This window comes from Erithacus rubecula (genome assembly GCF_903797595.1).
Source record: "Erithacus rubecula genome assembly, chromosome: 1".
In the NCBI taxonomy this organism is placed as follows: Eukaryota; Metazoa; Chordata; class Aves; order Passeriformes; family Muscicapidae; genus Erithacus; species Erithacus rubecula.
In genome coordinates, this window is record NC_136658.1 from 9563685 (window position 1) to 9707863 (window position 144179).

General features: G+C 37.2%; 1 long non-coding RNA gene across 1 annotated transcript; it reads right to left on the reverse strand.

The window, feature by feature from the left end:
- Positions 1–22301: 22301 nt before the first annotated feature.
- On the reverse strand, positions 22302–117326 carry LOC306810367. Its single transcript, XR_013776445.1, has 3 exons — positions 117197–117326; positions 111492–111608; positions 22302–23034 (listed from the first exon to the last, which is right to left on the reverse strand). It is a non-coding gene; the product is annotated as an uncharacterized lncRNA (long non-coding RNA).
- Positions 117327–144179: the final 26853 nt, after the last annotated feature.

The following is a 144179-nucleotide window of genomic DNA, read 5'->3' on the forward strand; positions in this document are numbered from 1 at the left end:
GAAATATCTGATTTTCTCCCTAAAGCATTTTTGAAAGGCTTGGTTCAAAATTGTAAATGGAACCCAACAATTTCCATTTCACTACAAAAACTCAAAAACTCGAGTCCTATATTTGTCTATAAATACACACAAGTGATTTCCCCCCCTAAATAGAGCACAGCTTTTAAAATCTGCAGAGCCAATTGTGAGTCTTTCTTTTTGACTCCTTATTCAGTGGAACACACTGGAAGGATTACAGGGCAGATCTGTCCTCATTTAGAGCCAAGTTTCTCAGTCACCTTGCAGAGAGCATTGTTACTAATATAGTTTTGGTATCTATTTGCAGTGGATCAGCTTTCAGAAATCCAGTGGTTTGATTATGTTCAGTGACCTTCCCAGAGAAAGGCATATACACGTGCCTTCAATCAAAAGTTTCTCTTTTTTTAATATATCCTGTTCAATTCCAAGGAGATAGAGAAACAAAGGGAAAAAAAGTCATAATGAAAGAGCAGCTTTTTTTAGAAAACTGAAGTTTCTGCACTTTTTTTTTTTAGAACAGACTGTATTTTTAAGTTCATGAAGTCTAAGAAAAGGGTATCTCTACTGAACCTAAACTATAAAGAAAGTTCAGCAGTAAAATGAGCTAAAAATACAATAGAATCTACATATTTATTAGCATAGCACTACTGAGCACTTGTCAGCAAAACTGCTTCTGTCAAAATCTTGTATATCATACTTTTAAATTTCACTGGTTGCATTTAATGCTCAAGATTTGTGACTTTTTTTGGATTACAGCACTTAAGTGGTGATGTATGCAATGGTAAAGTAACTTCATTTAAAGGTCAAAGTTGCATTTCTGGGCTCATAGAATTCTGCTAAACTAGAAGTCAAACAATATTTTCATCATGAGAAAACACCTGCCAATTCCTCACCATACCTTTGAAACTATTAGATTTCCTGAAAAAGTGCATTTCAGGTCAATTTTCTAAGTGATTCAGATGAACAGAAGCACAAGAAAAGATATCACAGCATTCAAAAATTTCTTGGATGAATTAATTCAATAGATGCGTATTTAATACTCATGAAAAAAAATTTATACATATATGGGGGATGAATTCTGTTTCAGTATTCTTCAAAATAACAGCTTAAAATTTTCTCATGTCTCAGTTGAGGGTAGTGGTACTCACCACTGTTATCTCTGGTGCTAAGTCACAAAACCATAGTGCAATGCTAAGTTCCTAAGTAGTCCTCCTGTTCCATTATTTTATGAAAAAGCTTCACATTCAGTCAGTTTGACTATATGTGTCTTGTTCTCATGTTTAACTCATTAATTTTCCAAAGGTTATGTAAGCTAAAATCTCTGGGAACTTAAAAATGCATCTCAGCAAGCATCTCTCATTTTTAATATTTTAAAGATGTTTCCATTGCCATGTACAGAATTTTGTTTTCTGTGTTCTGTTAAAAATTTCATGACATTATGCTTTGTTCAGAGAAGGGCAAGAGCATCAAACGGATTGAACCCTGACTATCTCTTATGATCTCTTACTCATAAATGGGGTGAGATATAGGGATTATTTTTCTATTTCCTTGCTACTATGTAATTGTAGAATATGGTATGAAACACAGGGCTTTTTCCTTTAAAAATAGATATAATTGTGAGACGTAAAATGGGTCCTTGAGAGAACAGGAGGCCTGTGCTATATTGGTGGATCTGAAGGGATCCTGCCTTTCCAGTCCTCTAAATTCAAAGGATCAGCAGAGTCATTAACATTGCTATTAGGCTGCAAGCTGATAACATATTCTGTGAAAGAGCTCATCTCTTGCAGAGTATAATGTATGTATTCTGGACTTCAAGATAAAAAATGTGTAGCAGGCTGATGGAGGGAATGTCAGAACTCATTTGCTTTGCCCAGAGCAGAGCTGTTGAACTATCAGGAGTGATTCTGAAGCTGAGCCTCTAATGGGCCCCATATACAGAGGTAGCTGGACAGGCAACACTGTGCCAGAGAAATCTGGAAATCTATAAACTGAGCTCTCAGCTCCTTTCCCTTCAGAGGGAGAAAAGTAGATTGAAAACTAAAACAAGAACAGGCAGCTGTGGAAATCAGGGGCGTCAAAGAGCAGAGCTGGGAACTCTTCCTCCTACAGAAAGCCTCTGTGATTTCTTGAAATGGCAAAATATCTTTAATTCAACAACTAAGTGATAGCATGCAAAGAAACTATGGAAATTGATCTGATAGACTGACTGATGTTTCGATCTGCTGACTGAGATCCATGGCTGATTAAATATTCATGATGTCATTTGTGGGTTGCGTTGAGCGTCTTAATAAAATCAATTCATTAACTGTATCAATAACAATTGTTAACAGGGTAAATGCCATTTGAGACAGTATTACAGTAGCAAAACACATGACTATAGCAGCAGTTAAAGGACTGGGGACTTTTTAAGGATTCACATTTATTATGTTAGTTCCTGAGATTTAGTTTTATATATAACAGCAAATTATTTTTAAAGTAAATCATGACTGGACCTTCAAATTGAAAAATAACATCCATTTGTCCATTGTACAATATTTTCAAAATGTTTTTCAATATCTTTTGTGAAGCATACCTTTTTATCATATTTCATTAGGCCTCCCATCTACATTTTCCCTCACCAAATATGCTAAAATTTTGGTCACTTCTGAGAAGCTTATCCTCTCTTTTGCCTTCCTAAGCTTTGTATCACTTGAGAGGATGAACATGGGTATTAAACACATTGTTTGAGCTCATTGTGGATCAAACTGTATGCCCTATGCATATTGGAAATTTAGGTCACCTCACAGCCACATGTCCCAAGGGGCCTTTGGGACAGCTGTAAAATACTGTAAAACACCATTTCCAGCACAAGGAATGAGTCTGGAAAAAGGGCTGCCAGAAGGGCTGAGTGGGAAACTGCTGCACAAAGTTTGTCCTAAATAAGTGTCAACACTTTTCATTGCATCTTGTAGAAGAAACACAAAGTGACCATGATGGAAAGATAAAGATATTTCACTCTCATAACCTGAGAGACTTTTACCCAATCATCCATTATTTTTAACAATTATTTCAATGCTCTTCAAAGGGAAAATCCTCAGCTTTCTTGGCTTTTTAATGACTGCCATGATAATAAAACACAGACATGTACCCCAGGAATTATTCTTAAGACTAAGTAGAAGAGTCCAAAATTATGATTCAAAGGACAGAGTTAGTAAATAAACCTGATACAGTGCTGAGACCTCAGATTCACCTGCAAGGAACTAACTTTCAAGAGTTTCTATTGTCAGGGTGGGGCAGTTTCAAAACAAAATCCCATTCAATTTCATCATGATTTTGAGAAGTTGTCCCTAACTTCCAGTCATCCCACCACAAGTACTATTTTTATAAAGTTCATTTACCTCATTCATGTGTATAAAACAATATAAATGAGTCAAATGTGTTTCTGTTGTGTGAGTGCACACATATAGTAGAGAAGTGAAATTATTTGATTACTACCATTGGCCAGCTAAGTGGTAAACTCTTCTAATGGTAACTCATTGCTATATCCATACTATTGCTACTCTGATTTTGTCCATGTCAAAAATTGGCTCTTTTTTTTGGCTAAATATTTATTCATAAATATTCATACTCTGGGCTAATTAATGTGGAAATTTGAATGCAGATTGTTAAACTGTAAAATTAAGCATAAAACAAAAAGCCAGTTACTTCTTTCTAATCTAACATGAAAGTTTCATTAAGCTAGGGCAGTGTATCAGAATTCCTTCCACATCAGTTCTTGGGTTTTGCTTTACTTGCTTTTTTTATGAGGAAAGAAAAAGGTGAAAGGAGATGCTCAGCAGTTCATTAATATAATTAAATTACTAACCATTGCAGTTTTAATAAGTAACCACAACTCCAATCTTTAATTTACTATAGGTAACACTTTCTTTTTGAATAAAGGTGAAGGAAAATTAAAATGGAAGTATTTGCTTACTGTCAAAGTACAATCACTACTTTGGAAATATAGGTACTTTAAAAAATAACTGTCCCTGTGTTACCAAAGAGTTTCAGGGTTGGTTTTTTTGGTCAGCTGGTGGGGGTGGGAGGTGTGCCTTGTTTTTCTTAAGAGTTATAAATCAGTTTGGACTTTCAATATTCATTGATTGTTGTAAATTCTTATTTGTTCAGCACCGATCTTCAGAAAAACATGCTACTTTTATTATTATACTCTCCTAGGGATACATTTCTAAGAATTAGAATCTCACTGAAAATGGTATCTCATTATCCAGTGATTAAAGTTATGTGACATTCCAGAGTTACACAGCTGGTCACAAAAAGTTAGTAGGAGTGCTCTAAAACATATTGTTTCAACATGAAAGATTTTGATGCAAAAACTTGGTTTATGTTCACCATCACATCTAAAGAATAAAAAATATACATAAATTATCATGATTTCTTGCAAGTGTTGCCAGTTGAGTAAGGAGGAATTATGATGGATAGGCATCAGCTCTTGTACTGTCATGTTTCTGTCACTTATCTTGCCAAGAATTATAAGTTTAGACAGGGAATATTTGTTTTGTCTTCAAAAAATATGTATTCAGTTACACAGAGGACAAAGTTAGATGTTTATTCTCTCAGGAAATTAGACTGACTTTGTTTTGTTTAGTCAAATGTCTCATTAGTGTTGTTGTTCTATTAACTAATTCTGATAAAACCAAGGGACTACTTGTCTAAATAACATAACAAGTTGGGGTTTATTTGGGTGATTTTAAACACATCATAACTTGAATTTATTAATTTTTTACTACTTATACTAAAAGCTCCTAGTTATTTACTAGTGTGATAGCTTTATTATCTTTCTTGCTTTGTAGTTCTCTTGCTTCTTCCCCTCAAAAATGCCATTATTTAAAAACAAAACATCTTGGAATCACTCTGCCATGGCATCCCAGCAAATGATTAGCAGGGCAAATTAGTTTAGCAGGACACAAACGATATATGGACAGATTTCCTGGGCTGCAGTGCTGGGTTGGGATGGGACAATGCTAATTCTGCTCCATCCTGTGACTAACTAATGCCCTGGGCCCCAGCCAAAACACAGGATCTACAGCTTGTGATTTTCTTCAAAAAAACCAGTTTTGCTATCAAAGGAACTTAATTCTGTATCTTCAAAGATGTTATGGAGGAAAGTTGACTATTCAATTAACTGTTTTTCTGATGGAGTGGACATCTTTTTCATCTACCACTGGGGTCAGAACTTTTTAACAGGTCATGGAATTTGGCATAACACACCTTTTCCAACTGCATTGCAGGCATTTCCTAGATCTGTACTTTCAGAAAGTCTCAAATCTTGCTTTAGCACCTATGTCATCATAACATTTGCCTTTCTTCCACGCCGTGAGATACCAAAAGCAATTTTATTTTTATTGACAGATCTAAAGACAGAGTGCTTGCAGAAGAAGAGTAGCTGTCAACTGCCTAATTTGACTCATCACTCATTTTGCAGTATTTGCCACTAAAGAATAAGAAACCATCGGGCACCCTGCATCACATCTTGATAGACTTAGACAAAATTTGACACCAACTTATGTTTAAAAAAAAATACAAATGTATAACTTCACCAGCACTCAAGCAAACTATTAAAAGAGAACATGAGCATCACTTATATTTGGAGATTATTTATCACATTATGAACCTTTCAGTGTGAGGCCTTTTTATATCTGGGTAGTTACTTCATAGTTTATTTAAGCATAGAACAGCCGCAGTGGCTTTCAGGGCACTAGTCACCATGTCTGAAATTAAATACCTGTACACATCTTTGCAAAAATTTACATCAACCCATCCTATCTTCTACCAGCTTTTGTGATAGAGGAGTCACAAAACAACAATTTGTGATTTTCTCTATGTGCATAACAATACAGATCTGCCTGGAGAGCCCAGGAATTGCTGTTTCCTCTACTTAGAAATGTTGGAGGTTCCTTCCACTTTTTACAACTGCTCATACCTTCAGCATTATAAGGGACACCTTCCAGCTGCTTTTCTAACAAAATGAATTAAGCACTGCATTTCAGAATCACTTCCAGATTCAAACAGAGCATTTCTATCATCTTTGAATTTGTTTAGCTTTCTTAAGTTTACCATGACCATTCAGAAATATGTTAACTTTAAAATTATCAATCCTTAAATGCTGTATAATAAGCTACAGCCAAAATTTTCTATTTATTTTAATTCTTTTAATTGACATATCTTTTACCCTCATAAATATTCCAAAATATGCTGAAAATGCTACAGCTCTGATAAAACCACTTTTTAAATTTTGCTATTATCCTTATTCTTTGACTCATTCTATGAACCTTGGGTATGATTTCCATTCCCTTCTATTTAGCATATTCTAGAAAGGTATTAAAGCTTAAAATAACACAAAATAATATAATAAATATTTCTAATTATTTTATTGTGTAGTTATCAAATAATGTTTTATCAAGTTAATTAAATATAGTGAAATGTAAACAATTATTTAGCTTCTTAAAGATAGAGGAGATAAAACATCTGAACTGGCTCATTATACTAACTGAAAGCAGAACATAAGAAATAAAAATGATACTCTTTTCTTTACTAATTCTACTTTAAGAATGAATCATAAGTCCAGTAGGGGAAAAAAAATCTCATATTAATTGACCTATATTACATTTTTATAGTTTGAGCCCCAACCCACTACTTCCCCTAGCATGAAGGCAATTTATTTAAGGCAATTCATTATCTTTAAATCTGAACTAAATCCCTGTTTTATTTTATTATTTTAAAAAAAGTGCAAAACATTAGTCAAGGACTCATAAGACAACTTCACAGTAGAAACAATACATTTGGTAATATACATGGGATTATTTCAACACATTTAACCTTAATACTGTGAAATTTAAGATAGACTATGAATGCTTATTTCACTGAATCACTCAAATTAACAAGAATATTTTTGAGTTTGCACTGCCCTGATTCAACATTCCTGTATACAATTTTCTGTGTCAGTCACTCACTGTTTCTGAGGAAAGTGGGGAAGTGGCCCCTTCCCCCCCATGCCAATTTTTGATTGCTAGTGCAAGGGATTTACTCAATAGAAAATACTGATGTAAAGGCACCTTTCTTTCTGTAAATTTGGCATGTAACCTAAGTAGAACAGAATGAATATTAAACATAAAACCAAATCAAAATAAAAATCATCAATATATTTTAGGACAGGCATGCTGTGAAGCTGTCAAACAAATTATGTTAATTACTGACCATCTAATTTTTAGATCAGAGGATTCTTGTAAATACTTCTTATACATACACTGCTCAGTAACATCAAAGGGTAATCACTGTGATGAACTGTAAAAAATATTTTAGATGAGAGTAAAATGAGATACAGTTAAATTTCACACCCTGTTTCTATTAACATGAGTGAAGCACAGAGGTTGTTTAGGGCACTGAACTGGCTTTAGGCTTGATCTCAATTTCTTCACTTCTAACTTGATCTTTTCCTTCCCCTTGCTTTCATGTCACTGTGTTGCAGAACTACAGCCTTGAGTGAACCAAAACACTTCAGTTTGCAGAGTGACAACATGCCAAGGACTGGATTTAGCACCATTCCTTCAAATCTATATCTAGTATTCATTTCAGGACTATCCACAATAAATCCCTAAACAGCTAAAAAGCAAATCAATACTTTTTTCTGGCTCATTTGTTCTCCAATTAGCAGCAAGTACTGAAGCAAGGCATGGATACTAATTAAGAGAAGGAAAAAAAAAATAAAAGAGAAAAATAATGCAAATAAACACAAATTTCTGAAAAGAGAGAAAGCAACAGGGGCAGCAGCCAGAGGTCACTCCTCTTCACCCCACATACACTGAGCAGAAAGAGCAGTGGGTAGCAGAAATCAGAAATGCTTTTCTGGTTTAGGTAATTCTGTATCCAGAATTACATGGAATGGCAGCCAGCATAAGCTTGATGCTTGTTGGACAATACAAGAGCTAAACAGAATCTTATCTCTTGTATATTACAGTTTTTAATTCAAGAAATAATCATCCCTAAAATATCTGTTAGCAGCTTACTAGCACCCACCTTGTTGTGCTCATTAGTGTGACAATAAAAGTACAATATTAAAAACTTAGTGATCAACATAAATACATGTTTGGCTCTGACACTAAAAAATTTACAGAAACATAAAAACCACCCCCATCCATCCTATCCTTCAGCACTCTGGCAGATTAAAAGCATGCCTGAGATTCATTTGAAGCCACAATTAATAGTGCAAACACCAGCAGAAGGGAGGAGGGCCCTGCCAGCAGGGCACACCCCATCCTTGAGCTCCAAACATCAGTAGGGGAGCCCTGATTTATACCAGCTGGAAATTTGACTCAGCATGTACTGAATTAGCCAGCTCCCTGTTTCTGGTCAACTGAGACAAAAATTCTTGTTTCATATCAACAAATGCTTTTCTTAGCATGACTCCATAAATCCTTTAAAAATGGATTTTGCTCTGATTCTGCTGTGGGAAATTCCCTCTGACCTATGAAAAAGTGCATTGGCCTCTTAGATGAAGTCTTCTTGTTCTTAATAGGAAGCATCAGCTGCATCACTCAGCAGCTGAAAGGCATTTGCTCCTGTGCACGTAATCCTATTGTTCAGTTGACTAGAGGAGTAATAGATTTTCTATGTTTCCTTCCCCTTGTATCTAACTATTGTTGTGGCTCACAAGAAAACAACTCATTTGGAAAACAAGTAGAGCATAATAATTCCCAAACCCTTTGTTTTCCTTCAGCTCTATACTTTCACTACATAACAATATCTACAATATTAAATTCACTTCTTAAAGCAAAAGAAAACAAGCAAGCATATCCCCAGAAAATATATCTAGGGTAATGAAATCCATATGCAAACTATGGAATCTTTGCAACAGAGAATTTTCTAAGGACCCCTTTGGATCTAATACATTTCAGTATGACCTCATCAACAGACTAAAGCATCTTTTTAAGTGGGGAGGAGCTTTTTGACTTTATTATAATATAAATATGACATATAATCTTCCTTTCCTGCACACTCCTCCCAGAACTGAGCCAAGTTAACAGCATGGCTGTGTCAGCACCTCCACTGCATATCTTTGTTTTGGTAAAAAGGGAAAAGGAGAAAGCTTCAGTTTCCTCCATCATACCCTGATCACAGGTTCACTTTCTGTCCATTCTGGAAATTAAGCATGCTCCAACTGCAAAATGCTTGTGTTCAGAGTGGTCATTTTACCCTGTTTCCACGTGAAAGAAGCACACTTTGAGTGCACTCAGACTGCGCTCAGCTGAGGGCTGCAAGGCTCCAAGGTCAGGCACAAAGCAGATCTGAACCTTTCAGCAAACCCAGCTGCTAATGTAGCCACACTCTTCATGAGCCAAGGAATGGATTAAAGTCTAATAATAATGTTAAAATCTAGAAAATAAGTGTTACTAGCAGATCAGCCCTGCAAACATTCAATAGTGCTTTGAATAATAACATTTCTTTACTCTTATCTACATGTGATCAAACATAAGGTAAAAAAGATTTTCTATGGGAGTAAGCACATTGTAAATAACTTCTTCTTTTCCATGTATACTTGTACCTTGGCTAATCAGTGTTTGTTCTTCATGCATAAGATGGATAAATGTGTGCATATTCAGGCTACCACCAGCCAGAGTTGCAGCTCCATTCAAAGCTGACACACATCTCAATAAGCTCAACAGTTTTTACATCCTTACAGACTGGAAACTTAGATTAGAAAGAAGCAATCCTTAGCACCTGACTGTATGGCTCTGCCTCATGTATTTATGGATAAATAACATCCTTGTCAGTACTCTGCTTCACTCTGCTCTTAAGGGAAAATACAGATGGTCACAGAAGCTAGAAAGTAATGTCACCCTGTACTCTGAAAGTGCTTCTAAAAGCAAAGTCAAGGGTTTTTTTTTCAATTACTCTGTCCTCTCAGTCATTCAGAGCACATCAACAGGAAAAGAAAGAGGGGGGCAGAGATTCTGTAACCCACTGATCCTTTTCCCTTGTGATTGTCCCAAGGTGGCAGAGCCCACATGGAAGAGTAAAACAGGGTGCTACTTAACATATATTTTGGAATTTGCATACAGATGTCTCTGTCTGCTAATTAGTAACTGAACAAATAAGCAAAGAATTTTGCCTCATAGAAATTTGTGCTGTTTGTTCAATCTGTGTGAGTTAATTTAAATTATTTACCTGTTCACTGAATGCTAGTTTATATGCTGAAATATAGATCATAAAAATAATAGGACCCTCACAATGAGATCACACTAGAGTAGGGGCTTGTTGAATCTTTCATAAGTGTAGAGAAAATTGTATGCATGTGAGAATAGCCCAACCTTGCTACATTATTTAACCATACTTTTTTTGTATTATTATCAATGCAAAACTGAATGAAAAATGCAGGGAAACACTGCAGACCTTAAGTTTCACAGGTAATGCTATGCCATTCTGACATTGAAATTTGACATAATCCACCTTATTTTATCTAACATTTTTTGCTTTTCAGAATTTGAGAAATTTTTGCAATTGTTTACTGCAACAAGAAATTTGAAATCTTGAATTAAATTTTATTTTATCCAGAAAAGATCCAGTTCTATTTTTTTTTATATTCTAACAAGGGAGTAGTGCACTGAGCCACCCAAAAACTCTGTAAGAATCACTAAACAACAGCAAATTCCTATATCCTCCTCTTTCACTTACTACAATGCACATTTGAGTCACATTTTCTTGTGTATATTCTGGACAGGAGATGCAGGACCTGGGCTCAGAGCAAGCTGTGTTCCTTTAAATCTCTCTGCTGTCATCTCTCCTTGTGTTCTCTGATGGCAAAGGTCCATAGCTAATTGTATGTAGGTGTACTTCCAGTGAATTACTTGACCCTCCTCCCTACAAATTATTCTCCACTCACACATCTTTCAAAGCATTAATTCCCCTCATACCAAAGCAAACTTCAAGTTATACCTGTTCAGCATTTAAACTTTAAAAAGTGCAATGTGAACACCTGTTTTAGTTGATAGCCATCTGTTTTCTCAAGAAATCAAAACCTTAATAACATGGAATTAACAGATGGAGAGTGAGGCCTAGACTGAGCAGGTTACTGTGTGTGTCAAGATAACAAAAAATGTGATATTTTTAATGAATCATTCACATCTTCCATTATTCTCTTTTCATATATCTGGGCTGATAACCCATCACCATTCATTTGCTCCTTGAGGGACTTGCCATTCAAAGGCAATTGAAGATCTTTTAGGATTTGGCCCACACTAAATGAATAATTAACTATTGAGATGCTGCCTGAAATAGGAAATTTCAGCAAAATCCCTGTGGCCAAATTCTAAAACTAATTGCACAAAGATTTTAGCAGGAGAACAAAATTGGGTGTGGATTTTTATATGTGTCTAAAAAAAAATTAGTTCAATAGTCCAATATATCAGTACACCACAACTATATTTCCAAGGGAACTGTCTTCAAACCTGATAACATCATAAGAAAATCTGCAAGCAGACATTTTTACTGTAATAAAATCACCTTTTTTTTTTTTTTTTTTTCTTTTCCCTCTATATCTGTCACTGCTTCTATGACAAAGTAGAAGAGTTTTGGACTGGAGCAGTGTGTACTGGGCACACAGGAAGGTGACAGGAGTAGCCCATGCACAGAATGGGCCAGTGGCAAGAGGAATGTGGCCAGAGCCACCAGAGCCATCTCTTCCTCAGTGCAGCAGCTGGGGGACTGGGACCACATCCTCACATCTCTGCAGTCTAGTCCAAACAGCCATTCAACTTCTCCTGTTCCCCCAGAATAAATTAAAGCGCCTTCAGAAAAGTTCCATCTAGAAAGAAATTTGGGTAAAGTATTGATTCACCTTTTCTGGATGCTGAGGTAAATGCTAAGTAAGTAGGAGCAGCTGGCAGAATAGGTAGAAACCAAGGCAAACTTGAGTACTGTGCTAAAATTGTGTTCTCTGCAGTCTTTAGAAAAGTGAAACAAGCCCTACAGCAAAACCCAAAGTTTTTGATAGATTTTAAATTCTATAATGAGAATGAAAATGCAACTCACTCTGTTAAGGTAGATCAACTTAAAAAAAAATAGCTTGTTAAACTTCCCACAGAGTATTTAATTTTCAAAACACCATAAATTTCAAACTGCTTCTACTCCAGGACTCAATTAGCATTTGAGTGTACTTGACTGTCTCCTATTGTCCTCTAGGTTCTTGTATCCAGTTAAGTCCAGTTAAGTTCTGCACAATACAACAAAATAACAGCTATCAGCTCAGAAAACTAGGACACGAAAAAGAACAGGAACATAATAACTTTCAAAAACACTTTAACCAAATTGATTTTTTTCCAATTTAAAAAGCCTCTAGCAACACGACCTTCCTTGCCCCATCAGTGTTTTCACTTATGAAAAAACCTTAGGTAATTAGAACATTCTAAAATAATTTGCAGTTTTTCAGTGGCATATAGATTTCTAAATTATCCATTTGGTTTTTGTTAATTTACATGTCTGCCGAATTTCACTGCATCCTGATCTGTTGGGCTTGTGGTCCACACTTAGCCATTAACACCATTTAACAGTTGTTAAATAGTATTATTGCCTGTTGTTATCCTGATGTAGATTCAATTCCAGTGTTAATTGCTCTCAATGTGCTGCTCATAAAACCATCCCATGCCATTTTCTGTGCTCTCTGCTTGGAGGATATCTAAAGTGAAATGGACTGTATGGTGGTGCCTCAGTAGGGAAATTCAGTTTAATGAAAAAGCCATACACTTAGGAGAGTTATGAACTGAATAATGACGTGGTCCCATTTTTTTTTTTTTTTTTTTTTTTGGAAACATCAAAAGAATTACAAGGCAGATTTGGGGTGACTGGTCAGAGCAGGAGCTTTGTTTCAAGCCAGCAGTGAAAATGCCCATTTGCTTTTCAGTGATGTGTTAGGAGTGTCCACACAATCGATTCCTACACCATTTCAATATTGAATGGTTTGAACCCAAAATATGCCTCATTTCACCTAACTTGTTTTTTTTATTATTATTATTTGAAATCAAAGTTCATGCGCTTAGTACTAGGGTTAGAATGGTGGTGTGGTCTCCAAGTAGGTCAGTGCCCACTGCAATCCAACATCTCCTGTATCATTGTGAGAAGCAGCTGCATCAGTGCAACAGCAAAACTTCAAGAAGGAAGAGCAAATCTACCATGTGAACTGAAAGTAATTATTTTTCTTCATTCTACAGAGCTGAACATTTGATCCTGTTCCGAGTTTTGACCACAATGTGGGAACTAATGGTCCTTCTTTAAAGTTCTGTTTCTGTTCCCTCCCCCACTTTTTTTTTTTTTTTTTAAACAAACTTTCTCCTCATTCTTGACAGTCTTTAGGGGAAATTACTGCTGCCAACACACTTCCCACTGCTGCCATCAGGCAGTTTTGATGCAGTAGGATAGAAAAGATGTGGTGTGTGCCTCTAAGATCAGAAGAAGTGCTGACTGTCTCCTGAGACACAGATCTTCCAACCCAGTTCCCCTTGCCCTGGCCCTCTCCACTGCACAGAGCTGCTCCCTCTAGAAGTCAATATTGGCTACTAAAGTTAATGTGCTTCTGTAGAACTGTACTCTCAAATGGCTATGCACCAAATGGGGATTGAAAGGGAATGATCACCAATTCTTAAGAAAAATTCCCTTTTAAAGTTTCAGAGAAAAATAGGTAACTTTAGGTTTGGGTACTTGGCTATTACAGCAATGGAATATTTAGAAGTTGCAGCATTTAGTGCTCAAACCTGTGCAATTCCTGTTTATTTTCTGGGTCTTACATAGAAATCTGATGCAATTACATCAGAATTAAAAAAAAATATTCCCTGATAAAATACAGAATTCGGGAAATTTTCCTTTTGCAAAAAAAAAAACCCAAAAACATAGGGATGTTGATACACACAGAAAATCCTGATACTAAGAAATAAGTACCAAAAAGTAAGTACCAAAGTACTTTTCAAAATTAACTTTCATTTAAAAATAGAAAAGCCAGCACTTCCTCCTAGCATACCTTTTGCCAACTTAAGAACATATGCAGAGCCAAAAATGAAAAATAGAAAAAGAAACTTATTCCCTTGGGAAGAATATTGCAATAATTCCTAAATTACTATTTTAAAAAGAGGAAAAAGAAAGATTTCTACCTTCCCCACCAATACATCTCTGGTCATCTTTTTATTTTCTACAATAAATAGCTCCTTCAAGCTTTAAAGATGAGGTTCTGAACTCACCACAAAAAAAAGTTGAAATAATTTTGATTTATGACAGATACATGCAAAACTAAATTATTCCTCAAATATATTGGATAAACTCAATGAAAATTTCTCTTATTGATTATTTATGAATTATTCCCAGGTCTGTATTTCTCCATTACTTTAAACAAACAAGTTTCTGGACAAAGGCAACAAAGATGAGAAATTCAACAGGGTAAGTTCCATTTATTTGAAGTTTAATTTCCTTGAGGAAGAATAAAAAATAGATATGAGGAGCCTCACTAGGAGTGATCATCTAAAGCAATAATGAGAAGGCATTCTGTCAGAGGCAGAGCACTCTTCTGTCAGACTTGTAGGAGATCACTCTGCTCTGCTGGAATTCAAAGAATGGATGCAAAAAACAGAAAATGTGCAACTGCTGCAACACAAAATATTTGTCACATATGTAGAGTGGAGTTAATACAACTAAACCCTAACACTGTCATCTGCATCCTTTTATTGCTAAAAACAATGTGGAAAATGATCACATTATTATCCAATGTTTCCTCTCCTTGAAAAGCAAGAGCACAACTCTTATAAGCATCAATTCAGCTCCATGTCCTGTGCTATAATTGTAGCAACATGCTAAAAAAAAGAGGCAGGGAACAGTAAAAATGAGAATGGCCTGGAATTTCTCATCTCTTCTTATTTCTTCAGGGCAAACCCAAGCTTTCAGTTAAAAGCCTGTTGAAACATCTGGATAACTGTATTTCAGATAATACACTTAAGATGGTCTAAAATAGAATATTGTAAAAAAAATTTCACTAATGTTTTGAAGGCAATAATCCAGTTTTTTAGTATCCTTCTGTATTGAGAATGATATCCCAATATTTGTCAATAAGCACCTTCACATATTTATTATGCTGGTCTTGTATTCAATTTCTTGAAAAAAATCAAAACAAAGCAAAACCACTTTGCATTCCAGGGGAGGCTATAAATGATTCTGCAGTAAAATCCATTCAAGTATTTTGCAGCATATATGCATGTATGATTTAAGAAATAGAAGGAATGCTGGGCTGCTGCCATCTATCATTTTCAGTAATATCTATGTGCTATTAAAATTATGATCATCTGGAAATATCTTCTAAATAGCTACATTTACTAGACCAATGAAAAGGAGTTATAATCATAAATAAATGTCTAGCTCCATATGAAACACATATCACTCAAAGTATCGACATATTGATTTTAAATAATTTACAGTTCCAGATAATTGCCTAGATTCCAAGTTGCCAATAATAGCAAAGTAATGCCTTTTAAAATCCTTGTATAACCAAAATATCTATTGTTTTAGCTTCAATTCCAGCTATAAAAGTGACTGAAAAAATCTACACATCTTTTACTGCTCCATATTGAATGAAGAAAAGAGACTTCATTACTTTTCAGACTAGCATATCAACATTTATTTTAAGAATTTTACAGTTGTCAAGAGAGTCCTTGAAGAGGTGTCTGGAACTCAGAAACTGGAAACTTTTGTTGCACAGTGAATCTCTTGTTAGGCATATCTTGGGTTCCTGCAGAAATTCCAGTTTCATTAGGAGAGCTCAGCAATGAGATGAGAGGTTGCAATGGGACAATGGTCTCCTACTCAGAAAAACTGAAAGGAAGCAGAAGCAGCATTTGAAAGAGAAAAATTTTTCTAATTATCCTGCAGCAGCTTTTCCCAGTCATGATTTGTGTCTGTTAGCTAAAAGCAAATTAAAAAACCCACCTAACAATATGACAATAACATCTTCTCAAGTTTTATGCATCACTAAAAATAGGGAAAGCAGAGGAAACGCAATTTTCTCCTTTTTTTTTTTTTTCATATGGATTTCATAGTAATATCTGTGTATTTAGCCTTCTCTGTTCCCTCAGCCTCTCCTTGTAGGGCAGATGCTCCTGTTCTGCAGTGATCATTGTGGCCCTTCCCTGGGTTCACTCCAGGGAAGTGTTCTCTAATACTGGGAGCCCAGCACTTGACCCAGCACTCCAGTGCACCTCACCAGTCCTGAGAGGAGAGAAACAGCTCCTCCCTTACCCTGCTCTCAGCACTGCTAACCAGGGTTGCACCCAGATCTGCTCCTCATTCCTCAACACTTCCCTCTCTACTGCAGAGACCCTCATTTTAAGATTTGCTATTTTCCATCTTGTATCACATTATTTTTTAACAGCCTAAGCTACCCGTCTTGGAATTAAGTTTACATCAAGAAGTTATTTTACTGTTGCAATGTCATTCTTTGGTGCATTTACAATACATGTATGTATTTACTATCTATTTTAACAAAATCATCTTCTATGCATTAACTTTATAAAAAGAACAAAGATATATCTATTTAATTTCTTTCTTCTCTATTTTATGTGCTTTTGCTATTATTTAAACATATATATGTTTTGAAGGCTTTTAGAGTTTTTGTGGCTCACTTGACATCAAACAGTACTATTGATTCCCAGTCAAACAGCTGTTTCTCACACAATTTGTTGTTCCTAACACAGCAGCGTTTTGTGGAGATGGTAGGTTATTAAGAAAACAACAAAAAAAAAAGGTAACTGTCACTCAAGATCTATAGCTATCTCAACAAAAAGTATTCCCAACAAAATCAATGTATTGTGAAACATGCACTCATGTTAACTTATTTCACATTCGTAATCAATTGTACATTAAAAACTAGTTTTAGTGTATTCATACCAAAATATTCCTCTATTATAGACTGTATATCTTCAAAATGTTGCAGAAACAAAAATCATAAACCTCCATATCAGCCACCTAACAAACAACAAATGGCAATTAAATAACAGCTAATAAAAATCCCATATTGAATATTCTGTTCAGACTGTACATAAGTACATTTAAATATTGCAAGGACAGATTTTTTTCACTCTTCACAGGAAAACAAAGACTAATTTCAGAATCCTTGGCCACAATAACCTGTTCATCTAGCAATGTCAGTTCTCTGACAGTGTCAGAGGACTCTGTACCAGTGTCAAATCTTTTTTTGGTTCAGGATGAGTGCTAAACTCAGACAACACCAATATAAAAGGGAAGTAATGGGAAAAGCATGAACATAAAATAAAATTTAAAAAAAGCTTAGGATTTATCTTGCCTTTCTTTCTCCTACTCACCCACCATGTTAACAACTTCTATTCTCTTTTAATCAAAACCCCAGCAGTTGCTTTTCTATTTAAAGGCTGTCATTATAGTGTGAGGAGAATGACTGACCAACACTGTTAACTAATGTTTGTATTGCACAGATGTAGGTCCCATTTTGTAACACCTTATTTATGAGACTGTTAGTTGTTCAATTATTACTTGAATACTTTTCCTAGTTGCATCATGAGAACTAATTGTTGGTTTATTTTAATCTACTCTTGATGAACTATATCTTAGATGCTCTAGCTTCATTTTTTTATTCATTTTAAACTATATTTTTTAAATTAGACTGCATAGGTGCCCTACAATGTACAAACTCTTGGATCCCAGCCCCCCAAATGCCACACGCCTCTCTTTTAAAGGTTTTCCATCAAGCTGAGAGTGAAAGACAGACACAAACAACATGAAGCAGAGCCACTGTCAGACACTGACAGTGCAAGAAGTACAGACAGATAGATAACAGATCGTAGGGTACTAAGTACCCTACAATTTATTGAAGCAAATAGGGGAGAGTTGAGTGGCAAATTGCCTACGCTGTTCACAAACCAGCAGGCGACCCTGTTTGCCAGCCGTCCAAATTGCTTCTGGGCAATTTGGCACATTTCTACTGTGCTCTGCTATTTCTTATGGCATGACTTTGAGTTTTGATCATTCCCTGTTGTGCAAGATCTTTCCAAACACTCGTAAAACTTCGAAGAGTGATGATAGGAACAGTGGAACACATGGAAGTCATTAGGCGATCAAATGAGCATTTAAAGTAATTTGACCTCAGACAGAAAAATAACTGTTTTCAGAAGGAATCAGAAATGCATTAAATATCAAAAGAAAACAAAATGAACTAAAAGCTCAAAAGCTCTCTACCACAGCTGAGAAGAGATTCCTATCTTAAAGAACAGAGCATAGGAAATTTGTGAGGAAAGTGGTATGAGAAACAAAACCCTTTGCATACTGAAAAAGATAAATGTGAAGGAAAACACCAAAGATCCAAGGAAGATAAAAACACAGCTTCATTTTAGGATGTTGTTTCTTTTCTTCTAGGCACATGAAAGGTCACTCTCTTAAATTATGGCAAGAATTCCTGCTGAATTCCATGTCAGGAATCCAGCAAAAAAGAATTTCATAGCTGGAGTAGTGCTGGACCTGCTGATATTTCTCAGCACTAACCTGATATGAAGTTTTGTTCTGAGAAATTAAAAGAAATTGCAGTAAATTAAACAAACTCCACCATAATTTTGTGATTAATTTCTGTGCCTCATACTGCATGTGTATTTATATTGATACCAAAATCATACACAGATTACAGAAGCAGGTAGACAGAAAATAAACTGTAATGGTGCTTAATTTAAAAAAAATAAAATACAAAAACCCCAGCCAGCTGTCTTCAAAAGATAAAAAGCCATCTCAAAGATGAAAATATTCAGACACAAAGCAGAGTGTATTTATAGACACTATACTGGAGGCCCAATGGAAATGCATTTCACCTGTCCAAAAAGGTTTATGAGGAGGATAAGAGACACTCTCTAAAACACCAGGTAAAAAAGCTTTAGGAAGAAGGTTATTTTGCAGAAGGTGAAGTTATGCCTAAATCAAGCAATAGAGGGGATTATAAGTGTTGACAGCTCAAATGTAAACACCAGGCTAGCCCAAAGGGATTGAGAAGTGGTTTGAAGAACACGTGAAAATTAGTAAGCAACCATTTTTCCCAGGAAAACAGCATTGATACAGAGGGCAAACAAATGATATTTAAAAGAAAAATAGAAGAATGAGTAGATAAAATAGAACACAGTAAGAAAGCTGAAGGATTTTCTCATATTTAGATTATCAAGAAGGCCTCTTTGTGTGCCAAACTTTACTTTTTTTTAGAGAATGTATTTGAGGAACTCTTTGAAATTAAAATATGAGTACAAATTCTTGAAGATTATATTGACAGGTTCTACAGTGACTAATCATTATTTGCCAAAGGTATTTAAAAACTCAGGGATAAGATATCCAAGCTACTAACTCCATCAGGAACTTACCACATAAATTTCTTTGATGGCAAACATGTAGCAATTTTTAATAGGTTTAGGGAAGACCCAAGAATGAGGAATGCCCTAAATAATGTAGATTGATATGATAATTAAAAAATAGCCTAAGTATCTTCTGTAAAGGGAAGTCATGCTTTCCAAATATATTTCTCTGAAGGAGTCACTGAGCAAACAGACAAAGAAAAGTAAATTATATATTCTATTTCCATATTTAAAAGACATGTAATAAGGTTTCTTGCTGACAGTCACCAAGGAGCTAAGCAGCTATACAATCACAAACCAGATCCTATGAGCATTCTATACATTCACCTGTCGTGTAACCCTGTGTCCATCAGGAGCTGATTTGGGGCCATAAGGCTGATATTCTTCTGTCAATAGTTTTAATGCTTGTTTGGCAATTCCTCTGCTTACAGCAACTTGACATCAATGATGTAAAACAGATAATTATAAAAATCTATGGAAATTCTCTCTATATAGAAACTTTTTCATTAGCACTTCTCTGGCTTTACTGGCACCCCCAATGAACCAATTTTCCATAATCCAAACCCAGATGTATGCAATTGTGTCACTGTAGCCACTCAAGAGTTTGGGAAAAGGAAATAATATCCATGGCAAAAAATAACACAGAACAGAAAATTACAAATCAACCAACTCAATAAAAAGCAACTGGCTGAATGGCAAAACCAAAAGATATTACAGGCAATACATGCCAAAGACATGAAAGAATATAGGAGTAATTATTTTAATCTGCCCTGACAAAAGCATGGGATTGGACCTTAGGATATAGATATTACTTGCCCAGGTAAAAGTAGTTGGATAAATCTGAGTGCATGGAATATGATTTTGCCATACTCCAAAAGAGTTCAGGAGGAGACCTGCTGGCTAAAGGATAATGTTAAGAATCAGCTGCTGTTTTATTTCCAAATAGAACTGGGATACTTTCAGCATAATCCTGTCAAAGTATCCATAGAAAGGATGCACAAACCATCCATTTTGATTAGGAGTCACACTAGGAGGTGTTCAAGCAGTGTTGTCTCTGGCAAAACGTAGCCAAAGCAGCCAACTTCCCACCAAAAATTATGATGTTGTCAGTTCAACAGACTTCTGTTGGCAACAGAAAAACTAGATCATTGCTGGATTAGCTGCTCTTTAAAATCAGTATGTTGGAACAGGAAATTCATTCTTTGTATCAAAGCCTGAGAAGCAGGCAGGGATTTCCTCTTTCCATTTAACATTCCTAAAATGCATTTTTTCAGCACTGCCAAATTGTAGATTTTAACATTCTAAAATTAAAACTCCCTCTTTCTTGAGCAGTTCATTGTTGCACTGCTCCATTTCTTTAAGAATTTCATTAGTTCAAACCAAAACCACCTTGGTTTTAAAATTTTTATCAAACTAGTGCAAGCTTTTTAGCACAACATTAGGTAAACATTACTTTCTCCTATGGTAGTGTATACAGAAGAGGGAATTATGTTTCCACTCATTTATGCTACTTTTTGTGGGCCTTCATAATGGAAATACAGAAGCAAAATATGTAAGCACACGGACTCATAAAATATATATATGTATATATTTCCAGGGGAAATCTCATTGACCATAATACAGAATGAATGATAATTTTATATGCTTTAACTACAACCAATGTATTCTTTACATCTAATTTAAATCAGATCATCAGCCCATAAATAAAGGGGTAAGAAGAAGAGTGGGTGAAAACTTGCTCAGTATTCTGGTTGGTCTCACTACTTCAAGAAATGAGCAACTCTGCCTAACCTACTCCTGAAGGAGGCAACCATAACTTTTTCCTAAAATTCTCCTATACTGGCAGCACTTCAACATCCTCAAACAGGTAGCAAAAAACCCCCAACCCTTCCTCATGTTTAATATGGATATTTTGGGGTTCAGTGTAAACCTACTAGACTCCTTACCCCTTGCTTAGTATTAAAAAATGACAAAAGTTATTTCCTTCCACCCTCGTAACCACTGAGGAGGAAGAAGGAATATTTCAAGTGCTACAAACTCTGTATTAGGCACCCCTCTTCATCACAGAGGACTTGGCTACAGCACTTTCAATGGTCAGTTTTTTCAACTGGTATTTCTTAGTAGATCTCATCCCAGTCTGTCAGTGTCAGGGAGAGGTCAGAGCAGGGACCAGGTTCCATTTGGTGTTGCCCAGCATTGGGTCAAGCGACAATAGGAAAAAAGGAGGAACATGAAGTTCCTGAACAAGAGGAAGAGCTGCTTCTTTCCTGGGCAGTGACTAAGAACTGGAACAGATTTTTCCAGAGAGGTTGTGGAGTTCCCTCACTGGAGGTACCACCAAAGTTTCTGGGTGTCCTCCTGTGCCATATGCTCTAGGATGGCTCTGCTTGAGCAGGGAGATTGGACAAGATCTCCCTCTCTGGTCCCTTCCAACCTGCCCATTCTGGGACTCTGTGTTCTCAGGTTTGCACAGGTGCAGAATCTAAATCTGGCACAAGGCTGTTACAGCTTAGACATACTGAACAGAAGTGAAATTATTTCTCATGACACATGAGTACTGCTCCTCCACAGTGTGATCTGACATTTTTGCACATGTGGCACTACCTGTGGGGCTGCTCCCACAGCCCACCCTTGGCAAAATCTCCTGGGTAGCAACAGCAATTAAGATAAAGAATAGAATGAAAATACTAAAGAAGACTCGAACACCCCAGCTATGCTTGCCCTAAACCCATACTCATAAGCAGAAAGGGATCCATCGGCCAGGTTAAAAAGTGACCAGGGAGTGGCAAGGAAACTGTTGAAATTATGCAGTCAGATTAAAAGTATAATGGAAGTACAAATACAGTGCACTGCTCATTCATATTAGCTGAATATTATTTTATTCTTTTAATCATCTTTATCAAGATTTTAAATCCCAATCCTCTTTTATAGCACATGCAGCCACTCTGTAGCTATTCCATTTGTTCACTTAATAATGATAAATCCCAATCAACTACTCAAGCTGTTAGCAAAGCTACTCGATAATACCAGATCTTAAAAAGAACCAAGTTGAATCCCACTTGTAATTCATGCAATTTAAAATTGAAGTGTTGATAACTATTCTCTAGAAACAGTTTTATATTAATCTATTTTTCTGGGAACAGACTTGGGTGAGACAATGATTGTCAGGATTTTTCTGCTATTTCAATGTTGTAGCTACTGTCACAAACACATAACTAAATTGACAACAAGATAGATTGCTGCTATTTTCATATTCCCAATGGCACTGAAATTCCCAGTTAGATATACAACAGATCCTAATATTTTAGGTGTTATACAAAAGACTAATAAAGATAAGGAAAAAAAGATGAGTACACATGGATACAGAAAGATGTTAATTCTGTAGCAGGTGGTTGTTTCACTGTATGAGTGATCCAACATTGCTGTGAACAGTTTGCCCAGAGGTTGTGGATTCCTCATCTCTGGCAATGTTCAAGGTAAAGCTGGATGGAGCTCAGAGCAAACTAGTTTAGTAGAAGATGTCTCTGCCCATGGCAGGAGTCTTGGAACAAAATGATCCCTAAGGTCTCTTCCAACTCATTCTGTGATTCTGTCAAGTCTGATGAAATAGAGTACACCAAATTACCAGTCACAAAATCCAGATGTTGGAATTTCACATTTACCATGAAAGGATAACATGACAGTGTTTAATGCAACCTCGTTAAAAGAGGATTTCAACCACCTTTATGCTTCAACTATTGTATAATTCAGTCCATTTTAAAGAACTTGTATACAACATGCATATTTTTTCAGAGAATTTTCTCGGGCAAAGCTCACATACCTAGAAATGGTGGAAGTGTTGGCTGAAAATATGGAACAGCAGCTTCAGACTGAACAACAGTGCAACTCTCTCACCTGTACCTTTTCTATCCAAAATGAAAATGGTGCTAATTTGGCACCATTCTTCCTACAGCTGTTACTTCTCAAGATAATCAAGTATCCACCCCCCAAAAAACCATTTGCCTGTTTTTAGTCTTCTCTTGAAATTGATGTATTTGAGAGAAGACAGCACAATGCCCCCCCACACACACAGCACTCTGTGTATGATTTAGTTTGTATCATGATTTCTTCATGCAGGAGTGATTAGAATAATTTGTTCATTAACAGTGTGATTAAAATCCTAGCACTGTTATCTCAACACATCTGCATATGGACAATAAATTCTACAGAAAGGTATAATTTCTTGATTTTTCTACAATGATACATTAGATTTCTTAAGTATCAGATTTAAATAAGTTTCTAATGATGAATACCATATTTCAAATTATTCATAATTTATGGTATAGCAGTTTATGGCCTGTCTGTATATCATTATTCCAAGCAGTATCAATTTCAAATACAGAAATACAATAAATGTGTTCTTTGAAACAGAGGCCAGATAAGAATCCAGTAACTGCTTGGTAAATTCTACTACTCATAGTGACAAAATAGCAGAAAGCACCCAAAATAAAATTAAGGGGGTTTCAGCCATAGAGCTGTCACCTAAAAAACATCAACAGCTTTACAAAGAAGATTTATCTACTTCCTTTTTGGGCTATGATGGTTCTTACTTAGATGGCAGAACAGATAAAGTGAGTAGGTAATCAAAAGTGAAAACAACCCACCTGTCCCCCCCATTGGCAAGGAAAGTGATGCTCAAAGATTTGCAGCTTGAAATAATAACATAATTATATTGTTATGTGATATAAAATAGCAGTCTGTAAAAATATAATGCATTTGCTAATTAGTATTCATTAGGAAAAAACCAGATTTGTAACCATGAGATCCTGGGACAGTTGCTATGAATTCTGGTCCCTGCCTGGGAAACAAGATCTCAGATTTTTAGTTCTGTAATGAGCTCAGGAATGGTGGCCAAAACTCTGTGATCAAGTTATTTAACATTCAGGGTTCTTTTTTTCTTCCTTTAGTAAATTATGACAATAATTTCATTTCCTAAAAGCAATATTCCTAAAAACGTACATTCAGTTTAACTACACAGTAGCATACATAAGGAAAGCATGCTGACAATCCTGAGAAGATTGATTCCACTTACCCTCATTCTAGTGCTTATGCAGAAGAGTAGTTTAACTAAGAGACAAGAAAAAAATCAGCCAAGGTATTTTTATTAAGGATTATTTTTATTAAAGAGAAGTATTAAATCATCTCTTCTGCTACAGTAATGCACTCTTTAGACAAGTGACATTTGAAAATCCTTGCTTCATATAATTTTAAACTCTGCAAAATCACTGACTGACTAATACATTTCACAGTCCTGTTACAGTGTCTCATGGTTAGTACTTTATACAGCCCCTGACTGCTATTATCTTCATTTATATTGTCTATTGCATGAACCTGGCTATTCCTTTGGGCTGAACAAGTAGATCTTCACTTCTGGGAGTATTTGATAGAGTTCTATTAGGTTCACCCTTTGGAAAGAGTAATCCTAAAGGATTTACTTGGTTAGAACAAATTGCAAAATATGGCCAGAAGAGATTGTCAGATAGGAAATTCAGACACTCAAAGTACTAACATGTTGGTGGAGGTAAAAGAGCCTAACTTCACTAGCCAAATCAATATTTTCTTAATTTCTTACTTAACCGCAGGTCAACACACAACATATAAAAATAATGGTCTATGAAATCACATATTCCAAGCAGCTTTGTAGACAGGAAGAATGAATAATAGCAAAATTTTCTAAGTGAAGAAATCCTGTTTCTATGCAGATTTTGTGTCTAATCTGCTTTGACTTGTAGCTGAGGTTGCTGTTACTTCATTCCTTTTTTTACATGCACAAACTCACACACACAGATTTTTAATAACTTACATTTGTTCATCATGTAGACCAATTTAAGGCAGGGAGGGGGTGGGTTGAAATTCATGACACTCACACGTTCTCTGTCAGTTTTCATACCTATTTTAGTACTTTATTTGATCTTTATCAATCAGGAATCTGAAGTTGCTTCAAAGCTACAGCTTCTCAAAAAATAATAAACCAGCCATAAAGGCAAACAGAAAAATCTGTCATTGCTGAACAATGTTACATTCATACAAATGTCATCCATTTAGTTTATTCTTCCTGTGCTTTTTCACTAGATAATCACCTAATATAAGTTAGACTACTAAATTACAGCTCCAATTATACCTGCTATACATTTATCTGAAAAAGTTAAAAAAGGTCTCTTGCAGTGGAAAACATATACCATAAAAAAACCCCACAATATGCCTGAAGCAACTGCTAAACTTCATTTGAGCCATGGCATATTTCAATTATAATAAAAGACTGTGATTAGTAGCTATATCAGCTGTCTGCCCTAAAGAGTTTGAAGAGTTCTTTGCTTTACAAGGTTCAATAAAAAATGGTCCCTGAGATCTGTGCAGGCATGAGTATTAAAGCACCCTTGTAGAAAAACTTACCTTTACCCAAATACACATACAGCCAAGAAGAACATTAAAAACTTAAAATTTCATTTTGTATCTGAAGACCTCCTTGTCTTTTCCCTCTGCATATGATGACATCCTCACTCATGCTACCTCTGTACTATGAGCATTCTTAGCAGTGATCTGAAGAAAAGGTTATGTAAACTTAATTTAACCTTCTAGAAGCAGCAAGAGGAGCAAAATTATACCTCAGATGTTATGTTTTCCTGTAAAAGGCAAAACCAGAACCAAACAGAAAATTGGGAACCCAAATAACAAATAATCAATATAGGTCCATCTTAAGGCCTCTGCCTCTACAGATGGGTTAAAATAGGTCATTTTATATAGCAGCATCTCTCCAACATGGTAATTTTCCCCATTCACCAAACAAATTTATATTTATCAAGCTTTTTTATTATTTTTGTTTGGGATATGGGATAGTTTTAACTCATTACCCGTATTTAGCTATCTAATGCTCACTTTGGTCCATCTTGCTGTCCTAAACAAGCATTTCTCCTCTCTAGCTTAATAAAAGAAATAATTGAAAATCCTGAACACAACTTGACAGCAGTTGAAATAAATTTTAAAAACCCCAACACTCAGGATTAATTTATATTTTTCCTGTACTAACCTAGCATATATAATTAGTGGCATCAGCAAACCTAAGAGAAGTGAACAGCCACTCCCAACACAGGAGTCACAAGGTGTGACCACAAGTTATGAAGCTCTTAACAAAAATCACTCAGTAACTCCAGGTCAACACATCCAAAGCTGTGCACAGTCTCATGCCTTTCAAAAATAAAGCATTTTTAGTTACTGCCACAATCACAGGGTCCCAACCACAATTATCAAGTCAGCTGTAGAATGGATGGTACACAGAAAGGCTGGAAGAAATATACCCAGCCCAAAGGAAGACATAACCCTCATTTTGTGAAGAGCTGTGCATTTCTGCAATTCCAGGCCCTGTAACTTGTGCTATTGCCTGGTAAGACCAGCTGGCCAAAGCTTCAAGTTATAGTCTTTCCCAGACTGAACCAATCTAATAAAATAGACCTGTAGCCTTTTAAAATAAAAACAATAAATAACCAGTTGGTGGACTATTAATCAGAATAATTACCATTTTAAAAAGGAGAACTCGCCAAACCAGAGAAGCCATTTGTTTCTAAATGCATTTTTTTCCAAATTCTGGCAAACCTTGCCTAAGCCTCTGTGGTCCATACAAATCTGCCATGTCCTCTGTGGGCTGAGGAGCTGCTCCTCACACCTTTCTGCACTTTATGTCCATCCACATAGGCTCCAACTCTCCTGGCCCCTTGCACTCCAATGTTCCTCTCTTCCAGGCATCAGATCAGTAACTGCCCTCCTCCCCACTGATTCAGTCAAAACATTTCTTAAACTACTAAGAGAAACTGAAATAGATAAAATAGATGCCATCCATCCCACGGTGTTGAAACCTTTCAGCCTGTGATATGAATTTTTCCAGGAAAGCCTTGATGTACAAACTATTGGGGTCTTCCTGCTGAGCAGGGATTGTCTGCCTGAGCCAGCTGAGCACTACTTATCCTGGTCACAGCCTGCTCCATGTCTGAAACAGGCTATGAACTTTCCATGGTGTGTGAGCACAAGTTCAGGACTGCAAATAGGTGCTGAAGAACCAAATCAGCCTCTCCCACTGCTAGGTTAAGCCAGTGGGAAGGGACTGCTGTCCTCAGCCCTTTGTGGCTGCTGCAGAGCATGAAGAATTTTCCTTTCCTGAAGTTCTTGCCCTGGCCCTTCAACTCAGGACACTCTTCTTATATGGCTCAGTCTGTTTCCAAAATCTTCTAAAAATCTTGCTTTATTAAGTCTCCAAGGCACTGTTATAAACCTAACAGAAATAGCACTTAGTCATGTTGTCTATTTCCCCCTCTGCTTTACCTCAGAGGTACAGACTTTCACCTGTCAAAAGTGCTGTTGAATTTGCTGCTAGCACTGTGAGGGGTCTTTTATTATTATTATCATTCTCAAGGTCTGATTGCCTGCAGGCTGCCTAAGGGATAGAGTGTTGGGTTGCCTGGGTTACCCTTTCTTCCAAAACACTGCTAATGCAGAAGGACATTGGGAAAGAAGTGATAAATATTTTTACTAATATTAAAAGTGAACACCCAGGGCTCTGAGAAAATATTTTGCCTTAAGGTGCATGCAAGTACTAGTGTTGCTGTTAAACACTTCACTCAAATTGGAGCAAATGGCCTTTCATGAATTGCAAATAGAAGCAATCTTTGCAGGAAACCTTCTCTTACACTCCTCTTTCAAGAGCAGCAAGTGTCCCTGGGGTGGACACTGATCTCCTGCTGCTGCCCTACATCCATGGCAGTACTGCACCACATAGAATGGAAACATTTCCTTATAAATCAGAAAATTGCATGCCAAGTCCCACTGCATGCACGGGCATTTGTACCCACATACTGAACACTGCTGGATCCATAGGACTGTGTTAAAAACAGTTTAAGAGTCAGTTCTTTTGGGAATCCCAAAACCACCAAGGGATTCCCTGTTCATTTTTTACCCAGTTTCAACCAATTGCCAGAAATTTCCAAAGGCATTCATCCATTTGGATGGCAGTCACAAAGCTCTGGTCAATACATAAGTTGGTGCATAAGTTTCAAAAGTGAGACACTTCACCTTGGCCTGTGCACACCAAATCCATCATGTAGGGAGTAAGAAGTGAAAAAATGATGGTAGCTTGGCTCTTGGCTGAACTTTTATTTGATTTAACTTGTAAACAGACAAAACTACTTGATAAAACAGATACATTAAATTAATGGACACGTTCCACTCTATAGCTTTGGTTATTTTCAAGCCTACTGTTAGAAAGGCAACTTGATTGTGGGACAAAAGTTTGCCAGCTGTTTCTTTTTTTTCTCCCTAAACCTTCAGTCTTCTCTATGCTTGTGTTATTAAAGTCTTTAATTAAGCAATTACAGATTTTATTATTATTAACTGCTAACTCATTTTCCAGTGGGAATGATATTGTCTTGGAATAAATTAGAGCTGTGAAGCAATAAAATTCATATCAACAGCATTCCTTCCTATTAAGGATTATGGCTATTCCTGTTGAGAGTGATGATTACAAGCAAAAAAATTGTACAACTGAAAAGAAGAAATAAAAAGATGGCTACAGTTAAGGCAGGTCTCAAGAACTGGATTTTTTAATTAGATACTGCTGTATATAGTCAGGAAAGTCCCTGAAATAAGCAGGAAAAAATATCACTATTTCTTCATTTGATTTGTGGTCAAAACAGTCCAACTGCTGAATATTCTCATCAGGAAATTGCATTAATGCCACCTGGTTTCTGAGTGTTCCACAATGCAAAATGCTCTGAGATGTTATCACATTTTAGTGATTCAAAGTGGTGCCCATTGGCTTTCAGTCTTATCACCTCATAGCTGACACAAAACACCAGTAATTATTTTACTTTTGACTTACTTTGACAAACTTGTGATAAAAAAAAAAAAAAATCTAGAAAAAAATTGGAATTCCACCTTCATACCAGGATTTGAACAGCAGCCGAGAAACTGAAATGAACATATGGAACTAGAAAGAAAAAAAAACAAGAATGACAAATGGCTGCTACTTAAAGCAATTTTGTACCTCAAGTGAGGCAAAAGAGAAAAAAAAATATACAGTACTTTAAAGCAGTTCAAAATTCAAATACTTAAGGAAGCCAAAAGTCTTGCCTTCCCTTTTGAATAATTATATTTGCATTCCAAGTGCAACATTAATATCCTTTTTCTTGATTTTGATATTCAACAGTACCATGCCCAGTGGAAAAGGGATGGCATCTGTCTGCAGGAATTTATTTTACTTTGAGTACTAATTACCTGTAGCCACTTTATATGGACAGTACCAAAACATTTTCTTCTGTTCCATGTTCAGCAAAACACATAGTGCCTGTGCACAATGTCCAGGTACAAAAATACCTTTTTCTTTTGTAAAATTAGCATTGTCTATGCTGCTTGGTGCCATTTTGATGTGGGGGTAGAGAGTGGTAGCTGAGCTGCCCTTGAAACTGGATGATGTTTCTTGCAAATTCATCCAAGAGTCAAAGTTTTAATAGATTAATTAAACTTGTCAAACTCTTTAAAAGCATTTTTCCCCAAAGAAATTTATCACCTATGAAGTAATGAGCTAAAGTGCAATAGCTAATTACCTGCAGAACATCAGAAGTACAGAGCCTTTCACTGTAGGGTTACCCTGTTGCATTAGCCTATGAATCTGAAAAATAACCCATCATAATATAGGAGATGCATTAAGGATATATCTTAAAATAAGGCTCCATAATACTCCTCAAAAAGAGTCATACTGTAAGTTTTAGAGAAACTAAATTTCCAATAGTAGTCATGCCTAATTTCATTTAATCCATTTTGTTGTCCAAAAGCATCCTTTTTTGATGACCTTCAAGTTTGTCTACGTACAGAATTGCAAATTTTATGTGCACATCTCCTATACTTGGTTCCAGCTTTAGATCCCTGTGAGAAACTAGAAGACATTTTATTTCTGAATATTTTCATTGCTACTTCTGCTTTTTACCTCCTTCTGTAAAGAAAACTTGATCAATCAAATCATAGCCAGACTACATGGTAGGGGTATGTTTGAGCTACAAAACTTTCCCCCTCACACACACAAAAAAAAAAAAAAAAAAAAAAAACACCAAACCAGAAAACGTCCAAAACTGATAAATTGCCTAAAAAAACTAACAAAAAAAAAAATAAAATCCCAAACTCAGTGGTCTTAGTGGCTGAGTAAACACATTTAAACCAATCACTCTGTTTCAGTGACTAGTGTATTTCACACGGTTGGGATGTCTTCATGGAATACACACCTAAACTTTCCTCTCATAAAGTAATTTAGAATTTTCACATGTTTAAGGCATCAATAGGTTTAAAGGTAAAAGAATATAAAAAGTGCATCTTATAACTGAGTTGGGTTGAAGAAAAAAAATCAAGGATTATATAACAAGGTGACCTTCCTCTCCCATTAAATGTATCATTACACAAAGTGTTTGTCTTACAGGAATGGCATTATAAGAACATCTGACACTTCATATTTTTTTGACATGTTAACATTCAAATAAAAATACATTAATAACTTTATTAACTTCATATTTAGTAACCGTGTCAAAAGTTCTTTTTCTACTCTCAGATGTATTTTAGGGATTCTCAAGTTATTCATGCAACTGATACAGATTCCATGTTGTCTAACAATAAAAAAATTGTTCCTGAAACTGCTGCTTCATTTTCGATATCTCCCTATAGTTCTGATTTCACTACTACCAAGCTATTGCCAAGAAAAATATTAAATTTTCATGCAAACTTCTGCTATTCATTTTAAAATGTACTTGTGGGAGATACACATTTTAGTTAATATTTTACCCACTATCCTGTGCACAAAATAATTGTTTGAACACCACATTCTCTTAGACTTCCATTCAGTTCTACTGATACTTTCTTGGGTGATGTTATTAGTATCTGTTGTACTTTTCCATCCTATGAGTTTGTTCATGCTTTGTTATGCAGTAAAAGTTTTTTTGCATTATGCTTGTTGGCAATGGTGAGCCAAAAAAAAAAAAAAAAAAAAAAGCAGACATAAAAAAAACCCCACAGGTTTTATTGCTGAACAAGTTTTAAGTGCAGCAGGTTAAAGTAGATCTAATATCAAGACTGAGGAGCCACATGCTTAATTAAAAGTGTAATTTCATGCAATGTAATTTACTGCAAACATTGAGTAGATGAAGTTTCCTGGTCTAGTCCCTAACCAAGAAGGAAGCAGTCATGCCTAAAGCCAGAAGGAACACCAGCATTTCACAAGAAAAGCATAATTGCTGCACACAACAACTGCAGTAACTAGGAGAACTATATGTTTGGTTTTTTGTTTTTTTTTTAATCCTCTCATCCAAACATCCCCAGAGACAGAGGAACTTTGTGCAAACAGAAAATCAGCCCTAAGACAAGCTACAATATAAATGTGAAGGAAAAGGAAAGCAGTGAGTATAGAACTGAAATGGTTAAAATCAAAAGATACATAATCTTAAGAACAGTACCAAAGGAACAATGGATGGATGATATTGGAGCAGTCTCACAGTTAAACTCAGTAATTTAGGGGGCCACAAATGGTTGAGGTTGCACTGTATCCCCCAGGCAGGCAATTTAATAAAATCAAATATGAACATGAACAAACTGTGTCTTGAATTACAAACTCTTCCAAGTCAGCCATAAACACCACATTTTTCTACTTGGTGAGTAGAGAGCTCTTCCCTGCAAAAGCTACAAATTTTTTTGTATGGCATTTATCAGAAATGTGTGTGCAGCACAGGATATCTTCTTTCTATGTAGGTTCCTGTTCTGAGTGGGTATCAGTCTGGCTTTTTTAGCAGGAGCAGATTTAAACTGCTGATCCAGAAACAATTCCATATATTTCTCCAGTGCCTTCTACTAATGCTCCTCACCTATTTTACATACACACTCTGTGACCAAGGAGAATCCCACAAATTTAAGTTTTCTCTTTCAAGCTCCAGGTCACAGAAAACCTTTCAGATACAGTAACTTCTTCCCTTAATTTTTCCTATAGAAATCACAACAATGTAGGAGTTTAGAGTAGCTGCCAGACCAGGTATTTCTATCATCAAGATAAAATAGAATTACATGTTAAGGACAGTTAAGGAAGATAAAGAAGGGGGATGGAGCAGGGAGCAAATAATTTATCAGTCAGCTTTCTAGACACTTGTTTTATAATTGAGATCAGGCAACAATGTCCATAGAGTAAAGTAAACGTGAAGTAAACATGGGCTGAAATTGTGGAGCATGTTTGCAATGCCATTCCTCAGGGTATGTGTGAAAAACTCAATTTCTCATTGTACAGAAGACCTTGAAGAGATTTGGTTTTATACAATTTTAGGTTATTGCTGACATATCAGAAATGCCACTGGAAATAAAAAGGAAAAGAAAACAAAAAAACATGAAAAACCTATTCAAAGCCACAACTCATCACAAACTGCTGCTACAGACAAAATTCAATCAAGTTTATATCCAAGAATTAAAATCAGAGTTTACAGCAAGAAATTAAAACTTTTTTCTTTTACATACAACAGCTTACTCTTTTGCCTTTCAAGACTTTTTTCCTTCTTCCTGCTATTGAGGCAAAGAAGGATCTTGGTATGCTGTTTATATGAGAACAAAATTTGAATGGAGTACATGTATATACCTTCACTCTGCTTTAATTAAAGGGATTCTCTAGGTGGCCTTTTTTCCTTTTTATAATCTCTCCTCACAAAGAATGAAGAGAAGTAATTTTTGGTTTTTGTTCATATCTGAAAATTTCGTGGTCATTTCTGCATTTTTAAAATGGATTTCAAGGTCTGTCCTGCTTTTACAATGCAAGAGTCTAATGGGAGAGAGAAGGAGGTCATGAAATAGCTGTGCTTTTCCAAGTCTACAGAGACCTGATCTGGCCTCAGTATTCAGATCTCCAGCTGCACAGAGATTCACCCTTATCAGCATTTCTTGCAGACAATCAAATTCAAATCACCTTTTGTAATTACATTATGAATTATGGTAACCTACTTTCTTTTTTTCTTTCTCCCCTCCTGCCACCACACAGAGCTGCCAATGTGAGCACTTCCTTTATTGAGATTTTGGGAATTTTACTCATTCATAGCTATCAAATCCCTGACACCTGGCTATCCTTATGGACAGGAACTGCTCCAAGCAGTGTCATTTGGAATCAAAAAGAAAAGTGTGTGCCCAGCTGTGGATGCTCTGCCTGTAGTCACCCACCCTTGTATTTACTTTGTGTACACATACCAGACAATTTCACAGGGAATTTTGCAGGACTCTATTTCACCATTTCCAATAAAACCTCAAAGTTAATCTACTTCTTCTCTACAACACCTGACATGTCTCTTCCTCCTGAAGAGCAAATGAATCTCATTAATGTGATGAAAATTGCAAGGATGGTGTGTGCACACAGAGCTTCTTGACATGAGCAAGGGCAACCAGTAGAACCCAGGGAATATGCAGCAGCTGGGACACACAGTTTTATCACTCTCTATTTTAAAAACCTTCTCCAAAAGAATATGCAGTATTATGCACTAATATAAATGTATTTTGCAGCTAGAGGTGTACATTGAGCAAATATACAAAGCCAGCATGTCAAGTTATTTACCAAAAATACTAGCCAAAACACAATTTTTTTGTTAGTTTTTCAGTATGTCTAACATTCAGTTATACAAGAGTAATTTTATTTAAGCCTCTACACCTAAGTTTGAGTATTTAAGTCTACAAAATTCAAGATTTTTAACTTTTCAAGTCAATTCTAAAAAACTCCAGAAGGACTTGTCACAAGGGTGTATAAAGGGATAGGAAAGGGGAAAGGGCAAAGGAGGGTAGGTTTAATTGAGCTGCTAGGAAGACATTCCATGCTGTGTGGGTGGCCAGGCACTGGAAGAGGTTGCCAGAGAAGTTGTGGACTCATTTTTCAAAGTGCTCAAAGCCAGACTGGATGGGGCTCTGGCCAGCCTGGTCTAGTGGAAGGCACCCATGCTCATGGCACAGGGATTTTGGAACTAGATGAGCTTTAAGGTCCATTCCAATCCAGACCAGTCCATGGTTCTATGCAAAACAGGTTAGAAGATCCTAACTTTAATTCCTGCTTCAGAGATTACTTTCCTATGGAAACCAATAAATAATTTTTAAGCAGCAAGCAGAACTCACACCCATTTACTGAAAGTGCCTTGCCTATTACCTGCTCTCTATGAAGTTGATGAGCACTTAAGTATTACTATGTAAAATATTCATAAACTAGCAAAAACCCCTCCAAAATTATCCCTGAAAACAATAAAAGACATGCAGATTTTTCCTGTTATGGATGGGAAGAATTCTAACATTTGATTCATTATACTACCTACCTATAAGTTATACATTAATTATTAATTTTCTTGCAATACATAATATAACATATACAATGAATACAATTTTGCAATTATTATATGATTTTATATATTATATAGTATAGTTATATAATATAGTTTTCTATTTCATACACATTTGTGGAGATTTTTTGCATATATTTGTAAATAAATGCGAGCATTTACATGCCAGAAAATTAAAAGTAAAAATTAAAAGTACAAAACACACTAGTCAACAACAAAGGAGAAAGGAAATAGCCCCAAAGTGGAAAGAAGTCCTTTCTAAGAGCAGCAACTGAGTGAAGAAAAGATTGTTTTCTAGGAGGCCTATCATCAGAATTTGTTGTAATTTAATACCTGCTTTAACAGTTAGTATTTTGTGCTTTATTTAACAAGATTGAGTGATCAATCTTTCATCTCAACTCTATATTAGAAATCTCACGACAAGTCTCTTTCTTGCCAAAACATTGTCCCATGGTTCATGCATGATGCTAATTCTAGCTGAATGAATAAATCTGTTTACCTAGGCTTAACAGGAAAAGTGCTATTCATCAACTAAAGGATTCCCCAAGAAACACCTTTATTTTTTTCCTGGACTTCTAGCACTTTTCTGAACAGTTCCAACTCTGCACCGAAAGTCTGGATTATGAAGTTCTAAGACAGACACTCTTAACTCTGATAGAATGGATTGGAAATATTGCAAGCTTTACAGTAAAAGAGTAAAAAATAAAAGTACCTTATAAAAGATCCTATAAGTATTAATGACAAAAGAATTTTTATTTTTAAAACTTTTCTAAATGACGACTAGCAAGTAGAAAGACTAGCAATTCAAGTGGACTGAACCTAGAGCACAGATGAATGATGCACTACTAAATTTGAGAAGAATACTATTCTCCCCACATGTGGATGTGTGCCAACTCCTAAGTTACACCAAAAAGCAGCACAGGTGGGAATAGTATTCCATTTTTCAGTTTCTCATGCCTACAGAAAAGAAATTCTACAACTATGACACCAGGAAGTAATTCATCACTTTTAGTGTGTCTTTAGCTAATACATCTTCTAAACCAGTTTCTACCCAAAAGCACTAAAGCCCTGCCTTGGCTGCACCTCTACTTACAGTGCCAAACAGGGATCTTGAGTTTCTAGCCTGGATATAAGAATTTTCAAGTCCAGTTTCTTGCTTTATATTACATTCTGGTTTTTTTTATTTTTTTTTATGCCAATTTGTTTAAAGGTTCAGATTCACTATTAAGTTACACAGGAGAAACCACATGGAAATCTTTGGAAAAAGCGACACTGACAATCAGCATCCACCAGGGAGTTTATCAGCATACTTCAATGTGGACATCAGTGGCAGATAAATGATAGTTAAATGTGTTTCACACACCCAATAAAAGTGACACTAGGAGCTGAGCTAAGCAACTATTTTGTTTTATGAAGTAAAAGCAGGGTAAATACTATGCTGTGCTCTCTGAAGATAAAATACAGGTTAGTGTAAGCTCTCTTCAGCTGATCTCACCTTAGACTTTGATTCTAACACAAGACTCCCTTTTTTTCAGGGTTGAGCCTAAATTAATGTATTGAAAAAATAACCCAGGTCAGCATGCTATTATCAGTACTTGAAGAGCCAGTTCACCTACCCACTTTTTAATGAAGGCAAAGTGCATTTAAACTTGGGTGTCAGGCATTCAAGAGCAATTGCCTAATCCATAATAATTAATTTATTTAGGGTGCATTCTCAGTATAATTATCTGAAAAATGGGTTCCAGACACTGGTGGAATATTCACTTGCTATACAAAGGGACACCACAAGAATTCAGAAAAAAAAAACCAAAAAAAAACCCCCAAAAAACAAATAGTCTGATGATTTTAGCTGTCTGTTTAGAAGACAGATCCCATTCCAGTGAGCATGCTCATTTCCAGACTACTGCATAAAGGGCAATGACACAGCAGCTTCTCAGGCTAAATTTATCCATGTTCCAAGAATAAATTTAGTTAAAACCCAGCCCATTTTACATCTACTACAGTTTAGACCACACCTTTCCATAGCCAGTCTGAATTAAATAAATTTAAAAAAATAAAAATAATAACAAAACACAAAACCAGGGATTTTTGTTGCTGTTCTTTGTGCATTTTGAGCTTTATTTCCTGGTGGGATTTTTTTTGCTTTTGTGTTTGGGCTTTTTGGATTTGGGGGTTGTCTTCTTTCCAATTGTATGCTAGATCTCTGAATTCATCTTCACACACCTACCAACTAGAACAAAACAAAGCTCCAAAAACAGTGAAAGAAAAATTTAGAAGCAGCTATATCAGAAATAGCTGTGGCTGGTGTTCTGGCCTAACTTTGGATAAATTCTTCTCTTTTTCTGAAAAAGAGGCATGGCACTAGGATGCATCCTGTTATTTTCAGCTTTTTTTTTTGCAATCCGAACAGACCTCCTGGTATCACTCATTTGCCAGGCTATAAACCTCTATGTTCTTTTAACATGTTCCCTGCTAACATCTTGGAGAACTCTTCAAAGTCAGTTTCTTTTCCAAGTTATTTTTCTATCCTTTACTATTATATTTTTAATTAAATGAATTCTATTAATGAGAGCTACAAAGTGCTCTTTGAAGAGTTTTATGACCTCTTCAATCATCAAATTATGTTCTTCATTTAACAGCAAGGTTTCTCCCAATAGTCTTGCATTTTTGTATTATTCTTACTGTTTAAGTGTTTGTTAAACAATGTTTGCAGCCTATGTCCTCAAAATTTCTCTCAACCCAGTGCCTAGGCTGCATCAGTTGTGCTGTGCTTTACTAGAAAACCTTTTTTTCTTTTTATAGATTGAGGACCTAGGATGGAGAAGGCTGAACATGTGATTTTCCTTGCATCAAATCATCCACAACCCCAATGCCAAGAAGAACTTTATGCAAATCTCTGTGGCACAAGAAACAATCCACTGAACACTTTGCAACAGACCATTTCCCTGGGGTCTATTTCAGAAGGCAAATCAAAACTTTTTTCTGTGTCTCTAAAAGTCACCTTGAGCAGAGCTCAAGCTGGATAATAGCATTCCCCTCTATTTGCTGCTGCTCCTCCACTTGTCTTCAGCCCCTGCTACCAACTGCCTTTGCCAATACTCCACTGAGATTTTGACTCTTGCCATTTTTTTTCCCTTTTCCTACACATAGGTCTTGCTTTTTAAGCCACTTGCTTAATTGTTTAAGGCACAGATACATTTGATCTGGAAAACAGTGGTACTTAAGGTTTTACTTAGGGTCGAGGTTTTGTGGCTTTTAAAACTGGTTTTGTTTGTTTTGGTTTTTTGGTTTTTTTCTTCAAGGTTTTTTTTGGGAGGGTTTTTTGGTGGGGTTTTGTTGTTAGTATTTTGTTTGGGTTTTTATCAGGTTAAGACACAAACCAGAATATTTCACCTGAGGCCTCAGGTCCAGAAAAGCACAACAGCTCCTGCCATCCATATGGATCCACCTGTCTAAACCACCATCCAGAGAGGCTGTTCCCATTCCTTCCTGATGCACAGGTATTGGAATCAAAACAACCCAAGCCCCATTTCTGGGACAATTGCCTAAAGCATTATTTCCCATTTGATTTTCAAACAAGAGACACATTAAGGGACAGATAGTAAAAGATAGTATGGCATCTTCACCTGGCTTCATTTTAAATCCTGAATCTATGGAGAGATAAAAATGAAATTTAGATGTGAAAATATGTATCTTAGAAAACAAAGGAGTTTGTGAACTCCTGAAGACACAAAACCCACTGAATAAAAGGTATTTAAAAGCATTATTCACTTTATAAGACTACATTTGCAAGTAAAACTCAAAATGTAAGGAAAGAACTAAACAGAATATGTCAAAAATCAAGCTAAAACATTTTAAAACTCCAGATATATTCTTTTTATTTACTTGAACGGGTTCCAAGTGCCAAATGTTTGACAAACTTAATGAAGTTTCACTATCCCTAAATTTAAAACTGAGTTCACCTTAGAAATCCTTACAAATTCTTCAACTTCAAAAAAACTTCTATCTTTCATGAGGAACTTTTCAACAGGGAGAAATCTTGCACCAAGCCACTCTGGGATGAGTCAGAAGGGAGTCACCCTGCACCTCAAATGACAACTCATTTTTCCTTCACCAAGGCTGAAATAACACTTATCTGATGGAGCAGCATGCACCACTCTGCCTCAGTCTGTCAGGTCTGAAAAAATTACCTTCAAATATATTTTTACATTCATTTTACATTTTGAAATACTGTGGGGTTTTTGGTAATTGAAAGACTTGAACTTAGTTAACATCAACTTAGATTTGAGTAATGTTTTTAATAGAATTTCAGAATCACATGCTATTGTGTTTTTTTGTAAGGACCTGATAAATGTTACTAATTTTTAGATTTTATAGTTGCTCAGTTTCCCAAGCATACTACCTTTTTTGATGTCTTTATCCCAGCACCCTGACACCAAGCACTTAAATGCAAAGAGGAAATTGTGCTCCTTGAAACAAGTAAATCTAAACCCTGGGAGAATGAGATCATCTTCTGCACAATTTACTTGTAGTGTGAAAAATGCAATAAGAATAAGCAAAATTATTTTCAAGTCAAGTTAGAACTGACTTCAAACGACAGAAAAACACCATAAATAGTATTTAACAGCAGAAAGTCTATTCCTTTCTTTTTGAAGTTCTAAATTATGAAAGCAAAGGTCTTGGTTTAAGAAAATTTAGGGGGGGTACTCTAAAATGAGTTACCTGCAGCTTAGTTTAACCAAACCTTTTCTACTAATAAGGAAAGAAAAAAGAAGTAGTGATAAGCAAAAAAATCATAATTTGCAAAAACAAAGCAAAAAAAAAAAAAAAAACACCCATAGAAATAGTAACAGGAAAAAAAGTAAATAATTGTTAGATCCAAAATTGTTAAATATTATTCCCTGATAAAAAAGAGGGAATGGTGGAATAAGTTAAGTTACTCAGTCATGGGTTAGAATTCCTTTCACTCTGCCCCCAGTTCCATTTTCCGGCCACTTATGGAGAGATCAACATTTTGGGGCACAGATTGATACGGAATGCAACAACATTTTGGGGGTTCCCAGGATGGCAGACACCCTCCCAGGCCATGCCTGTGGCACTGTGTCCATGGACTCTGCTGTTCCCCCAAACAGGGATCTGCTGTTCCACAGACAGAGGAACGCGCAGTGAATTGGCAATGCGGCTGCTGAGCGATAACACTGACAAATTTAGCCGTGCTGGTGGAAGCCATCATCCCCTTCAGCTGCCTTTTTTTGCCACCCTTCTGCAAGAGGTTTCTGCCCCCACAGCAGCAGCCAGGGGAAGAGATCACGCTGCCCACACACGGTGCCAAAGCTGGAGCTGCTGCCAGCTCCCACTCGCGAGCGGCTCCAACTCCCGAATCCGAGAAGCAGCAGAGGTGAGGATCCAGATCCCCAAAGATGTTGGGGGTGCTGAGCTGTCCCTGTCAGCACTGCTGGTGTGGCTGTCTCTAGCCTGTGGATCAGCTGCCTGCTGACAGCTTGCAAGGGCAAGCAAGACAAGTTTGAGCACGTCTTCCACCCGCAGACCTTCTCCACAAAACAGTAATCGAGAACTTTCCGTTTCTGTGAACATCCTTCTGCTAAATGCTTCTTTTTGTAGCTGGTCATGTCAAAAAAGCAGAATTTTAAGGCTAGTAACTTTTTAGTATACATTAGCCTTTCTATGAGTATTTCCTTAGCACCAAAAATGACAGAGCTAATCAAATCCGAGTTTGTTACCCTCAAAACCCCAGTAGTCTTCCTCTATTATATTATGCTTTGCAACACTATAACTATGATATAGCATATGCTACTACAACAGTCTGTATCCGATAAAAAGCATCTGCAAATATAATATAACTTTGTGTTTTTTTAATGCAAATTAAAATCTAAGTTTTCCCATTATACTTACATTTTAAACACCTTTATCACTTTTCCTGCTCAAATAGATTTTATTAAACTGGAGCAAGGTCAGCTGCTGCATGAAACATGCAGTTGAGCTTCCTCTAAAATAGTATTTATCACGAAAAGAAAACTTGAAGGAAGACTTTACAAGACAATTTTGTCAGATATGTATGTGATATTAAAGAAGCATTGTAGCATATACTTAATTAGTGACTGTTAAACAACAAACAGATTTAGTCACTTCAGTTTTGCAGGTGAGTTTTTCAATAACTTTCCTCCTGAATATCTTGTGGTACCTGCCCTGTCCCCTACAAACACACAATTAACATCAATAGCAGAGCAATGAATATTAGCTAGGTGGTTACTTGTTTATTGTCCTTAACTACTCACAAATGCAGTAATGGCACAGAAACACCAAAAGAGAATAAAACAGACTTTTCATAAATATCTGATTTTTGTCTCTTTAAAAATATTCTCCCTCTCTTCCTGGAAGAACAGATTTGTAGATCAGTTTTTAATAAGACATTATATCTAGTTGATTGGATCCTTCAAGCAGCCAAGAGACTGTAGCTGCAAGAGATTCCCCGGAAGCTCATTTTGAAATTGAAAATATTTACTAGAGAATTGAAATAATATCATGGGGCTGAGAGAGATTTATCTATTATCTGCAAAGGATGTAATCTTAAGTAGACCTTTATTTATTTCCCATCAGTCACCTTGCTTTATCTCTGTGAGAGATGCAGAATAAACTTCTTTTTTAAAATCTCAGTCTCCCACCCACCAACTATGCTTTCAAGAAAGCAGTCTAGTACATATATACTTATCTATCAAATTGTAAAAAATGCATTGTTCTTGTCTAGCAAGTTTGAGACTAGTTAGTCTCAAATTCTCATTTGGAGATGGAGGGATGGGTTTTTTCCTGCTGTTCATACAGAGATGGGACTGAGAAATGTACCACAAGGAACTAAAAAAGTTCTACCACGAAGTGAAGATCCAGATCTGCTAATAGGGAGAAGAAGGCATGACTGCCGTTTTCCAGGCTGTGATTCCTTGGCAGCTACAGGCAGGCTCCCAGTCACCACTGTGATCCTGCTTTCTGTCCCTGGCACTTTTCTGTCAGGAGCTCTTGCTAAGCCAACTACTGACACAAAACTATAAGTTCAAGTTTGCTTTCTCTCACTCAGTGAACTGAAATGGCATATTCAGGGTGAAAGGACAGAGTGAAAGGAGCAGAGGCTGCATTAAAAGCCAATGTTTATTCTTGGCTTGTGCCATTTGTGGGGTGATGGTCACATCCTAAGCAAGCACAGACAGTAAGGGGTGACAGGACGGGAGGAGCCCATGGCACAGCACACATGACAATGTACCCAACATTGCTGCTCTTTGTCCTTTTGTTTCCGATTTCTTGTTACATTGTCTTGTATTCTTTAAAACAAACGAAAGAAAAGAAAATGTTTAGTTTCAAAAACTTCAGCAGCTCACCTTGCATCAGAATATGACCTAATCTGATGCTCATGACGTAGCTCAATAGATTTTTAAATAGAATGTAGGTAAGTGTAAATAGATGGTTCAAGAGGTTGCTATTAATGTATTCTGGATTTTTTTTAAATTTTCTCTTACTGTAAATGCCCTTTGCTTCCAGTAGTGGTTGGAATTTTGCTAGGCATGAGCAAAGAGAAAATAAGAAAGACCTAAAAAAATTAGTTAAAAAGCATAGATGTCACTCCCCCACAGACTTCAGGGACATTGTGTCCAACACAACTCCCTACAGAGAGGTTACTGATAAATTCACATATATTACATTCATGATGTATCTGCACAGAGCACCCTTCCTTCACCTCCAGTACTGAAAGGATTCTTTTCCACATTTTAGCCACTTTCAAGCCCTGACATTAAAAGTCAGAGATATCCCAGATATATACAACTCAAGAACATCCAGTGAAGTTCCCTCCATATTTTATTTAATTCATTCCAGGTGAGTATGATTCAGGGAGGGCAGGGAAAACAATAGGACTCAATCTGGTGCTTTTATCTACAGCATAACCAAGGTTTTTATGTTACACAGGAGTGAAAAGCACTAATGTCTCACCAAAACACTGCAGGCTCCTACAGCACTCAGCAGTAAATTCAGGAGCTGATGCACTGGGTGAATTCTATTGCCAACAGTTAAAAGCACACCAACAGCTACTTTCAAGTAAGTACTTTGAAGCAACACACTTGGGCCTCTCAAGGATTGTTGGCTTTGATTTCCTGCTAGACACACCATAACTCCCCTGTGCTTAGCAGATCTGATCTATGAAAATCTTAGAGCTTCCTTTGCTGAAAGCAGAGATCAATATAAAACTACCACTTGTGAAGGTGGTTGCACTATAGATAATTGTAGAGGATAAACCAACAGCTCCAAAGGGAATTAAATACAGGAATTTTACTAAAATGAGTACACAGAAAAGATATCAGTGGGCTATAGGGGGAAAACCATTAGGAATTTTTAATCTTAAATATTTACCCTCCCACTGTATTAAGACTATCATTCATGGGCTTTGAGAAACTCCCTATTCTTAAACAAGTTTGATATTTTTCTTTTGACACCATCAACATACTCCAGAAATGTTAATATACTATTTGGAAAAATAATTTAAAATTGTGGGGGAAAGCCAGGAGAAGATTAAGGCTGTCAATTCTAGTACCAGGTGTCCTACCAAAAGGTATTATTTTCTTGCTGGCCATGTCCAGGGGCAGCTCCATGCTAAAACTCAACCTCCCCCTGACATTACTCAGCCCAACATCTTTTCCCTCATCAGGCTCATCCTTATCACCATCAATAATAATTTTCTGCACAGCAGAAGCATCACTAGGCTTGTAATCACTGCCAGGCTCCTCTGGCAGAAAAATCACTCTGACTCTAACAGCTTTAGAGAGGTTGTGACAAACATGGCAGTGATATGCTGACAACCATTTTGAAATGTAAAGAGCTTGTTATGGACATGCACTAAAAGAAAAAGCCATTTACTTTTCTCCTTTAACAACATTTTTTTAAAAGAAATATTATTCCTGGTTAAGTCAGTTTTTTTTAAAAAACAGGGCTTTCTGTCTCTAGCAAAGGAAAGGAGTTACAGAAAATGATGGAATATGTTAGTAGAGTATCACAAAAAGGTGAATCTAGAACTAAATTATTTTGGCTACTGCACTGCAGGGTCCAGGCATTGCCTGGATCCAGGAGCCAATATAGATTCAGATAGGAACTGAGGAGCATCATAGGCTACAACAGTCACTGTTTCTTTGCATATTTCAGACAGATGAGGCAAAATAAAAAGACTTCTATCACCCAATTGAGATATGTGCCACTACAACATTTTCAGATATTGGGAAGAAACACACATCAGGCTATGAATCCTATATCTCCCTTCATATTTTGGCTAAAAAAAAACCCCTGACATTTCTTCCAAATGAAGTAAAATAAAATTGTAAAGCTTTGCTGAGGCATAAGATTTTATTCTGTCTTGTATGTTGAACATTTAACAACACCAACCATGAGCCCATACACCAAAGCCCTTCAATAACACCACAGGTAATTATTTCTGATTTATCACAGTAGGTCTTTGCTAAGCCCAGCAGAGTGTAGTTAAGTTTTGGAGAATAATCACTGGGATAGTTATGTGCTTAGACAGTGCAAAAACTCTGTAAAAATGGGGAAGAATCAAATATGAAGGGTCCAGAGGTGTAACTACAGCAAAATACATCTGCATAGCTGAACACAAGAAAACAAATTATCTTTGTATTTATGTGTATTTTGAATAGAAGGCAATCTACTACCATATAACTTCTCTTGCAAAATGTTAAGAAAAAAATTTCCAAGTTCTGCAAACATACCCAACCTGCACAACAACAAGCCTACCTAAAGATGACCTGAAGATTCTTTCAAAAAAACTACAAGCTATTCTTAAATTCCATTTTCTTTCGTTTCAAAGATACAACTAACTCCAAGCCAGACAGGTTTTTTTTCCCCATTTTCTCTTTCTTCTCACTTCTTAAATTTTTGGTATCCCAGTGGAAATAGTATTGAACATCCAGAAACTCATTATAGCACAATTAAAAAACACTTTCATTACCTATTTCTCGCCATATGTTCAAGTAATTACAATCAATGTTAAAATCTTGTAATTATAGTTTGCAAAAAATTAACTATGACAGACACTTCTTTGCCTCATATTTTAGTAATGCCACTTTATTAATTATTTGCACTTTTGCAATGCCTAAAGGCCACTTCAGCAGGAAAATTCATGTAGTAAAAAGACAGACCATGAGGGATCTCTTTTAAAAACTGGGCTGTATTTTTCTTAAATCCATCTCATCTAAGATCAGAGATACCAAGTTGTACAATTAGCATAAAGCATTAGTAAAGGGTAAAGTTAGATTCTAATATTTCCATGCTTTACCACATTTAGTTTGAATTAATTCTCAATTCTCTGACTTTAATACATGAAACATTAGAAAGACTTAGGCCCTTAAGGCTACTTAAACTGCTACATTTCCCTCCTGGCCCATAACTCTGTTGGGATCTTTTCTTCAAATTAAAGAAAAATGTCTGTCTTCTGCATACCTTTCCTCATTTTTTATTTTGCTTCTTTTAATTCATGTTCTATTTTGTAGGAGCTATAATAAATAGGGGGGTAAAAACTCAATTTCCCAAATTTTTACCACTTTGAAGTCTAAAGAAACTACACCTATTGATTTATATAGCACTAGTCTATGCCATATCAACAATTATTTATTATTCCATAAATAAATGGAATTAATCTTCACAGATTCCCTAGCAGAATCAAGAACTCACTTATCTTTTTGCATTTAAATTAAAGAAAAATTTAAAAAAGAGTCTTTAGTGAAGATACAGTGACCATTGTGAAGTAAGTTTGTTTCTGATGATCAGACTTTTTGCAGACAAATCCTCATGACATCTGGATTCATGTTTCAGTATCTTTGTTTTGTACAGGTGTTTTTAACTGGTAATTTGTTGTGGTGGATGACACACTTTTAGGAGCAACACAACACAATATTATGTCCTCAGAGTTTCTGATTTTTATCATGGACAAATTGTTCCAGAGAATGAAATCCTTTCTATTATGTCTGACACTTTTTTTTAAAATTCTCATCTAAAATTTATCTACAGTCTCTGCATTACTCCCCTGCCCCATAACTGGGTTAGAAGGGAGTGGTAGTGGTGGTTTTAGTCTTAAATGACAAATATCCAGGAAAAAATTTATCTTAATTATTTTCTGATATACCAACATTTTCTGCAATATTTGCCCAATTTAATTAATTATTTAAATTATCATAACAAAAATGCATAAGAAGGTAATAGCAAAAGTTACCATAACACCTCTGCATGGACCTGATGGAATTTCTACACAGTCCAAAAACAGAAGTTGCATTTTCTAATCTGCTTAGTCTTAGAAAATTGTTTCCTACACATTGACCACATACTGGCATATTCCTGCACACTCTTCTGCTAATTTTCACCACATTTCTAGCAGACATGGTCTAAAAGATGAACATTTACATATGTGAATGCACATATGTAAGGTCCAATCACAACAGAAAGGATCATCACTTAAAAAATAAAACATCTTCCAAGTTTTCCATCCTGAAATTCAGTCGACAAAAGGAAAATGAATCCATTGAACTTTCCAGTACCTGGAAAGACACATTACTGCCAAAATCTGTTCTTAATGATGTATGATAATTTTTAGTCATGACCTGATTCTAACACTCCTGAAGTCTGAACTCACAGCAGTCCTGGGAACCAATGTTCCTTTCCAGGTTTAATAAAAGGATCCCTTGAAAAGTGTTTAAAAATTGAAGATCATCGACTAAAATTTAAGTTCTATCCTACATATCCCATTATCTCTGCCTGAAGAATATGAAGCAAGATACTCAATAAACACACCTTAAAGGCAACAAAGGCTACACATTTAAAAGGCACCAAAAGCATTTACTGCATTGAGTCCAAGATGCAGAATCCATGAGCCTAGTCTTATGGCTACCTTATAATGAACTCCAGCTCCACTGTAAAATTAATAATTATTCACTATACCATGTATTAGGTTGAACACCTTCACATGCATGAGATTTTTTTTTAAAGTATTTCTTTGTTAGGTCTAATTTCATTTGCCCTTTGGACTAAACTTTAGAAACAGATGAGTGTTCAACACCCCAAAGTGGGACTCAGGAGACTCTTCTGAAGCAACAAGCTACTAAAATGAGTACCAAAGAGGAACAATATTCCAGGGAGGAAGACAGTAGTGGTAGGGATATAGTATGGAACAGCACAGCATCACTGCATGGCTTCACTCTGAGATGAACCCCTGTCAGCATGGTCAGCTCCACTGCAGCTCTTGGACTGAAACAATCTACTGGGGTTTCATTTCCTATAGAGAATTTCTCAAGAACCTCAGTGTCTAGGTTTTGACAGATGAAACTCAGCTCCTGAAGTCAAAGACATCTCTGGAAATTGAAGTCTAGCATAAACCTACCACTGCAGCTCCTGGCACTGCAGATGAAGTAAAAATAGGGAGCTGCCTGAAGGCCCCTGTCAGATTCCACGTCTGCAGGGCTTGTCACCTTTCAAGAACAGAATTTGTGATAGGAAATACTGATATTTTGGGCTTTTCTATCTTCTAGCCCTAAATAGAACTTGCCCTTTAGAAGTTTGGTCCTCATCTCTGACAGCAGCAGGATGGTTTCTGACCTTTGTAGATGGTTGTTGGGTTCTTACATAAGAAAAACTGCACAGACAATCAAAGTGGGACAGTGGAGAGAATTACAAAGTTGTCCTTCACAGCCAGTAGTACCCAGATCACCATTTCAGTGATACCAAAAGGCCAAGATTACCTGAGTAACTATGTCAGAATCACCAAATTTGGGGATTACTTTTGTAAAGTTTAGAACATAAAAAGGCTCAGTTTGTTGCAATAAACAATCTTCTTCAGAGCAAGCAAAGAGGTCTGAGTTTGTTCTCCATTGCTACAGGGGTTTACTAAACTGGCATTAATAGGGGAGAAGTAATTATGGATAAGTTAACTGGGGCAAAGACAAAGACAGGAGAACACAAAGATGCTGGAAAGGAGAGGGAAAGTAATAAGAAACAACCGTACAAATGCCCCTTGTAATGAGGGTTGTCTGAGGATAAAAGTGGCAGCCTTGTGCTCCATCATCCCTACAGATTTAATGAGCACAATAAACTAAACCTGCAGTTCTGATAATATCACAGGGGCTGAAGCCATTTCTGCAGACAGGAGGAGGATGAGCATGGTGAGAGGAGATAATTTCCTCTGCAAGCCCAGGACAAGCACTCTAGGGGGGCTGATGCAGCATCCTGCTGTCACCCCAAAAGGATCAGTACCCACAGAAACAGCATCATCTTCTCAGTCATTTCTCAGATATAGAACTTTTATGTTCTATATCTGCTAAAAGCCACACTTCAGGAAGGAGAGTGATATTACTGTAGTTAAAACTGTTATGCAACCACTATTAAAGAAAGTATAATTAGATTTTCCATTTGATTTCCAGGTTGATTTGACATTCAGAGCATTTTCCTTGCTTTGGTTGTGATGGGTTCACAACTATATAGAATTGCCATTCAATGAATGGCAGATTACTGATTTAGCTACATGATCTTTTATTGGGTTATATAGCCAAGAGCACAGCATGAATTTTATGCAAGCTAATGAAGTATCTGGTCTATTAAACAAGATTTCAATTAGGATTTCCAATTTTTTAAGACTACATACTTGAATTTACTTTCAATTTACTTTTTAGTTTACTCTGTAACTATGGCTACTTCTATCTTAAATAGGTTATTCCTACATTTAATGGATGACACATATGATCTGGACCTTGCAGTTTGCATGTTTTTCCTGATTAAGCATCCATAGATGTGAACAATCTTCTGACTAGTTTTGCCAAAGATGAGAGGGATTACTTTGTTTCCTATTGCAGGCACTCCCAGGATGACCGTTTCATTGTGGAGTTAACCTATCTGAATTACCAGCCCATTAAATTAAATGAATTGTCAAAGCTGAATCTGACAATCCTGTACAAAAAGCTATTCATCAAGAGATTTGTAATGCAAGCGAACAATGAGAACTTAAAGTAGCAATATTAAGGTCTGTAAAAGCAGTGTCAATTAGTGCTGTAATATTTCTAATGTCATACTTTTGCAGCTCCTAATAGTGCCATTCATTTAACATGTTCCATAGGACATGGGTTTAACCTGAAAGCTTTATGGCAAACGTTGTGGGCTTTGATATAGTTCAGACTGCAATTTTTGCAGTTTGTATTTTCAAAGATTAGCTAATCCTTCTATAAATTGCATGTTCAAATATAGCCTCTTAAGTACATGGACAGAAAACTCCCACAGCTGAATTATCCTTCAATATCCAGCCATAATACATGTAATTCCCACATAGTTCTGTAGTGACTTCAACAGCACATCAACTCTCCTTCTTACTGACTCTCCCCAGAATGGTTCACTTTGGACAAAGATGTCTTCAAAATCACTTTATTTTCTTTTAAATCTGGAAGCTACAAGCAGATGGAAGATGCCCACACTATATTGTTACTCTTGACGTCTTTTCCTTTCAGATATGGGATGCAGCTCCTCTGTTTACTCCTGATTTTATTGTCAGCCTCACCCAAAGCCTGTTTCTCAGGTGTAGCTCAGAATTCCTCAGCAGTCACACAGTGCACCCTGTTGGGAGTCAGCCCAAGATCTTTAGGGTTTGGTCACTGCAGCCTTTCCAAGGCCATGGGGCAAGGTGGTGTTTTCTCATCAGACACACACAATTCTTGGAAACTCCCACTTTCAACATCAGTGTTCTCAATTTCAGTACTGCTTTCACACCTTTGTGTCCCTCAGGAGACTCAAAGCAGTAGATGCCAAGTATTAGAATACAGTTCTACCTAAGAAAAGGTTAGGCTACAGCATTGACTACAAAATCTCATTCCTATTGGTATTTCACTCTAACATCATGGATGTCTCAGAGTTTAAGAGGAACTGAACCACAATACAATAATGATGAGTCCTGACCATGCTCTGCATATACCTACCTAGGCATGGAAATTATGCTAGTGACACAAACCACTAACAATTCTCACCCAACTTACTTTAGTAGCAGCAGTCTAAAATTTCTTAGAGGAAATCCAGCACAAGTATCTGTGGCCCTGTCTTAATGCACTTCAAGGATGATACACTGTGTGATTGAACACACAGTGAGGAACAACAGGAAAATATTTAAGATTTAATCAGGCCACATTTTCCTTCCTGAGATTAGTTCATTAATCTCTGCATCTCTTCAAAGCTGTCACAACAGGATTTGTCTGCTCAACTGTTTATTTGTTTACAGAACAGAGGGAGATATATAAATAATTTTCTTTTTTCCCTCCTCCCCTTAAGTTGTCTAGAATATTTATAGGTTCTTCTAGATCAGAAAGCATGTCCCATAATCACTGAAGGTATGTAAAATAAAATAAAGTCTTCCTATTCAACTTTTGTCTCTACATACCAGGAAACTGCATTGGTAAGCTCAAAATAAAACCAGACAAGAATAAAGTGCATTAGACCATTACTTAAATAATGGAAAATTTTGTTTCAAAACTTCTGAGCATTTCAGTAATTATTTTAGGGTTTTTTTCTTTTTTGCATTCTGAGAAAGAGAAAACATTTAATTTCATTTAAGGCAAAAGTTTCACAAAGAACTTGTGAAAACACCCAATACAAGTTCCACAAGATTTTTTTCTCTTCTGGATTCCCCAAAGACTTAAACATAAGCTAATGGAATGATTTTGTAAAAGTATTAATAGAAAAAGTTTTTGTAAAAAATCATCAGTGAAAGCAAACTTCCTCCTTCTATTCATATTACAGGAAAACTGTGTTTTTATATTTACACTTATTATATTTTTTTGTCATTAAACTACAGCTTGCTTTATTCTATTTCTTTGTTTGGTTAGTGAGCAAAAAAGAAAAAGAAATTATTTTTCCTTTCAATAAATCAGTTAAAAACTTGCTGACTTTCTGCATAATTTAATATAGAATATTTATAGCTTCAAATAAATTAATCACACAGGCAAATTACAGACATCATTAGTCAATTATGCATACCACCACAGGGCGTGCAAGCTCAAGACTCCAATCATACAAGATGACTTCAAGTCTCACTGAAAAGAGCATTAAAACCCATGTGCTGAAGTCACACTTGTCACAAATATCTGAAATTCCTTGAAGTTTACAGTGTTTCTCTCCAGTGGAATGAAACAATTTACCCACTTACCTCTAAGCTTTATGATAATTTCATTTCTAACAAATCTGATCTGTTTGTAGAATGTAAATACAATTAGCTCCTCAAGTACAGATTGTTTTGGGGGTTTGGGCACCAGAAGCTTTAGCTGTATATTTGATTAAATAATTATTTCCTTCACCTGCTGCATATTCCTGTGCAATGGCAGTTCTTTGGAGAAAAGTGGATTTTGTGTCAGAAAAGATTATTTAAGATACCCAGTAAAGCCAAGAAGTCATGCTTAGCTGTGTCTAATTAAAATCTTTATCTAAAAAGAAATAATTAAAAGTTTTGCTACTACAACATTAAATTCAAAAGTTACATATATGCAGACACTTAACTTTGCTCATCACTACACCTACAAGGGCTGTATTCCACCATATATAATCAGTCAATTGGGGTCAGCAACTCCCTTTCTTGCTTTATGGTGTTAAAATGTCTTTGTGCCACAGCAATCAGATCCAAAAACTGCAGTGCAGGGTTGGCTCATCCAGCCTGAGCAGGGCAGCAGCAGCATGGCACAGCATGCCAGGGCAAATCCTGAGGCTGCTTGCTCCAGTGCAGCCTCACACTGATGCAAATCTGCTGCTTCTGAGCCTGATTTTGTTGCAGTAGGTGATTTATTTCTGTATTGTAGGTCCTGGCCTGGGCAGGATGCCCCAGCACCTCTCCTTGGGGATTAACACCCACACCTGCACACCAACCACAACAGGGAATTCTGCCACACAGCCTCTCCTGAAAGGCTGGGAATGGAAAGCATGTCAAGACCTTCACAAAGCATATTACATGTTAAGAATAAGATACCTCACAAACAAGGAAATACAATCAACCTCTGCAGAATAAAAGAAAAAAACAAAACAAAAGCTGTGTTTGGCAATACATCAGCTCTGCAAAAAGAGATGATGAAAGAGTAAACTGTGATCCAAATCTAAATTACACTACAGAACTTAGACTAAATTAACTTCATTTTTTTTCCTCAGCTGACATTGTTGCCATCTCCTTGATCCTCACAAAATCACAACATTCACAAAACCGAAATCTTTTGTGACTTTAATGCATCAAAACACCTCTCCAAGGAAAAACTTGTAGAATCACAGAATCACTGAGGTAAGAAAGGACCTCTAAGATCATCAAGTCTAATTAATAATACGTCCAGAGATAGAAAACTCACATGAGTAAGATGAGATAGTCAGGTTGGCCCTGGTGCTGATCACCTAATCTCTGAGACAACACTAATTCTTCATGTTTTTCCTTAAACTGTTTACATCAATATCTTCATAAATTATGCATTTATTGAGCAGCATACTGATTTGTCTTAACTTGTCTGGAGAAAGACAGATTCTGTGTTTGGGAAAAATTCCTGTTATAGTCTTCCTTTAGTTATTCCTCAAATCTCCTGTCACCACAGAAATAATTCATATTTTTTCAGTGGGGTTAAGGTTAAACCACCACAAAGCCACTCTGTCCTAATCCATTTTATAGACTACACTTTTAACCTTTCTGTTTTGCCTATGTTACTCAAACTAAGATGAGTTTTAAAACAATGATGTGGTCTTCTGTCTGTGGCAACACTATAATTATATTGAATCCAAAGCACAGAAACCCTCAATGAGATTAAGTTCAGTTCTGCATTTAACCAGGTTCACATGGAGTAGATTTTCAGTATCTCTCCTTTTTCTACTCCCTACTTTAGATAAGTTTACTTTTTCTTTTCTCCCCATTTTTTATATTACAGCTATTTTCCCAGTCATATCTATATGTAAAAAGATAAAACAATTAAGTTAGTGGCTGTCAGCCCAGTTCAGCTTTCGTATGAGATAGAATCATAAAGGTTGTTTACATTGTGTGCCTTTGCATTAGCATCTAGAAAAGCAACTAAAGGATTTGCAATTCCTTTCATTCCTTCTCTCTGTGCACAGAATTTTTCAGGGGTTTCAAACTGACCAGACAGAACTGAATTTTTTACATAAACTTGCCAACAGAATACAACTCCACCTCTGGAATTTGAAAACAATACTTCAAAAATAAAATTTCCAAGTTTTCTACTCTCATTTTGTGCATGAGCAAATAAACCTCTTAACATTAAAAATTAGTCCTCCTAGTTATGTTGCAAAGGAAGGCACTAAATACCTCTGTAACAATAAGTGTGAAAAATGAACTGGTTCAAGTCCACAGGAACATGAAGTTTAATAGCAGTTCTAGTACTAAGGCCCTGCACACTTCCAGCAGTTTAGAGCACAGATTAAAAGAAGCTAAGTGCAAAAAAAATTAGTATTAGAATAGTGGCTTAATTATTTTATGAAGTGTTTTCATATTCCATATACAAAATGAGATTAATCTACTAAGAAGACAAGGCTTAAAGAGGGAGGATGCCTTAGTTTTGCACAGTTGTACCACTACAGACTTTGAGGAAAAAGCTACAAAATTATTTGTTTCATACAAATTTGCTGAGTTTTGACGTCTTTTAGGTAGCTTTGAAAGCACACAGCTAATAGTTTTTTGTGACATCATTCACAATGGTCAAATTCACTATGAGGCCAAAACTCACTTTATAAGAAAAAAGGAACATGAGCAGATTAACAAGGAAGCTCAACAAGCTCATACGCCAACTAGACAGATCTAATCATGTTGACTTTTCTTAGAGCAAAATTGCTGAAAGAAAAAAAGGGAAGAGGTTCATTGGTTGAGGAAGGAGAGATGGTAAACTCACATGTGCAAGGTCCTATAAGGCATCAGATGGCCTTCATACTTTCAATTACAAATTACAATCTCTTTTACAAATTTCAAAATCTACAAGCACATATATTTACAGGGAAATATTTCTGCCTTAATATTTCTACCAAAGCTTGTCCAATTAACAATAAATAATAAGTGAATAGTGATATTCTTTTGTGTTAAACTCAATTCCATCTCATCAAAAACGCCACTCTGTCAAATATCTAGGGTTCTTTATTGCAAGTTAAAGTGCTTGGGAATTTTAAGCTCAGCGTTAGCAATGAAAATCTCAAAAATCTGCCTGCAATACCAGCTTGTACTTTCGAGCCTGGTGTTTAATTTAACTATGGACCAGGAGATGGCAGCAGTTCCCAGTGAATTTATTCACATGGCTGTGAAATTACAGTGTATTAAAAACCAAACAAATATGGAGCATATGCAAATTATAAGTGTGAAATCATAAATCCCACAGATGCTCTTAAAACACAATTCTTCATCAGGGAACTGTATTATACGTGTATTTCTATTTTACTTGCATGGTGATCGTTTGCTTCTGGGTCACCTTCAGAAATGAATTAAAAATTGATGTATTTTCATATGTGGTGGCATATTCTTTGCCAGTCAGAAACCAATGATTTATTCCCTTATTTATAGATTCAGTAATAACACACTGCAGAACACAGAGTGATTTGTGGGTAGTGGTGGATAAAACTTCTAAAGTGTGATTTACTGCTGTAAGGAAACATCCACAAGTCAAGGATAAAGGTAGGATATGAGTCCCAGGTATGAGAGTGTTACCAGTCCAAAGGTACTGGACTGGGGGAAATGGGAGCAACATAAATGTGCTACTGGAAATAAGGAGCAGAGATCTAGAAAAAGCATGAGCAGACAAAACACAGGACAAGGGAGGAGCTCTGTAATCTTTTTAACAGCTAAAAGCTCAAATAAATCCCAAAAAGCTGCTTCAAATCATGAGCAGTGTGGAAAAATGTGAACAGGAAATACAATTATTCCACAAAATCGGGCCAGCAGACTTGTGATTTTTTATTTCCACCACAGCACAATCCAGCTGGAGCAGAGGTACAATTTCAGCTTTGTCACAGTAGGAGCATGAACCAAAAGCTGGCAATATTTAATGTACACAGCTACAAGATTCCCTTGATGGAAGAGCAGGATCTGACCAAAGAACTGACCAAAAGCCTTTTTCCTCTCCTAGCCCTGGACAGGTGACACTGGCTTCCCTCTCATGCTGGCTGTTTGAAGGCACATTCTGTGGAGCAGAGGTAAAGCCATGCAGCAAGAGAAATCTGCTTTTCAACAATGGTGCAGAGCAAAGGCAGCCCCCAGCTCACAGGACAAGGACTGTTCCCCACTGATTCCCAAGGATAACCCTGCTTTTGCCTACCCACAGCACCTGAACTCTGATGATCCTTTACATGATTGCTCAAAACATGCTTTGCTATCAGCCTCTCACTGACCTAGATTTGATCCCATGATATTCAGTCTTTTCTTGGTCAGAGCAGCTCTCAGTGCACCAAATGTATGAATTCTAGAACCCCCAAACCACCAGGAAAGAACTTTCTTTGTTACAAGCTGGATTCTAGAGAACACCAGACTGGAGAGTTTGTCTGCTACTTGCAGAAACAAAAAAAAAGGCAAATTACCACAGAATCCAGTATGTGATGTTTCAGTTCCTTCCCTTCTGGCTAGTTCAGGGTTTTTTTTTGGCTCCCTAATTTAAGAAACTACTAAAATATTAGTGTAAATGAGAACATGGAGGTCAACCTTTAATGACTGAATGGTCTCCTATTTTTCAAATTGTAGGTAGAAAGATAATTGTGTCTGACAGAGGTTGAGAGGTTTAGCCATACTTGCAGATGGTATCTGATGAAAAATTATGTCTTCAGGATAACAAATCAGCAGTCACTTGCATTTTCTAAGTGCTAGACCTCCAAAAACTGTTGAATTAAAAAATAAATTAAAAAAACCCATCCTGATGGCTAGAATTTTTTAGTCTATTTGTTTTTAAATCTGAGAGTGCCCAATCTGTCCTGCCTGCTGAGGCTGAAATCTTGTTGCATCATTCCTTTACAGTGAAGGAAACAAATGAAGAGCCTGTTATAAGATAGGCTAGAAAACCATCAGTAATCTGACAAGAACAAACTTTTAAGACCTCTTTGGCTTCAAAAGGATACATTTCATTATTGTGGGACAAAGAGAGGCCAAAAGAAGAGACAATTGGCTGAAACAGAGTGCTGCTAACAGGAGGATCACACCACTGGTTCATGTGAAAGCATCTTCCAGTCCCTGAGTAAAAGCAATGTACATCTCTGCCTGTCAGGTCTGTCTCAGTTCCTCTGGTCCCCTCCTAGCCACACTAATTCATGCAGCAATGAAATCCTACATTGACAATGCAGAAACATCACATGCTTTGTTTAGAGATTAATCAGCTGCAGTGTGCTCAGGACAATCCATAAATCCTGCTCAGAACTCCAGGTGCTGGAAGCAGATGCAGCTGCAGTTCTGCAACAGGTATTGACCAAAATACAAGAGAAATTAAAGCTCACAATTACACAACACAAATAAAATGGGGTTGTTGATACCTGTTTTATCACATGAGATGGAGTTGGTTAGTTTTTCCCAGAATGCCAATTTATATTTCCTTATGATAAGGTTGTTTTCTTTTTTTTATTTCTCCAAATTTACATAATACTGTAATTTAGAATAATCTTATACACCAACACTAAGAAGAATTAAGAATTTTCCCAACTTCTACACTGTTTCTTTCTTGCCAAAAACAGAATTTTTTTAGTAGAGCTAATCTTCAATACTGCATTTCACAATGTTCTCATCAGTGGCTTATAATTACATGATTTCTGACACCTGCTGTTATTTGACTTCTTAGGTCAATATTTTCCATTTATAACTCTTTACTGAAATAAAACAAAAAATTATCTTCTAGTAAAATACTTTTGACAGTTTACTAGGCTAAAAATGTGATTTCAACAGACCTTAAGAAATACTTTTAAAAGTTCCTCTTTGTTTTCTTGAAAGATTAAATATACTATATTAACATATTTTGAATCTTAAGCACTTTATGACAAGAAAAATTTACTACACATTATTAATCTTAATAATTGGGGATGAGAATTTTGATCGTTTTTATTTTTATTTTTCAAACAATATTAAACTTTAGTTGTGGATGCAGGTGCCCAAAGTCACTCTGTCACTCCCCTACTCAGCTAGAAGGGGGAGAAAAAAACATAACAAAAGGATCCTTTCTCCAGTCACCGTCACAGCAAAAATAAAGTCAACTTGGAGGAAAAAATTATATAAATTTACTATCAGTGTAGAGTGATGAGAAATAAAACCAAATCCTAAAAACACCTCCTCTTTTCACCTGAGCTCTCTTTTCTAAGCTCAATTTCACCCAAAATTTTCTCTGTATCCTCCTCCCCAGAGGCACAAGAGGACAGAGGGGCTGAGGTCAGTTCATCACATCTCTGCTGCTCCTTCTCATGCTATTCCCCTGCTCCAGTGGGGAATCCCTCCCACAGGACACAATCCTCCACAAACTTTTTATAATGATGTGAAAATACACAGACTCCCATGTCTGGGCACTTAAAAACTCTAGAATCACAAAAACAGATGCTTTGACTTCAACTTCTGACTTGAAAACAACACTTTTCTTTCCTTCCATCATTCTCCTCTCAATAATGAACAAGGATCTTCAGGAGTTTTTGCTTCCAGCACCCTGATTTAAGGAGCCCAAGATCAGAGATACTCAAATGGAAAAAATCAATTCCACCAAAACTTTAGGAGATCAATAGCTAGTTGTTTGCTTCCCTTGAGTGAAATAGCAAGTATCTGATTTATTCAAATGCAACAGGTGAATAAGGGAAAATGTTTGTCACACATCAAGATCTTTCTTTGCTGGGAGGCACCTGCAGATATAAACAAGTGACTCAGCCTCCTGCTAAAAATGCTATTTCCATCCCTGCTTTTCAACAGGAACCTTTTGTACAAAAATCCACACATCATTCAGCTTTACTGAAATGAAAAATAGATGCCCACTGTCATACAGCTGTATTGATTATGAGTGAAAACGTGATCATTTTGCATTAACTTGCCCCACAGCACTGGAGTTCCATCAAAGCATCAGAAGGAAATTAATGCTTTCATATAGAGCCTAAGAAAAATATGAGATGTTGCTCACTTTGCCCTCTAGACAAAGAGGTATATGCCAGTAGCTGAGAGGTAATAGCTTTCAGAAGAGAACATGAACTGTAGACTTTTATTAAAATCATTATTTAATGTGCAAAAAATAATGAAACCACAGCCTTGGCATTTAAAACAGCAATTTTTAGTCATTACATCTTAGATCATGAGGCTTATTTTGTAAAAAGACAGTCTTTCTCAAATTAAAAATTCATCATCAACTCCCACAGATTATGTAGTCCTTTAAATGATGCCATTTTATACAGATTTATTCCAGCTAAACAAAGAGCCAGTAAAGTGGCACACATAAAACATCAATTTCACTGCTCTCTCTCTAGAAAGACCTTTCTACTCCTTAGACTGTTAAAAAATCTCACTGAAGGGTTGACTAATGCATGGATATTTTAGCAATTTCACCTTCCAGGGATATTTTATATCTTAATTTGTCATTCTCTTTACCCCCACTGTAGATTGAACTGTAAAAAATAACCTTCAACAGAAGGTTTCTTTCCTTCCTTTTCATACTTAGAATGGCAGTCCACAAAGTGAATGACAGTAAGAAGACATCAACTAGCCTAAGTGATTCCCCTAACTGATAAGCATTTAATCCATTATGAATATTAGATTTTTTGATGGAAAAAAAATACACAGCTGAAACTTGTTCCTCTCCAATAAAAATCCTGTTAGGGACTTGCATAGAAAGATGGTGCAGCCCTACATGACTGACATGCAATTAATTCTGTTTGGTTTTCTTTAGGCACAAAGTGATTTTTATTAGATAAATCCTTTGGTCTGAAAATAACTTGCAAGATCACACACCCAGTGCCTTACTAGTGGAAGACTTTATTCAGTAGCTTACAGAGGTGTAAATGAGATTTACATGTGTACCAGCAAGAGAACAAAAATGCAGTGCACGTTTTCACTCTTTCCTGCTTCAAGACTTCCTTTAATTACCATTTGAGCTATAACAGTGTCAAGAAGTTGGGATGTCTTTTGAAAAGAACATTGAAAGAGTCAGTTCCTCCCACAAATTACCTTAACATATGGACCTGAATCAGCAAGTAACACCACCTGTAATTTAATTTTTGTGTTGAACAGGCACGCTGATTTCAATCCCACTCCTCTTTTCAGCAGAAACAATACATTCAAATTAATGTGTTTCAGAGTACGTCCTCTACTGTCTTCCAAATGTCTACTCAAAACACCTCTCCCACAGATGGAAATGCAGCTCTCTCTGCACCCTTCTGCAAACTCTACACCTACCAGAGAAGATTTTAATTAGGGGCTAAGCAAGGGGCTAACAATATTTTATCAAGGGACTACAACATTTCATTTGTTTTCATACTTTCTTATCTAACTAAAGGGCTTCCTCTAGCTGTATCTGCCAACAGCTCTATCCCAGACTTACCTCCAAATGCCTGGGCATAAACTTCCTATTAAGCCTAGAGGAAATTTTTACTCAAGTTTTGCAGAATCCTAAAATGTTGCACGAAGTTTCACAAGGGACCAAAATTACATTGCAAAGCCAATAGAGCCCACACTCATTAAACTGCTCTTTCCCTTGAGATTCATACAGAATGTTGAAATTCCAGCTGGAAATTTTTCAATAGAAAGTGTGGGAAGCTGGAATAGGACTGCAATAAATGCAGCCTGTATGATGATGTAAAAATATGGTTTGGAACATTTTCTGCTCAAGAAGAAGGCTAGTGTACTTTTCATAACCATTTCAGGAAGTTTGAAAAAAAAAAAAAAAGGAAAGTACATCATGACAGACAGTTGGCTGAAAAATAATAAAATCAGGTCTCTGATAAGTTCCTATAATCAAATTATGTCAATTCCCATCCAAAATCAGAGTCTAAAAATCTCCTTGAGATACTTAATGAAATATACCACTTAAAGGAAAAGTGAAAGTTTAGAAATTTAATCAATGCTGCCAATTGCAAAGATATAATCTCATGGTTACTCACAATACTTCAATTTGAACAGTTTCAGAGTGAAGTTGACAGAACCCTGCACAGTCTCAGAATGCAACTCTACAAGAACCATGGAATTTAGCTCCATGCTTTATGAATGCATTACCAATGAATCTCAGCACCTTTAAAAGAAATCAGAATATCACAAATTTGTATCCAAAAAACTATCATAGAGAAATTATGAAAATAATCCATACCTTTATTCAGGAAGTGCTATCCTTAAAACCTAAAAGTCTAAATTTTCTACCTCCAAATTTTCCTCAACAATTCTAACAGTGATGGAAGCTTCACTGCCACCTTCCTGTATTTAACTGCAGAGCTAAAAAAAATATTATGAATATTGTCACAATCTGTAAGATAAAGTCACCTCATCTAGAAGAGCCAGCTGTCTTGCAGGGGAGACTGGCAAACTTGCCCCACTCTCAGAACAGCTCAGCTTGTTCCTTACCCCTACACCACCATGTCAGAAAAAAAAAATATACTTGGAAATCAAAGCACCTCTCCTGAAGAGAGAGAGAGCTGAATCCTCCAAGATGAGCATCTATTTAAGGATTTTACATGCTGTTCCTCATACACACCTCCTAATTACCTCCAGTTATATCACCACAGACTGAGGCAGGCAGTTGTACAAGTAGGCTGCTGCTCATTTTTTAAAAAGAAGCATCTTTATCTGCAATTTGAACAGCAAACGGATAAAATTCTCCTTGCATACTGCATATGGCTTGGGTATTATTGATATGGACTTCAATATTTAAATTCCAGCAAAATATTAAAAATCTAAAAAGTAAAAAACTACTGTGGGATTTTAAAGCATATAAACATGAACTGCATTAATAGATCTGTGTTGTTTGAAAGGAAAAATGAAATTATTTTAGAACCATAAAAACTGGGTTATTCATTAAAAGTAAAAACACTGAATTGGTCAGGAAAGGTTTATTTTCAGTATATTCTTTCTACACTGTGCTTACCTTTCCTCCCCAAGCCCAGCAAACATTTGAAATTATTACGTATTCAAGAACAGTGTATTTGCTGAAAGACAGACAAATACTTCTTTAGCTTGAAACTCAATTTGTGGTTGAGTGATTAATGTCATCTAGGTCTTGCAATTACACAAGTTTGGATGTCACCCAGGGGGTTCAGGTTGTCATGGCAGAAGAAGTACCTATATTTCTTCTCAGTTCAGTGCACACCAGGGCATGTTTCCCTAGATGGAGTACAGGCTCCCTCTATAGTTACAGCCTCACAGCCAGCACTGCCTGGACTGACTGCAACAGCTTACATTTAAATTCCTATTTCTCCCCAGCCAAGCAAAAAACATGAGCAGCCATTCCTGCATAATCTCTCTTGTATCACCTGCCTTCTAATTACTACTCTGATTCCCATTTTCAGGGGTAGCTGCTAAATACAATCCAAAAATATACCACAATAAAAAGTGATTAATCAAACACAGAGTTCATATTTAGTAACTTTGATCAAGTCTTGCTTCACATTAACATTTCAGATGAACTCTTCTTTTATTACAGACTCATTAATATTCTGTTAATATCATCAGTCTTAATTAGCAAGCAGTACATACCTTTTGTTCTCTTCCTCTCAGTTTATTTTTTGCATTTGTGTTTTCACAAAGTGGATAAGATGCTATTTGCATCTCCCATAGCAATGGTGTGAAAACCTGTCACCCCACTGTTCTATTAGTCTGTCCCAGGCCAGGATCCCCAAAATCAACATCGGGACACTCTAAACCTGGAGTTTGCTCTGCTGCTAGGCTCTAGCTGCTAAGATTGGCTGTGTTTCCAAGCTCAGTTTAGAATTTAAGGTGCAGAGTAACCTGCCTTAGCCTGGCTGTTTTCCAGAGGGATGAGTTTCCTGCCCACATTTAACCTTCTGACCTCTGCACTTGAAGTTCCTCTTACCATGCCAGGCAGCTGAGCAAAAGTGGTGGATTTGCACATGTCCATGCCAGCTGTGTTTGCAATGAGCAGAGGGACTGCAGGAAACACTGAAGAAAAATTCCCTCATCTATGTCTCACCTGCCCTTTACAATGAGTGCTTCTGTCCACTTTAATGCCAAGTCACACATGCCAGATTACACCCCTTCTGACAATTGCTGGTCTTTGCTCCAATGCAAAAAATGGGAGCATGTGCTTAGTTAGAGACAGCTAAAAAGGTGTTTCAGACAGCTCCAAATTCTTGTGAGCAACCACACCTGCCCTGAGGAGATCCCTGGTGAGAATGTTTTGAAGTCCTCCCAGGCTAAAGAGATCATGCCTCTAAATAACTTGGCTTTGTCCTGCAGGGGCCTTAAAGTATTCACATACCAAATTACTGGGTCTCCATGAGAAGCTAAAAGCTCTCCTGCACCCAAGAGGAGAAACTTGGATTTCCTCAGCTCCTCTCTCCTCCTCCTAGCTGGCAGCAGGAGTGTGTTGGACACCTATAGAGATTCCCTGCCAAAATAAATCCACCCCAATTATCCAGCACCTCTTGCTAAAGCATCTCTCACATTTTGGGTGCAGAGGAAGTCAAACACCAAGTCACACCCCAGGAAGCTGGTAAAGAGCCTCTGGGGTGACACCTAAAATAACACACCCTTCTGCAAACACTTCTCACTGCCTCATAAAAAACTCCTGTACTACAAAAGCTTTTGCCCATTTTCTCTCGTTTGTCAGCTGCCATGTGAGCCTGCAAATCACAGTCTCACCACAGATATCTGAACAGACTCCTCCCTCCTTGAGAGGCTTTTATAGCTGAAACACCTTCAGTAACATATCCATAAGAGACAACAAGATAACTTAAGGCTCTGCTTAAGTGTGCAGTCCTGCCTAAAATGTTTATGAGTAAGAAACTTTGCATACCCTGATAAACCCTCTCTAATTATCTTTGTGTTTTCAGGAATGCCACTGACACAAACATGTCACTTTCAGGTAGAGGAGCAAGCAGCAAAAGGTTTTGGAACCCCAGCAATATTTTTAAAGAGAAGACAAAACAGACAAAAGACAAAACTGGAAACAAAATTGTTTCCAGTTGCCATTTCATTTGCTCCCTCGGAATGAGTTAGAAATAATAACATTTAAAACGTCAATTACAGGATTACAGAATGGCCTGGTTTGGAAGTGACCTTAAATACCATCCAATTACCAGCCCAGTGCCATGGACAGGGACACCTTCCACTGGAGCAGGTTGCTCAGAGGCTCCTCTAGCCCAGCCTTGAACACATCCAGGGATGGAACAAGCACAGAGCCTCTGGGAAATACATTCCAGCATCTTCCTCACCCTCCCAGCAAAGAATCTTTTCCTCCCTTCAGGCACTGGAATGCCTCAGTTAGGTGCTAATAGCTATCCCACATTTGCTGAGTGTGCCCATGTCACTGAAGCCTGGTAACATTTATTGGACAGCACAAAAATTACCAGAAATTGTATGTTTGTCAATGTTCCAGCCCACCTTCCCACCCAAGAAAAATCAAGCTCCTTGAAGCTAATCCATTAATTTCTTAGCAAAAGTAGGATTTCAGCAACTGCAGAATCCTAATTCCTTGCAGAAACTGGAGGTATAACCTACTTCCTATTCATATATGCTGCAATTACCTTTAAAATTAATATTGAAATAAAACCTATATACAATAACACTAATAAAGGGAAAAAATTGATTTAGGATTGCTAATATGGGCAATGGATCATCAGCTGCAACAAACATAACAGCTTAACACAATCAGTTTAAATTTCATGACGATCATAAATTGTCATAGTTGTCATAAGATATCACCAAATAGTCACCAAAAAAAAGAAAAAAAAAAAAACTTAGAGAATGACCATAACACTATACTCATTTTTATGACAAAACATCTAGTGAAATATATATATATATATTTGTAACTGGCATCCAGCTATTTTAAAAATCAAGAGCTCAACAGCAGTCAGCTGTCTCAGCCTCAGTGTATTCATAATTTCTGCAATAGTGACACAATTTTTATCTTTACACACAAAGCATGACATTTTTGCAGATAACAAAAAACTGGGCTGATTCACCAGAGGCTTGTGCTGCCATCCAGAAGGACCTCAATGGGCGGGAGAAATATGCTGACAGGAACTGTAGGAATGGGAAATGGAAAGGATCTGATCCATGTGTGTTAATACCAACTGGGGGAAGCAAAGAAAGGCAGCCAGGCTCTGCCCAGTGACAGGAAAACAGGAGACAGAAATTAATTAAAATAGAAGCAATTTTACCTACACACAAGAAAACCCTTTCCTCCTCCAAAAGTGGTCCTACACTGGTAGTAGATGTTCCTTAGAGAAGTTGTAGAGCCTCCACTTCTGGAGATACTCAAAACCCAGTGAGACATAGCCCTGAGCAGGGGGTTGGATTGTAGAATCCCCAGATGTGTCTTCCTGCCTCACAAAAACCACTCATCAGTTTACTCTTTTGACTGTCCTGATGATAGCTACTAATAAAGTAAAATAGATAGGCACACCACCACCCCACAGGAAAAAAAAAAAAAAAAAACCAAACCAAAACCAAAGCAATAAAACAAAACCAAACAAGAAACAAACCAACACCCACACCAAATCCCAACTAAAATGAAGATAAAATCCATTGAAATTTGAGAAATCTTAAGTCAATTAACTTTTCTATTTAAAGACTGTAACTACTGTGCCAGGACAATTAGCCCACTGATCATTTACACATTTGGAAAGCCAAATAAGCAAGCAAAAGATATTTTCCCTGCTAAACAAAATTAGTATTCTTTTATTTCACTTTTCCACAATTAAAGTATTTGATCCAGCTCAAGAAGAAAAAGATTTACAGGAGATCTCTCTCTTATCACTTCAAGGAAGAATGAGCACTATTAGCAGCTAAACATAAGCCATAAAACCTACCAAGCCATCTAATAAAGAAGACTATTCTTCCTGTACACATCATTTTCCTTGGGAACTTTCTCTTCTGAAGCCAACTATAAAACAGACCTAATACCTAAAAATTAGCCAACTGAGAATTTTTCTCCCAAAGCAATAAATTGGTTTTCTACTCAAAACCAGGGAAAGAGTTGTTTCATGGTTTAAAGCTTTACTCTTTAATATTTTTCTGTTTGCTTGGTGGGTTTTTTTCCTTCATTCTTGATTTCTGTTTGATGACAAAAGTTGCAAAATCAGAACCACCAATGTGTTGATATTACTAAGAGTCTCTAGCTGATCCAAAACAATACTTCTCAATAAATGACAACATAAGCCTTCAGAAGTTGGGGGGTTTTAAGTAACATGCCCTACCTAAGTGACCTGCTTCCAAAATATTGGCATCTAAAAGCATGGTTAAAAAAAGATGAAATTGCATACTTTTATCTGCCATCAAAAGCAGTTGAATAATCTGAAAAGAAGTAGTCCAAACCTCACCAGCACCCCCCCAGGTTGTAGGTTTGTTCACTACCTGCAAGTACATAGTCTGGAGTAATATTCTACAGCCAATCCATGGTTATTTGCTTGTTACATATAAAAATTTCCTCTTCCTTGTAGTATAACATCGCTAAAAATATTGTTTGCTGCTAATACCAAACACTTGCAATAATATGATGTACTGAGGAAACAATCTCGTGACAGCACAAGCAGTGATAATAAAATATTCACTCCTTCAGAGTCATCATCTTAAGTCATCTAGAAAACTTCATCTGCAAGATCTATGCTGTTATCAGCATACAACAAAGACAAGAATCCTCTACAAATGCATAGAGCATTGCAGCAAACAGGTGGAAGGTGCATTTGACAGAAGAAATATTGGCTGTTCCTGTGTCTGGAAATGCATTCAATAATCTTCCTCCATGATTAATACATCCCACGTGTGAAAGTCTGCATAAAAGACCAAGCAACAGCTGTAATTTACTGAAGGAGGTAGGACAGCTCAGCAGTAGAAACCATCCAAGCTGTAAAATGACAGTGTATTAGTAGTTCCCATCCATTTAATTACAGTTTAAACTTTCCAATATGACACAGTAATAAATTGAAAAATGCTGCATTACTGGCTATATTTTTTCTTTTAGACAGATGTTGTACATGGTATATTGTGGACCTTTTCCATCTCTTCCTTTCTGGCTGGTTATTGCCTGGCTAACAGGATATTTCACTTTAATGAAAAATACATTACTGCATTAAGATAAGGTCATCAGTTCTTAAGTTAAATGCAATTTCTGTAATAAAATTAATTGCATAACCTACATAAAATTTTTTTATGTGGGTTAAACACTTTTAATTACTACCTAAATTTTGTTCAACTGAACATTTAAACGGTGTATTCACCTATAAAAAGAATGTATATACTGTAAAATGCCTCCACAGTTCTTTACAGCATGCCTTTTACATGTTCTACTGTAATACAGAATGTTGTCAGCATTGTTAAAGTCAACTCTTGAGCAAGGCTGAAGGGAAATAGGCAGAGGAAAAAAAATAAAATCCAACAAAACCTGCCAGTCCATGAAAACTGGCTTTGAGAGGGGATCTGATTTTTCAGGGCCATGTCCAGTTGGCTTTGGGGTATTTTTAAGGATAGAAGACTCACAGTCTGTCCAAGTACCCTCAAATACAACATCATAGAGTCGAGAATGATAGAATATCCTGCCTTGGAAAAGAACCACAAGGATCAAAGTCTGACTGCTCAGGACCCAGATTCACACTACATGTGGTTATTTGTAAACCCTGTTTTGTTCCACATAAATAGCAATTATTTAGTATAGTTATGCAACAGAAGCTAGGGCTCAGTCAGAAGCAATTTTTTGCTTAAAAAACTGTTATTTTTCCAGTTGTGTTTATACACCTAGAACAAAGATGAACTTTCCCAAGACAACATTAGACCAACTTTATCTCACTAGTTACAAAGATTTTCTGATATGTGAAAAAACACTAATAAATTCTCCATTACATTGAAAACCAGAAATAGATCCCTGAGTCATTTATGCCTTAGATGGCTGTTAGAAAACCAGAAATATATCCCTGAGTCATTTATGCCTTAGATGGCTGTTAGATAGTTGTTACCTGAAGTAATAGTCCCTTTTTAAAGTCCTTTTACCACATGAATTTGTATAGACTAAGATTTTTTTCACCTAAGGAAAAAAATGGTTCTTCAAGATAACTTTGTTTCAATCAGAATTAAAAAAATCAATATTTATTATATTTTTTACAGTTGAGCTCCTTAATCTCCAAAACAATATTAATTCACCTCCAAGTCAGGTGATATTGAGCTGTATAATGGTGGGTCCTGGGACACGAAGAATGGATTAATGGGTTAATTTATCATGCAGACTTTTTTTCCTAGGACAATTTTAGTCTTATATCTACAACTCAATGCATAATATTCAACCAACTGATGTATGAAAACAATATTCCTATACTAAAATGTGGTTCCATACATCAGAATCAGATTAAATTTGACATTTTATGGTGTCTTCATTTAAACAATTTTGTCAACGGAAAAAATTGTTACATATAAAAAAGAAAATTTTTAGAATTCTTTCATTATGGGATGCTTTGGAAATACTTTCCTTTTATACCATCAAACTTAATAAATTGGTAGCTTAACTAAGTGAATGTATGGCAGAGAAGTGGACACAAGACTCTTAACAGTATTCCTCATTGTACTAAGTGTATTCTAGGTATTAAAAAAAGAAACAGCCTGTCCCAACTCAAAAAAACTGGGCAATCTCAGACTGCAATAAAAACCCTGTTCTAGGAAATACACCTGGCAAATATCCCAAAACCAGCAGCAAACAAGTAAAAGCATTTATTGGGGTTTTTTTACTTTTCAGGCATTTTTCTATTTTTCAATTAAGCCCATAGTCTTCTGATTTCAATGCATTTTTAAGCTTTTATATTTTTCTTATACCTAGAAAATATTTTTAAAAATATAAAACTAGTGAATTTTTCTTACAACCTCAAATATTTGATTACCTTTGACACACTGAATGCAAATTTGCATTCTATTGCCTTGAAAACAGGTTTCAAATTATTTTTACAGAGTCATCTTTTTGTAGCTTCTTCCTTTGGTTGGCTTCTCTCAATCATTTAAATCAAATTCAAGTCAAATACACATTTGAAGTAATGGGTTTGAGATTTGAACTAAATTACTAAGTTGGAAACTAATGAAATAAAAGCTTATAGCTGCAGACAGTACTACAATTATTGGCTATTTCAAAAATGTTAGTCCCACATGATTAAGTTGTTGAAACTCAACAAGTGTTAAAAATCTCTTATTAAATATGATATTTATAAGCAAAGTTTAAAGAGATTGCTATTCATTCAAAGGATTTCACAAACTGCATCCACATACTTTTGGCTACAATACATTCCCATTCCCTTATCAAATTATTGCCCATTGGCTAATTTATTTTTGTGCTTTGCCCAGAATAATCTATCCATCAAATGAAATTTCACAGGTTCAGGATTTACAATGAGAAACATATTTCAAGCATTTCTAATCATATACATGCCTTCTCCCTGCAATATTTTAAATTTAATAAGTAAGTTTGTATCCCCCCACCTTTTTCGCCTAAAGTTTGATTTTTTTGACCAATATTTAGACTAGTTTCTCTCCTCCTCACTTTTTTTTTTTTTTTCTTTTTCAAATTGAAGACATTGACCCCTCATTTCCAAGCAGAAACATTTCAAGGCATTGCAACTCAGCTTCACAGGAGAGGACAACATCAGAATTGGTTTTCCAGGGTAACAAAGAAATCCAAACAGTTTATCTAATGTGCCTTAAAATGCAGTAAAGAGAGTGAATTTGGATGCAAAGAGTTGCAAAACAAACAGAATGAGAAGTGTAAAATATATAAAAAGGACCAAGTGAGATTCCCACCCAATTCCAGAATGACCTGATTTCCCATTACCCAAGGAAATCTACTTCAGGTGTTGGATCAATTACACTAAAAGGTGAGGAAACAACAAATCCTGAGAGAAGATCCATTTTCATCCCTGCCACGAATTACAAGAGTATCTGTTTCCTTGGGTAGCCACTGCCCAGGTGAGAGGGATATTTCCAGATATAAAGCTGGAGGGTTTTGGAGATGCAGGTACAAACACTCCAGCAGAACAGCTCTGAGAAATTCCAGCTGATCACACCCTGGAGCTGATGTCACTGAGCTGACAGACCTTACATTACTTCTTAAAGAAGGGAATAGTTTTCTCTAGAGATATGACAAATTGTCCTCTTCTTCAACATCCCATATATTTATGAACATGTTTGTTTAGCACAGGACTACAAATCTAAGTTTATGAGGGACTTTTTTCTTTTCCTTCTTTGCTCCAAAGAGCAGCAAAGCTGGCAAACCTGAGCTCTCTGCCTTTGATCTTCTTTGCTTGTAGACAAGCTGTAAGAGATTAAGCTCTTTTCCCATCACTTAGTCATTTAAAGTGATACTCTACGATTCTCAAGGGTAAATGCATTAGGCTACTGATCAATCTAGGAACTTTAAAAAAAAAGAATTGGAAGATTTATAAAATACTGTTAGCCTATGAAGTTCAGCTTAGACTTTCAGAAACCCTTTGATAATTGAGAGGGATAATTCCTATTTAAACCAACATCTAAGGGGAATTCAAATGGCTACTTTTTAATATCATGTAAAATGTTTTTTAGAATTATTCTTTCTTCCTATGTGAAAGAAAATGTATGTAGAAACAGGAAAGGGATGAATCAGTGCTAAATTGAAATCCTTGACTACTGTAAAACAACAGGTTGAGGTTTGTAGAGCTGCACAACTTCCCTATACACTCCATGTCCACAGTACCCCAGATAGAAATATAGGATGCCCTAGGAAATAATTGAATCCTTAAGGAAACTACCTGAACAGCTCCCAAGTTGTATATACATTTTTCAACTTAACTGCATTTATATCCTTCCAAAACCATTAAATTGTCCCCAGAGGAGCAGTGGGAAGGCAAGGAAGCCTTCCAAAAGAAGGAGGGTTTTTTTTTTCCAATGCTAGACACGGTGATAATACAATATAATGATGGCAAATATATGGAATTACTGCCAGATCCTCATCCAAGACACACTGATGTCTTCATCTAGTCAAATATGTTCTCCAAATAAAATTCTATTATGCAGAGCAAAATGAATGCTACTGTATGGATTTTGGCATGAAACCACAGTGATTTTAAACTCAGTTGTCTGCCGTGAATCAGGATATTAATTGGCATATAAATTGTACAGATGTACATTCTGCATTAAGTGACCTTTCCTTTCAAGGTCTTACAGAATCGTTTGTCTCTAAAATGGCCACTATGAAAACAAAAAAACCTCACAGTGTGGCTTAGATTACAAATATCTGTACAACTTACTCTTAAAGAAGTGTTCAAGCAGTTCCAATGGCTATTCAAATAGAGTTTAATTTAATGCAAGAGAAACTTACTTCCTTTTTACAATTCTGATTACACCACTAAAAGGCCTTCTTTGAGAGGGATAAGCAGATAATTACTAAAATGTGCACCTATAAATTCCAGGTTTATGCTTGCAATGGAAGCTGACACAGTTATTCCCCTTTCTGGCTCCCTTGGGAAAACAGAGTCATTTGGGAACCACTGCATTCATCCTTTGTAAATTTAGCAATTCAATTGTAAGATTTCACTAATGATTTTTACTATTTCTTTATCTAAACTTGAAATTTAGCCATACCTAGAAAAATTCTTCAGAACAACCCAGGACACTTTAAGCCCTATTATTATTCTTCATTTGTGTGTCACAATTTCCAGTGGCCTAAAATGTTCTCAAAATATAAAGCCAGATCTAAAACATGCTTATCTCCTGCAGCATTGAATGTCTGTTTCAATGAAGTCTTTGGTGAGAGAAAATGTATAGTCTTTCTGGTAAATTTTAGAACTGAGAGTTCCTTTATTTCTAATAAATTAGAGCTACCACATCTCATTTATCCCTACATTAGGAAAAATGTGTGGAAATGACAACTGCTAACTGCATCAGAAGGGAGTCACGAAGTTATTATTCATTTGCTCTTCAAGAGGGAAGAAGAGGAAACCACACCAACCTAAGGTAAATAAAACACATTAACAATGAACAACCTTACTTTTAAAGACCAAATGTGTAGCATTAAAAAAAAAAAAAAAATCAGAGAAATGCAGTAATCTCACGGTAATAACAATGTAGTGTAAACTTTTAATGTCCAAGCAAACCTTGAGCTCAGCTGCTATTGCCAAAACAATTGATCAGTCCTTGTGACAAATTTCTATGAAGATACAACATATTTATCTGTCCTATTTCTGATTTTACATACACAAAAAACAAAACAAAACAACAAAAAACTGAGGAAAGAAACAACCTCTTCACCCAAAAAAACACATCAAAAAACCTACTTCAAAACAGAACAAGCTATTATGGAAAGAGCATCACCAAATTTTGATGTCACAGCTGGGGGCTCATTTTGTCTGCTGAATCTCTCTCAAAGCCATTGGAAGTCACTCTTCATATTCAAGAGTCATGTCAACCCTTCTTTTCTGCTTCCAAACCATCGATGAGGGAAAGATTGAGAGCACTGGGGGAAAGAAGCTCATCTAGGGCTGGGGCTCTGGATCAGCACCCGGACACAGCAGCTCAGAGAAAGCAGCAGCTAAAAGCAAGTATGTGAACTCACTCAAGTCCTTGTACTCATTCAAAAGCAGGTTTAAAATTGCTGTGCTCTTTTAATCACTTAATTTTCCTCAAAAAACCCAAGCCTGACATGTTAGATACTGAAGGACAGTTTTTGGTTGTCTCAGATAATCCATGAGTTTGTTGGAGGTGGGGATGGTTTGCAAGCAAATTAAACATCCTGGAAGCATAAAAGCAGCCAGCAGAAACACACACACACATTCATTCACAATATGAATGAAAAATTCACAAGGTGTTTGCAGCAATTAAAAAGAATCACAGAACAGGTAAGGTTGGAACAGACCATCAGCCTTCCCACCAAACTTTTATGGAAACTGTCAAGTCCCTACCAATTCATGACAGAGTAATGCTAGAGGGGGGGAAAAAGGTGAAAGGGAGGGAAAGGAAGAAAAAAATATGGTTTTCTACCTTTTTCCCTCTTGAAAATATCTCATTAAAATGATGTTAAATGAAAACTCACTTCCTCCCCCCCCCCCTCCCCCCCAGGAAATCTCTATCAATTTTATTCCACTTAGTGGATTTCAATAGTTTTCAGAAAGGGACACCTCTGCTCTGCCTGGACAGTGGTTCCAGGCTGAGATGCTTTTCCATGATGTCTGTTCAAATATCACAAAGCAGAACTTTAAGGTGATCACACACCTGCACCTACTGATAACAGAGCACTTCCCACTTGTACAGGAACAGTGTGAAGGAAAAAGTCAGGACACATTCCATAGGTAGAGACAGTTTCAAGTAGAACTGAACTGCACCAATATGCTGCTCCTTCAGTTCCACACACGAGATAGCAAATGTTTCATTTTGGCAATGGCAGAGAGTTTGACTCAAAGAAAATGTTGAAGACTCGCATGGATTGGAAAATATTATATTGAATTATGAATGCAAAATACATTTTGATTTTTAAATCCAGGCTAACACAGAAATCATCATTATTACTCCAGCCACTCAAGTGTCTCTCCTAAGAAAGGCCAAAATTGGAGTCTCCATCATTTTTTGCTATTAAAAGAGAACACTATGCATTATGCTCAGATGACATCTGTACACACTCATAAAATCAATTTTAATATAATTCTTATGTTCCTTAAAAAGAGAAACCCTAATTTAATAAGGCTTCTGGTGGGCTGAGTCAAATAGATATTATTGTTTAAATATTTCTTTGTACTCTCATCTGTCTCTGTCCTTTCCTCTTCTCACCACATACTTAGCAGACAATGTAGGTCAAGGATCTGCAGCAGAGGTGTCTGGACTATTTCTGCATGCAGATAATTCTCACCACACTGATGTCCTGCACCTGATTTGGATTATTTGGTTTATAGAAGCTCATAAAAGCAACAACAGCAATTTTGGAATTAACCACAGCATCACTTTAGAATAAATCAGTTTATGGAGTGGAGGAGGCTGAACAAATACAGAACATATTTAAATTTTTTAAAAAATCATGACCTAGAGGATCAGAGAATTAGTGACTGCTTTCATCATTAATTTAAGCTTTTTATTTCCCCTTCCTTCAACTGTATTATTCTCTTGCTACTTAGCAGCTATTGGTATGTAATTACAGGTACAGAGCCCAGCACTCCTTGGGGCTTCACAGATATCTTGAATTAGCAACTGGTTCCTTCAAAAGGCAGGTGAGACAAAGAGAAGTGGCTGTTGCAAATTGCTCTGCTCCCTGCTCATGCACTCTCCTTGCTGCTCTTTTACTTCTAGGAGCAGTCTCACTATTATCAAACAGATTAAAAGAAAATCAGCATCAGACTGGACCCAGTTCAGCTAAGGGCCTCAAGTGATGCTTTATTCTCTGCTTCTGCATTCACAAGAAGACAGGGCATTGCCAAAACACTCTCTTTTTCAAAGTTAAGTCAGCAGCTACCAGATAGCAGCTTGAGAGATTTTTGATCAATACCCAAACCAATCAGTCTACTATGAAATATATTTCATCCTAATAAGCTTCCCTTTCCAGAGATCTTATTATGCTTGGATCCAGAATGTTAAGACAATGCAATTTCAACACTTTCTAAAATGTGATTGATTTATTATTCTGTCACATTATTTTTTTGGATAATATGATAAATTCAATTCAATTCATCACATTATCCTATAAATATTGCAACAAATTATTAAAGCAATAAAACCTCGTGGCAGAAGTTTAATGAGATCATGTCACATTTGTGTTAAAGCCAAATGATAAATTGCAACATCTGCAGTGTATGCCACCACCTTAAAAGAGAAAGTCTGCACATTCTCCTAGCACAAGGCAAAAGTCTAAATCTTTACTTAGAGCTACAGAGAAATCCCAAAAAATATTAAACATATGTTCTTCCTTCTAGAAATGTGGGCCAGTCCTGGATGCCATTTAGCATGAAATCAAATATATTAAAATTCTGTAGTATAGGGTAGGGTATATTTACCCTACAGAGATTTATTTACAGATTTATTAAGTGACTTGTTAGTTTAACAAGCTTCAAATTACTGATTTGTCAAATACTTTTATAATATATTTGTTCCCTGATTTTCTTCTGCCAGATAAAGCTAATGGAAAAACTTATGGAGAAAGCTAATCACTTATCACTTACTGTCATACAAGTCAAAGTAAAAAAACAACTTATTTCACTAGAAAAAAATCCCACAGAAAGTATGTGGAAAAAAAGCCACACTATTTACTTACCAGTTTAGAAAGAAATTTATATTTGTGTGCATGACATTAGGTGACAGTTGGTGGAACTGCTTAAGGGGCTGGTACTTTTTGTGTAGATGTGCTCACACTCAAGAACATATTTACTTGTTCCAAATGTGCTTAAGAATAAATTGATATCAATTCCGACATGCAACTGGTATTTTCCCCCTCTTTCTCATTTTTTTTTTAATGAGCATCAAAAGGTAGAGTGTCAGTTTTACTGAAATACTTTAATAAATGAAAGAAGATGATTTAATAGGTCTTACCAGTATTCAGCCTGAGTACTAAATCTTTTACTATTAAATGTTCTCCTAATTGTCTCCTGGAGGAGTTCAAAGTTCCAATGAGTCATTCAGAATCTCTACCTAGTTATTAAGAATCAAGTTCAGTAAAGGAGGCAAAAGCAAACCATGTTGAGTTAGAGACCCAACTCTCCACTGACCAAACTCCTTTTGAGAAACAGGTTACAGGCCATTCATTGGTTAATCAAAAAGGCAAAATTCACCTCCACAGCCTTCTTCACTCTATTAGACTATAACAATAGCAAACTATCATACCTCTGTCAAATGATTTCTAAATCAGTGTAGTGCATGCATTTATAACCACATTGCAATACTCAAGCAGCTGTTAAATGTATGTACCTCAAGAAACACTTTGAAAATCTCAAGGACTTTGAAAAACTCTCATTCAGAAATAAAACAACACAAACCACTTGGGAACTGGAAGTAAACATGAAATTAGGAATTTAAAAAAATATTTTACATATTGATCAAGAAAATATTGAAATGGTTTTCATTTTAAAATGCAATTTAGATTTTAAAAAAATCAATTTGCGGTCTTTATTAATTGTACTAAACCTAAATTTTTCAGATGAGTACTAACACTAGCAGCAAGTTGGCTTTGTCCTTTTTTTTATATCCAGATAACACTGCAGCATATTTTTGTGCATCACACCAACTACCTGTCCTCAATGCTTTCAACAGAGCAGGAACTCCTCAGAAATAAAACATTACCACCCATCACTTTTTTTTTTTTTATGAGAGCAAAGACTGACAAATTATTCATTCCAAACCAATTTTCTCTTCCTACACCTCTAAGCAAAACCAGAAATTGCAACTATGAGATCTTAATGTGTGGAAGCCGATAAAAATCTGGAAGGTTGGGGCATATCCTCAAACACACACCAGTACTTGCCCTCTCCCTAAAATCTCCACAACTCAGCACTCAACCTTACAGGTGTATCTGTAGCTTATGCTCTGGGATTTCATTTTTTAATGTTGCCACCCTGTGGTCATTCATGGCAAAGACAAAATTGTTCTCTACGAAAAAAGCAAAACAATATGTTGGGATTTCAAAGAGCAATACTTCATAATTGAACAAGCTGAAAGATAAAGATTTACCAAAACATTATGTGAGCTAACCCATAATATAAGAACAGTAATTTTCTTTAGTTCCACAGGAATCTTAAACAATGACTCTAGCCAAGCCAGAGTCTTCTGTTTGTTCATGTAAGCTACAGCAACATCTGAACATACAGCACAAGTTATTCACAGAAACACTACTTACAAAACAGAATTAATTGCTTTATTTGTGTCTGTTTTGCCATTTACTTTATTAACAGGTCTAAATGAACTAATAAAACTTCCTTTTGTTTAACTTGCCATCTCCCAAGAAAACCAAATCTATTTCATCTCTGAGTTCTTTCACTCTTCCAAACTAAAATTCCTTGCTGCAAAATTTTGGCCATGAACTCTTTATAGTCATGTTTCTTTCCCTTTCTGTATGTAAAGGGAATTGATATTCTGTCCTATTTTAAAAATTTAAAAACATATAAAAAGAAACCATTGCCAATAAATTTTGCTGTCAGCTTTTTGCAGAAACCAAGAGATGGACAAACATTCACTTGAGAGCTGTGGCTAGTCATTTTCTTTGTTAGGCACAAAAAAAGTTTCTCAATTAACACTTATCTTTATAACAGTTCACATGAAGTTAGTTACTGTTATTACAGACCATCTTGCTTTTAGCACGTTTTACTTTTGAGATACTTGTTTCTGAAACAATGAGACCCCAAGTTCACTCCAACAGCAGTGTACACACCAGGAATAAACTAAACCAGCAACATCCTTTTTACCCTCCCGCTCTCCCCCTAAAAGGTCTAATGCAGAATGATGTCAACAATTTTATTCTGCTCTTTTGTAGTTTTGAAGCCTTCAAGTGCAGTCATTAAGAAAATGAGCTCCCTGAAAGTCGGCACACTCCTAAGCATGGGAACAGGAACAACCCTAAAACACCCACTATGGTCCCTTCTAACCCGGCCCATTTGGGGATTTTGTTCTTCTCTGAAATTTGTATCAACATGCCACCATGTCAGGACTAAGTTTTTGTGTGTGCAAAGGACACTCTGATACTCTCACACTGCACACAAACACATTTATTTCAGTCTGGCTTGACATGGTAATTTTTAAATTTTTCCATCTACCAGCTGAACAGAAGGCTGAATCTCTTACAGCTTTTGCAGAGTGAATATTCTCTGCTGTTTCCATTGTCACAAGTTCTACAGAGCGAGGTGAATGATAGTCTGCCATATTTAATTTGCAAATCTCTACATGAGGATGTGGATCATTAAATGAAAAGATCAAATGTCACATATTTCCCTTTCTTCATTAACACACAAAACACCTAATTCTGTCTGCATTGGCAGACCAATTGAGCATCCTACATTTTGCAACATCAAGAGTTCACATAATTTTAGGAAATTGCATAGAAAGAAGAACACAGTGAGCACAGAAGGACTCTTAATATCATAGAAGCAATAGCAGATTTCTTTTTAGCTGAAATCAGGTTAATAACTGGCTCTTCTCTCATGCATTTTCATCATCTAAGTTTTTAAATATCTTCCTAATCCCCCAGTCTTCATGAAGGTGCACTGACCCTCAGCTTTACCAAGCCTTAATTTCAATTACACTAGTCTGTGACAAAGTTAATTATAATACACTTCCATAGCAGTAGAATATAGTGGTAATATAAATGAGAACATAGAAAAGTGAGATGATGTGACAGTAAAAAGGACTTTAAGAATTAATTTATCTGAAAACCACACAAAACAATCCATCATTGTTACAATATCAAATCCTTAAAATTTCCATTACTTATTTCTATAATGTCACCAGTAAACAGTCTCCTGATACTCACACTCAGCTGTGTTTTGGAATTTATTTAGCACATTGCATTCACATAATTCATTCTTCATTTCCACCTATTTATCAGCCCTTCTCATTGATACAGAATAGAAACCCTCATTCAAAACACTAATGAAGGGTACCTATCACGTATGGCTGATTAAGCTGATTGCTGAATCCAAAGGAACAGCCAGCCAAAGCTCTGCTCCACATAACTGGATGAATTGCATACACTGGGGAAAAGAAGGTGCATAAGTAAAAGCTTTTGGGATTTGAGCCTCTGGACTCAGTCTAAATTCAAATGTGTTGCCAGCAGATTAAGGATTTCAGATTTATCAAAAAATTATACATTCCTGAGACATTATGGTTACAAATTTTTATGAAATATTATCAATGTTGCAAAAAAAAAGCCCCAAAAAACAAAAACACAACCAAAAACCAAACACCCCATATAATTTAGAGAACTCCAAAAGTACGCTTTAATAGTAATTTCACAGATTTTTGACAACAGGTAGCTGAAGTCATTTTATGTCGTCCTCTTTCTTTCTGAGGTTTTTTCCACCCCCATAACAGTACATTTGTCTCAGGGTAACTCTGTACTTTCACACAATAATACTGCATTCTGTAAATTACTTTTTTAATTAATGTTTTTGCAATTATATATATACAGTGCACAGTAGTAAGATGGAAGCCCTATCCAGAACCCAACTACATCATTAGATGTACAATGTGTTAATATCACCAACTTTGAAGCAAACAAACAGCTAAAAGCAAAATGGAAGGAAAAGGGAGAAAAAAAGCATCTGGTGGATTGAGCAGGCAATGAGATAAACGATACAAGTTTAGTGTTTCCAGCAAAAATATTTTTTAAAATGCTATCAAATTGAATTGTTACTTCACCAAGGAGAGGAGAAAGGCAAAGGACACTTGGTGAACATTAGCAAAAAAGCTGAATTTAGTGGTGGACAGCAGTGATCTACAGTTCTGCATAATAGGCTCTCTGCTCTATAAATCTGCTCCACTCCACAGCACTTCCCCAAGTAGGTGATATATTTCTAAAAAGTTCCACATAAATGTCACCCTGAAAGCTTGCCACACTGAGGGCCATTCTAAATGTCAGAACAGCCTCATGTGACCTATGACAGAATTTAGGATTAGTCTGTGCCACATCTTCCTAAAATGAATTTCCTAAGATTGAGTTATGCCTTTGGAATTTGGATTCTTATCTGTGCTGTTATTCTGTCTCCTTGCCTTCAAAAGTACAGACTTTATTTTTCAGTTTTTCTCAGTTTTCAATACTCCTGGAAAAAGCAATGAGGAATGTTACAATAGAATGCATTCTTCTGACAGCCTTTGAAAGAATTCAAATGAATCATGACTGCATTTTGGATTTTAATCTTCGCACAAAGACCAATTCTTTTACACAATGCAGAGAAAAGTAAATTCCATGAGCTCCACTGTACACAGAAGTGAACATGAAGAGGTACAAAATTCTGGATCCCTATAACTATCATAACACAGAATCACACAATCTTTAAACATCTTTAAAGAAAAAAGGTGAGTGGAATTCATTACACATTTTAATTTGACCAAGATAAAGCAGCATTAAAACAAAGGCACTAGTCTATAAAAGGGGGAAAAATTACAGAAAATGAGTATGAAATTAAACTTTCATAGTTCATAGTCACACATGCACGAAGGACAAGCATACATTAATTTATAGGAGAAGTCCACCTGGTGTTCAATGGATTTATAAAGTTACTCACATTATATTCACATTTTAGGGCTCCATTATCCTTAGCACCCATTTACTCTTTAGTGTCAACTCTTTTATGTTAGTTATTGGTAAATTATTACTTACAAAGTAAGGAGAGCCATTGACAGAGGAATGATTCTTGGTGTATACATAGGATACAAATGCTAAATGTTTTCTGTAGTTTGGTGCATTCAAAAATATTTTTTGATTAATTGTGTGGGTTTTAGTAAGATGTACGCTTTAGCTGCAGCTTCACCTTGGAGAAAACTGATACTCTTTTACAAAATATTTTCATATAACTTGTAAGAAAGCAAGAGTACCATTATCCAGGACAATTAAAGTTTAAAAAGAAAAAAGCTTCATTACTGAAAATAGATGAAAAAAATGCTTTCCAAGCTACATTGCACAAAAATTTATATCAACTACAATAATGTTTTATTGCATAAAACCATATAATCCAGGGGTAAACCTTGATGCACATCCCAAGGAGCAAAGTTGGAGATTATGCAATAGGGCAGCTTCAGCTGCAGCAGCATCTGGCTTGTGACTACAAAACTACACAAATATTAAGTAAGTGGTTTTCTGAAGTGTTCTTTTCTTGGAAAAAGTTCTTCAATCTGGGAAAAACTAATACAATAATCTAGTCTGAGCTCAATTATTATACCAGGTATGCTAAATAAAACATCAAGCTCAGGCTTAAGTAGGACTTGAGGGAATCATAAGCCATATGCCAGCCCTCTGAACCAAAATTAATTTCATCTTCAAGACTATATAGGTCACTGTCATAACAGTTTGGATGAGAAAATTGGATTGGGGGCCAGCATTCATCTCTTACTGCTACAGTAGTCCTTATCACTTATTAGTGCAATAAAAGGTGGTCCACAAACTAGAGAGGGTGTATGAAAGAGGTTAATAGCACAGTCATCTAAATGTACAGTTAGTACTCTGCCAGATTCACTGCATCAGATTTTATTTAGTGTTACTCTACTGCATCCTGTATTACCAAGCATAAAATAAATTGCATTTTTATAGCACACTGTAACTATTTTATGACTTCTATTTATTAGAAATACTTTTACTGTTTCCTGATAAAATATATTGAAATACTAAAAAAAATGCATGTGTTATTTTGTCATTTTTGTTATAAAGTACTTAAAAAGTACTTTGAAAATCTTTAACATTTTTTTTGTTCTGTTGCACATGTGCACTGGGTTAAAGTGACAAATTTTACCTGAAAATTTTACTGTGTTATTACAGAATTGCTGCCTGTGATGTTTCACAAAGCCTTCATGATTTAATTTCTGTACTAAACCATCAAGTGGCTGTGCTTTATACACTGCCACACGGTCAGTGTACCTGATGGATTAAAAAGCTCCAGCATCCCAACTCACCTTAAACACATTAAGCTTTAAGAGAAGCTGAAAGCAGCATTTGTGTTTATGCTGAAAAACACCCCAAGGACATATCAATCACTGGTCACAACCAGCACAAATTCATGAGAAAAAAGTGCTTCTTAAAAATCCTGATTTCCTCTTATAATGAGGTACACTCGGAAACCCATCCAGCTGATCAAGGGGAGAGGATGTGATGTTTCTGGATTTCAGTGAAACTTTTGATCCTGTCTCTCCCAAGACCCTTCTGGATAAAATCCATCCCACAACTGGATAAACACATCATGGGATAGGTGAATGACTGGCTCACAGGTTGGGCACAAAGGGTCACAGTGACTGGGGGGACATCAGACTGGTGACCTGTCACTGGTGGGATCCACAGGGCTCCATCCTCAGCCCTGTGCTCTTCAAAACCTTCAAAAATGACCTGGCCACAGCACTGGAAGGCAGAGTTTGCCAATGATACTAAACTGGGAGGAGCTGTTGACTCCATCAAAGACAAGTTCTGGATTCTGTACCTGGGATGGGACAACCCAGGATTTGCATACACACTGAGGAAGGAGAGGGTGGAAAGGGCCAGTGGCAAGTTGAATTGAGTCAGCAGTGCCCTGGCAGCTGTGTTTGGGGCCTTCTGTTTATTGCTCTGATTTCTGGCAGATCTCAGCCATCACACTCGAGTAACCCTTTTCAGTAGGGGGTGGACCCATGCAGAAACAGAGGGAGAGCAGGTCTCAACAGAAGCAGCCATATCCCACTGATTCCTATGCTTTCCCCTCCTGAACCTCTTAAAATCACAATACACATTTCTTCTAGGATAGTGTTGGTATAGGCACCTACACATCAACAAGGCTAAAATCAAATGGGAGGGAGAATAAATATTTTTGTCTTTGCTCCTATTAGCAGTGTCACAAATTAATTCTAGCAGCACAGGACTACAACCATGAAAAAGCACATAGAAAGTGAGAAGCGAAAAAAAAACTCTCTCAGAAAATTGACATAAACCTTGTACAGAGTTTCACTGGGATTAGTTCATTTTCAGATATTACTTGACCCTCTTGATGCTCTCTGGGTGTTGTGTGACAAGACATGCACAGAACGACTCTAACCTGTCAAGTTTAACTTGGGAAGATGTAACTGAAATGTCCCTGTTCATCAGTCCATGGCATTCATCTATCTGGGGACCCAAAGTCTGAGAGTTACAGGTCACATTACTATACATGAGCACATGATCCATGCAATAGAAACCCTGCAACCAAACTTACCAATGTGCACGCTGAAAAATAACCTCCTCCCGCCTCCCAGAGAAAAACTGAACAAGTGACAGATGACTGACAGTGCAGATCATGTACCAGATATTTCATGCACCTTTTTTTTTGTTGCATCAGTATGCAGGTTTGAAGTATTTGCAGGTAAAATCAAATATTTTTGAAAGGAAACAGCTAAAAGAAACAGGAACCTTTGCAAAGTAAATTTTTAGTGTGATACTTGATGTGTAACAGGAGCTGTACAACAACTGCTCTGGGGTCACCCAAAACTGTTTCTTTTTAAACACTATGAAAACAGAACACACACACACAGATGACCACAGATGACTTGGGTTCAAAGCAGCAACTTCAACCTCACTGTCCCAACACAAGCCACACTGGTCAAGCTCTGGGCCAAGATACCACACACCACTGCCCCATGTTTTTCTGTGAAAAATCTGTCTCTTTCAGATGAGGAAATAATCTAAAACACACCGATTTGTACCACAAGATTTTTCTCTACTAAACCACTGTATTTTCTATTTAGTTTTACAGTCCCAGCTGGTTTGGAGACAGAGGGATACATTTGAAATAGGTACTTGGATTTGCAGGAAAATGTTTGAATGCTAAATTAAGGATGGGTTTAGGAAGATTTGAGAGGGTCTGGTTTTGTTGGGTTTTTACCCTGCAGGAGCTGCCAAGGCTTGGAGAGCCAGAAGACTCATTTCAGGTCTCTACTCCATCACCTGTTTTCAAATCCAAGGAACTCCAGTACTTAGGAGGAATATTTTTGTTGGAGAAAAAAGGAGAAAATCCACACTGTTTTCAACCAAGGAAGCAGAAAATCCTCTTTTGCAGGGGATGATGTTTGAGGAATAGTGGCTGCATTTTCCTGAGGCTGCTGGCCATGTTTCCTGACAAAGTAGCAACTCCAGCTTACTCAGGGAAAAAACCCAAACTGTGCCAAGGTAGCAATAATTGCAAAGTGGAGACAAGTAACTCAAGTGAGAGGGGATATTTTCCCAGTAATGGGAAGGTCAGAGAGGTGCAGCTGAGCCTGGGAGAGGGAGTTTGCTGCTTCTTTCCCTGCAGGACAGGACTGCTCCCATCCCTGCCCCCCTGGATGCAGGGAGCAGCCCAGCACTGCTGCACCTCACACCTTGATACCCCCAGGTCCATTCCTGCCCTGCTGGGCACATCAGGATTCCTCTGGAGAGAAAAGCACATTTTCTACAGGATAAAAAAATAAGAGCAATTTCATCTCAGCCTCTTCCTTTAAAACTAAGCGCAATCTTTCCTTTAAATCTCTTTGCTTTTCTCATCAATTTTTATATTCCTTTAACTTCTTTCTATATTCCTTCTAGGCTTTTCTCGGATCTTTTCATCACACAGTTTTTTCCCCTCTTATATGCAATTGTATTTTTAACATCCCCTTGGCCTGTTTCCCCCTGCCTCCCTACCCATGCTGTAGTTACAGCTCCATAGCACACATCACAAGTGGGCAACCATTAACTCATCTTTCAATGCTTTGTTTCCCTTCTGTGTTCTTCCTTTATATTAAATATCCATCGAGCATTTCACTCTTGAACTTCATCTGTCTAGCTCTTTATATTGTTAAAGACCAAAACAGGTTTTGGATACCATTCCAGTGCATTCTCTCTCCTACAAAGGCTGGTGTGACATTTCACTGTGCTCACTGCCTGAACAGGTTCCTGCAGGAACAAACTTCTGCTCACCACCCCTTGCAATGCAAAGGAGATGCTGCACTGGCAAGTGAAAGAGCCCAAGAAAGCAAAGAAAGGAAAAATGTATAACAGTGAATATAAAGAACAGAATGGTAAAGCAAGAAATATGAAAATAACAGGCCTAGCAACATTATCCTACAAGCAGGACACATTTCCACATTAAAGCAAAAATCCCCAGAAAAACCAAAAGAACTCACACTACAGCTAATTATGAGAAAGCAAAATCTAAAAGAATTTTTCTACAATTTCACTGGAGAAAATTTTAGATATCGGATTTTTGCCTTTTATATTTTAAAATTTAGTTGCAGCATCACTGAATGTCCTGCCAAGCTACTGCAGTACCTCATGCTAATGACAGCTGGGCCTTTGGACCCCATTCTATGCCATGTGTTGTTTGTAATCTGCCAGCTCTTCCTAAGGGATGTCTGTGATCCCTGCAGCCACCAGCCTGGAGCACCACCACAGCTGCCACCCACCATGGCAGCTGTGCTGACCCAATAAATGTGCTGCTCCCCAGCAGCCAAAACCAACCAGCTCTGGCTCTCCTCTTGAGAGCTGTGCAAACTGCATATGGACACTTCTAAAGAGTCTTTTACACCAATTCTGACATTGCCCTTTTGGGTAGTGCTGGGTCATAGATGCCAACCAAGCTTCCAATTTCTAGCAGCTCATACTTGATTCCTCTTATTGGGGCAGGGAGAAGCAATGAAAAAGTGAATATTCCATCAAACCAATTAGATAAGTACTCTGGTTTTGCTTCTCTCTACTTCTAATTATCCCAGTCTGCCAATGTTGCCAGTGTCAGCACAGCTTCACATACCAGATCATGATAATTAGCAGCACAAACTTCTGATCTCTGATGTAGGAATTTCCATCAATTAACAAGTTAACAGTTAATTAGGCTTAAACCAAAAAAAAAAACCCCTCATCATCTGGTGCTTGTGCAGCCTGAAATTCTCAATTACACTGTGGTAGTTTAGGTGCAAGGTGAGGAGCTGTGAATCCAGGCAGGTTGGGAACTCCAGCATCTGGGAGGTGCTGTGAAACAAAAGGCAGATGCTGCCAATACAGCTGATAATAACACCACTGAACTAATTTTCCTTGAAGGAAACCTCCATCCAGGGTTAGCATTCCCACTGTATTCTGTGTTTTGTTATCTATTTTGTTATTTCTTAGATTATCACCTACCAAAAGGAGCAAGCCATCTAAACCAGCAGCCATGGAAGGCAATTCTTCACAATCAGAAGTTATTTAGCTGGGGATACCTCAAAATACCAGGTACCTATAGTGACATATTTAATGTGCTATGCATTTCTGCAGCAGAAGTCAGAGTAAGGCTAAATTAATGAAAGTGGCAAACATTATATAAAGGCTAAGTTACCAGAAAATATAAGATTATTTTGCTTTTAATTATAACTTTGTCACATTTGTCAAATATTCAAAAAACAAGGGGTTTTTTTAGTTTGTGAAATCAATCTTCTTAAAAAAATATATCAATTACAAGACAACTCAAGTGAGTGGAGTAAAACAGCTCCTCTACCACCTCACACCCCAGTCACATTAAAGTAGACAAAGCAGCAGTCTAAGGCAATCCAGCCTGAGAAACTTCTGTTCTCTGCAGTTTTAGCAGTATGAAAAGAAAGACAAAAACCATGAAGCAAATAACTTGCTCTAACTAATAATTTGTTTCCTTCATGAAGCAATTCAGACATGCCTTTTCCTGATAATGACTGAATTTCCTCCAGATTCAGAAGGCTGCCTCTCAGGCAGTCTTTCCTTCCCTTTCAGAAGAAATAATGGGTTCACATATTTAGCCCAGCTTTGATAGCTCCACTGCACAAGCAGAATTTCAGTAGCTCACATGCAGATCAGAGGCAGGACGCTGACCAACCCTAGCACAGTCAGCAAAGGGTCCTCACTCCAACAGGACTGCAGTCACTTTTCTGGGCTTTGTTTGTGCTCCTCAACTCTCTTGCTGTGTTAGTACAAGGGCTATGAGCACCCCTACATTTTCAGAGTGTTTTGCCAGTACTGTTTGGCCCTAAACAAGAATAACCCATTAAAAAAAAAAAAAAAAAAAGATCAAAATATTCACATTATATGACATAATTCATGACTGTGTCCCTCCTTAAACAAAGAGATGAATATCATATGATTTACAAGGTACTACAGGCATTGAGGCTTTGCTCCTTTTTCCCACAAACAGGACAGAAAAGGAGGGAAGGTCTCTGCATGTTCCCCTGCTCCATGCCAGCTGCTCACCAGCCATGAACGTGGGCTCCCTCCACAGCACCTCCTGACACTCATCTGAGACCAATGAATATTTCAGGACTCCAGTGTGAGTACACAGAGCTTGGGTTGCAATGAGATCTGCCTGCTGTCACTGCCTAGGGGGTGATGCTATAATGAGTTTCTATTATCATAGTTTCATCTTCAAGAGAGGCCTGTTTTAAGACAATACACAGAAACTTATGATATTTGTTTCGGCAAATACCTTGATAGAAAGTTATTTTTATAACTTTCCACTGTAAACCTCTGCAGCTAAACACAGAGTATCTTGGCTAGGATCTAAAATTACATGAATCTGTTCAACTTTTCAAATATAGGAACTACTTCTTTAAATTCAAACTGCTGATCAACTAAAATGTTCATCTCTGGAGGTCCCACAGTATTATGACAGCAGCTATCATGTCCATCCAATCAAAGTGAAAGACAAGAGAAAATAAACCCCATAATCTTAGCTCCAAATTAACTTTCAACTTCATTTGGAGGGGGGAAAAATGGAGAAGTACTCCCTTAATTACAGACTTTCTTTCTTTCTAATTAACCAGAATAATTGAAGCATGACTTCTTAAAAGCCTCTTGCCTAGCATCTCCCACAGTGGAAGCTTTTTGCTATCTGCCAAACAATATTAAGGCTTGAAAAACTTCTGGCTGGATAATCTGCTGGCTAATTCTACTGCACAGGGTACACAGTATCTTTCTTAAAAGCCCTCATGACTTCAAAAAGTATAATTAAAGTTCTGTTGCTTTTTCAACTCTGATTCTTCCAAATAGAATAGCTAGAGATTGCAAAAGAGAATATATGGTCTCTTGATAATTTGAGATTCACAGAAGCACCATTTAAAATCTACTCTCGTTATGGCTTTTATACATTTTTTTTTTAAAGATCAAACATTAGTGGTAATGCTACTATTTAATAAAAGCTTTTTTTTTTAGGAACACATATTTCAGTATTTCAGTCTCAGCATAATTTTGCATCATCCTGTTAAATAAAATGTAATAGTTCCATCCAGTGGTCTTCCCCAGCATTGCAGAACCGAGATCAGAAGGTAAAGTGAAAACATTTTTGTACCAAACTAATTGCAAAAATCACCTAACATGAGTAGGAAGGGCAGAGATGATTTACTGGACTCAGAGTAAATGCTTGGTATTGTAGTAGCATCAGATCACAGTGATATAACAGCTTTCTATTTGTACAACACATCTGAAAAGTAGATTTACCTGGTTACAAGTATTTTGAAATCACAATGCAAAATAAAAATTCTACTTAATTAACATAAAAATTCCTACCTCCATAGTGTGAGATTATAATTAACCCTGAATGTCAAAAACCTCTTTTATAATTTTCATAACATTTAGCATCCAGAGGATCCAATACAGAGCTCACTATACTAAAAAATACAAAAGCAAGACAAAGCCTCTCTCCTAGGAGCTCTCAGCATTATTTATGTCCCCCAAATGTTTCAGCTGGAAGTGTCAATTCCAGATGTATTGGTCACAGATGACTGACAGCAGCTTCTGTAGCTCAGATACAACTGGGGAAAAAAAAAAGCAAAACATTTTTTTATTGTTTCTCTGACCTGCTGTTCCTTCAGTACTTAGAAAAAAAAAAAAAAAAAGAACATGTCAGTGGAGTCCATTTGGCATCTTAAATGACAGGGAAAATGTTTTTCATGTGTGCACACACAATGGTCACAGAATACACCCATGACTTTTACCAAATTGCCCACAAATTAGAAAGGCAGAGCAGGAGCTGACAATGAGGTTCAGGTAGCACACGGCACATTCTGGTGTTGTGCTAGCAACTTTCACCACTGCATTCATAAATATAAGATTCTGTTAACTCTTTCTGGTGCTCTGGATAACCTTCCTCTGACAGCAATGGTTTCTGCTTGCCCTGTTCCAGGTCATTAAGATCAGTCAAATTTACAAGACAGAGATCTTGACCTTGTCAAAGGCAGTCATTCAAAAGACAGCTTCAGTTTGGGAAAAACGAGAATGTGAGCTGCTATTTTCACATTCCCTATGCACTGTCAGTCTCTTTGTTATTAAATAAGCATTTTACTCCCCACCCACAACTGGGCTTCTCTTTTCCAGCAGCCCCATATGGTGCCACTCATCTTTCCTCCCTCTCCTCTCCTTTTGCGCTATTTCAAAATCCATATGATCCAAGCACAGGATGCACTATGAATAAAGCTGTCCCCACACTTCTTTATTCATATAACCCTGCCACTAACTTAGAAGCCATCTCCCTATTCAAAGATCAGCAAACAAAGTTCCCCAAACAGCCTAACTCTGCCAGTGCTCATGGTTCCACATAACAGCTCAGCTTGGAGCAGTGACAGCAGCTGCTTGGCTTATAGGGCTGCAAACAGAAGAGAATCATCAAATGAACAGCACAGTCTGTCCTTGGCTGCTCACTGTACCCCAAAAGCTTGCCACCATCCTAGATTTTACCCTAGGGGATACAGCAAACCAAAGCAAGGTAATATTCAAGGCTGCCTGAAGTTCAGTGAACTTTTTGGCTTGAGAATCTAGATTTGCCAAGTTTAGCCACTGGGAGGAGTGTATCAGTATGTTTGAGCATTAGGAACATGGGGAGAGAGGCTGAACTGCTGAAGGAAAAATTGTACCACAAAAGCCATTAAAAATTACTAACTTCTCCAGAATAGTCTAATTCAGATTCAAATAGATAAACTATACCTATGCCAACAAAACCCTATCAACAAGGTGGGGCAGGTGGATGATTGAAATTCAGAATTGCAGAAAGATCACCACAGAAGCAGTAGCTTCCCATGAGCCCAAAACTCCACTTCTTAGTTCATTCCAAACCCCTGGGGTCCCACAGCTCTGGGATCCAGACACCAAGCAGCCTTTGGATGTCTCATCTTTGTGCACTGCATCCCCAACCCAGTGTCTGGGCATTTTATGCTCTCAACTACCTGTGACAGAAATATCTCTTCCAAGTAGAGTATTAGGCACAGAGATATTAAAGTGACATCCACAAAGGGCACATTCATTAAAATGCTCAGAGCTGACAAGTCCAAGTGTTTAAGCACTTAGATACAGCTCTGAAATGAGATGGCCAAAAAGCAGCAGAGATTTCAGTAATCACTAGTCTGAGCAGGATTTCACCAGCAGCCTCCAGTAAGCTGTTTGAGCCCTCCAGATGTCAGCTTGCACATCTGTTTCAGCAACACTGACCTACAGAAGTGAACCTTTCCTATAACCATGGACCTGTCTGTAAGACAAGGCACACAAACCCTTCCAAACCTTAAAAAGCATGAAGCCTTTAAACACACAGCAGGGAGAAGAAAGGGGGCACACTTTTTAAATACTTCCATTATCATTGGATGCAATTCAATAAAAAGAACTGAACACTGAACTAAACTTGAAACAGAGGAAGTAAACTCTGGACTCCAGTTGACAAGACCACCAAGCTTGAAGCTTCACCAGTTATGATGCTGCATATAAATGTTTGCAGTTTCATTTTAAACTTAGATTCTACATTTACCAAAATGTATCAAGTTATCTAAAGGCTTCCAAATATGATTGCTATTGATAAGTCAGTAAGGTATCAGCACTGTAAGGCAATAAGCTGGATTTAACAGGCAGTGAGATTCACACAGGAAGGTACCATTTAGCCAAATTATTAGAAATTTGAAGTGTCCTGTTTTATAAATGCATTAACATATATAAACATCTGCAATTTCATAACCTACTTGAATTGGGGAGCAGCTATTTTTATGCCCTTTGAAAATGCGAAATTTCAGATTATTTCATTCTTTAAATAAAGCTAACATTATTAGTGTTAATAAACCCAAACAGTAGTACACCAAAGACTATTACTTTCACCTGAGTTTATCCCTTCCACACCACATGAGCAAACACTAAAATTTGGAAATCAAAATCCAAAATGTAATGTTGTGAATCTGAAAAAAAACTGAAAAAAGTGACCATCCTGACAATGTCTTGGACATCTCAGACTTGGCACTCAGCAAAGAGAGGAGGTATTTCATCTTTATCTCATTCCTTCTTTATTGCTTGCTTGTAAAAATAGATACAACTCACACAGCCCAAGGGTGTTGTGAAGGTAAATTAATTATTTTGAGAGAAGCTATTCAGATATTACAGTGATGAGCATCATGAAAAGCCCCTAAGGAAAAGAATCATTTTGACTTCATGGTAAGGGTCTGAATAAAATGCAGGAAATGAGGCCTGAGGCCACATGTTGTACAAAATAGTGAACATCTGTTCATTAAACAAACTCTGTCCATCTAAAAACCTGAATAAGGCAACAATAGTTCAGAACAAAAATAGTATGGGATAACTTAATTAAGGATTACTGTACAGCATACAACTGGAGGCAAACTTCTGTTGCAAGAATCATTAACCAGACTTAAAACTATAAACTCCTCATTTTTCTGCGAATTATATTTTTATTGCATGCAACATCCTTGTTTACTTTCTCAGAATTAAAACCAAATCCCACTTCTTTCACAACCAGTTTGTCCATTTATAAATGTCTGAAACTCACATACAGTAAACAGACTGGGGGAGTAGATGGTAGCAGTTGCTACCCTGTGGGTTTTCAGGGATAGAATTGGCCAGAATGATTTCACACATTTGCTGACAAAAGGAGTCAAGAACGTGGAGCATTGCTGTGGGCTCTTGTGGCAACAGACTTGTCAAACTACTCAACTCCCCCAAATAAAATTGGCCTTCTACCACAAATCTGTATTGGTCCTGTGTTGCTTTTTTACCCCCTCTCTCCATTCTCAAATATCAATTTTCCAATTCTATGCTTCCTATTAAAATTTCAGGATACCCTTCCAGTCTAACTCTATTACACTCTTCTGATTTACACCATCTAGCTCTCTTGTGAGATTCTCAGTTCCCTCTCCTGCCTTTCTCAGGCTACACACCTCATGTACAACATTTTAACCTCCAGCAATATCTCTTTTCCCCTAAGCACCAGCTCACTTTGGTGCTTGCTCTGAGAATCAGCTCTCCTAGCCTCAGTCACCCAAGAGTTTCTATTTTTCCATCTTGAAATCAAGACATGTTTTCTGTTTCTCTCCAACTCCTATGCCACTGCATTGCCTTCTTATCCCAGGTATCTGACACTGCCATCTGGCTGGCTATTTATACATAGAATCTAACCCAGAGCCCATTTCAAATTCATTTCCTGGCAAGGCTTTCTTCTCCCCTCTCCAGAAGCTTCCCCTAGGCAGTATTTATATGGAGACCTCACACACTACAAGGTGTTTCAAGATTAGCACACAGGTGGCAGACGTCAAAGTCAACAATTACTTCATTATTTTCAATATTTATTAAAACATTTAATTTTATCACTGAACTAAAAGAACAGAAAAAAGCCCTCTCCTCTTCCAAACATTTAACGATATAAAATGAAGAAGTTAAGCTTCCTCAATGGAATTATGTCCAAATTCATGGAACTGTTTTACTCATTTATATAAAACCCGAATTTTACTGATAGTTTTCAATGAGAAAACAGAGACTATAAAGTGACTTTATCCCAAATGCAGCTGGAAATACCAGAGCAGTAGAATTCACAGTACTTCATCCTTGCATGATGCTAAACCAAGCCTCAGAAGGAAGATGTTGGCAACACAATGCTGCAGCATCTCCTCAGGTGTGCATTGCTTTCACCCAACACCTGCCCTTGGGAAAGGTGCCTGGAGGAGGCTCCTGGGAACACCCAGCCCAGGTGAAAGCACTGTGCACTACCTAAACATGCACAAGACACTGTGCCAGGACCTTTTGCTGAAGGACAGAAAGCTCAGTGCTACAAGCTGGTGGGAGCAGGGAGAAGCAGGTTTGAGCTCAGCAGGCAGTAGGAAGATCCTGATGGTCCCTGATGGATGCATGGCCCTCCTCCCAAATATCCTTCACTCCTCATGTCCAAAGCCTGTTTTCCAAGTGAAACACCTCATCCCTTTGAGTGGAAAAGCCTCTAGGAATCCACTCCAGGAGACAGCTCTGCCTTCTCTATGCCTGGGCCAGAGGGAAATTCCTGCTGCTCGTCATTGTCACACAGCTGTGACAGCCAGCAGCTCCCAAACAGAGCCCTGGGAAAAATCAAATTCCTCTAGGAGTTTCAGACAGTGCAGCAGAAGAGTATTGATAGGGCATATCAGTGCCAGCTGCTGTCCTGCAGAGGCAATAGCAAGCACTGCCTCCAGGAAAACCCTTCAGCTCTTCCTGTGGATTCCTGGATTTCAAGGAACTTAACCCCTTGTAGCATCAGGCACGACCAAAACAGATCAATATTGTGTTTCAGAGCATTCTAGCATCTTGCAAACAGACTTTACACCTTTTAAAACAATAATCTGAATAATTCTGAAGTTATTTAAAGCACGACTTGGTACAGAAAACAAACTCAAAGTAGATTTTACATTCTGCAACTCATGCAACTAAGTCAGCTGTTTCTCTCTAGTTTATATCAATAGCTAATTTTTCAACTCGGATACATTAATCCCACATTTCTTTTCAGGATCTCAAGCCAAAACTTTGTAAAGTACTGTTTTGTACCTATAGAAACTTACAGCTTCAAGTGACCAAGCAATTTTGGTCAGGCATTTAACAGGACAGTATGAAATCCAGGCAAATAGAGAAAAAGTTTCAGTAAGAGAAAAAAATAAGAAAGACTGGGTTCACACAGCTTGTACTCAAAGTTCACAGAGGCTTCTCTTACCACAAAATTAGTCCCCCTGAAAAAGTCTGAACCTCAATTTATATATAGCTTGTTTTTACACCAAACAACTTAATTTTCATAACTCCACTTTGGTGGGTTTGGTCTTTTTCCCCTTCCTCCTTGAGAAGCACTCCTTTCTAAAAATAAAATAAAAAAAAAATTGGCTGAGAGAGCTGTCCTAATTAATATTCAGTTCAGTGATTAAGAACTCTCCCAAGTGACCTATATGTGTAATAGCATCAAGTACCACCTGCTCAAATTGTTGTTTTGCAGCGAAATATTAATCCCTTGTACCTTCTGTTAGCAAGCTTGGATGCCATCTGAAACTCAGACGGGAATGATTCATTGCAGATGCTTTGTAAACTCATTGAAATTTGTATAAAAATGTAGCAATTAGGGACAAAAATTTTGAAATAATGCAATGAAAAAGGCAGGTTACCTAACTTTAGGTGATTTCTCCTATTTGAAGTTCATTGCAGATTATGTGATGCATAAAGTACAAACAATTTTTAAATGGAAAACAATGTTTTCAGTTTAAGTAAACATTGCATATTTTCTAAATACAAGTGTAAGGAATACAGTTCAATCAAATTGTGTCTGCTCCAAAAGGTGTCAAGAAAATATTTCATACAAATCTATTGTTTCAAGAGTACTGGTTTAGAAAGCTGCACTTCACATGTTTTTTGTAGCTAGAACAAAATACAATAATAACTATAGCATACTTTCTATATGCACTGTGGGTAGAAAAATAATTTTATTTCTGCCAACATTATAACTCTCAAACAAATTTGCATGCTTCAGACATGCTTGTGCTCTTGGTGGAGCACAAGTGGAAGGGAGAAAAGAAGCAGATTCAGATAATTGGCAGCTTAACAGCTCCAAAGGTCAACATCTGATTCAATTGAGATTCTTCCTATTTCACACAAGTGGTCATTTTTAAAAAATTATCCTCTCATGCTTTTTGTCTTTTGTCTACATAGCTATGAAACCTCCAGACCTCATCTTCAGTAAATGTTGGTAAGCAACAGATCTTAAAGAAGATCTGAAGGCAGGAAGTGAAACAGTTATGAGAGAAAGGAAAATTCGCAAGCAACCCAAGGAGTTCATAATGCAGAGAAAAAAAATACTGTAACTTCCTTGAAAGTATTCCCAATGTATTCCTAAATATTTGTGCAACAGCAGTGTTCCCTTATCCTGTGTAAGCTGGGGGTCAAGCAGAAGCAAATTACCTGTACATAAATTATACATAAACAGAATTTTCAAGACCACAAGTTATGTATTTAAAGACTGAACAAATTAGCAGCATAAAGCAACATATTCTACAGTAAGAGAACATTTACTGCAATTGAAATTTAAAAAAAATAATACATCTTACCATCAATTTTAAGATGACAACATTATGAGAGGGGGCTGCAGGGCTCAAAAAGAAAACCAGATTATCCAGGGGAGCTTGCAAGAGAGTTCATTTTTGGGCTTAGCACTGCCAACAGTATCAATGTACCACAGTAGGGAAAACAGGCCCCTAAAATCTGTACAAATATCACTTCAATTTCCCAGTTCTCCTATCTAAAATGGGTTGCACTGAGCTTTGCCACATTATGGGACAAATCCTTAAATGTTTGTGATGGATTCTGGTATTACAGCACTGCATGCAGGGAAAGCACCTAAGCCTTGCTGTATAAATGCCACATATATCAGTGGACATGTTTTCTTTTTACAGCTTGATCACTTAACAGCCAACCTTTAGGATTTGCTGATGAAAGCCAAACACCAAAATCTTGAAAAGCAAGACAAAAAAAATTAGCAAAGATTTTAGGAATGCCTTAACTAACATTATCCTCCCCCCATCCAACTAATGCACATTGATTTGTGTGTTCATAAAACTCTAAATTTATGTGACTTTTTTAGTGGAAAATTGCAGGCTGGTTGAAAAAAACACAAGCAAAATAAAACTGCCCAACAGATTTTTTGGAGCCATACATTCAAATACATTCTTATCATTTGGAATATAAATAACTGAATCAAATTAATGAGATGTATGAAGACTTCTTTTTGAAAGACATGAATGGGAATTACACAGACATCTCTCAAAGGTTAATTGCAGTTGAATCCATAACTCTTCTGCCTTTTCTGAGCTGTGAATGGCAGTGACTGTACATTTCCACAAACTAAATGTATAAGGAAAGCAAAGGCTCTCCCTTGCCAACACAGCAGAGATGACTGATGGAGTGAATTCTCTCAGCCATCCCCCCTTTTTGCTGAGCAAATGGACAAACAGCTCATGAAACAACCCTCACTTCTTCACTTTTGCTTATACCTGAAGCACTGAAGGTGAACCATGCCCAGCTACAGTTCAGCTAAATAGTACGGCTTAAACAGAGAGGTTGAAACAATAAGATCCCTTACTGCCCAGTCATTCCAGCAGAAAGGATTGAGAGACCCAAATTTGTTCCAAGATTCACTAAAAAGTTGATTTTAGGAATGTATTCCCTGACATATCAAAATTGTATTGTGGATTTTTTTTTTTTGCCCCCAACAGTAGCAATATCTTCCAGTTGCATAAATAGAAAACATTCTGATTTCTGTATTAATAGCTAGGCAGGCTTGTTTTCCAAGAAAATAACCCAACTGAAGCCTCCAGGCAGTACTGGCTTATGGAATTGGAGCAAGTTTTGATCTGAAGAAGGCTCCAAATAAACTACTATTGAAATATACTTTACCCGTTGGTTACCAATATGGAATGAAACAAAAGTATAAGAGAAATAAAAGTATGTATTGATTATTTAGTCAGTGGGTTAAAACTAGTTTTCTTCCCAAGATATATAAAATATGTACTTGGAACTTTCAAACCTGTTTTAGTGAAAGCTAGAACTTGCAAAGTAAATATGTAATAGAATAGGATGAAAAGGGATGGGAAAGAAAAATATCAGCTCTTATGTATTAGTTCATGCTGCTGCATTCTTTAGAGTAAGTCTGAAAAACTTATTACAATTCATACTTACTAGCTATCGGCTACATTTTATGAATACTAATTCAAGCAAAAGGCTTTTCTTTCAATTATTTTTTTCCTTCTTTGTGCATTTCAAAGAGCCAAAATACAAGTACTTCAGTTTTCAAAATAAAATTTGGATGCTAATATGGAAGTCTCTGGAATATTTTGCCAATGCTGGTAAGTTCTGTTCAGATATTTCTAGTAGTTCACCAGTTGTCATCCAGGTGTATGTAAACCATTGCAGCTATTTAAAGGTGTATTACCTTATTCCTGTCCAATGCAGTTATTTATATATTTGCATTATCCACTGTAAAGCCACTGACCTAGGGATAACACTAAATATATCATTTTTATCATTCAGAAGTACAATTTTGATATGTTTGGTTTCAGTTTTAGCAATGATTCTGGTAAGAAGTACTTTCTGTGATTGAGTCTGTTCTAGTGCTAGTGTCAACCTTTCCAATCCAGTAGTGAAATCTGAGCAAAGCACTCAGTAACAAAGTGGGAAAAGACTTTTTCCTTGCTGTCTAGTTTTCATGGAATGCTGCAAACATTTTAGGAAACTAAGTGGTGTCACAAGAGTATTACCCAAATGTAACCTGACACTACAGAGCTGGATCAAGCTTAAGTGCAACTGCCTTGAATAAAAGCTGAGACTTCTTCAAAGCACTCTACATTAAAAGTGGAAAGGAAAAAAAGTCTGAAAATCACTAGCTGCTGGGAAGATATTACAAACATCATGTAGGAGACAACTTAGAAGCACTGAAAAACATTCTTTTCCCTATAGTTAATGGATGACAGATTTATCTCTACCTTAAACCAAAGTATATCTTCACATATAGAATATATGGTGCTTCACAAAGATGGATACACTCTGATATTCCTTCTATTCCTAGTGTCTCACAAGACTTCAAAGTTTAGATATGTATTCTTCACATAATATTTTCCTGTATGAAAAATCAATCCAGTAAGTGGACTTGAATTAAAAAAATAAATAAAAAAACCCACACACACGTATATATATTAAAATTTCTCTGATAAAAAGATCCAACACCTCAGGAATACTGAGCCTACCACAGGGCAGTGCCCTAGTGCCATTGGGATGGGTCAACCACAAAGCTGCTTGCTGCATTTCATCTTTAAGCCTGCAATTTGAATTCATTTTATGCTGATAAATCCTAAGTCTTAATATGCTAAATCATATGCATTAAATGCAAGACAAGTCACTGTGACAATCTATCAAAATTCTTTCAAATCAAAGCCAGAAAAGTAACCCCATTTTCATACTGTAATAATTTTACAGTGACTCTGAGTGAGTATTAAGTGAAATCAACAAAAAGACAACTTAATTTCATGAGATGTTTCCATAATGAACAAAGAATCATCAGGAACTTTCAATTAAAGTAGTCATCCATTATTCCTCCATTTTATAAAGGCAGGTCTTAAAAATAAAGATGACCAAATCAGTCACTTCAGTTTCATTACTATAAATTCAAAAAAATATTATCAAGTTCAAATTAAAATAAACTTACAGAAAAAGACCATGGCATGAATATATATTTTTGAGACCATTTTCATGACATTTTTCTACTTTCCAAGCACCTGAATACATAATTATGATTAAAAACTAAGGTAAAACAAAGATGTGCTTGGTGTTGCTTTTTCCACCAGAAACACTGGAACACAAAGAGAAGAGCTAACTTCCAGACAAGTACACTCATCCAGTATACAGGGTATATCATGGCATTTGCCACAGTTAATAGAGCCTCCCTCCCTGCATTATTGCATCTCCACATTCACTTACTGAAGTCCATATTTAATTCAATAAATGAAGACACCAAATAATGCATCACCTTTCCTTGCTTACAATCAGTTTTCATTTTCCAAATTGTCTGGATCACTTGCTGTCCAGTGAATGCTGATATTTCCCATTTTGCCTCTTTCTGTAAAGGAAGCAAAGACTCCACCTTCCTCCAACAATAGGAGGAGCCAATGCATCATAACACTGAGCACTCAGCTCTACAGATCACTCTTGAATTCCTCCCTCAATTGTCAAGTGTCAGGAGAAAAGTGTTTGCCTGAAACAGGAGAACTAATTCAAACCAGCATAAGCCATTTTGCAATTAGTCTTCACAGCTGGGTTTATGTAGCTATTTCTCTCAAGGCTTCTAAACATTTACCCATCACTTCAGTCTGAGCACCTGCCACCTATAAAACCAACAACTGAGCAGTGCAGGGGTCCCAGAGCCACATTCACTGTGACTATTGTGGACCAGGCATCCATTCAGAGCTGTGATCATCCTGTTTACTATTAGTAACATCATTTGGTTTGGCTTCACCGTCTCCAGAGCAGAGCTCAAACCACATGGAGCACAAACTTCAAGGCACTGAGGATGATTTTCAGAGGATGTGTTTTTAAACTGCAAAGTATTTCACTCACAACCCACACTAAATGGAACAAGTTTTACCATTCCTAAAGTAACTCTTGAACATCACTCACTATAGTCATAAAGACCCATTTTCCACCTTAATCTAAAATTCCAGGTAATGCACATATTAGAAGTGCATTAAAATGCTCTTAACCTGATTGGATTTTTAAAGGGCATGAAAGGTGAATAAATGGGAAAATCACATGACAGAGAAGTCTGAAAATTAAAATTCCAATTTTTGAATTAGTTATGGAAAATAGCATAGCAAACATGTTGAGTAGCATTTTTTTCTAAGTTGCAAAATTAGTCTCATTGGCAATTTTCACAACTCAAATCCAAGCCTACATTTCCATCAAAGCACCTCTCACACACAAACTTCCCACACCTCTGATTCTAAACAAAAGACAATATTTCACACAAACAATATCCTTTAGTTTGGCATTAGAGTTGAATACAGATTCTTGATGGGGAAAGAGATTCCCCACATTACAGCCAGGGCCAGAGGATGCCTCATGCACAGTCACCAAAAGAGCAAACCAAGAGGGATCACAGGCCACTGGGGAAGATTAATGCCCTAGAAATCCTTGGGGATTTATATCAGGTGCAATAGTTTCTAGAAGAGCTTTTTGGGCCTCCACTTGCACTGCTGATGAAAATTAAGAATCAGTAATGACAGACATTATTTCAGTCTTTCTCAAGGATCTTCCTAGTTACTGAAAAAATACTTATGTAACACTTCTCCAGGAAAACATTTCCCAGCAATCTACTACCTCAAAATACTATTATTCATTTAAAGAAAAAAATAGGCCTTGCTTAAAATTTACAGTATAACACTCTGCTTAGTGTTTATTGTGAAAAAAGTTTTGTAAAGCTCTTTATCTGGAAAAGTAGGCACACAAACTAAGTTCTGTATTTTTCTTCCAAGACTGGTAAAGCCTTTCTTTGCAAAAAGGATACATTAAACCCCCCCCACCACCACCAAAAAAAAAAAAAAAAAAAAAAAAAAAACCCCAAAACAAAACTAAACAAAAAAAGCTGTCTTAATTGTTTCATCAAGCAATACAATAAAATCTTCAAGCTATGGTCAAATGCAAGTACAACAAATGTAAGTACAATGCTCCTTACATATTTAAGATTTTTCATTATGTTCTCTGCAACCAGGTTCTGAATTGCTCATAAGAGTCCTTTTCCATTACTTTCTGCTATCAGCTCCAGTTGCATAAGAGCACATTCTAGCTACTAAAACAAGCTTTACATAGCATGATACATCAGGATTTAATATGTGAAAAGAGAATAACTGGGAAAATAATGCATGATATGTGATATATGGATTCAATCCTCCTCAACAATTGTTTTTGTTCTACTCAAAAATAAGAAACTTCACTTGATTGCTTTATTGTGGATTTGGATGTGTAGAAGACCATTTTCTACTGCACTTCAAAAAATATTTATGGAACACATCCACAGCAAGAAACATGGGACACCCAACGGAAATGCTTTAGAAATGACTGTGTATTATCAGCTAGTGCAACAAGCTAAGTAAAAGCTGAGTTAAATAAATGGAGTCTTAATATTTGTGGCTAGAGGCTTCTGAATCAGAATACCTCAGTAATTAGCTCAGATTAAATTTAATTACTCATAGAATTACCAATGTCTTCATTAGTAACTGGCCCTTTGGTATGGATTATCACATAAATCTTTTTTCATACCATCTCTAATTGAAAGTAAACAAACCCAAGCCTGGTGTAAACCTGGTCAACACACACAAATTAAGCCAGTATTTATGCTAGATCTTATTTTCTCTGAACTCCAATACCCATTTACAGTGCCTAATAAAGAATCAAATGCGACAGTAATGCTTAGCTGGTCCCCTGCCAAAACCCTTGATGGTGAGTCCCTGCCTAACTTAAGGATATAAATTGATACAGCAAATCCTCCAGCTCCAAACCTGAGGCAGCTGCTTTGCCCTAATCACAGACTTTGGGTCGTGAATTAAACATCAAGACACATTTTTGAGATGGGCACATGAGCAAGCGAGCCTGGGGAGCTCCAGGGTGGTGGGGGAGCAGCAGTGCCATGGAATACCAAGCGTCCCCCTGCCCTACTCTGCTCCCCAAGGGAAAGCCCATGCCCAGGGAGATTCCTGGTGGGAAGCTGGGCATGCTGGCAGCTGAGCCACTGCCACACAGCCTTGGTATCCTCAGGGAGAGCAGTTTCAGATTGCTGCATTTGGAAAAAAAAAAAAAAAAAAAAAAATCAGTAGTTTTGCACCCTGTGTTCCACCAAAATAGGCACAAAATGCACACAGGGAAGAGAGGAGGGAAGCCCTGGAGATGCCAGCTACAGGAAGCAACAGTGACATCCCCGTGTCAGGTACCACAGAAGGCAACCAGCAAGATGCTTCTGCTCCAGGAGAGTGCTCTCAACACCCAAGGCCAGGAGCCACTACTTTCAGACTGATTTGGTTTTAGGGCCTGGCAAGAAACCAATGCTGTGCCTTGTTCACAACTTGGCAAAGTTGCTCAAACAGCAACTTAGACAATGGCATTGCTCCAGGCTCTAGTAATACTATGCATTTGAGAGATGGGGCACAGCATTTGCCCTTCCCAGAAATACAGATAAGACCATTTTTAGGACCCTAGCTTCCTTAAGCAACAAGCATACTTTCTTATCCTTCTATTGAAATAATATGCAAATCCTGTCCACTGCATCCCACGCATAAATGAAGCAAGACAGACACAGAAAATTTATATTATTTAAATAATTAAATATTTCTCTTCCTGAAACTATCAATACCATTTATACATGTGTGCAATACAATAGAATGAACAGTGTGTTATTATATGTGGGATTTCTCAGTATGATACAAGCAAAAGTTCCCCTGAGGAAGGGGCCTGCAGCCAGCCTCAAAATAGAGTCATAGAATGTTCTGGGTTAAAGGGGCCTTAAAGATCATCCAGCTCCACCCCCCTGCCATGGACAGGAACACATTTTACTAGACCAGGTTGCTCAGAGCTCACCCAGCTTGGCCCTGAACCCTTCCAGGGACAGGGCATCAATAGTTCTCATAGGAATTTATGCCACTACTTATTTCAGTTTATAATCCAACCATTACTTTTAAGACAAACCATATTATGATACTCAGAGAACTCCTTTTGCTCTTTAATGAATGGAAAGCCCCCAAGCAGCTCCTTGTACAGCATGGAAAAATAAGGCATAATAATGTGGTTTTAGCACAACATACTGGCTGCCTCCACTCACATGGATGTAAAACTTGTGTACTTCCATAAGGGAACTTCTTAGATGGTGAGAAAAAGTTTTAAAATACCCATCACCATCCTTTACATGTATTTCTGCTACAAATCTGACTAACTTATGGTTTTGATTTACTTAGAAAGTACTTGCAGCTTCCTTTGATATTAATATGATTTTCTTTTTTTGCTTCCCCATCCTTGGAGGAAAGTCATTATTACCTCTCAACAAGCGAAGCTAACCTAATACAAGTGCCCTAATGGAAATATCTGTTTTAACCTATGACAGTTATTACTGTGAAAACAAGAAGAATTAGAACCATTTGTTTTCATGCTTTTACAGCGAGAGGAAACTGCTGCCTTCAGCAAGCTTGTAGAGCCTTCTCACTGAAATGCTTTCTGGATTTTTCTGCGGAATTTAATTAGAATGCATTACTTCCCAGCAGCACCTCAGCAAGAACCACCTCTTCTAACAACTGCTTAGCAACATTTTCACTGTATTAATGTATTTAGATTATCTGTATGCAGCCTTAGCACTGCAAGTTCCAAACACTGAAATAGACTCTTGAAGAGGTGTGCTACAAGCTAATAATCTTATGCTAATTCTAAAAGGGTTCAGTGTATCAGATCTAGAAACACTGAGGAATATTCAGAATTTCTTCTGTTTAAGAAGAAAAATTATTTGAATATACACCATCTGTTATCAGGAAGTCAGAGGCCTTTTCAGTGGCTGGCCTTGTTAAGCACAAAGGACTTTATCAGAGGATTCAAAAATGCTAAGATTTAGGAGCCAGCTTGGTTAGACACAATAAATCACTGCTTTCCCTAAGAGCTGATGTGAAAAAAGACTGTACACAACAGAGGGTCCAAAAGTGGTCAAATGCTTTACTATTGAATTACATTCTTATCAGAATTGTAAAATTTTAAGCATATTTTACATATTTAGGCTCTATTAATAAAGTGTATTATCCATCTTATTTGAGGGCTTACAAAGTTAAATCTTGCAGGTGCTCACACATGGCCTTCATCACACCCTGCATGCCACTCATTTTGAGCTTGAAAACAGTCATTAAATTGGCTATTTATAAAGGTTTGAGTGAAATAAAGCAGAATTTCTCATGTAAAAAGATAGCACAAAAAAAATCAACGAGACAAAATGATAAAGTAATTTACCATAGAAGAAGTAGGTGTATCTACTGCACACAAGTATTCATAACTATTGAAGGGAGATTTAATATTTAAACAATTAAAAGCAGTAACAGTCACATGCAATAAACAGAGAAGACATCTTTTGTATACAATCTAATTTTTTTGACTTGTAGTTGTAGAGCTTTTTTGATCAAGTTAAAATTCCATCAGATAAGGGGCCAACTTGGCAAAATATTAATGTTTTCAGATATGTGAACAGAGCTGGAACATCTAACTTGCCTGTTTAGCTTAACAAGGGCAGGCTGTATGTGCTATGAATTCAGAATCTCTAAGCACATTGGAAGCTAAAACAAAGGATTCCTCACAACAAATACCTTACTCCACACACAGGGTCCATTAAAGACAAGGATTTGGAGGAGTGGGAGGTTCTAAAGCTTCCACTGCATTTCAAGTCAGAGATAATGACAGTGACCTGCCAGATGAAGTTAGCAGTTTCACAGAAAGCCTGTCATGCTTGTGTTTATTTTTCTTAAAAGACATGTATGAGCCCATGCTGTGTACAGTGGCACTTCAAACACAGCATCTGCCTCCTGATCTGTACAAGAATGAACATATTTGTTAAGCTCATTCTCCTGCTGATGGACAGCCCAGTGAAACAACCACAGTTTGCCTGTCACACACATGCATAAATTAAGATGGAAAATTACATTTGGAATTGCAGATGCCCTCCCCTTCATATTTTTTAAGATAGCCTAGAGAGCAATAATTCTACAGCTCCCAAATATTTGTATTGCAGAGGTGTCTGCACATGTTCCTGGGCTGCCTCTGCTTGCTGAGCCTGCTTTGAGCAGGGATTTTGGCACAGATGACCTTTGCATCCTCAGCCATTGTGAGAACAGTGACCACTTTCTGTACACTGCTCAATATCTTTTCTGCTTCAACTGAGATTTGAAGGAAAAAAATGTGAAATTACTTTATACAAGGCACTCAAAGCTTTAGATTCAAACAGACAATGCTGAGAATAAGCATTATAAATCCTGAAGCCCCACGTTTCTCAGAGTTCTCTTAGGAACTTTATGCTAGTCTAAAGCAAAACATCTAAAAGTTTTACAGCGTGTGATTTATGAGTCTTACCATTAAAGACAAATTTTCAAAGTGCACTTCACGAACAGGTCTCTCATGTAAATGGGATTATTCATCCATTTCAAATTAATAAATAATAAAATCTTGCAGCAAATCAAGCCAGCAGGAAAGTGCTTGGCACATACACATATATCTATATCCGCAATCCTACAATATACATGAAAAAGAATTGCCCTAGGCTATTTTCTGCAATAGAGAAATATCTGGTAATGATCAATGCCAGGGTTTTTGAAAGAAACATTTCAGTAAGATCATAAAGAGCATGGCATGCTTTGGACTAACTATGCAGCACAGTATTTCTTTTCAGCAAAATAAAACTTCACTTCTTCTCAGTAAGGTTTTGCTTTTATGGTTGAAGCATTTCTGTATTATTTGCCTGAAATTAGCAACAAAAAAAAAAAACCCTCACATGTTATTATATCCCCTATTCATAACAGATTGATAAAATTGAAAATATTAATTTTCACAGTGATAGGTTTAAACAGATAAATAATCTGCATTTTCTACTACATATTAGAATAATGGAAACAACATTCTTCCCCATGTATTTTTAATGATATGACCCTACAACTATGAAGCATAGTCACAAAGCACTGAAACATCATTTAGCAAGATGACAAAGCTGTGACTTATTTTATCTGATCCAGAAATGTGCTGTCAAAATTAAATTGTTATGTAATTAATTGTGCATTTGCTAGCAATTTTTAAACTGTGAATGAGAAACTGTTCTGAAATTGCAAATTATTGAGCACTTTCATCTAATACAGGAGATAATTCTTTGAAGACCACTTTCCCTGAACCGAGTGTTAATGAGAAGTTCTTCGCTTTAATAAAATGCCACCCAATAAGTATAACCAAACAATTTGCTTTTTAAAAAATAGTATTTCTCCCAGGATGGATTCCAGAATTGGTGTTGAGGTACAGAAAGATTCAAGACGCCCCAGATAACTCACCCCCAGAGTGAGCACTGAAATATCCCACTTAGTTCTAGGCACAAATTACAATTAACTGATTCACATGCAAGGCACTCTGCCTTGGTATTCCTACAGACCTGCAGTCAAAGTCAAAAAGTCTTTAGCTCTTCTCAAGTTTCTTCAAAGCAGATCTAGAAGTGCTATTGATGACATTTTATCTTTCCTTCACCCTCCATGCCAAGGATGCCACTTTCCAACTCTCCCTTCTCACAGGATTCAGTAGATACTGCCCATTGCTTGTTCTGATAAATTTTGACAGTTTTCCACAGAATTCTTATATTTTGGAAGCTGAGAGTTGATGTCCTGATTACCAAAAATAAAGTCAACCTGAGAGGACTTTTACTGGCTTTCTCCCAGTGAAGATGTGCCACTCCAAAACCTTGGCTGGGGTGTGTTTCTCCTGGAGAGGTGAGGATCTAAACACAGAACAGCAAGTGGCAGCAGGAAAAGAAAACTAGTATCTGTTCCCAAACATCACACAGTCAGTGCAGGAACTGAAAAATGAGAAAAGGTTAAATTTATAGGAAAGTATCTATTAATGCTGGAACCCAGGCTTGGCACCCTTTCTCTAATAAAGCTTTCACAGCACTTATTCATTGAGGGATCTGTATTTAGAAAGGCTAAAATCCCTTTTCTGTTGGGTTTCTTTGGGTCTTGTTAAATTTTGTTGTTCAAAGAGATGAATTCCAAATAGAAACTGAACAGTAAAAGAAACATTAACTAAAAGCAAATATTTCAGCCCAAGATATCAAAAAAAGCCTGTTTGAACTACGAGCTTCCTGCAATCCTTTTAGAGGTTAATTGCAAGTCACCAAGATCTGATAGTTGATGGTTACACAAATAAGTGTATAAAAAATGGACAAAGACAACTGAATCCTGAAATACTTTCCTTTAAAATGCAGCATAAATAAAGCTTCAAGCTCTCTCTCAATAAATATACATTAGGACACTTAGTACTTGTATGTGTTCCAGGGTAAAGTGTTTTATATTACATGCATTGTATCATTCTCCTTACTGCCAATTTTTATTATTTTTCATGAAGCTTACTACCACAATGACTGCCAAGAACATTTTTGGAGCTTCATACATTCTGTTAAAACATCAAGAACACCATATTTTCCAAAATGAAAGACTTTAAATTATATAAAGTGAAACTCTTTAAATTGTATCAAGTGGTGGTTTAATTCATGTCTTGTCGTCTAATAAGTAAATTTGCTTTTTGGAAAGAAAAATAAAAACTGAGTTTCAGTTTAGTGCCAGGAAAATTAATAATTCCTATACAATGGGAAGTGAGTCCTAAATCACTTGGAACAAAAGTTGCCACAGCAGCACCACCAATTATCTGCATCATCCAAGCTTGTTTCCAGGGTATGACATCAGAGGTTCTCAATTACACACATTCATTAGAAATTTCTCATTATTCAATACCAAAGCTTCCTGGATTGAGGACTGAAGTGATTGCAAATTGCAAACTCAGAATTACGTTGTAGTGGAATCTATAATGATGTCTTATATTTGTTTACTGTTTGAGTTACCTTGGATGTCTCTGAAATAAGCAAGACATGAAGAATTTTCTTATTATTGGCCAGGAAGAGCAATGCCTGCATGCTTAATAACTTAAACATTTTGGGAAAGTCCATGAAGATTAATTCTAAAAAAAAAGCAATACTTGTAGGTTGCATTAACTGTGCAGTATCTTTGCCTACAGGAAGGATTTATGATAAATGGAAATATAATTGATTGAAAGCAAAGAATGCTTTGTAATCCAATTTAAATTCTACAGGTCATGCAGAAATTCAGCTGCACTACAAGGTGCAGTAGCCTTTTTTCAGATTTCACTTTTCAATTAGCCAGTGCCTGAGGTGAGAACACCTTCAAGACTCTCCTAGTTTCTTTTCCATCAAGAGTTTCTGCAAAGGGTGTTGCCTCAACAAATTAAGACCTGTTAAAAAATGCAGTATATTATTGGTTAACAGCCTTTTTTTTTTTTAAAGCTACTTGCCAATTTTAAAGTGGCTACTATTAACTGTTCCATTAAAACAAAACAAATCCTCCTTTCAAAATACAGTGTTGCTATCCATTAGCAAAGCTGCATAATGTACAAGAGAGAAAAATGAAGAACTAAATCATGTTCAATTGCTATAAAAATTACTAGTACTTTGATGGGGTAAAGGTACATGCTGATACTGTGCTTTCAAATGTATTTTGAGAACATTATGATGAGACAAGCAGTCACTTTGCATTAAGGCTGATGCTTCTGTCACTACAGCTGAAGCCCTCCAATACAGGCTGCTGAACCAAAAACAAGACTTCTCTTTGCAGTTCAGCTTCCTTTTTTTCTTGATCATGTGTATATACAACCCACCTTTCCACCTAGAGCATCCAATTTGCATAGGCAGAAGTGAGAACATGAGTTTTAGGTGTATTATTCACACCCATTTCCAGCACAGTACATTGTGGTTTAAAGAACAAATGTTTTGGGTTTGTTGCTTCCAAAAACTCACTCAAATGTCTCTAAGTGCCTTCACACATCTTAAGTGAGGGTACAAACATAGGTCTAGTCCCATCATTAATTAGCTTCATCACTTAACTCAAATATCCACTAGAATCCCACAGTGAGGAAGCAGCAAGACAGGAGGAATAACTGCAATGTAACACAACATGCCTGAAGAGCTTTGCTTGTCCTATCCCAAATTATTCTTACTATATCACCTGAATTCATAACAGGTGGTAGTGAACAAGCAAAGAGTGCTTAAGCTTGTCACCTGGGTTTGATCCTGATTTGGATCCAAGCACAGGTCTGTCAGAGGCTCAATGGTTTTTAAGGCATTATTACATCATCTGCAGCTTTGCACACTCATTTATTTAAAGGTGAGTTTAAAAGATTGATACAAGAGGACTGATATTCAGATAGCAAAAGTTGCCATTAAAACAAAAACCTGCAAGTGAACTCACATCAGTCACCCAAAACAGATCTCAACTTTCTTCCTCTGAGCATGAAAACCCACCTACCCTGCTGGGCTAAGCCCCAGGCTCTGGATGGGCTGGGTGACCTGGGAGCTGGATGTGCACAAGGCTGGTATGGGCAGCAGAGCCACCTGGATCCCATTCCATGTCACCATGGGGCTGCTCTTCCCACAGGGAGTCACAAGCCAGGTCACACACATGCACTTGGCAGATTTGGCAGTGCTGAATGCAAATCATGGCACCACAGCACCCATGGAGCACTTCAGGATTAGCTGAGGTGTGAAACGTGGAACCAGTTCCAAGTCCCTTTGTTTCTACACACAATTTTTGTATCTGTGGTTTTACATTTTTAAAGCCAAAATCACTGCCAGCCATTTAGTACCATAAAACAGGATATGTGCACAAATACACACTCTATATATAACATACACAAAATACTCTTCCATACCTTGCCAGAGAGAGAGCTGAGCTGGAGAAAGATACTGACTCACAGAAAAGTGCAGTGGCTGGAAATAAACACCACAGCTTGGTCTGCATAGCCAAAACACATCACTAAGGATGGGTTTGGGGAAAAACCTCAGGTATCCTCAAGCTGCCTTTCCACTATTAAGAAGCCACAGTAATCTCAGGACTGAGTGAAGACGTTGTTTTTGGAGCACATTTTGAGGAACATTTGGGCTTTATCAGCAGCACAGACAAAAGGTGAAATTGAGGCAGTTTGAATGCTTGTCCTCAGCTACAAGCACCCACCTTATGACTCTGAAGTCCAGCAAATACTCCCTTTTTCTGTTTCTGAAGGTACCTTGGTATATAGCCCTGTATAATCCAAGTCAGCCATAATGCTGCCTGCTTAAAATTGATTAAAATTGCCATTGATTAAAATTACAAAATGCAAAAAGAAATCTAAAGTATAACATACATACACACAACACTGTTTAAATTCAAAAGTTAAGGTGCTTTCCCCCCATTAGACTGTGCTGGGGAGGGGGAAAGGTTTCTGCAGGCAGGGGATCAGAGCTTGGCCAGCCAGCAACACCCTCTGCTTTCTAGCACATTGAGATCTGAAGCCTCTTGGCTGTAGCACATTGCACAGCCTTTATGCTTGATCATTAAATAAAGTGACCTGTCAACACTGTACCCTGACAGCTCTGGAAAAAAAAAAAGAAAAATATTTGAAAGGACATCTTGGGCAGGAAGCATGAATCCAAGAACACCAGCACAACTGCTGTGTACTTCAGAGAGCAGACAGTGTTTTATCCAGCATCTCTAGCGCTTCAAAGAAAGCACCTGCTTCATCTATTCAGCACTGAATTCCAGATATTAAGCAACATTAACTTTTTTTACAATACTGAGCATCATTAGATTCCAGGACTTCTTATTCATCTTCTGTCTTAAATATCAATGCTAACAGTATTTGTGGATATCACTGAACAGTAATTGCCTGCTTATTGTTCAAGTAACTTTAGACTTCCAGATATATGATTTCTAAGTTCACCAAGAAAAACAAGTCTGTTTCAAAATACTTTTCAAATTACTCAAGGCTCAATGTTAGAGAAGTATTTTTCTAAATTTACTTATATGTACAAAATATAGGCCAAAACATATTCATTCCTCTGAAGACAGAGGAGTAAACCTACAATATTTAGGTAAGTGAGAAAAATAGAAGGGAGGTAAAATGTTAAAAACTATACAGTTGTCAATTGTGCTAAAGTACAAAATAAATTAAAACATGTCCCTTACTCCAGTCTCTATTGGACACTTGGACTGGTAGACTGAAGTCTAGCCCTAGTCCTAAGCTACACATGAATAGAAGAAGGATGCAGCCCAATGGACCTCAAAAAAACCAGAATTCTTGAGTTTATTTAATGTGTAAAAAGAGACTGTTAGAAAGAGCTGTAAAAACAAAGGGTTTTCAATTTAAGTTTACTATTCCAATTGCAAATGGAAGTTGAACAAATGTTGATTTCTTCCTAACTTCCATAGCAACCCACTCACACTGAAGTTATGTGCCTCAGAAGCTGTTTTCTTTAAATGCAGCCATATGGCTTTTAAATACTTTTGGTTCTATGCCCAGACACAAAATCATTATTTCTTCATTTTATTGTCCTGTTAGACTCCAAAAACCCAAACTTTATAATTAATATTAATTTTACTGAAATTAATCAGCAATTACATTTCTCAGGTTCTTGCAAACATGTCCAAAGGACTTTACTTTTGCAAAATAGCATTAACATAAACCCACAGCAAAATTAGATATATCCAGTAATCTAAATAGTATATGTAATAATGTCCAAAAAAGACTTGTTCCTTGTTTAAAATTTACTACCTCATTGCCATTAAAAGTCCACATTTCTCAAGTAGATAGAAGGCTCAAGTAATGTACAGCAGTTGCTATAATTGTATGCTGAAAAGTCTGCACTATCACAGAAGAGTACAAAGTCTACAAAGATGGAAACACAGCCAGTTTTATATTAGACCTGCTTAGGTGTCTTAATATTCAAAAGCTGCATTACAATTTAACAAATTTATTTAAAATTAAAGCAAAATAGCATAATCATGGTCCTTAATTCTTTTCCACTAAGGGTTACTGCTAATTTTAGGAAGACATTTTGCATTCTACAATGTTCTGTCATACTAGTTTCATTTTCCTACAATTTAGTAGTTATTAGGTAGTTACAATTTGGTAATTATTAGAAAACATAACCACACAGGACTACATGACTAAAGGTGAGCTCACAGATCAAGACTGTCTTGTCATCAGCCAGAAACTCAGAGGGTTTAGAGCCACATAAAGAATATTTCACAGCCCAAGTGCCCTCACATCACCCACTTTGAAAACAAACTCCTTCAAGATGCTGTATCTGTGTTTCTTTCCAATGCTATCACCAGTATTTCATAAAATTGAAAAATTCACCATACTCATCATATTTTAGCACAATACCACAAAATAGTCGCCCTTCAAATATATCTAGCTTTTAATTCAAAGACTATACAGTAAAAATTGGACACTTTAGAAAAGCAGCACCCCCTTTTGTACAATTTATATCATAGAAAAGCTGGTTACTACCTGTAAAACAGTCATGACACTATTCTGCTTAAGTTCTATACAGACTGCCAGGCTGGTTTTTAGGATCTGTGGAGGCACACAGAAGTTCCACAGAAGTTTCCAGCAGAACTGCAATGCACAGTTTACATCCAATTCCTCTAATCTCTAAACTGCACCAAGCAAGAGTGAACACCACCATCCATTCCATGTGGAAATATCAGCCACATGTAACATGTATTTACTGGAGGCCTGATAAAGGAATTCCTCAAAGAGGAGTGCCTATCCACTTTCCTTCAATTTCAGTGCCTCAAAATGACATTTTCCCCTTTCTCAGTTTGACACAACACACAAATATATTTTATTCTAAATATATATTTGAAAGTACAATAGCCAGGTTTTACCTCTCTTGTTAGCAGCCCTCAGCTCAGAAACATGCAATAATGCTTCATTTTTCAAAACTGAAAGCCCAAGAAGATTTTTCTTTTGCCTGCCTGCATCCCTACAGCAGTTATTATGCACCACCATCAGTGAGTAAGACAGGAATACAACAGGGAAATTATTCACAGCATGGTCACAAAAGCCTTTCTGAATATTGCACATATCACAGCCAAACAAAACAAAGTATCCATGCCCATAATCTCAAACAGCTACTGCTCCACACCTAGAGAGCCAACACAAGATACAAAGGGAAGATTTACTTCAAGGCAACTTCAATCACTGAGCACATGAAAACACCTGGATAATCCCTGAGGGATTCAAGACATCATTTTCCAAACAGAACTCAACTTTTCAACTGAAGCCCTTGAGATTTCTATATCCCTACTTCTTGTCAGCTGTTCACAGAACACAGCCCTTGATCACAGAGCCTTCTTTCTCTAACCAGTGCTATGCAATACCATGCCAATAGCAAATTGAAGTAAATTATCTTCACCTACCTTGTCCTTGTCCCCTGATCTGGTGACCCCACAGCATCAGAATTATTGCCAATATCCAGAGCATCTTCCCAGCTACTCTGCCACTTCCTTGTCTTCCAGCCATTGCATTATTGGATGCTATACAAAGAAATATTATTGAATGTTTCAGTTATAACTCTTGGGAAATATACCTTTGGGTGAAGGAAAGCAAAAATTTCCAATAAAATTCCTCAGTACACATCTACAAATCTACTTTAATAAATACTCACTGATAAAAATGCTTTTTTATTCAGAACCTCCCTGACTGTTTGCTCAAGACTATCAGCTCACAGGCTACTACAATATCAAAATAAGCTGCTTTGAAAATGCTTGAATTTTCCTTTCATACAGAAGGCCTGAGCTTCAACAAAAAAACTCCAAAGACAGCCAGGTTTAAGAGTTCTGAACAAGCAGAACTTCACTGAGTCTATTATGTTCTGAGGCGAAATCCAATTAATTTAAAAATTGAATTTTTTTAAATCTCAGGTTTTACAACACTGAGATGAGTTAGAAGTTGCTTTCCACTGTGGGCTTTTAGGGACCAACTGTATTTTCCAGTCACAAAATTTTTCACATTATAGAATGATTTGGATTGGAAGCAACTTTTTTTTTAATTCCCCTGCCATGGGCAGGGACACATTCCACAAACCTGAGTGCTCAGAGCTCCATCCAGCCTGGCTTTGGATGATTCCAGGGGTTGTGCAGCCACAGCTTCTCTGGGCACCATCACTAGCATTGGCAACATTTACCTATTTATTATTCCCCACCACACCTCCTCTTATAGCACTCTGACTCAGATCTGCTCCTTCAGAAGATCTTTTTAATCAAATGCTGATTTGTCAGAACTGTACCAATTACACAGAACTGGCTGGAAAAAATAGAATGCCACTTCTAGTCTAAAGCATTGGCAACTATGACAGAAATTGATATATTAATATTTGAAAAATTAATCCAACATGTGGGAAATCTTACAGCAATAAGTAGTTCTTAAAAAGATGGTCTTGTGAAAACTTCTTGTGGTTTTTTTCCCTCCATTATAAAGTGCTATAAATTTCTTGTGAACTTAACAAAAAAAACCAGCTGGAACAAAACACAAAGAACAGGGAAAATACTAAACTAATAGAAGGGTATGTTTACATATGGCCAATTAAGCATACTTTTAATATTGCTATTGCAGTAACTTTAATTTTTTTTTTTTTAAGTTATTTTCCGAGCTCATGGATGCAGCACCCATTCATAAGGAAAGGTTCAATTGAAATTATAATCTATAATTCTCAATTCTGATCTCTAATTTTCAGTGAAAAATATCTCTGCTTTATGCAACTTAAAACTCCAGTACTATTTACAGAATAAAAGCCTAAGGAAGCCTACCTAAGCAGATATGTAGAATATTATACTCCAATTTCTCCCTTTCTCACCTGCCTCCCCATGGAGAGAAGGCAGGCAATGGGAACTCCTGCAAGAGGGGTTTTGGTTGACTAGTTAAAGGGATAACTTTTCCTGTTTGCTGTGACCCTTAAAGTTTAACTTCTGCATTTAATCAGTGCTCTAATCCCCTGCCCAGATCATAAACTATCTGCCCATGCACTTCCTGCAGCAGCTCAGAATGAAAATTGTCTTTTGCTTCAAACCTGGTGGTGGCAGGTAACCCTTTGGCATAGGGGAGCCATTGTTACAAACACCTTGATTTTCTTGTGAAAAGCTTGTTTGAGGCCCCCTAGAGCTGCTGGTATTTCAGCAAAATAGTTCCCTCCCCAGCCATCACACACAGTTCATCTCTGTCCCCTCTCAGACATATGCAGGGAAGAAAGAAAGGAATGCTAAAAAGCTTTGATTGTTTTGGCATTTTCTTTTTTGGACTGTTTAACCCCCACAGGAAAGGGGAAGCAAACAACTGAAATTGCGAATTCCAAAGCAAAAGCATAGAACAATAAATACAAATTAATATCCTAAAAATATAAGCACATTACCACTGCAAGGTCAAAGAAATTGTTTTGTAAAATTATTATCTTAAGAAAGAGATGTCTGCTTCATGAATATTCTTTCCTAAAACTAACAGACACATTCTTGATGCTCAGCCCAAGCAAACAGATGGTATTCAATTAGTTATTTACCTACTTTACAATTAATTAAAAAGTCTAGGATAATTTTTGTTTTGACTGTGTCTACAGAGAGCTAGAGTTCCACAAAAAGCTGGCATTTGTATCTACAGCTGTGCTAGCTGCAACATAAATATTACAACTAGGAAAGCATTAAGATGCTTTCCAGCACCTAAAGGCTTTCCCCAAGAGCATGTAGGGATGGAGCAAGGGGGAATCTCACACTGTAAAACAGTAGGGTTAGATTATAGATTAGGAAGAAATTCTTCACTTTGAGTGTTGTGAGATCCTGGCACAGGCTGCACAGAGATGCTGTGCCTGCCCCATCCCTGGGAGTGTTCAAGATTGGATGGAGCTCTGAGCAACCTGGGATAGTGGAAGGTTGTTGCAATTATGTTGAGACAGACACAACTGGCATCATCACCAGTCCTTTAATAAAAGTTTCTCATGCCTTCTCTTAATGAACTTCTCTCAGGCAACTCCACACAGCACTGACTCCTCTCCTCTGCAAGTTTCTTTCTTCCTTCTGCATGACTGGCTAAACCCCAAGCTGTCCCTCACTCAGCTGCCTAGCCCTGTCTGTCCCTCACACAGCATCTTCTTACTTTGTCTGTCCCTTACATGACTGCATGTCCCTTCTTCCTCACAGCAAAGCCAGCACACTCTGGGTCTCAAGCTCCAACTCCATTTATAATTTAGTTTTAACCATCTGCCCCACTCATTTATAACCCCCATCCTCACTGGGCAGGCAAAGCTGTCTCCACTTCTCAGCAATCAGTACAGCTGCAATCCATTGAGGAAAATTGGCTCCTGCACTGTTCTTACAACCTTCCCACAAAAGGTGTCCCTGCCCATGGCAGGGAATTGGAACCACATTATGTTTAAGGCCTCTTCCAAAACAAACTCTTCTGTGATTATATCAGAACCTCACTAGGAAATGTTTAGAGTTGAAAAAAAGCTTTTTTTACTTGAAAGTTCATAACTAGTAGACAGAGGAAAACAGACTCCTCATTAGGAGAAAGCCTAGACACTGTACCCATAGTATTACAATTAAGAACAAAAGAAGCAGAAACTGTAAGGTTTTATTTTTTTGGGTCCAAGAGCCATTTTCTTCACAACACAGGAACCATTCCTAAAAGAAAAAGTGAGGCAGAAGGGGATGCATGGACTGAGTGAAAGCTCTGTACTTCACAACAGCACAAAACTCCAAAGAGAGGGAGGGAATCTAATCCTTAAAGATATTATTCCTGTCATATTTGTCTTCTATGAGACAATTTGTAAAGGAAAAGAAGCAAAGAACAGCAATTAATATATATGTAACTGAAAGTTCAAACTAGAGCTTCCATTTCCCAAGGAAAATCCAACAGGAGGCTTTCATTATAGAAGCAGAAACCTGCCTCAGATTCAAAACCATTAATCCCCTCTGACTCCTGAGCCTCACTTTTCACACAGGTGCCAGCAAACAGGTTTATCTCAAACAAACATGTTTTTTAATTAAAGAACATCTAACACTCAAGTACATTACAGTAAAAAAGCTAAACTAGCAAGTTGTAATTAACCTTTACAGCATTTGGGTTTACACTAGTGCTGCTTCAGCCCCTCAAACACAAGAATAAAATGAACAAGGACAAAATCAAGCCATATGTATGCTAAATCAATAGGAACAGCAGGTGCAACAGGTCTAGAGACACAGAGGGCAGGAAAAAGTCTTCTTTCTCCACATTTCCTTTAGTGATCTTGTCAAGAACTGAACAGAAATTAAAGTTATACAAAAAATTATTTTAAAACCAAGTTTTTGTTGTTGCAAAGCCTACTGAAGGAAAGCCAATAGATATACAAATAACACCCTCCAAAGGAACAAAAAAAAAAATTATTCTAACTACACAGAGAACTATCTATTTTCACATTACTCTTCAAAGCTGCTAAAAGAGGAAAAAAATACATTAGACTGAAGGAAATAAAAACTCACCTGCAGATCTTCCTTCCCCATACTCCTTCTAAATCAACAATTCTCCCTACACAAGCAGAAAAAAAGTACTATTTCCTCTCCCACACCCTTTATAGCCCATCCAGGAGTCAGCTGAATCAAATAACATCCCAACCTTAATGCAGCTGTGCTCACACATATCCTGCACCAAAATGCACATGGGAAAAAAAATTAAACAGCTATAACCAATCTCTATTGTACTCTTTTTTTTTTTTTTTTTTCTCATGTAAACCTGAGTGTATAACTCTACCTGATAAATGGCCATGAGACTCACCAGCTTCACAGCCAAGAGAGAATGGCAAGAGGACCTTCTTTACATTTATTGACAATTAACTCTAACTAATTTAGAGTGAACCAGGTGCAGTCACTTGGCAGGAAATCAGGGAACATGGATAAATCTGTCATACAAAGGACTCTAACAAAGTCTGAAGTTTGTTTTAAATAAGGCTTCTGCTGATGTAGTGTTGGCATGAAAAGCTAGGAGGCTTTCAGCTGCATTTCCAGAGATTTGTTGCCATCTAAATGGCACAATCTATTCAAATGCATTGTCTTTGCAAAATTTGGTTTGTGGATGGCAACAACTTATATGTATTTTGTTTTCTTTCTGTTACTGCCTGGATTATTTTATATGTTTTTGTCTTGATTTAATCACTGAATATATCAACTATATAGACTCAAGTATCCTTTTCAGTATAATTAATTTATTATTTTCTCTACACACCTATATTAAAAAAAAAAAGAAAAGAAAAATATTCCATGCTAGAATACACTTCATAAATCTTCAGGAAATGACCAAAAAAAAAAAAAAAAACCAACAACATAATGCCAGCTTCCTTGCAAACCATGGGGAATGCCACTTGCCTCATAAAAGTAGAAGTAGAATTTAGTCACTTTATTATATTTAGAGAACAGCTTTCCTCTCCACACAGCACCTATGAAATGTCTAGTAGAGAGAGTAGGAAATGATAAATGGCTTCTCTGGCCATTGTTAATACAGCCAGCCTCACATATTACAGGATCTTCCTGATGCAGCAACATGATACAGAAGTTCTATCAGGTACATTAAATGTTTGGAATTTTGCAGTCATGCAAAGGAGGGGAAAAATAAAAGGGTAGGGGGAAAATAAATCCCAAAATACTGATAAAAGGTCACCAAACCCACAAACTATCCTATAAATATTTTGAATATTGTTGTCTAATGGAAGTCTAAAGACAGAATAAATTTTTCTAATACAGATTATAAAGTCTAAAGTGGATGCATTTTTACATCCCTGAGACAAGACTCTGACTTTCCTTTCATGCACAAAAGTCTATGGTACCAGCAGGCTTGTTTATATCCATGTGACTGAAATCAGAACCTGGTCTGATGTATTTAAAATAATTGAATCTATCTCTCATGTCTTACTTTGCCTGTTACAAAGACCATATTTTTTAACCTCATTTCTGTTAGTGCATTACCAAAGATATTATGAATACAAGCTCCCTCAGAGGGCCATCTGTGGAACCAGATACTATCTGATGAGGATCTCCCTGCAATATCAGGGATTTTTTGCTTGCTTAAATTCAGATGCAATACAAGAGCAGCAAATCAAGGTCCTTACCACACCAGAGGTTTCCAGTGCTGCCCGTGCTGGGCCAAAGCACTTCTGCTCCTCAGTCCAATCTGTCAGACACTCTGCTGCTGCTGCCTTTGTGCACACAAGGTGAAAAGCCATGAGCTCCCACCCAGAGCTGAACAGATGACCCAGCTTGGAGACAGCCAAGGCTCAGCTGAGATGGCAAATCCATAGCTGGAACACAGATTCTTGTGACATCAGAGCAGGGGCTGCTGCAAATCGTGGAATCATAGAACCTTAGAAGGGTTTTAGTTTGAATTTCTTCATAATATCTGATCTAAACCTACTCTCTACCAGTTTGAAGTTGTTCCCCCTTGTTCTATCACTCCAGACTCTTGTACATAGTCTGTCTTCATCTTTCCTGTTGACTCCCTTCAGGTGCTGAAAGGCCACAATTAGCTCACCCCAGCCCCTTCTCTGTTCCAGGCTGAGCAATCCCAGCTCTCCCAGCCTTTCCTCCCAGCAGAGCTGCTCCATCCCTCTGCTCCCCTCGGTGCCTCCTCTGGGCTGGCTCCAGCAGGTCCCTGTCCTTGCTGTGCTGAGCCCAGAGCTGGATGCAGCCCTGCAGGTGGGGTCTCAGCAGAGGGGCAGAGGGGCACAATCCCCTCCCTGCCCTGCTGCCCACGGGGCTCTGGCTCAGCCCAGCACACGGGGGGCTCTGGGCTCCCAGCACACGGCCAGGGCACGTCCAGCCCCTCACCCACAGCACCCCCAACTCCTTCCCCAGGGCTGCTCTGGATCTGCTCATCCCCAGCCTGGATTGCTGCTGGGGCTGCCCTGACACAGGTGCAGCACCTTGGACTTGGTCTGTTAAACCCCATGAGATTCCCATGGGCCACTTCTGGAGCTTGTCCAGGTCCCTCTGGATGTCTCTGTCCTTCAGGACACTGCACCCCTCAGCTTTGTGTCATCTGCAAACTTGCTGAGGGTGCACTCAATCCACTGTCTGTGTCATTGATGATGTCTTCTTCAGTTCACCACGCCCGCCAGACACTTTTGTAGTGTAGTTACAAGCTCTTTAAAAGATATTTAATAAAAGATATTTGGAATATCTGATAGCAATATTGATTATTCACTAATATACTAAATCATTAGTCACTAACTTATAATCAGGTTTGCTTTCAGAAACTATCACAGTTTTACTGTTGATTCTTTCATACTCTCTGATTAAAATTTAAAGTGAAAAATGTAAGGGTTACAATATTTTTAAGATTCAACCTTTATAACATAACATAATTGTTATAAAGGAAGTAGTATATGTACTGCTAGGAGAAATAAAAAATAGCTACAGACATACTTTAACTCTGAATTAATTGTTCCTGAATGAAGGCAAATATGTTTTAAGCCGGGCCTTTACAAAAATAGTTTTTTCCATTCTTTTGAGTATAGAAACTTATCAGTGTCACTTTTATGAAACACTATGAACCTTCAAGGCACTTTCATTAAGACTTCAAAAGGGTAAAAACAAAAATCCAACTAAACAACTTCCTTTGTAATAGAAAGTTTAAATAATGGATGACTGTAGCTTTTAAGATTTTTCACCCAGTTGTTCAGATGATAGGGTCTGATACAGGAATTGGTTGTATCAGTATAGAGAGCAGAAAATGGTTGTGGAAACTGTTTCCTTCCCAAATGGTTAAATTAGATTACGTGAATGATCTGACTGAACAATGAATATCTGTGGGCTGCACTGTTCAATCTCACTAGGTTTGTATAACTTTTGTAACAATCCTAAAAGAAGAATGATGTCAGCTACCTTCAGTTGACATGGATATTTAAGTCTTTCTGATTCACAGAAGAGAACAAATCCAAGGAGTAAATAAAACTGTGAGACCCATAAACATGAATTCCCTAATAACAATCACTCATACAATCTGCTTTTGCATTAACATATCAAAATCAATAGAACTGACTTTTGTTCCATAAAACCATTTGTTTTCGTTTTCTTTGCTATCTCATACACTGAGGAGTAAATTTACAATGCATTAAGAAATTTCAGGTAACTGGCTCTGTCTATACAGCATGAAAGATGAGGAAAAAGTGAATAGGAGAGTAATACATTTTTCACAAAGTATTGGATCCTATGAACAAGTTAATGATGTTTTAAAGTGAGAAAATGTGAGGACCAAAAGTTTTCAAGTTACTGAGTGATAATAATGGGGCTATCTATTGTGCATCCATCACCTTGAAGTGCCTGACACATGTTTTGGACTGTTTTCATGCATTTTCTTTATGATGATTAATAGTGGCATTGTTCCCTCTGAAATAGCAGCCCATCACAAAGAGAAAGGAGTACTAAATTAAATACAGATGATAACTATTTTGATCTCAAACACATATGGAGAATAATACTGAAAGATTAGAACAAAAAAACCCCAACAACAACAACAAAAAAAGTATCTCAGGTAGGCAAAAATCCCAGGGGAATGATAGTCAATGTTCCACCAGCAATCATATCTTCATATATTCAGGGAGTGCATAATTTACTAAAACTTTTTTTGAGAGTAGTCTAGCAGTTTCTAATATTAATTGGAATTATGCTTACATCTCTTTTAAAGGATCTCTCCAGAGTTTAGCTCTTTGGGCTTCTGTAAGATAAAAAGCACAGTGGCTAATAAATTTTAAAATCCTCAAGGAATTCTTTGAATAACTTTCCTATGCATAACAATGTTGCATCTTGTGATTTTAAAGATCTGATCCACAAGAGATAGAAATTTCTAGCTTTGAGGGCAGACACTTACCCTCTGTGGCCTGAGGAGGTCTTTATTCTGACCAAGCTTCCTGAGAATGTACCACCTTAAATCCATTGTTTATTCAATATTTTATATATCTGATTCTAGGCTCTAGCTAAGTGTGCTTCTGACAGAAATTTTTTGTTTACATGGTGAAGAGGGAAGGAAATGTCTCAGCAGCCATTAGTTTGGATTTACTGCTATGGGAGTTTTGTGTTCTGTTTAAAAAAAAAAACAAACAAACTAGTATTGTTGGATGCTCTGGGTTTTAAAAGCTGACTTAATGAAAAAAAAAAGTAAATTACTTTCCAAATCATGGTTGAAAACAGGTTAGAAAAGAAGAAAGCATTATACTGTGAAGATCACCATAGTATTTAATATAGTTTTTTTCCCACAGCCAAGGGCATGCTGCCTGCTAGAAGCCCAGTCATGACTCCCAGTCAAGCCCCATGTGAAGTTGTGAGGTGCAAAGTAGAGCTGATGAAGAAATTCTACTGATTGAGAAGCAGACCAGCAGATAAAAGAAAAATCAATGCCTGAGCATCAGTACAGTGTAATAAAAGCAATATCTCATTTTGACACCTTGACTGAGGGGATTTTTTGGACAAAGACTGCCATTATTTTTCCACTTTCACCTAAGTTTAACCCCTGATGCCATGTTATGCTTTTCTGTGACTCCTGCCTCAGCTCCAATTGCAGCCACAGAGCTCCTTTCTGTCTTTTATAAAGGTTGGTTCTGTTCTGTTTTCTGCCAAGACTTTTCTCTCCCTCAGAGTAAGCCAAACATGCACTAGGAGGAGATCAGAGACAAGACATTATGACTGTGATACAGTTATTTGGGCTCCAGGGATTTTATTCCCTCCAAAGGTGCAGACTGCTTTGTCCTTCTCACAAAAATATTTCATCAGTAGAGACTTCATAGGTGGCCATTTGTTGTTGCTTATAATTTCTAGCTGACCTTGTAACAGATTCTCTACATTCAATGTTTAAAGACAAAGCCCTTGAGCTGAGGCACTCCTGAGTTTTTTCATTGAGCTGAACCATGGATAAAGATTCAATCTGATGCCAATTCCCCACATTCATTAAGATCAGTTATTCCACAGAAAACCCAAATATTCCAAGGGAATTGGTGCCAGATAAACTGTTTCTCCACTGCCCAGATAACCAACAAATAAAAGCACCACTTCAAAACACTCTTTAAATAGATGACTTGGCTTTCAGCTTTGTAGGCGTGTTAAGAGATTTCAATTGCTACTTGTGAAAAAGCCTGATGACGTCTCACTGTTGGGAAACTTAATTTTAGCACAAACAAGAAGTCAAGGAGGGACAAAGGAAGGTAATAACACCCACCTAGTACTTGAACCTGAACAAAATTTTGCATTGGAAACATCAATCCTACCAAGTTTCAGGAAAAAACATCAAGAAGTGGCTTTCATCCATAATGCTGTTTATTGTTTCTATAAATAGGATTGGTGGTATTTTTTTCATATTTATTCTGATGTTATCAACCTACCTAATTTAGGAATTTTGGAATAATAAGACTTTCAGATAAGCTTTTTTTTTTTTCCTATTGATTTTGAAAACTCTACTTGACATCAGAACAGATATTTTTTAATTTATTCTGGAGCCAGAGTAAAATGTGCAACAGAAATTCATAACTTCTCAGAGAAACAGCACAACATAACTACACTGTAAGAACTCCAGTAGTTGAGCAACATACTGATCACATGGCAGTCCTCTGCATTACAAAAAAAGGTCATTTAAGAAAGACACACATTTACACCCAATTACTACTCATTAACTAAAAAGAAATTTTACAACTGGTGTTCTCTGTTTTCCACAATAGTACATGGATTATTAATGTTACCAAGACTGAACTGAACGTTCACTGTAACTGTGAGTTATAGTAACAGCCTTGCCAATATCCTGTGCCATATTAATAATTCTCATTCAATTAGTCATTCAGTCGTTTCTCTGACTGGCATTGCTGATGGAGCCTTGGATGGGAAGATGCAGGTAAACACCTCCTACTTACACTAGATTTGAGCTGCAGTGGAGAGTACCTATTTCTCACTGCCCAGCAGGAGACATGAGGCAAGGGAATTAGTACTTTTAAAAAATTTGCCTCTGTGTTTCTGTCTTAGAGAAGTGTAATGACCAGAAGCAACCACCTGTGTTAAATCTGAAATGGGTAATCCAGTATCAATAACTAAACAGCAGGCCATAGCTTTGGCTAGAAGGATAAATGCTTCCCTGGATTTACAGCTGGTACCCAGCCTATTCTTGACCCAAGATTTTAAACAGTAAAGTTAGAGCCTATTTTTGCACTCCATAGGCCTGTGTTAGGAACCACCTTGAGTATTACTATTCCTTCTGGACCATAAATGTTTTATCTATACACATAGGTATGCAGTGGCCATATTTTCACTTATCCAAACTTATAAGAAAGACAAAAATAATTTAAAAAAACCCAACCAACCAACCAAACAAACAGACAAAAAACCAAAAAAAGAAAACAAAAACCAAAACCCTTCTTCTGAACTGGTTGCATAGAACTTAAATTTATCAGGTAGGGGTTTCCTTTGGTGCAACATGTCTGTGCTGAAGTCATCACACTCATGTGCATTACTTCTTCCAAAGGTAATTACAACTATCTTTCTTGCCTAACTACTTTATTTTTACTATTAACTTCAGCAAAAATTAATATATTGTGCTAGTTCCAAATTAATAAAGGAAGTATGCAATTTCCAATTTACATACTGCACTCTAATACCTCTTATGAGCTGAACTGCTTGTAATCTATAATTTGAAATAACTGCCATTGTGATGCATTAAGTTGTAGATAAAATGAGCAACATTCCGATGCTCCTTCTTCATGCCAGCAGGTTGACTCCTCCCTTAGCTTTGGCATTAGGATTCCGAGGGATTCCCAGAACAAGCCCAGCTGGGAGCACAGCCCAGCTCTGCACCAGGGGTTATCCCCGCTGCCCTTGCCCCCAGAGCCCACCCACCTCTCCCGCTTTCCCACCTCCATCCCCGGCCAAACTTGGGGAACTTACCTGGAGGGAGGAAGGAAGCGGGGCGGGGGCGGTGCGGGGCCGCTCCCGGGAGATGCGCGGAGGAGGAGGATGAGGATGGGAATGAAGATGAGGATGAGGATGCTCCGCCGCGCCCACCCCCGCCCCGGGAGTGAATCCTGGGGATAAACCGCAGGATTCCACCCCCATCCCCTTTTTGAATCTCTCAGTTGCTGCCCTCTCCCCTCTTACCTGGGCGGCGGGAGCCCCGAAACGCGGTCCGGGGGGATGCGGGAGGCGCCCGAAGTTTGCCGGGGAAGGGCAGGGGCAGACCCCGCTGGAATTAAAGCCGCGCTCAGCAGCGCGCACGGCCCAGGCGGAGCAACCTCAGTTAGCTCTGTCAAAGGGGGTGAAAAAAGAAGGGGAGCGGATGGAGAGCGAGAGGAAGGGCCCCGTTCCTACGGGCTCCGGCAGCCGAAGGGAGGAGTTAGTTTAATTAGGGCCGCGCTCCCGGGAATCGCGCACGGGCGGCGAAAGTTGCGGCGCTCGGAGCTCCAGCACCGCGGACAGCGGCACCGGCCCCGGCGGCAACACGTGCGGCAAAACCCCGCCCGCGGGACCGGGGATGGAGCACGGGCAAGCTGCTCCAGTCGTAAATTGTCGTCGCCCTTTGAGGATGGCATGCTATCCCTCCTGGGAATGTGCCAAGTGGCTCCTGCCAGCACTCTCTGAAAATAGGGATCAGGTCATGAGTGCCTGAAGCATCGCTGATATCCCCCCAGTGCACAGAAATTGCATGCATTCTGGCAGATTCGTGATCCACCACCGCTGGCTGGTAAATATTATTAACCTTATTCTGCGGCTGAGGACATTGGGACAGAGAGGTTAAGAAATGGTTCAGGTTTCACACATAGAGCCAGATCCCTCTATGAATCCAGATCTGCATGTACTTAACCTGGGGCGTGATATTCCTCATCAGATAATTTCTTTCCCTCCGTCTTGCTTCTCGTGTTTAAAAATCAAGAGAATAGTTTGGGTTGGAAGGGAACTTAAAGATCATGTCTTTACATCCCACGGGCAGGGACACCTTCCACTAGACCAGGCTGCCCAGAGCTCCATCCAATCTGGCCTGGGACACTCCCAGGAATGGGCCATCCACAGTTTCTCTGGGCAGCTTTAAGTGCAGTGCCTCAATAACACTACAGATTGATTATCAACACTTGAAGTGTTTATAGAACTTTCCCAAGCACAGAAATAATAAATACAACTTGAGGTCCTCCAGAAAATTGGTATTGTGAGTACCCCAAAATAAAGCAGCACAGTTTTGTGAGAAACAACCAATAAGGACCATGAGAACAGAACCAGACCTTTTATCTACACAGAGATGATCATGAAGCAGGTAAGGTGAGAATTCACATTTTAGGCACACTCAAGCAGAAAGGGGAGTAAATCCCAGCATACTAACATTTCCAGAAATTAAATGCCTATTATCTCTAGTACATGAAATATTAAGTAAACATTCCAAGACAACAAACAAGCTGTGTTTCAGCATCATCAAAAAAGCATTGTTAAATTATTTTTGGGGAAAATATTACGTTGAGAAATGAAATTTTCCTTACTAATAATTCACATAAAATGGAAACCAAAAGAACTGACCACTTGCTATTTGTCAGAAATAGTTTAGTGATTGAAAAAAAATAAAGGCAGACTTGTGGAAAGTTTATCAATGATCAAGAAAGACAGGGGTAGGTAAGGCTATATTAGAAACAATATGCATGACTTCAATTCATCAACATTTATATTATCTACTTGTGTGCATGCCTACTATAGATACCTGTATGGTATGAGAATACAAACTACAGCTGTGGAAATGAAAGAGAGTATAGAAGGCTGGACAGATGGAAGTAATTAAAGTAATTAAATAATTAGTTAATACATATGCATTTTATTTTAAATGCCACATGCAATTCTTCACAGTCTTCCTAAGGTATTTACTGTTTAATGTACATTCTAAAATGTCTTATCTACTTAACTTCCTTTTGTTAGCTAATAAAAAATGTTACAGATATATACATAAGTGCACACACACATATATGACAAAACCATGTGCCAGGCATTTACAACATTTTGCAAAAAGGAGCAAAACTGAAGGAAAGACAAGCTTTGCAATCTCAGTATCTGAGATGTAGACAGCAACATAAGCTTAGGAGAAGGGTTTTAGAGTAGCAATGCACTTAAAATTGCATGGTTCAAGTTTCCCCAACAACAGCCTGAAAACAGGTGTGCCAATTAGGCTCCTCACAGATTGTGCAGAGAAGACACAACTCTCTTTAGTGGAAGTGTCTTGGAGCATATCCAGTACTGATCCATGACTGTGGCTATGATTGTGTCAAAACTCGGGCTGCTATGGCTTCACACTCAGAAGTTACCTTGCTGTACAGATGGCCTGAGAGATGAAGCATGGAAGAAGAGAGCTGAAATGCTGGTGGCAGGAGCCATGAGCTGAATGGGACCAACTGCATGAAGCAATGACATATCCTGCTGTGGCAGGGAACACTTGCTTTGCTGCCCTGGGCTAGCCACTAATTCCCAGTCAGGAAGCTCATTTAGAGTAGTGTCCACTTTGATATGCTCATTTTACAGGGCCATCAAAACCATCCTCATGATTAACACCTGACAGTGTGGGTAGCACTGCTCTGGCATGGCACAAATCTTGGCATCCATGGTCTCAGTGCACTTTCCACCAGACAAAAAATTTTCTCATGACAGTGAAAAATTTAAATTAAATAAGGGCCAAGTAGTTATGATCAGAAATTATCAAGGACTGAATGATGATCAGCTTAGAATGAAATTAAAATTACAAGATGTATGTACATATTCTTAAGACAAGATATCTTTGATTTCCTCCAGTTTTGCTATAGAGCAGACAGGGTCCTCTTCTGTCAGACACAGACAAGTATGGGACAGCAACACAAAATCTGCCTGCATTGAAGAGCTTGTAGCCTATTAAGGTTACAGACTTATAAAAGTCTTGAGAAGAATAATGTACTTACTGTGTGGGCAGCCTGAGTTTTATATGTTCTTAATTATTCATTTCTTTGCTGCTAAGTGCTTTGATTCAAAAATGATGTGATGTGTACATGCAGTGTTGATACTCAGATAACTTAATTGTTTTGGTAATATAACAAGGCATATGATGTAATGTCAATAGACTGCACCTTGTGTGCATTACAGAGCTTTTCCATGTGGATGCTTATCCTCTAGTGACAAAGCTAATGATTCCTAATACGTGCACAGGGTAAGAAAGAGTCTGCTGTGATAGACACTTAAAAAATGGTTAAACAGATTGGTGGGAGAGCCAAGGAAAAAAACTCAAAATCTTGGCTTTGAACTGGTTTTGGGATGATATAAGCAGATGCAATGGATTTGAATATGAAGAAAAGGAAAAGCCTGAGGGAGAAAGATACTGAACTACTGCAGATATTTGTTCATAATTACAAACTATCATCTTCCCTCCCAAAAATATGCTCCAAGCAATACCATATTTACAGTGTACTCTGAGGAGTAATTCAAGCTCAAAAATATTAGTTACTATAGGGCACAATGAATTTTCTTCTCTAGGTGTTTAATTTAAGGAGTACAAAGCATCTAATTAAATGTAAGCTTCCAAGTGGGTATTCATGCATTCCAACTGATGTCATCTGAATTGCTGCCTAGGAAAAACTCTCTGTTTACTATACAGAAAATCTACATTTCTAATCATATCACCTAAATAGTAGTAAGTAGATGGCTTTAACATTTTTTTTTCCCATATCCATTTGGGCTGAAAAAAGTAAAACTATAAATGCACAAAAAAGAGAGATTAAAGGAAATAAAATCTAGGCAATTACTAACATTATGGCCCTGCCACTTGGGAGCAGTAGCATTTATTGCTCAGCTCTTCTTGAAGGAAGAGGATTTAGATGGGATAGGTATGAACAACTCAGTGTTGAGAGCAAACAGGAATTGCTCGCCTTTATGTAATAATTGTGTGCTATGTCATCTTTTTAAAGACATGCAGTCTATGTGATTTACTGTGAGGGCAGTGAGGCACTGGCACAGGTTGCCCTGAGAATTTGTGGATTCCCCATTCCTGGAAGTGTTCAAGGCCAGGTTGGATGGAGCTCTGGGCAATGTGGGCTAGTGGAAAGTGTCTCCACCCACAGCAGGAGGTTGGAATAAGATGATCTTTAAGTTCTCTTCCAACACAAATCACTCAGTCATTCTGTGATTCAGTGTAAGAACATTTATGTAAGAGTCATCCTACTTTTATTGTAAAGTATATCTTTCTTGCCAGCTTGTGGGGTTTTTCTTGGTTTGGGTGTTGCTATTGTTGGTGGTGGTTTAGTTCATTGTTTGGGAGTTTTTTGTGTTTGGGATTTTGGAAATAGTATTACTGAATTACTGATATTAGTGATATTTATTAGTAATTAGTATTATTATTAGGTAGCAAAAAAGAGCAGGAAATCAATTCCTATAATTGAGACAGGAAGATCAATTAGAGCAACCATCTTTCTTGTCTATCTCTATGAATACTTGTCCCATTGAAATTAGTATTTTGGCAGTGATTTCAGCAGAATCAGGAATTTATTGAACAATTTTAGTAAGTATGAGGTATGAATGTGTCAACAAAATGAGAGGAGAATGGAGAATAGGTTGTAAATGTAACATCTCGAATTAAACCTATAATGGAATATAAACAAATCACTACCATCACTACAATAATTCATATTTTCTTTTTTAGAAACGCATTTACTCATTTTTGCTTTTTCCTAGTCAGCCCTAACTTAAAAGTCATTCTAGCATTGCCCAGTTTGAAGGATTTCTGACACAGAAAACAGATGTGAAGAATAAGAGCAAACCCATCATTGTGATATCAGACATAAGTACAAAATAAACTACTGGATTCTCAGGATGAACTAAGAGGTCATTTACCTTTTTCCAATTGCTCATCTACAATAATTAAGGTTTTAACGGAGCTGTGGCAAAAATAGTTATATTGCTGTAAAAGCACTGCATAATTACAAGTATAATAATGCTTTTGAGTGAAAATTAGCTCCTGAACCCCTTGTAGTGTAGTAGGTTAAGCACTTTGATTACTTCCTACCTAAAATCTGACCCAGAATCTCAGTTTCATAATGCCAGACCAATTTCTAATTGATTTTATATCACTATTGATTATTACAGCTATGTAAGACTTCATCCAATTGAGTTATAGAGGAGGGGAGGGAAAAAAAAAAAATCACAAAGATAAAGAAGCATCCATCAAAGATGCATTTAGAGCAAATGGGCAATGCACTTTTTTTTTTTTTTTTTTTTTTTTAAGTTGTAATTGTATTCAGGGGAATGACATTTAGCAACCATCCACTGTAGGTCATTGAAATATTCTGTGACCTTGGCTCCACTTCCAAATGGAAGCAAAACCACAAATAAAACTGCAGGGAATACAGAAATCAAATTTTGGTCTCAATTACATTGTTTTGAAAATGTTCAATAATATGCTAATGATCTTAATTAGTCTCAGAGATACCAATTTTGGAATCAGTGCTTAGCCAAAAACCACATGTTGAATAAGCCCACAATCTGTAAATGGACAGAGTTCAAATACATAAGTGAATCTGTACATATTTACTAGAATAGCTCAACTATTTTTGGTGAGAGCAGGGTTGGTTTTTTTTCCCAAATGGTTGTACCAGTAGTCTTGGATAAGTCCAACACACAGAGAACACATTATGGGTTAATTCCTTGCTTTGTAAGAGCAAACCACGGTGATACAGCTGCAGTCACACTGGATAGACATTTTCCACCCTCCCATGTCCTGGCAATCAAAGCAGGAAGCATGTGTTTAGCAATAATTCTCTTTTTTTATTCATGTCACTACTTCTTGGAATGCAAAATCCAAGTCAAAAATCTTTTTTAAAAATTTAATTTCAGAAGAGACAGGAGAGTGTAGAAGTTGAAGGCCAATCCCTCGAGTGCCAGTATCTTTGAGAGTTATTTATTACAGCTTGAGTCTGTTCACTGAATATAGCTGTTAAGTAAAGGAGTAGGAAGAGAGGGGAGAGAGAACAGAAGCTCTTTGCCTGACAGCAGTTGTTAGAGCAGCACTCCTGATTATTGTAATGGGTTCACTTGCCAAATGCCTTTCATACTAAAAGAAAGGCTGTTAAACGTGAAGTTGAGATGCTGGATGGACTTTTCCCCCAATGAAAAAGTACTCTGCACATCAACCCCCCACTGATGAGCATTAAAAGCATTTTGAGGCTTCAGGGACTCTTATTTCCAGGGGCACATCACAGCATCTACCTGTCTTTTGTGGCTTCTGAACACTTTGTTCATAACAATGAATCAGTACATAGGAGTCTTTTTGACTTTACTAATAACCAAGGTTTAGTTTTATCTCTTTTGATCAGTGGCATTCATAAATAAAGTCTGTTTCTCACTTCCCACTCACTGGAAACAATTAGAGTGACTGAACTGAAAGCTTTTGCTCATCTTTTCAGCTCTTTAGCAGCAAAATTCCTTTTAGAAAAAAATCGAAGATCAGTGCTGGTTTTTTTATCAGCCAGTAACCTGCCCCCAAAACTACACAGTTACAAAATGAGTATTTGGATACTTTAAAATGAACAAACATCCAAAATCCCCACACTTCAAACCCTTCCTCTACTGACTGAGAGGCAAAAAAACTTTGAGCAGCAAAGAAGAAAGCAAGGCTTTGGTTCTTTTGAAGGGAATACCTCTCCCAAGCCTTTGTCAGGGCACAGCTGTGAGTTCAGGGACAGAGCACAGTGCTGGAGCAAATGCCACTGGGAGGGAGAGAAATCCAGAGATTCCCCCAGCCTGGGAGGTCTGGTGCTGGGAAAACACATTGCAAGGAACATATGGATAGGTGGGGGAAAATCATAGCTGAAAAGACTGGTGATTGCTCCTACAGAAAGTGCAGTTGAGGCAAACACTACACCCTTCCTGTCATGGAAGTGGAGTGATTTTAGCCATCACAGAAGAACTAAAAATATGAAGATGTATAAAGAAAAAAGAAGGAATTCATGCTCTTGCTGGTGCTTTCCAGCAAGCAGTGCTCCATGAAGATAATCACTCCCTGGTAACCCAACTGGAATAGAATTAGGAAAAAATAATTCACCTCTGTGACTGGGATTCTGACATACAATTTTAGTATTATTAAAAAAAAAAATCTGCTTTTCTACTCGTTGTTTTATAAGGGACATTTTGAAACCTCAGCAATGTTGCTAGAACCAAATTCGCAGACATTAGAATCTAAGGACAACCAGAAGACTCAGTAACTTCCTTTTCTTTTTTTAAAATTTTGTTTCAGACTATTATTGTTCCTATTATTACTGCTTACACTTCCAGATAGGCCAAACCATGTTTCCAGGAGGAGGAATGGTTTTTTGGCTCTTGTGTTAGACTGGGAAGAGTGAATTTCTTCCTTTGATGCAAAGCAAATCATGTACCTATATGCTGGACAGTTTCTTTCAATCATAGAAAAAAGAAAAAAATCATGTACACCATAGATTTTTTTAAAAAATAATATTATTTTTATTTGCTATGTATGAAGGGAACTATTCAAATTCCATTTTAGAGCACATATGAGTATAGTGAGTATACAGATGAGTACCTCCACATTGCTTGAGCTTTATGTGAAAATAAAAATTACAATTATTGCTCCCAGCTTATCCAGTATTGTGATTAAATTACCAATTTATGAGGCATTTCTGCTGGCTTTTAAATCATCAAAACACCTGCAATTCACTTGAACCCTTAGAGACCTGCAATTGTCTTTGCTGACACATTATGGACAGATTTTAAGTATGATAGTCCATTACAGATGCCTTAAGCCACCAGCTGTTTGCAGAATTTAGAAGAGGTAGAAATAGGAATTTCAAAGGACAATTAAGAGGAGGAAGAGAACTCTGTGTGGAAATCACTCCCAAAATTGAATTGAGATTTTTCAATTATTTTTCTAAAGCACTTTTAGGCAAGGCAACAAAGAGAATGAGCTAGTATATTCAAAGAAACCTCAATTCCTTTTGCTACTGTACTGAAACTGATGCACTCAAAAATCATTAATATATGTCTGAAAGATGAGGAATTGGAAATAAGCACCACAGTTATTGGTTGTCCTTTATTACAAAGTCAATGGATTGCTCCAGGTTTTCTTGCCATACATATTGAAAAAAAGAAAAAAAAAAAAAGGCTTCAAAAGGATTAATTCTTAAAAATAGCATACAAAACTAGAAAAAGAAATCAATAGCAACAGGATTCTAGGGAATAGATTTAAAAAGAATCACAAGGGCTGGAACAGTTACTTATAAATGACAGATGAAAAGCATAAATCAATAGAAAACTCTGAAGAAGGTATCACAGGAATAAATGAATATATTCTTCAGAAAAATGAATGGTTTGTATATGGCAGACAAAACCAATGGAACCAGTCATCATGAAATGAAAAAATGCCATCACATCCCATAACACTTTGTAATGACCTTGATAGGAAGAAACTGGCTGTTGAGAAGTTGCATCTCACTTAATTAGGCAGGAATTTGCACAGATTTGAAAGCCTTTACTTGATCCTTGTCATGGTTTACAACCAACCAAGTACCACAGAGCTGCCAGCTACATTAACTACACCTTACTACTACAAACTCTTTGGAAGTTGAAATCATGACTTCCCCTGAATCAAGGCAAGACAGTGATAAACACTATAATTCTCATATTTGTTAACTACCTTTTTACTGCTTGAAGTGCATCCTTGACAATAGCACATTGATATAAAAGTGGGCAGAATGCTACTGAGTCACACTCTCTTATTTGGAAATGATAATTTAACATCATTCCTATTCTGCAACTTCCCAGAAAGTTTTATGAATATATCTTCTTTGAATTCCAAAGGGAATTTCTGCTGCCAGTGTGAATATGCTGGTTAGGCAGCTTAACTGGCTTAAGGAGGAAGCTAGTTCATTTTCTCTGCTTAGATTTGCCCAAGCAATGCAGCTTTCCTTCCATAGCTCAGGAGAAAGATCCCTTAGAACAAGTGATCACTATTTTTTGAAGAGTTTTCCCATCATTTTGTTCCTGTTCCTGATTACATTTGTGTTTTTTTGGATATACAGCTAATATGGAAGGGAAGATGTCATGTGTTGGTAATAAAGTTTAAATAGATTTATCTAGTGGGATTTAATGCAGTAGGTTTTCTTTAGTTTCTCAAGCCTCTGGTTTATATATTTTTGCTAGTTTATGTTAAAAGAAGACAAGCATATGTATAGCAACACATTTTCTGAAAGTTTCCCTTTGCAGCACATTAAAGTACTTTAAAATGTGTGCAAAAATCACTTCAATGGCTTACATTTTGGTGCTGTTGTGTCTTGACTCTTGCCTTGAAGTTAAGAAACAAAGGCAGTGAGTTCTTCGTGCCTTGAGCTGGCCCAGTGTCAGGACTGGATGACTGGATTGCCAGACAGGCCACCTTCAAAAGGATGTCCTGGGCTGTATTTTGTCCCACAGAACCTGTTCTTTGCCTCAGTATAAGGATGCATAAACTAGACAAACAGAGATGTAAACAACTAGCTGGGGATTTCCCAGGAACTGGTGATGCATCTAGAAACTTTTAGTCTGGAACAAATTGCTGTTCCAGCTGGGAGAAGCCTTTCAGGGACTGTTGAATGCACTGTAATTTGAGCAACTTAAATTAGACTGGACAGGGAAGCCTCCAAAAGGATAAATGAGAACACAGGCACCTTGAAAAGCACCTCAGGATTACACACTTGGTGATATCTGTAATTCCCAGAATCTTAAATGGCTTTTCTAAAATGCCACTGTAGCCGATGAATGCTTTACATGAATGATCACTGTATTTTCCTCTTCCTGAATCCTCCTTTGCTTTGTTGACCTTCTTTTTCTTGCATCTGGCTTTTTTATCCTTGGAAAGAACAGAATTGGTAGTTCACATTTTGCTCTGGGGAAAGGGCAGAACTCAACATTTGAAAAATTTCAGGAAACGAAACAGAAAATTTTTGTTTATCCTCTGCTCTTCCTTGGTGTTCATGTGCTAACCCTACATTGCAGCCACTTGGGTTTATACCACTTGGTACCTCACACCCCACTGCATATTTTTGAGAGGTTTGAGCTTATTCCATTCTCCTTCCATTAAGAAATGGTTCTGGACAAGCAAGGAAAGGAGCCACAGGAACTTTAGACTTTACCTTTGCTTCTTATGAGTACATACTTAAAAAAGATTGAAGTCAGATGAATCTTTATGAAAACCTTGTGAAAATATCTTCAGATTTCCAGTCTGACAAGGAAAAACACAAATGCTATTTTCGCAGTTCTTTAATCCAGTTTTTATGCTATTCTCACAGCCCTTTTTTTTCATCTTTTGACATTGGTTCATACCTATATAATCTATCTATAGCTAGTATTCAGCTGTGTTGTATAAGCTTACAATATAGCCTTCCCTTGTTTCAAAAAGAATTCTGTACTACTGCCTCAGGCAATCTCTCTAACCTTCCCTTTCACACCACAGTGCTTGAGAAAGCATTTTTCTCTCCTTTTCCCAACAAGTTCTCAGCTGTACCCTTGACATATTTTAATCAGGGTTTCATTCTGACCAAAGGACAGACACCTCTCTCTTCCAATTAGTTAATGCTTTCCTACTTTCTGCTGCTGCTGTTGTTGTTTCCATCACACTCTCCATCCTCCTTGACCTCACAGCAGCTGGAACTCTGAAATTAAATTAGATAGGTTCATGGAACTCTCTCAGCTTCACAGAGGCTGCTGAAGTAGTTTTGCTATTTGAGTCTAAAAATGTGACTGAATTAATATATTTTATATAAATTGCAGCAATGGCAGGTGTATTGATGGACATGACTACTTCAAAGGAACGTAGAAAAAGAAAAGCAGAAGTAGGAGGCAGGTGCACTTTCTTTTGTAGCACAAATACATATAAGACATATAAGTCTTCCCAAAGACTGTATTGAAAGCACTACTCATTCAACACTGCCCTAGACACAGCCCTACAAAAGGAGAACAATTAATGATAATATATTCCAGTGATAAGGAATGGTTTATTATTAAAAATGCTGTACTGAAATTATCACTGGTAAGGAACTAATATTTCGATTTCAAGTATGCTGTAGTTGTACTGCAAGGCTCATGGTAATACTAGAATCAAAGTGTAAGGGAAAAGGATCTGACAAAGGCAGACAAACCTCTATTTTTCAAATTGCTGCCTCTTGTGAAGCAACACTGACTCAAGTTGACCCAAGTACGCTCTCTAATTCTCAGTGCTTATATTTTACAAAAAATTTAGAGGTATGGGTTTTAAGAGCAATTACTCACAAAGAGTCCTTTTCTACAGGTCATTTGCCAAGTTTTGAAAAAGTGAAAGCCAGGCAAAGAAACATAACCTGAAAACTACAGATAGCAAGAGAAAGAAGATAAATCCATTGGTTGAAAATGCAACTGAATGTGGTGGAACAAATTAATTGCTTTTCAGCAAATACCTGTCACTATCTAGAGTGGGTGCAGAAATGTCCATACTGCATACCATGGAACTGTAGAATGCTTTGGGTTGGAGAAGATCTTAAACAGCATTTAGTTCCAATCCCCTGCCATGGGGAAAACCTTCCTTCCACTATCCCAATTTGTTCAGAGCTTTGTTAAACCTGGCCCTGAACACTTCCAAGGATGGGACCTTCACACATTCTATGGGCAAATTGTTCCAGTGCCTCACCACCCTCATATCCACATTAATCATTGATCTATTAATTTAAAAAAGGGGAAAAAAATCAAGCCAGCAGAGGAAGAGGTAGCCATCATTTCTATTATTGCATCTGTTTTTATTTTTACTACCTACTGGGAAGAAGGAACCTGTTGCTATTCTTTATAAAGGAAACATGATGCTTTTCATAAGGACCAGTTTTACAATTTAAATTGTACACTTCTAGCAACAATTCCTTTTTCACCTTGATGCCTCTCTGCTAATAAAGTAGGGCAGGATCAAAAAGAGATGTTTGTTAAACAACTTTCCTAGCACCTTCATACTCAGTTTCAGTTCCTCTGACTGTGACATTTCAGTTTCATATATACAGAGGGTCAAATACAGGTTGCCCAAGCTCTCTCTAAACACTCAGGAAACATCCCACCATCCACACCTCCTCTGATTTCCATTACATTTTGCTGAACAATGAGAAGCCCACCTTAAATCAGGCAACTGAGCTCTGACGGGTGCATATGGTTGAATATAGGAAAAGTATGTCAGATGTTTCAATTCAAAAAGCTATGCAGGATGCTACTTAATCTTTCTGAATCCTAATGAATAATCAGAGACTTTATTTCTAAGATGTCATTACTTTCATTATTACAGTAAAATAAAATAATTTCCATTATTTTACCAATGCAACATGATGCCCTGTGAGTGCTTAGGATTTCATCAGTAAAGCAGCCCTGACAGATATATGTTATTATGCAAGAAAGTGAATTTCAAAGCTGTTGAGTTACAGTGAAAGGAAAAAAAAAAACAAAAAAAAAAAAAAACAAAAAAAACCCAAAAAAAAAAAAAAAACAAAAAAAAAAAAAAAAACAAACAAAACAAAAAAAAACCAAAAAAAACAAAACCAGAAAATTCAAACCAGAGAAATAGGAAAAAAAAACCAACCCAAGCAATAATTGCAGAAGTTGTCATAGAACATAAAATTCCTGATAGCTAATCTGGTCTTCAAGAGATAGCAAGTGATCTGGATAAAAATGGAGTTAACAAAAGAAGGACTCTCTCCCGTTGTCAGTCAGAGCATGAAAGACATGGAAGATCAAAAACGCAAAATTCCAGAAGTTTGTATCTGTGTAAACAAAGAGGTACAGAATTGGTCCTGCTAATTGTTTTAATCATCCATTGCAATGAAGCTAAGAGAAATCTATCCACTCTGTGGGCTGCAGGACCAAACCAGAAGTGTCAGGTCAAGGTTATCATGCACATCAAATTTTGCTTGATAGACTCCATAAACATCAATGTTATTTCATCACAAAAAATGAATAATTAAATACATAAAGAGACCTCAACTCAACACCAAGGTTCAACTTCATTAAAAATAACTGCAAGGACTCAACTTTGAGAGTGTGTAGACAACTCTCCCTTACTCAGAAGCATCTATGGTTAGTAAATATAACATCATTTGGATTTATATTGCTCTCCTAAGGTACATGAGTATGGGTGCAACAGAAAATCAGTATTCTGTTCACTACAAATGTATTATTGCTTGTTTAGGACCCTCCCTCCACTGACACCTTACTGGTAACATGATATATTTCAAAGCATTTTGCTGAGTTCAGTGCATTTCAGTACTTCCTTTAAGTGTTTTTCACTTTCTTTTCAATTCTCTCTTTGCAGTGCATCAAACTTTGTTAATTGTATTTCAAATGCTAGGGCAGATAAATTGTGTCTGCCAAGATATATTTTCAATTGAGGATTAAAAGTGCCTGCTTAAAATTCCCTTTGAATAAATTGTTGTTTATAAAAAATAAAGCTTTTTGGCAAGCCATTAATTATCACACAATTATTTGTGCTAGACAGTCATAAGAAGTGGATGTAACACACACACATTTTATAATTAAATAGCAAAAAGGATACTCACTACCTTTCCCAGGAAAAAATTTGTTGCACAATCTTAAATAGATAACCTACATGCCCTATAAAAAGGATTTAGGCACATTTTTCTGGATATACACACTACTGTAAGTTTGGCTGTTTCCTTTAAAACAAAGAACCTCTACCCTTGGAGGCAGGATAACTCATATTTTTTAACAGTTTACACCTGTTTGAGTGACCAATTCCCAGAGTAAATGATGTGTGATCCTCTGCTCCATTTGGATCTGTACAAGTTTATGGGGTCTGATGGGATTCATCCAAGAATCCTCAAAGAGCTGGCTAAACAAAGCCTCTGTTAAAAATTTGTGATTGGTCTTGAAAAACCAGAGGTCCCAGCTGACTGGAAGCTGATGAACATTGTCCTGGCTTTCAAAAAGGGGAACTTTGGAAACTACAGGCTGTCAGTGTGACTTCAGTGCCTGGTAAAGTTATGGAGGAGATTATTCTGGGATATTGAAAAACACCTGGAAGACAGCACAGCCATTGGTCACAGCTGGCACAGCTTCATGAGAGGAGAGTCCTGATCATCAAACCTGGTTTTCTTTTCTAGCAAGGTAACCTGCCCAGGTGATCAGGGGAAGATGATGTGATCTTTCTGGATTTCAGTAAAGTTTTGATCTTGTCTCTCCCAGGATCCTTCTGGATGGAATCCATCCCACAGCTGGACAAACACATCATGGGATGGGTGAGTGACTGGCTCACAAATTGGACAAAAATGGTTACATCAGACTGGTGGCCTCTCACTAGTGGAGTTCCACAGGGCTCCATCCTCAGCCCTGTGCTCTTCAACAGTTTCACAAACAATCTCTGCAGATAAATCCTAAAAATATTCAGAGAAGTATTGAAACTCTGTCCAGAAGCATCCTCAAGATGTTTGTCAATAAGTCATCTTCACTTCAATATTTGACAATTAAAATTCTGTCTGATTCATACACTTGAGGTAGAAAACATCAGGAACTGGGCTTTGAAATTCTCTTATTCATATAGCACTCAATTAGGAATAAATATTGCTGAGTTTCTCCTACACAAGGGACATCAAAAATTCACCATAGATACCCACTTTTGCTTTTTGCCCTAATAGTGTTTTTGGGGTTTTTTTTTTTCTGTACTTGGTTTGGCTGAGATGGAGATAACTTTCTTCAGAGCAACCAGTATGCTGTTGTTGCAAACTGTATGTGGTGCTATGTTTTGGATTTGTGACTAAAACAGTGTTGATAACACATCCACATTTGGAGTATTGATGAGCAGTGCTTCCACAGTGGAGCCTTTACTTTATTGTTTGTTTTCTCTGCAGAAAAGGAGATGGGTAAGAGGAAGAGTGAGGAGGGCACAGATGGGACAGATGATGCAAATTGGCTGAAGGGAGATTCTACGAACCATAATATGGAATACAGAAAGGGCTGGGCAGTTTGAGGGGATGGGGAGGGCAGGGAGAGTCAGCTTTCAAGGCAGCTAGTGCTCAGAGATTTTTGGGCATCACTTTGGTGGCAGCAGGTGGCTCATGACTACTCAGTTTTGATTTGTTTGTTTCCCCTGCCTCTGTCCCTCACCTATCAAGCTGTCTCCATGTTGACGCATGAGCTTTGTCATCACAAGGAGAGGGAGTGAGCAGCAGAGTGGGTGCTCACATTATTCCACGTGTTTTGTCTTTTCCTGTATCCTTTCCTGCCTGCCCAACAACCTGTTGCCCAGATTTGATCAAGGTCCTCTCTTAGGGACAGAGCTGAAGGACACCATATGGAGAGCAATTCCCTCCTCTCTTCAGCTGTCTCATACTACACAATTCAAATAAGTGAAATGTGCTACACAGAACACCGAGCTTTTAATGAAGCTGAACATCTTGCAGCTGGCAGTTTATGATGTAAACTGATCCCAGTGTCACCTTTGTAGTGAAGTTTTCAAACCAACAGGATGTTTTTTCTGAGAAAGGCAGTCACACACTGCTCAATTAATTCCTCTTACATAAACTGATATTTTTGTTCCAGAAACCCACACCTGAATCCTTCTTCCAGTGTCTGCCTGAAGCACAATCCAAACAGTAATTGTACTGTAACTTCAATCTAATTAATTTATGTTTAAAACAACCTAACCATAGGAGGGCAGATTAAAGCCTTTATATTTAGTTGCCTGGAACCTCAGGGGTGGTGCTCAGCCAGGAAAACCTGTATCTGTGCTCAGCCAGGCAAACCCACCACAAAGTGGCTGGGCTAACAGAAATTTTGCTTTTAAAACCTCAGTACAGCCATAACCTATATTAGATGTGATGGTGCTGTATATGGACTTTCATAATACAAAATTATGTCATTTATTCTACAAATTTGCTCTGTTTGCAAGAATACTTTTCCAGATCACAAGGCAACAGAGACTGTTTGCCCTATCCATTTGCCTGTGAAGTTTTATTAAATTCCTGGAGGAATTATTCAGATATTTGGAGAAAGAATAGGATCACTGAAGATATTTCAGGAAAGACAGTCAGTAACCACTTATTGGCACAACATGTTCTAAAAGGTCATTGATTATTACCAACCATGTCTATTAAGATCCAATTTTATGTGACATTTTAAGAAGTGTGTGGGGCAATAAATCGCTAAATTGAAAGTGTTTTTCCAAAGAAAAGAAGGTAGCTACAAGAGCAGATATACATTGCAGACCAGTAATATTGCAATAAACTAAAGTACACTATCAATCTACTGAATTAAAGTTGGGAGGCTGAACCATTGCATTTGCTGCAATAGAGAGAGTTGTCACAGAAAAAGTGCAATGTTATAAGGCTTGATTACTATTCCCATGATGAATGCTAAAGGACAGGGCAACTTTTGAGATGTCCATGACAAAACTGATATCTAACTTATTTCAGATGGGCCTGAAAAATAATTTGACATTGCCCTTCTTTGTTCCAGTGGGCACTGGCATTTTATTGCCATTGCCATAAACATAGGCCCAAAAAAGAAAGCTGAAGTTTCTCAGGATTCTTCCCCCACCACCCATCCTGCAACAGAGCCTCAAATCTGGTGCTGCTGGCAGCTGGGCAATCTACTCTACCCACATATTAGAATAGGGAAAATTTTACAAGAACGGATTGTTCAAACATTATTATCCTCCTGCAATATTCAGAGATCCAATACCTCCCTGGAATGCTTTTGTTTTCCTCCAGCTACACAAGGGAAATAATATTAACTCAGAGAAGCTCCTATTTACAAATCTGCTGATTTTCAGGGGCAACAATAAAACAGGTGTTGTATGATGTTGAACTCTCTGATGTGTAACAACTACATCTGAATTCTGGAAAATTTCTTCCTGTGAGTGAGGCACGGGTAGCATCTTTCTCCTTCATGCCTTCTCTGGTGCTTAGTAAGGACTTAATTCACCCCACAACCTTTCCTTCCCTCATGGGGAGTTAATAGTGTCTGCTCAGAAAATGCAAAAGCTGCTGTCTCCAAGACCACAGCATCTGCATTAACAGAAGACTTAGATTTTTCAAAGGAATGGCTGGATGGGAAAGCAGCCTGATAACATAACCTATGTCCCAGGAAAGCCAAGTTTCCTGCTACCATCAGGAAAGGAACATTTTTGTTACATTATTGTTTATACCTGATTTGGGCAAGTTTTCTCTCTTTGAAATTTAACTGTTAGAATGCTACTAAGAGTAAATAATAATTATTCTACATTTTACTACTATAGACACTGTAGGAATGAGAGAGTGAAAAAGCAAACAATTCCAGCAAATCATGTCTCACTAATGGCAACATAAATCTGCAGATACCCTGTGGACCTCAATGAATCTACTTTACATTTATGCTGCTGTAGTCAAGCATGAAATTCATCCCAGTGATTTATTCCCTAGATAGCAGAGATCTAGGTTGGACCCAGTTCTGCATTTAGGAAATGGTCCTTAGTGGAGAAAATCCTGGTAATTAGAGATAGAATTCATGTTTGAGGAGAATTTCCAAGAGAAAAAATCTTTTAAATGTGTCAGAGATTAAATTACTACAAAGGCCAGATGTATGCAGCCACCTATAACTAAAAGTGTATGTGTTTCAGATATGAAATAGTTCTTAGAACTCACATTTAGGGAATAGATCTGTAAAGGTGATTGCTCCTCACATTTTAACAAAGGCTTTGACTTCATGGTGCAGTATTCCTGTGTCTGTAATCAATTTCATGCACCAAAACAAAAGTTATACCTAAGAAACAGAGTTGAATAAGGAAATTAAATAAATCCAAACCAAATAAGTCTGTTGGTCATGTTACTCTCTGCTTTGGAGCTACAAACACTTTAAAAAGTTTTATCTTAATTACATGGGCATTAGGAGCATAAAGAAGATGTAGCCAGACTCTTCTCAGAAGTATCTAGTGACAAAAGAAGAAGGAAAAAGCAGCACAAATTGCAATACAGGTTATTCCATTCAAGCATAAAGGGAATAATGTAACTATGAATATTTAAGATTCCTATTAAGTTGTTGCAAATTACTCAGCTACTCTTGATATAAAGCAGTCTTTTAATTTCAACAGAAGACCTTAAATTTTTCTGTACCTCACAGTTCAACAGCTTGGGGTTGTTGTTAAAATAGATCTGTCTTCAAGAAATGAAGTCTTGCTCTACACTCTTATTCTGCTTCTGCAGAAAAGCTGGAGGAGCACTGACTGTCTGCCATGGGTGGATCACAGGATCAAGGTTGTCTACAGTGAATCTGCCACTTCTCCCCCAAGAAATGTCTTTTAATTTATTGAATGTGGTTTACTATCTGAAAAAAACTGAATTAGTAAGCATGCTGGATATTGTCTACTCTGAAAAAAATTGAAAGGAATTTCCCACAACTTCCAAAACTAGTCTGATTTTAAACTTATTTAAAAATAAAATTAACAAAAAAAATGTATTTTCACTGATTTCAATCACAGCATTTGAGAAAGATACCACGTCAGGATCCATAAAAGAACTAAAAAAAATCAGGACAATGTAAATTAGATGTTTTTCCCCTCAATTGACTACACTCTCTACCCTTTTCAGTGGTTGCACAATAGCTGCTCTTCTGAACAAAGTTCAGAAGGAATTTACATACCCATCTGGATAAAATATAAAATTCATTAACACCTTATATTGTAGATGAAAATTGCAAATTTAAACCTTTCTTCTTGTGACAAACTGAAGTCTTTTTTTGTCAGTAGTGTGAATTGATGTTTCCCATCTTTAACTTCAAGTGTTTGGTGGGAAATGTACAATTTGCACTTCAAAGACTCACTCCAGATTAGTCCTGTGCTTTGTGGCTGTAGAAAGTCTTGCAATTGTATCATTAGAGTCAAGACATTTCCATATATTTAAGGTGACAGGCTTATATTTACTTTATTCCATATGAAACATTAGACTGCAAATTGTTCTGAGAAGCATTTCCATGGTTTTGGATCTCTGTTCTATTTATTTAATCATGTAAATTATATGCTGGGTGTCCATTGCAATACAAAGCCTTGTGTGCATGTGAAATAGTTTACCAAATAAACTTAAAACATGAGGCAAAATTAAAGCTGGCTCCATGGCCCAAAGCAATCCTTTCAAAACTATTCCTCCTGCCTTAGGCCATTATTTGATTGTACAATTAGCTTTTAAATCCATGTGATATCAGACTGAACCATGACAACTTTACTCATTAAGTATTCCTGACATGGCTTGTCCATCACAAAGATTTTGTGTGAGAGGTCATCAGAGCACCCATCATATCCTTCAAGCACCAGAAATTGTTCCTGCTGTGCATGTTTAGAGAATCAGCTCTGCAATAGCTTGGAGGCTCTGGAATGTTCATTCTTCTGATTTGTATCCTGCATGGAGAATATTTCTTCACAAAAAGATTTGGGGAATGTAGATACCATAAAGTGCTGTCCCAGCAAGTAGCCAAGATGGGGTGCTGCATCCCTCCAGAACCAGCAGCCAGGTCACCCACACCCTGGACACCAATATTTCCCTCAAGCAAAACCAGCTGATTTTATTTAGGGTTTTATTAGGCTTTTAAAGCTTTGATTCTGTGCTGCCTGTGACAGCCTAACACCATGGCCCTCCCCAAAACAGCACCCAAGCAGCAGGGACAGGGATGGAGTGCAGAGCTCTTCCAGCAGCTCAGCAGGGCAGGTTTGAGTCCAGCCACTCTTCCAGGGTGGGAATGGCCACAGGCTCGATTGTCCCATTAACTTCCTCCTTGTAAAAACTCCAGCTGCTTCAGCAGCCAACAGAACCAGCCACAAGCTACTATTTCCACTAGTTCCTCCATACAAAAAGAAGTTAAGCCCACACTTTGGTGATGGTCAAGCATTTTTGGGGTTAAGTTTGTTTCATTCAATTTGTCTGTTTAAACAGTATGGCCATTCACAATAAAAGGCTGATCACAAAAACAGAGGAATCTTGTAAGGTGAAAGTCTTAATTTGCCATCAACACAAGCACAGCTCAGCTGACCTGGAAATACAGCACTTGAAATAAAAACCAAAGTAAAATAAAATAAAACAAAAAGCAGCAGCAGACCTGTCTAAAATCTCTAGTACTAAAACACTGTCAGCTATAACTGATTGTTAAACTGAAATAAATGCTATGGAGAATTCCTCAATAACAAAAAAGCTTTTTTTTCACAAGGGATTCCATCCTCTATACTTTTGCATCACTGAATAGCAAGTTTTCACAAGCCTTAGTGCATTTATAACATTTCTGGAATGTAAAGGAATAACCATTTATTTTTCATTTTACAGATGGAGAGCTGAGACCGAGGCATAATTTTTTGGCTGCCAACAGGTGGACAAGGAAGGAACAAATTCTATACAGATTTCTTCTGCAGGATTTGCCACTGAACTGTTCTGGGGAGCAGCCAGAAGAAATGGCTAAAAACTGCTGGTTACTTACAGTTTCTGTGGCCAAACTGTCCTAAACCATCAGTATCAATGAAAACTTGGCACCAGCAGTAGGGAGAAGTAAAATATGTCCACTGCTGCTTTTTTTTCTGGACTTTCTTAAATAAACCTGAATTCTTCCATTCTTCCATATTTTACTTCAATCCAGAATACATGAGAATCTTTTCCTCTACAGAAAAAAATAGTACAAAAGGATTATGTAAACAAAATATTGCTGACTTTTCCACTGCCTTTTCCTGCAACACTTTCCATTGAATCATATTCTCCACAGACTTATACAGCCACATTTACAGTGTATCTGCATAGATAATATTTCTCCTATGCTCACAGATTCTAAACTCTTCTTTGGTTCTTCTGTATTCTGTCATCTGTTCTCCTTCTCTGTAAGTTAAAATATTTTATTTTTCAGAAGTCTGTCTTTCCACTAGATAAAGAAAAAAAAAGTAGAGATTTAATGAATTAATTACATTATTTCTGATGCAAACTTATTTAGTTAAACTGTTCATGTTCATAAAACTGCATTGCCTATGAATTTTCAATATACGTGGATGCAATCAGAGCTAGTCATTTAAGCACTGATAATTTTAGCACTTCAAAAAAACATGATTATAATGATCAGTCCCTTGGAGTTTGT